At 42.6% G+C, this 144,179-nt stretch overlaps 1 protein-coding gene across 4 annotated transcripts; it reads left to right on the forward strand.

Moving 5' to 3' along the window:
- Positions 1-1,541: 1,541 nt before the first annotated feature.
- Positions 1,542-58,712, forward strand: LOC140487853 (transcobalamin-2-like). 4 transcript variants are annotated; one of them, XM_072587192.1, is made up of 10 exons: positions 1,542-1,654; positions 5,237-5,315; positions 15,355-15,541; positions 16,615-16,754; positions 18,946-19,125; positions 21,464-21,663; positions 44,101-44,272; positions 47,842-48,028; positions 51,021-51,139; positions 56,864-58,712. In XM_072587192.1, exons 2-10 carry the CDS (start codon positions 5,258-5,260, stop codon positions 56,923-56,925), a joined length of 1,305 nt encoding a protein of 434 aa, XP_072443293.1. In that variant the 5' UTR covers positions 1,542-1,654; positions 5,237-5,257; the 3' UTR covers positions 56,926-58,712. The 4 variants fall into 4 exon arrangements, with proteins under 4 accessions (XP_072443293.1, XP_072443294.1, XP_072443295.1 ...); XM_072587193.1 differs by having other exon boundaries at positions 1,587-1,657; XM_072587194.1 differs by having other exon boundaries at positions 1,592-1,654; positions 5,182-5,315.
- Positions 58,713-144,179: the final 85,467 nt, after the last annotated feature.

Consider the following 144,179-nt stretch of genomic DNA (forward strand, 5'->3'; position numbering starts at 1 on the left):
ACCACTTTACAAAGTGCAGCAGGGAGCAGCTTCGTGGGTTGCTGCAATGCATCTTGAGGATGGTGCACACTGCTGCTATAGTTGGAAGAAAGGAATGGTTAAGGTGATGCCTTGGGTGTTCATTAAGCAAGCTGTTTTATCCTGGATGGTATTGAGCTTCTTCAGAGTTATTACAGCTATACCCATCAAGGTGAGTGGGAGTATGCCACCACATTCCTGACTTGTGCCTTGTGGAGTGAGTAGGTTTTGGGGAGTTAAGAGGGGAGTTACTTAATCCTCACCTCTGGACCTGATCTTGTAGCCACAATGTGGCTAATCCAGTTCAGTTTCTGGCCAGAGGTAGATGGTTAATATTTAATGCCATGATCATTGTTGTAGAGCACAAAAAAGGGGCAATAGATGTAGTCCAGTTTACACTATTATAAGTAACAGTCTAGAATTGCACATTTGTACTGTGTGCCATGGTTCAAACCATCACAGCTCGTGGATTTTAAAATTACATGTTTTTTAAATCTAGAACTGCAAGCTAGCCTCAGTAATGGAATTTTTAAAGAAGATCTGATCACTATCCTTTAGGGAAGGAAATCTGCTGCCTTTATCTGGTCTGGGCTCGATGTGACTCCAGGTCCACCTCACTATGGTTTATTAGTAACTACTCACATGGACATTAGGGCAGGCAACAACCACTGGTTTTAATTAATAGCTGTACCTAAGTCATAGTCACAGAGATGTACAGCATGGAAACAGACCTTTCAGTCCAACCTGTCCATGCCAACCAGATATCCCAACCCAATCTAGTCCCACCTGCCAGCACCCGGCCCACATCCCTCCAAACCCTTCCTATTCATATACCCATCCAAATGCCTCTTAAATGTTGCAATTGTACCAGCCTTCACCACTTCTTCTGGCAGCACATTCCACACACTTCCCACCCTATGCGTGAAAACATTGCCCCTTATGTCTCTTTTATACCTTTCCCCTCTCACCCTGAACCTATGTCCTCTAGTTCTCGACTTGACCCGTCCCAGGGAAAAGACTTTGTCTAATTATCCTATCCGTGCCTCTCATGATTTTATAAACCTCTAAGGTCACCCCTCAGCCTCCATCTCTCCAAGGAAAACAGGCCCAGACTATTCATCCTCTCCCTATAGCACAAATCCTCCAATCCTGGCAACATCCTCAAATCTTTTCTGAACCCTTTCAAGTTTCACAACATCTTTCAGATAGGAAGGAAACCAGAATTGCACGTAATATTCCAACAGTAGCCTAACCAATGTCCTGTACAGCCGCAACATGACCTTCCAACTCCTATACTTAATGCTCTAATCAATGAAGCTCTAATCGTGAATAAATGTAAATACACATTATACGTGCTGTATACTGTGTTACACAACAGTTCTCAAAGATACATGTTGTAAATCAATATTGCTAGTTGCAAATAGAGATATATAAGATATGAAATCCGTGTACTTTAAACTATCCACATGGACTCAACAGGTCGGTGTGAAAAGCGGAAGTACATTTAGTTGTTCCAGAAAGCCAAGCTCACTCAGCCCGGAGGCAATATCGATTGGAGTCAGCTGAGAACTCACATGATACTGATTCGACGTGAAGAGATAGAAACTCACCATTTCACAGGGACAAGAGCTGGCGGGTAGTGTGTGTCTTTTCATTTTTTTGGTGTTCGATGAACGGTGCTGTGTTAGTTGCTCATTACCTCGCGATTTGGGAATCAGGGGTGTGTTGTATTTTCCTATCCGATTTGGGATTGCTGTGTTGCTTGTAGACTAAACTTTGTGATACTGGGAAACGTTATAAAGCCAAGATTTTCGCACAGGCATCTATTATTGCAACAAAAAACCCCCCACAGTTTACACTTGTTGTTGAACCTATCTTTCCAATTTGTTTTTCCACTTGTCTTTGGCCCTGGGCGTTTTTAACGGAAATTCTTTTTCCCTGCTATCCAGTCTCGCTTCTCTGTTTGAGTTTCGTTCAGGGACAGGCCTGGGTTAACATCAACAACCATAGGAGTTAAAAGTTCAAATAGAACTTTGTCATGACTTTATACCGACATATGAGGCCCATCACAATTCAGTTGTCACACGCGTACGTTCCTGTCTTGTAAGAGAATCAGTCGGGTTCATGTAGCGCAGTGGTCGTGTCCGAACCTCTGGCCCTGAAGTCCTGGGTTCAAGTCTCACCTGCGCGACAACAGAAACTTGCATGACCATGGAAAATACATCTATTGATCTAAAACTGCCTCCGCGAGCACTTAGCCAAAAACGGGGAGGCGATGACCAAGTGGTATCATTTCTAATCGATTTTTAAAAAAATCCTATCTGATTCACTAACGTCCGTTAAGGAAGGAAGCTGCCATCCTTGCAGACCCACAACAATGTGGCTGGCTCTTAATTGCCCTGTGGGGTAAGCAATACATGCTGACCTGACATCCTGGGATGAATAATTTTTTTAAAAAAGTTGCCTGCAGGATAAGTGATTTATGGTCTTAAATTTTGACCTAAAATGTAGCACATTGGGTGTACATTTTTTGTATAATATGTCCCTGTCTGCATATAAATTCGTATCCTCGTAATTTCACTTGTCTGATGATGAGGCTGAGATAAACTATATATTTTGCAGTTTAGAATAGTGAGAAATGTTAAAACATTGACGATCGAAGGGGTAGATGCTGCCCCTAGCTGGGGAATTTCAATCAAGGGGCACAGTTTTGGGTTAATCTTTTAGCACTGAAGAAAAATCTCTTCAGTCAGAGGGTTGTGAATCTTATGATGTTATCTACCCCAGTATTGTGGAAATGTGGAACCGAAGCCTGAGATCAGCCCCAATCATGTGGAACAATGGAGCAGGTGCATCCTATGGACTACTCTTGTTTCTGTTCATAGCCTCTTTCCACACTGTAGAGATTCTATTTGGCCCATCAAGTCTGCACCAACTTCTGAAGAACATCCCACCCAGACCCAGATCCCCATCCTATCCCCATAACCCTGTATTTACCGAGCCTTCACATTATGGGCAATTTCCCACGGCCAGTCCACCTCACCTGCATATCTTTGGACTCTGGGAGAAACCAGGTCACCCAGTGGAAACCCATGCAGACACGGAGAATGTGCAACTCCACAGACAGTCGCCCAAAGCTAGAATCGAACCCTGATCCCTGGCACTGTGGGCAGCAGTGCTAACTACTGAACCACTGCTCCACCTCGATAAGGGCTCTTTTGATGCAGTGGTAGTGTCTATATTTCTGGCCTGGAAGCCTGTGTTCAAGTCCCACCTTCTCCATAGGTGTGTTTTCATATCTCTGAGCAGGTTGTTTAGAAAATATTCTGTTGCTGTTGTTAAAGGTTCTGATGGTGTAGTAGTAGTGTCCCTACTTTAGAACCAGGAGGCTTGAATTTCTATATTACCTCCTGAGCAAGTTGATTTACAAAAAAAACTTTGTGCTGTCCTTGTGTTAACATTAACTATTCAAAGTTAGTTGGGGGGAGATAATGGCATGGCTGTGGCCTCTAATATAATTTGAAAGTATCTTGTAGGTATGGACCAGGAATTTTGTTTGTTTTGACCTCACTATGTACAGTGTGTATTGTGTTAGTTTGACATTTTCTATGGGAGGGAAAGTATCCAGTGTGGGTGGGAGTGTAAAATTAATCAGAGCGCATCAAAAGGTAATGATGGTGTGGGATGTGATTCAAAGTCCTTGTTTTACATAATCGGCCCTGCCCCAATACCAGTGAGAGGCAGAAATAATAATAATTGGTATCGGCATTTTTTGATTTTTAAAATTAATTAGAGTTTAGTGTTGTGCTGCTTGTTTATACACTAAGATCTTCAAAAATTGATTATATATTTATTTCAATTACTGTACCACAAAGAAGCAGATAGTGAAGGCTCATGGTTGTATTTTTGCTGGGGAAAAAAAAAGCCAGCTTCAGATTTCAGTAGAGCAGTGGGTGTGATTGGTGAGGAAAGATGGGAAAGTGATTGAATTTTCACTGTTTCAATTTCCCATCCATGGGATGTGGGTGCAACAAGTTCAGGAGCACAGACTTCAGTACCATACTAGAATGTGTCCGAGCTCATAGTCTTTGCGGTATCCAGTGCCTGCAGTAGTTCCTTGATATCATGTGGAAAGAATTCAATTGTCTGAAGGCTGGAATCTGTGATGCTGGGAGCCTCTGGAGAGTCCAAGATGTTTGCTATTTGAGTGCATATAATTTATACCTCTTCGGAATTTAATGAGAATTATCACCCTTACTTTGGACTTCCTTTTGCTCCTGTAGGTTTGTTTTTTCATTTTTGAATTTTAAGTTGTACTAATAGCTCATCCCATTTTTGAAAGTATTGTTAAGTTTCTATGTTGTGCAGGTAATAGTCATACAGATGTACAGCATGGAAACAGACCCTTTGGTCCAATTCATCCATGCAGATCAGATATCCTTAATTAATCTAGTTCCATTTGCCAGCACTTGGCTCATATCCCTCCAAACCCTTCCTATTCATATGCCCATCCAGATGCCTTTTACAGCATCATCCTCTGCGTGAAGATGTTGCCCCTGTTGTCCCTTTTATATCTTTGCCCTCTCACCCTAAACCTATGGTCTCTAGTTCTGGACTCCCCCATCCCAGGGAAAATACCTTGTCTATTGATCCTATCCATGCCTCTCATGATTTTATAAACCTCTATAAGTTCACCCCTCAGCCTTCGACACCCCAGGGAAAACCGCCTGTAGAGCCTTAGCAACCTCCTTGTAAATCTTTTCTGAACCCAGTTTTGTATCCAATGTAATGAATGGAAGAATCTTTCAGTTGTTTTTAATTATTGGAATTATTATACAATTTCAGCATCTTTCATTATCATCACTATGTAATAACATATTACAATTTGCAATATATTGAATACTTCCTTCGACCTCTAGCTATTTTATTGCTGTTCTGAATGGTGTCTTTATTGAATCTGCTCAGTTTGAAACCAGGGTGCCCAAAGCATGATGCCGCATCAGTTATCTCCATCGGGATTGAATGGCATATTTTAACTTGTGATAAAATCCTCAAGATGTATTTTGATGAATAATTGGAACTGTTAATGACAGATGTCCCTAATGATTAGATAGTTTATGTAAATGGTCAATAATTGTCATATTTTTTTCCTGTCAATCAAAGGCAAACACTTTAAGGCATCTTTAAGGCATTTCTCGTTCTGTGCTTTGTGGAACAGGTTGGTTTCCTGAAGAACGTTATGCAGCCCGGAAAGTTGCTGTTGATATTCTGCATGCAGGTCCTCTTCCTCTCAGTCAGTAAGTATAATCCATCATAGAATTCATTCAGTGTGGAAACAGGCCATTCGGTCCAACAAGTCCTCATCTACCCTGTAAAAAGCATCCCACCCTATCCCTGCAACCTGACACTTCCCATGTCTAATCCACATAGCCCACACATCCCTGGTAAATTATGGGCAATTTAGCAATTTAATCCAACTAACCTGTACATCGTTTGGACTGTGGGAGGATACTGGAGCACTTGGAGGAAACCCATGCAGACATGGGGAGAATGTGCTGAGTCACTGGCGCTGTGAGGAAGCAGTGCTAACTACTGAGCAAATTGTTAGAGTAAACTTCACAGCCAGCCCCCAGGTTCCATCTTGTGCAGCAATCCTTGTCGGTTTTACTCCGTAGACTTGACACGGTGTAAGTTACAGTTGAGGGAGATGTACAGTAAAGTTGCAATAATTAGCAGCATTTTCTGTTTCATGACTCATGGTAGGGCTAATATGTAAGAGGTATTGTGTTCAATGTTGTCTAGCGGATATGAGGTGCAAATTCTCACTCTCAATATCCTTTTTACAAAAGGGTATAATTTCTTGCGTGGTCTCCAGATCTATCTTTCTGATCAGGCACTGATTCCATTGACATCTCAATTTAATTCCAGATGGGTGTTGTTCCAAACTGTGCAGCAGACTTTTAGTTTTATTATACTTGCTTTAAAACACATAGCTGTTGCACTTCCCTTTTATTAAAAACAATGTTAATATTGCAATACTTGCAATCTAAGAAGAGTTGTTGCACCTCTTAAAATATTTCTACAATTATTCTCTCAATCCAACATTAAAACTGTAGAAGGGTACAGCAGAAATGACAGGATAAAGGAACGTTCTCCTGCCTGTTTTCAGTCTTTTCGCTCCTGTTTTGAAAGTGGCCGTATTGCCTACTCCTGAGTGGATCAGTTCACAGAAGAGTTTTGCTTTCAAGGGTATTCTCCCCTCATGTTCTGACTTTGATTCAACATTGACCCATGGGTTTCTCCAGCACTCCAGTTTCTGAGTTTTTAGATATGAAATACTGAAGAGTGCCATTGCACAATTCAACATTAGGGGACTGTGCTGCTGCTGATGCTCAATGTTCACAATGAGCATTTCGTCCCCTCTCTTCACTTTTCCTCTTTTGTGTCTCTCACTTGCCCTCACCTCACCTCACCTCACCTCACCTCCCCTGGAGGAAGAGGCAAGTTAGGAATGTGATGGAAATGAGATTGGAAATGAAAAGTTTATTAAAGAGTTTAATTTTATTTGAATTTTCTAAACATTCTTATGTTCTTGCTGATCTCGTGAATATGAATTGCCACCCTTTGAAAATATCTGTCCAAATGTCTCCAACAGCAGCTCTGTGATATCACACAAGTAATTGTTAGAAGCAAGAGGCGTTGTCATTCCTGTTGAGAGGGGAAGTTGTCAATGAACTCACAGGATGTTTTGCTCACAGCGGAGAGGGGAAAGGTTTCTATTATGCTAACAGCCTTGACCAAAGGTGATTATGAATTTGCTTTCTGCCGAGTTTGGCATGTAATATCTGTGTAGACCAGAAAAGTGCCCGAGTGTAACTGAATTTTTGAGATTTCTTCAACACACTGTATTCTGTGATTGCAAAAAAAAATGAGACTACTCACATGTTTGACTGGAATATTGCGCATCAGATATTTTGAGTGTGTAGTCGAAATTATTAAAACAAAGTACTGTGGAGACTAGTGATTCCCTCATATCTCTGAAATGTACTTACCTTCTGTAATCTACTTTTCCAATTACATTTTCTGGATTAGTGGTGCTGGAAGGGCACAGCAGTTCAGGTAGCATCCGAGGAGCAGTAAAGTCGACGTTTCGGGCAAAAGCCCTTCATCAGGAATATGTCAATTTTACTGCTCCTCTGATGCTGCCTGAACTGCTGTGCCCTTCTGAACTAATCCAGAATCTGGTTTCCAGCATCTGCAGTCATTGCTTTTGCCTTTTCCAATTACATTGTCTATTTGTGGAATGGTTAGGGTAGTTTTACTATGGTAAATGTATTATAAAATTGCAGGGTTGTTATAGAGTCATAGGGCTGTTCAACACAGACAGACCCTTCGGTTCAACTCATCCATGCTGACCAGATATCATAAATTAATCTAGTCCCATTTGCCAGTATTTGGCCAATATCCTTCTAACCCTTCTGATTCATGTATCCATCCAGATATCTTTTAAATGTTGTAATTGTATGCACCTCCACTACTTCACTGGGCAGGGAATTCCATAGATTCATAACCCTCTGGGTGAAGAAGTTCCTTCTCAATTCGGTCCTAAATCTGCCCCTAATTTTGAGGCACTACCCTCTTGTCCTATTTTCACGCGCCAGTGAAAACATCCTCTCTACTTGTATCTTATCTATTCCTTTCATAATTTTATATGTTTCTATAAGATCCCCCTCAAGTTTCTAAATTCCAATGAATATAATCCCAGTCTACTCAGTCTCTCCTCATAAGCCAACCCCCTCAACTCTGGAATCAACGTAATGAACCTCCTCTGCACACCCTCTGGTGCCAGTACATCTTTTTCTCAAGTAAGGAGGCCAAAACTGCATGCTGTACTCCAGGTGTGGCCTCACCAGCACCCTAACAGCTGCAACATAACCTCCCTGCTTTTAAACTTGATCCCTTTAGCAATAAAGGACAAAATTCCCTTTGCCTTCTTAATTACCTTGTTGTATCTGCAGGCCAACCTTCTCTGACTCATACACCAGGGCACCAAGGTCCCTCTGCACAGCAGCATGCTGCAATTTGATACTATTCAAGTAATAGTCCATTTTACTGTTATTCCTACCAAACTGGATGCTTTCGCATTTATTAACATTGTACTCCATCTGCTAGACCTTTCTCCACTCACTTAAACTATCTATGTCCCTTTGCAAAGTTTTAGTCCTCTGCACACTTTGCTCTGCCGCTCGTCTTAGTGTCATCTGAAAACTTTGACACACTACATGTAGTCCCCAACTCCAATTCATCTCTGTAAATTGTAAATAATTGCAGTCCTGATTCCTGAGGGACACCACTAGTCATTGATTGTAAACCAGAATTGCACTCCAAAGACTCTTTGCTTTGGAATGTCTTCACAGAATTCCAATAAACTAGTTAAACTTGACCTCCCTTCATGTACCCATGCTGCGTCTGCCCAACGGGGCAATTTCTATCTGGATACCTTGATAATACACTCAAGCATTTTCCCCACTATAGAAGTTCAGCTAACTGGTCTATAATTCACCATCTTTTGTCTACCTCCCTTTTTAAACAGTGGCATCACATTTGCTGTTTTCTAATCTGCTAGAACTGCTCCAGAGTCCAATAAATTTGTGAAAATTACCACAAGTGCATTTGCTATTTCTCGCACAATCTCTTTTAGTACCCTGGGATACATTACATCAGGGCCAGGAAACTTATCTACCCTTAGCTCCACTAGTTTACCCAACACTACCTCTTCCGTGATAATGATTGTTTTTTTCAGGCCCTTGCTTATCTTCGTCTCTTTGTCAATTACTGGTATGTTATTCAAGTCCTCCACTGTGAAGACTGACACAAAATATCTATTCAGTACCTTGGCCGTTTCATCATATCACATTACTAAAGACTTCCTTCTCATCCTCTAAAGGACCCATGTTTACTTCAGCCACTCTGTTTTATATCTCTATAAGAAATTTTTGCTACCTGTCTTTATATTCTTAGCTAGTTTTTTCCTCAATCTATCTTTCTTTTCTTTATAGCTCTTTTTGTTGACCTTTAAAGTTTTCCCAATCTTCTAGTTTCCTACTGATCTTAACCACTTTGTATACCTTCTCTTTCATCTTGTAGCCTCCCTTATTTCCTTAGACACCCATGGCTGATTACCCATTCTCTTACAGTTCTTTCTTTTTCACTGGTATATACTTTTGCTGAGAACTTTGAAAAATTGCTTTGAAAGTCCTCCATTGTTCATCAATTGTCCCACCATAAAGTCTTTGCTTCCAGTCTACTTTAACCAACTACTGTTGTTGTGGTTCTGTTCACTGAGCTGGGAATTTGTGTTGCAGACATTTTGTCCCCTGTCTAGGTGACATCCTCAGTGCTTGGGAGCCTCCGGTGAAGCACTTCGGTGATGTTTCCTTTGACATTTATAGTAATTTGTCTCTGCTGCTTCCGGTTGTCAGTTCCAGCTGTCTGCTGCAGTGGCCGGTATATTGGGTCCAGGCCGATGTGTTTGTTGATGGAATCTGTGGATGAGTGCCATGCCTCTGGGAATTCCCTGGCTATTCTCTGTTTGGCTTGTCCTATAATAGTAGTGTTGTCCCAGTTGTCCTGAACTCTGGCAACATGAGTTCGACTGGTGAATGTAGATTCCTGTGTGTGTTTGCTTTCAGGCACTTCTAGTTTAGAACAGGCAGGGAACATTTTGCTCATGCTGAACTCAGTTGAAATTCTATGTGCTGGCCAACGGGAGTTAAACATTGATAACTGCAAACATTGTGTTAGACTTTTTGAAGTAGACAAGAATGAGAAAAGAAGCTCTTAGGCTCAAGATCCCAGCGTTAAAGCCCATTAGAACTAGTAGAGTCTGACTTGAGGTGGCTACACTTACGATTCTAGCAATGCCCATGATAAAATGGAAAACTATCATGGTGGCATGATTGAACAAGACTTAAAAGGCCAGGTAGGTGGAAGGCACAAGAGTTCTCAGCCTTTGTATTTGAAATATTTGAAACAGCACTCAAGCAAGTAGCTTATGTTCCAATTTCTGGTGAGTATCTGACGAGTTTTTTCAGAGTGTAGGTCAAACAAATTAATGAAATTTGATTTAGTGTACATGTAAATTCAGTGTATTTCTAACATAAATTTTTAACATTGTCTTTTAACATAGATGACTACTGGAATTAAAAGTGTAGTTATTAGTATTCATGTTTTGATTTGTGTTCAACAAAATTATTTTACTTTGGACGATCAACTATGTGGCTTCATTCCTAAATACTAGAACTTAAAGATTTCCAAAAGCAGTAAACATATTGTTGGTCTCTACTGAGGTAATAACAAATTAAAATGAACTAATGAAATATTTCTACCAAACTTTGAAATATTTCTTCCAGTGACTGTAGTAGAGGTTATGTGAATGTTGCTGTTGCAAAGTTGACTGCCAACTCTTTTACACTGTCTGGCCCTTTTCCCATGAGCTTTTGGGACTGTTAGCCACAAATCACCCTATACTTAAACTGATCGAAATTCCCGAAAGGATTTGTTAAATACTCAAATCTTTAAAAGAGGTTAATCTATTATAAATTACATCTCCTATTACAGCGAAAGCTACTGATTTACCCCACCACCATAGGAAGAAACAAAGCAGATGACTAATTCCACAAACCTACTGGATTTCTAAAATCAACTTTGCACCTCTTGAATAAGTAGCAATTTGGAGACAAACTATAGACTTTTTTCTCAGTGACCTTAAGATTAATTCTATCAAGGGCTGTACCAAACGTGTTATTCCTGTTAATTCATACAACCAGATGTTAACAAGGCACTGTGCAGTTTGGAAAATGAGCCAGATTTGGGTACAAGATCGTATGTGTTAATGGAAGTGCAGGATTATGTGCAACATGGCAATAGGAGTAATTGTCACAGGAATAGCTTGAAAATAGAATTCACGGGCAGATAAGCAATCTGATTAAATGTATCTCATTATCATCTGAGACAAACTGACAGAAGTGTACCTTGTCGTGTGAATGTGCATGAAACCTGTTAACGGGTGCATAGGATGCATTTCTGACTTCTTATTAGCACCATAGGATAGGCTTCCTAATATTTAACGAGGTAAAAACAATGACTGCAGATGCTGGAAACCAGATTCTGGATTAGTGGTGCTGGAAGAGCACAGCAGTTCAGGCAGCATCCTAATATTTAATACTGTTCTGTTTTTATGAGAGGTTAACACTATAGAATAGGGTTGGGTAAGAATTGATTTTGTTGCAGTTTCAGAAATGATATGGTTTGCAAACTCTTTACTATTGTTGACAATGGATTAGTTGAGGACATAAGTGAAAACCAGAACAAATAATTAATGAAAGATGTTACAAACCCATTGCAGTGCTGACCTTTCATTGTCTTGTTGAGCCAGTAAATTGTCTCATGAATCCTGTAGGAGATTTCATTGTTTTGGATGTTCACAGGATGACTATGGGCTTTAGAATAATAGCTACTGCTGATGGACAGAATGAGTCCAAACTTCAAGCAGCCAACAGTCTTTCAGCAAACATTTGTTTATTTTAATTTTGGTTGAATTGGAAAAGAACATAAGTGGACAGGCCCTTGGGTCTTGGTTTGGGTAAGAGAGTTAACAAGTCTCAGGTCTGTATACTTTAACATACTGAAAGCTCATTACAAGGTTTTAAGTATGTCAAAGACTTGCGACTAGACTGTTCTGTGTCAAACTGAGACAGCACAGGTTAAAGGGTTAATGATTGTATGGTTAGAGTTATAAAGCTCCGGGAGGTCATGAACCAGTTGACCTCTTGATCAAAGAGCTGTTGTGGCTTTGAAACTGTAAACCTTGATTCCATAGCCCTGACGTGCATGTGTTATGCACAATCATGTCCTTTGTGTTTGTTTATTGTATGATAAGGGTATAATCTAGTCACATGCAGATTCCCTAGCCGAAGTGAAACTGTCCCATAATTCCTTCTCTGTCCAGATTGTTGACTCCTTCATTTTTTTCAACTCTTCATCTGATGACTGATGCATCTCTTGTTTTGATTGGTAGGTGTCCACGTATAAAAACATAAGAACTCGGAGCAGAAAATCCAGCCCCAGGAACCTGCTCTACCATTCAGGACCATCATGACTGATCTCACCTTGGCCTCAACTACACTTCTCTGTTCAATCCCCATAATCTTTCAATCTATTCACGATTGAAAGTTTGTCTAACTCCTCCTTAAATTTACTGACTATCCCAGCATCAAGTGCACTTTGGGATAATGATTTCCACAGATTTACCACTTTTGAGAAAAGTATTTTCTCCTCCTCTCTGTTTTAAATCTGCTACCCTTTTTCCTAAAACTATGACATCTCATTCGAGATTGCCCCACATCTTGTATGCCTCAATTAGATCTCTCATTCTTCTAAACTCGAGTGGGTATAGGCCTAATCTGCATAATCTCCCTTCCTAACAAAAAAACCCTCACCTCTGGAATCAATCAAATGGATCTCCTCTGAGCTGCCTCCAATGCAACTCTGATGCCGTCAAGTGGACAAAAACTGTATGCAATACTCTAGGTGTAGTCTCACTAAAGCCATGTACACTTGCAGCAACACTTCCCTACTTTAATGCCCTCTTTGTTTAGCAATAAATGTCAAAATTCCATTTGCATTCATCGATACCTGCTGCATCTGCAAGCTGGTTTTCTGCAATTTATTCTTGAAGACTCCCAAATCCCTCTGCCCTGAAAGCACTCTGAGGTTTCCCTCCATTTAGGTAATAAGTTGCTTTTCTATTCCTAACCTATCCATAACCATTTGAACATTTCTTTTTTGTTTCCTGCAACTTACTTTTCCACCTGTTTTAGTGTTGTCTTCAAATTTGACTGTAGAACCTTCTATCCGTACATCTAAGTAATTAATATAAATTTAAATATTTGGGGCCTAATGGCTGAACACTGTGGCACCCCACTAGTTGCATCTTGCCAACCAGAACAAGACCCATTTATTTTGACTATCTGCTTTCTGTTGGTTAGCGAATCATCTAGTCAAGCTAATAAATTGCTCTTAACTTCATGATTTTGCAATGTGTATTAACCTTTTGTGAGGCACCTTATCAAATGCTGTCTGGAAGTCCAGATATACTACAACTACAGGATTCTCATTATCCATTTTACTTGTTACTTCTTTTAAGAACTATAGCAAGTTAGTCAAACAGGATTTACCATTCTTAAAACCATGCTCAGATGGTTTGCATTTTGACTTTCCAAATGTCCTGATATCCATTTGTTAATAATGGATTCTAACAATTTCCTGTTGACTGATGTTAAAATTACTGGTCTATAGTTTCCCACAGCAAACGTTTTTTTTCTCCAATCTGATACTGGTCTAAGGAAGCCCTCTTCTAAAATGCTAATGATGTCCCTCCCCCAAATGACCTCTGTATCTAATCTTAAAATAGTGTACGCTCATTCTCAACTTCATCAGAATGAATATTTTCTCAGTATCACATTTCTGACATACAAACAAGAGACCGGAATATATCATTCAGCAAAGGTTACGGGCCCTGACAACATTCTGGAAATATTTACTGATGACTTGTGCTCCAGAGCTTACTGCTGGAACAAGTACAGTTCCAGTACAGTTACAACACTGGCATCTACTCAGCAATGTGGAAAATTGCCCGGGTATGTGCTGTATACACCATATAGGACAAATCCAGTCCAACCAAAAGCATCTATACTTGATCATTTGTAAAGCGATAGAAGGTACCAGCAGCAGTATTATTAAGCAACACTTGCTCAGCAATAAGTTGCTCAGTGATGCCCAATTTGGGTTCTGCCAGGGCCACTCAGCTGTTGACCTCATTACAGCCTTGGTTGAAACTTGGACAAAAGAATTCAATTCCATTGGTGAGGTGAGAGTGACAGTCCTTGATGTCAAGACTGCATTTGAACCACACTATCATCAAGGGAACTTGCAAAACTGGAGTCAGTGGGAATCTGGAGGAAAATTCTTGGTTAACGCATAGGAAGATGGTTCTGCTTTTTGGAGGTCAATCATCTCGGCTCCAGGACATCTGTGCGTGGAGTTCCTCGGGGTAGTGTCCTACGAGCAACCATCTTCAGCTGCTTCATCACTGACCTTCCCTCTGCCATGAAGTCAGGAATGGAGATGTTTATTAATGATTGCATAATGTTCAGCATCACTTGCAATTCCCAGATATGAAAGCAGTCCATGTACAAATGCAAGAGTTGGACAGTATCCATTCTTGGGCTGAAAACTGGCAAGTAACGTCCATGCCCCACAAATACCAACTCTATTAAGATACAGTCTAACTATTCAACAGCTTTACCGTCACTGAATCTTTTATAGTACAGCTCATAACTCATCATTTGAACTCCAAAGCCTGCCCACCATCTACAAGGCACAAGTAAGGAGTGTGATGGAATACTCCACACGTGCCTCGACAAGTGTGGCTTCAACCACACTTTTAAAAAGCTGGACATCGTCCAGGACAAAGCAATCCGCTTGATTCAGTCGCAGCAGTGTTGCTATCCACAAGATGCACTGCAGAAATTTACCAAGATCCTTTTGCACCTTCCAAATCCATGATCATTACCATGTAGAAGAATAACAGTAACAGCTAGATGGGAACGAAACCATATGAAGCCACTCACCATCTTGACCTGGAAGTATATCGCCTTTTCCTCACTCTGTTAAAATCCTGGAATTCCCTCCCTAACAGCATTGTGGGTGTTGCCTACACCAAATGAACTATTTCCTGATAAAGGGCTTTTGCCTGAAACATCGATTTTTCCTGCTCCTCAGATGCTGCCTGAACTGCTGTGCTTTTCCAGCACCACTCTAATCCAGAATCTGGTTTCCAGCATCTGCAGTCATTGTTTTTACCTGCTTCATGAAGGGGGCTCACCGCTACCTTCTCGAGCAACTATGGATAGACAATAAATGGTGACCCAGCCAGTGACATCCGCCCCCTACAAGTGAACTAAAAAAAAGGGTCTCCTTACAAAGGAGAAAACTGTTCTCCTGAAGCTCTATTCCACAAACCCCATCATCCTTCATGGCTCCGGTTGTTATTAAATGGCAATATTTGTGTACCTTCTAGTGTTCTTTATGTCAAATAAGTAGATCACAAAGCATTTATAAAGTTGGGAATTCTACTTGAGACTTCTGGCCTGTGATAGAGGGCGTTGCCTACATTCTCAGTGAACACTTCCTTACTACGTAGCACTCCTGCACATGAGCAAAATTCCATAAAGGTTCCTGCTGATGACACCTCTTGCATTTTGTTTCAATCAGAGCTGCAAAGAACTTCCGAAGATCCTATCACATCCCTGAATGCACGTCTCCTGCAATCCACCCGCTTGGCTTTGCCAGCCAATCCCAGTATCCATATCGCCCTACGGTTATCAGCGCACCACAGCATGCACGATGAACGCAGATACCTAAAGAGGCTGAAAACTGACCTTCAAAGCCAACTGTCCAGGTAATCATTTCAGCCCTATCCAAGATTTCAAAAGAGCCAAGCTCTGACCAGCATCAAGGATGCCCAAACCTGGTCCTTAACTAATTTGGTATTTTAAGCTTTTTCGTACAAAGAGAACAAAGTAGGGACAGGTGGAACGGATCACTTGAACCGTTGTTCAAAGTGACTAAAGTAGAATTATACAGAATTTACAATGCAGAGAAATGCCATTTGATCTGACTGAATCATCTGCCCGTGAAGTTTGTAAGCCTCCTTACGTTACCTGTAGAGTTGACCATTCCAACATTCCGCTGATAGTCTCTCCCCATGCAATCTCTAAAAATTTGGTGACTTCAAAGCTCTTCTGGCAGTGTCCAAACTCCAGTTAATCCTAATTGTCCTGCACTTGCTGTCTTAGAATGGCAGTCCAGCAATGTCTAAACATTTAAAATTTCCTCCCCCTCTCCCTCATTTGGGCTATCAGCAATATCTCTGACTCCTGGAAACTTGGCCTACCACTCCCTGATTGGGTGCTCATCGTAAAATAGCGATTAGTTACTTTTGTGATTACAATATGTTGTTCAATGCATCCTGTAGCAATGCCAAAGGCTCTTTCGATAGCATCTACCAAATCCCAGACCTTTACTACTTCGGATAAGTGCAGCAGATGCATGGAACCACCACCGCCTGAAAGTTCCCTGCCAAGCCATATCCTATTCCTGAATTGGAATTATATCACCATCCCTATGGTGCCACTGGGTCCAAATCTTGAATCTCCTTTCCTAGCTGCACTGTGCGTCTACCAGCAGGACTGCATCAGTTTGAGAAGGCAGCGCTGCACCACCTCCCAAGGGTGACTAGCAGAATAAATTGCTGAGCCTGCAATACCCATATCCAATGAGCAAATCACAAGAAAGCTCTGAGGCCTGCTGATTTATAACTGAATTCTGCCCTCTGCTGGCTCCAAGGATTTGCCAGTGTGCAGCCAGGCAATGGGGCTGACTGGAGATGACATAGATGGAAAGGGCCTTAAAAGGTTTGTGTTTAATGATGACAGGAAGGACTTATCAGACTTTCACAATCCTTTCTTTTAGTTTCTCAGGTGTACAACCCTCCACAGATCTTGCCGCCCTATACCTGCTGGCCCTGCGTGCATCCTGCCAAGACCATCATAGTCAACACCGTGCAATTTCATATCTGAAAAGTAGACTCCGTGCTGAGAAAAAACACATTCGTAAGTACTTTCTCGTGTGTGTGTGTGTATTGTGTGGGGGGCGAGTGTCCTGTATGTTTGAAATATCTTGGGTGCTCGCTGTGAAGAATCAGGCTTGGAGGTTCTATATAGAGTAATGAGACTGTCTATAGGGAGATTTGCACAGAGGGCTAGTGCAGAGGCTTTGAGAGTGTCTTTGGGAGAATGTCTATCTAGCTTTGTAGATCAGACTCTCTTTACAGAAAGTTTTAAAATTTCTAGGGATGTCACTCTGAAGTGTCGCAAAGGATAAAATTTGCTCCTTAAAGATTCCCAGATTGATTTATAGCCAATGCAGTACTTCTGAACTGCAGTTGCTGTTGTAGTGTATTTAAAAAAAAACATATTTGAATTTGTGCACAGTAACCTCCAACAATTTTGAAAAATGTTACCATTGGCACCTTCTCTAGTTGATGACTGAGAGGCAAACATTGGCCTTGACACCAGGTAAACTCTACATGGAATCTTTATAAGAGCAGCCAGAAACTTGGTTTAATATCTGCTCAGAAAGATTAACAGCTCTAACACCTCTAACAGTGTGAAGTTCCACAGTTATGAGCTCAAGTGGAGGAACTCTGGGAATTGATCCTTCCAGCCTTTGACTTCAAGCTAAGGGTATGATCACTGGACCACAGAACAAATGGAGGGTGAGATCATCCGTTAGGTACCCGGAATGCACAGGATACAATCGATATTATCCAATCTCAACAAATCTTGTTCCATAGAGGTCAGAATGGAATTAATGATTTCTATGTCTTTAAGTTATTTGAATTTTTTGTCTATTCTTATATTGGAATGTCAGGAATATTATGGCAGGAAGCACATCTGAATGTTACAATCTCTGCCACTTTGATGACAAAATATGGACTATAGATTTTCAAATAGCATTTCTGATGATGCTGTGCCTTTAAGAGATGTGTTCTGTCCTGTTTGTGTTGCAGAGGGTTATTGTCACAGTGGCGCAGCAATGTCTCCTTCAGACAGGCAGTTGGAAAATAGCTTTGAGTTCCCCTGTGTGTACTTTTTAAAAAAGTAAGACAAAAGAATAATGAGTGATCTGGGTCAGGCTCACACCGATCCAAAAGAATTTTGATTTTGCTTTCAGTTAGTTGTTTTTTTTTGCTGACCATTGGAGCTAGAGGCTTCGAATCTCTGCTGCTAGAGTCAAATCTTGGGCAGAGAGGGTTCCTCTTTTAAAAATCAAAAGGGGCAGATTGCTTCTTTTGGTGTTTCTTTGTATTGGACTGGAGAGAGACAGCATGTGAGAAGAATAACTATGTTCCTGAATTGCATTTACCAAGTGTGTGTTTATTGGGTGCTGCCTAGATTGGGACAGTTGATGATTAGTGGTTAAATAGTACATTTCCTTGTTAAGTATTTCAGTAGAATAAAATACTTCCAATTACTCTTTTTGTTGTATTTTAACTATGTTGTAAGAATAAAGTGTATTTTGATTAAGGCTTAGTGGTGGATCAATCAAATCATATCTGGAACACAGCACCTTACCTTTTTAAAATATATATAAAAATAAGGGTCTAGGCTGTCACCATACTTTGGGGGGGGGGGGAAATAGCTGATCCATAACACACTGTTCGATTTTAATAATTAAACTTTCATGGACTGAAATTGTCTTAAGGGGCAAATATGTTGACTTAAAGTGTCTACAGCAAGCTCCTGAGCTGCCAGATTAGTTCCATGAAGCTTGGACAATGTGGAATGAACCAGCATAGACTGAACTGAAATTAGTATTTATCAAAAATCATTGAATTCAATCAACCCAGTCAGGGTGAAATGGCCCTCACCACCTGTGAGAAGTGTCGCACATTAGAAATGGAAGACTCACTTGAAATTATCAAGCTAGGGGACATTTGAAGACAGGCACAGTAAAACTAAAACTGGCTTGTATGACATGTAGCGCATTACCTAAAAGCATGTGAAGGAACTTTCTTGTATGTTCAAGCATGTAAATTAGAGTATTATGTTTCACAATTTCCACTGTAAACTTGTATATTCTGTTATTGTACGCCAGAATCTTGTATCGTGTGTGTGTTAGGTGTTGTATTGCATTTTAGATGATATTGTGGAAGCAGCCTCAGTCAGTTCTGATTGTGTGCACAATTACATTTCAGCTTGCTGATATTTTACTAATCTGTGTTTTATCTTCTGATTCCAGAACATGATGTGTCTTTCAACAACTATTACCAGTACAGTCTGGGTGTGCTGGCACTGTGTGTGAATGATGTGAGGATAGATAGCAGTGTCCTGTCAGGACTAGTACCACATGAACACCGTCACCACTGGTTTCATGCTCTGTCAGGATTGATACCACATGAGCACCGCCGGCACTGGTTTGGTAAGCTGACCCAGCTTCTTCACCATTGAATCCATATCTTACTATTCCTGTATTCAAATCATCTTACAATAAAAGCTAACATTCCACTATCGCCTTCCTAATAGCTCTCTGCATTTGCATGTTAGCCGTTAATGACATTCACAAAAACACCCATGTTCCCTTGTGCATCCACACTTTCCAACCTCTCCCCATTTAAGAAATACTGGCATTTCTGTTTCTCTCACCAAAGTAGGATAACTTCACATTTATTTTCACATTACATTCCAACATCTGCCATCTTCTTGCCCAATCACTAAACTGTGTTGCATCATCCTCACAACACATTCCTGCTGAGCTTTGTATAATTTTCAGATTTGGGAAATATTTGTCTGCATATTATTTCATTGATATATGTTGTGGATTAGCTAGGGCCCCTAAGTACTGATCCTTGTGATGCCCCACTAGTCACAGTCTGCCAACTCCAGAATGATCCATTCATTTCTACTGCTTTCTGTCTGCTCGCCATTCCCTAATGCACGTGAGTGCAAGGTCTCCTATTTATTTGTGCTTTAATTTTACTAACCAACCTACTTTGGGGGACTTTATCATTTTGACTAGTAATGTTCTCAAATAAGCTCCAAAAAATTTGTTGACCACTATTTTCCATTTACAAGTCCATGCTGACCATGACCAATCAGATTACCTTCTCCAAGTGTACATTTTATTTTTAATGGTAGATTCAGGTATTTTTCCTATGACTGGTATAAGACTAATAAGTCTGTAGTTCCCTTTTTCTCGGTGATCCTTTGTTAATTAGTGGTTTGGCATTTGCTAGCTTCCAGTCTTCAGGAATCATCCCAACATCTGGTAGTTTGGGAGCTCATCCCCTGCGCATCAATTATTTCTACAGCTCTCTCATTCTACATCCCAGAGTGTTGAAGAGCAGGTCTTGGGCGCTTATAAACTTACAGCCCCATTAATTTCTCCAGTATAACCTTCTTACAAATACCATTTTTTTAAACCAACATCTCATTTTCCCACATCACTTGATCCCTAATTCTGGGAGTTTTCATGAAACCTGCAAAATAATCATTTACCTTCACCACTATTTCTCTGTTCGCTATTATAAATTCTCCGAAAGCTAGTGTGCTTCCAATTAAACCTGTTGGACTATAACCTGGTGTTGTGTGATTTTTAACTTTGTACACCCCAGTCCAACACCCGCATTTCCAAATCATAAATTCTCCTGACTCTATGTGTAATAGATTCCTAGTCAATTCATCAATTATTTCCCTTCTTGTACCTGTAGAAGTTTTCACTTAGTTTTTTTTCCGTAATTTGCATTCCTGTTCTTTTCTTCCTTTCCCTTATCAATTTCTTGGTCTTCCTTTGCTGTATTCTTAAAAACTTTCCAGTTCTTGAATTTATTCCTAATTATAGAGTCATAGAGATGTACAGCGTGGAAACAGAGCTTTCGGTCCAACCCGTCCATGCCAACCAGATATCCCAAACCAATCTAGTCCCACCTGCCAGCACCCGGCCCATATCCCTCCAAACCCTTCCTATTCATAAACCCATTCTGCCCACTTTATGAGCCTTTCCCTTTTAATCTTGTGCAATCTATTAATTCCTTTGTCAGCCATGGTAGACTGAACCTTTGTTGAGATTTTTTCTTTGAGAATGGGGGTGGATTTCATGCCCTCCTTTGCTAAATGCATATTGTTTTAGAAGTCACTCTTAAAAGAAAGAGAAAACGTGTTTTCATATAAATAACATATACTTTTGAAAAACATCCCGAACATTCCTTTGTCAGTAACTTTAAATTGGTCAATACTGCAAGTCAGAAGATGGGTCTTAAGTCCCATTATTCATAGCTGTGGATTTTCGGTGAACTTCAGTTGGAGCCATTTGGATGCATATGATCTGATCAATATAATTGAGAGGAGCAATTGACTGATTTATTTGTGTGGGGTTTCTTGAGCAAAAAGCATTTGCCAAGACACTGACTCTTGGTCTGATGTGGGCTATTGAACCAATAAAGCAACTAGACCTGTGTCTTGATTTAATAGTTTATCTGGAAGATGTTGCTACAGGCATTGTAGTGTGCTGTCAATGCTGTACTGCAGCGTCAGCTACTTTATAATGCTTTAGTCTTGTGAAGTCAGATTTCTGACTTGTGTGCTACGCAAAGATCTAGATTGACACCAATATAATTATAATGCACACTTGTGACGTGCTTGCTAATGACCTTAAGAGGAGCATAATTTGATATTGCCTGATGTCTTGTACTTTAAACTCCCCACAACTTAAACTTTTTGACATAGTTAAATTAATAGTTAATCTGGCTCTGTTTTAACAGTTGGCACAGCAGCGATGATGGTTTTGGCACTTAAGTGTGTCAGTGAATCTAAAGTGCCCCACACTGGAACATGGATGTACAGCAATGATACAAGAATGAAGGTACAAGCTACAATGAATAAAATGACGCAAAAGATACAGGATCGACAAACAAAGAATGGTGAAATTGGGGACATTTACAGCACGTCACTGGCCTTGCAGGTATTATCTTGAAAGGTTTCTCCTGTATTGACATGCTAAAATTGAGGTCATACTTGGGTAACAACAGAAAGATAATGGTGCAGAAAATGTGGCCTGTCTATATTAACCCACTGACTACTGAGTGACATTTTCTGAGGGTCTGTGATCATGGTGTATTAAGTGAGTTTAAGAACAAGGAAAGAAAATCAACACCAACTTCCTCCAATACCTCTATATTATTCAACTTGATAGAATTGCCCTCACACTTGGTTTTCCTTAAACCCATCCTAAGCATAAAAAATGATTTTTATTTTTGTATTTCCCCTCAAGGATTCATCCTTTGTTTTCCGCCCCCCCTTCCTTCATTTGCATGTTTTACTTTGATGTAATCAAAGCTTCCACATGCGGACTGACCTCCAGCTTTTACCTCTCCACATCCCAAACTGTTCATTGCTTATTTACATCCAGTCCTGAATATGTTCCATTTGCTCCCATTAATTGTTGGAAAGAGCAGAAGTGCTTTGTTTTCCCAAGCATAATCTCTGCACCCTCACCAAAGGCTTGACCCTGCTCTCCCAACCACAGTCTCTGGTCAAATCAGGTCATTCATAACCCCCAGTTGCTGTTTGAATCTAAGCTAAGCTTCTGATTCCATTCTCTCAATTGTCAATTTTGTCTGTTTGGCCTCAGTAACAACATCTATCTCAGCCAGCCTATCAACAAAACTTTTGTCTATGCTTTCATTGCCTGTTAAAGTTCAGTATTCCAGTGCTCTGGTTTCCAAACCTGCATCTAGTAAACTGAGCTGGAGACCTGGGTGAAGGCATTGTGGTGCATCTGGGAAAGCATATGTTTACTGGGCACCTTAACAGGAGCGATGTTCAACCCTCAGTTATATAATGTTTAGATTTGGTCAGTGGTCAGTAACTGATGGACTCACAGGTAAGAGGACCTGTGATTAAAGAGGTTCAGCCTTTATCTTTGTCCAACAGTTATGAAGACTGTCTGCCAGTATGGATAAAAATAAAGGTAAGAGAAATGAAAAGTAAATGGACTGCTGGTATGTTCAAATGGATTGGTGTTGACAAGGAATATATATATTAATTGGGATAGATATTCCTTTTTGCATCACGATGAAAAATTTGAAGGCTGTTATCTGCCACTGCCAAACCCATCTGCAATTGTAGAAACATCATATTGGACTCAAAAGGTCAACTTTGTTTCTCTCTCCATAGATGCTAAAGGACCTACTTGATTTCTCTGACACTTAGTTTTCATTTCAGATCTGCAACCCTAGCATTTTTGCTTTTATGTTAAGAACCTGCTCTTGACTGGCGAGGGAAGGACAAGAATCCAGTTGTTGTGGGCAACACGGGAACCAACAAAATAGGTGGAACTAGGAAAGAACTTCTGTTACTTAAGAAGCAGAACCGTAATCTCTGGAATACTATGCAAGACTCGAGCAATTTAGCATAGAGACAAACAAGTTAGACATTTTAAGTGTATTATTAAAAGTGGAGGTAGGCATTCTTCCATTGGGACTTAACCCAGGCTAGGATGAGTATTCTTATACATCTAATAACCAGGGCAATAGATAGGTCTTTAAACTAACAAGTGAAAAGGATGTTTCCAGTAAGGGTAAATTTATAACTTTAAAGCAAGTTATAGAGCTGAATAACAATTTGGTTGTAATCAAGCAACATGTGTCAAGAATGGATAGAGTTTAATAATAACAGCAAAGGTAACATAATGGAAAAATAATAAAATGTTCTAAGTTTTTGTGTGGAGCCGCAGGAGATGGAGATACTAAATGAGTATTTTGCATCAGTATTTCCTGTGGAAACGTACATGGAAGATATAAAATGAAGGGAAATAGATGTTGACATCTTGAAAAATGTCCATAATTACAGAGGAGGAAGTGCTGGATGTCTTGAAATGCATAAAAGTGGATGAATTCCCCAGGGCCTGATCAGTTGTACCCTAAACTCTGTGGGAAGCTAGAGAAGTGATTGCTGGGCCTCTTACTGAGATATTTGTATCATTGATAGTCACAGGTGAGGTGCCAGGAGAGACTGGAGGTTGGCTAATGTGGTGCCCCTGTTTAGGAAAAATGGTAAGGAAAAGCCAGGGAACTGTAGACCAGTGAGTCTAATGTCGGTGATGGGCAAGTTGTTGGAGGGAATCCTGAGGGACAGGATGTACATGTATTTGGAAAGGCAAGGACTGATTAGGGATAGTCAACATGGCTTTGTGTGTGGGAAATCGTGTCTCACAAACTTGATTGAGTTTTTTGGAGAGGTAACAAAGAGGATTGATGAGGGCAGAGCAGTAGCTGTGATCTATATGGACTTTAGTAAGGCTTTCGACAAGGTTCTCCATGGGAGACTGGTTAGCAAGGTAAGATCTCATGAAATACAGAGAACTAGCCATTTGGATACAGAACTGGCTTGAAGGTAGAAGGTGGTGGTGGTAGAGGGTTGTTTTTCAGACTGGAGGCCTGTGACCAGTGGAGTGCCACAAGGATTGGTGCTGGGTTCACTACTTTTCGTCATTTATATAAATGATTTGGATGTGAGGTTAAGAGGTATAATTAGTAAGTTTACAGATGACACCAAAATTGGAGGCGTAGTGGACGGCGAAGGAGGTTATCTCAGATTATAACAGGATCTTGATCTGATGGGCCAATGGGCTGAGAAGTGGCAGATGGAGTTTAATTTAGATAAATGTGAGGTGCTGCATTTTGGGAAAGCGAATCTTAGCAGGACTTATACACTTAATGGTAAGGTCCTAGGGAGTGTCGCTGAACAAAGAGACCTTGGAGTGCAGGTTCATAGCTCCTTGAAAGTGGAGTCGCAGGTAGATAGGATAGTGAAGAAGGCGTTTGGTATGCTTTCCTTTATTGGTCGGAATATAGAGTGCAAGAGTTGGGAGGTCATGTTGCAGCTGTATAGGGCATCGGTTGGGCCACTGCTGGAATATTGCATGCAATTCTGGTCTCCTTCCAATCGGAAAGATGTTGTGAAACTTGAAAGGGTTCAGAAAAGATTTACAAGAATGTTGCCAGGATTGGAGGATTTGAGCTATAAGGAGAGGATGTATAAACTGGGGCTGGTTTCCCCGGAGTGTCTGAGGCTGAGGGGTGACTTTTATAGAGGTTTATAAAATTGAGGGGCATGGATAGGATAAATTGACAAAGGCTTTTCCCTGTGGTGGGGCAGTCCCGAACTAGAGGGCATAGGTTTAAGGTGAGAGGGGGAAGATCTAAAAGAGACCTAAAGAGCAACTTTTTCTCACAGAGGGTGGTGCATGTATGGAATGAGCTGCCTGAGGAAGTGGTGGAGGCTAGTACAATCGCAACATTTTAAAAGACATCTGGATGGATATGTGATTAGGAAGGGTTTTGGAGGGATATGGGCCAGGTGCTGACTGGTGGGACTAGATTAGGTTAGGATTTCTGGTTGGCATGGACAGGTTGGACCGAAGGGTCTGTTTCCGCGCTCTACAACTCTGACTCGAGGCTCCAAAACTAAACCTGTTACTTAGAGAGAATTGTAAGGGATAGGATTTATGCACATCTGGATAAGAATAATGTGATCAAGGATAGTCAGCATGGTTTTGTGAAGGGCAGGTCGTGCCTCACAAACCTTATTGAATTCTTTGAGAAGGTGACTAAGGAGGTAGATGAGGGGAAAGCGGTAGATGTGGAATATATGGATTTTAGTAAGGCGTTTGATAAGGTTCCCCATGGTAGGCTACTGCAGAAAATACAGAGATATGGCATTGAGGGTGAGTTGGAGGTTTGGATTAGGAATTGGCCGGCTGGAAGAAGACAGAGGGTAGTAGTTGATGGTAAAGGTTCATCTTGGAGTGCAGTTACTAGCGGTGTTCCGCAAGGATCTGTTTTGGGACCATTGCTGTTTGTCATTTTTATAAATGACCTGGAGGAAGGGTTAGAAGGTTGGGTGAGCAAGTTTGCGGATGATACGAAAGTCGGAGGAGTTGTAGACAGTGAGGAAGGATGTGGCAGGTTACAGCGGGATATAGAGAAGCTGCAGAGCTGGGCAGAAAGGTGGCAAATGGAGTTCAATGTAGCTAAGTGTGAGGTGATTCACTTTGGTAAGAGTAACAAAAAGATGGGGTACTGGGCTAATGGTCGGATACTTGGTAGTGTGGAAGAGCAGAGGGATCTTGGTGTCCTTGTACACAGATCTCTGAAAGTTGCCACCCAGGTAAATAGTGCAGTGAAGAAAGCATATGCGTACTGGCTTTTATTGGTAGAGGAATTGAGTTCCGGAGTCCTGAGGTCATGCTGCAGTTGTATAAGACTCTGGTGCGGCCGCATCTGGAATATTGTGTGCAGTTTTGGTCACCATGCTATCGGAAGGATGTGGAGGCACTGGAACGGGTGCAGAGGAAGTTTACCAGGATGTTGGTACGGTATGGTAGGAAGATCGTATGAGGAAAGGCTGAGGCACTTGGGGTTGTTTTCATTGGAGAAAAGAAGGTTTAGGGGTGACTTGATAGAGGTGTACAAGATGATTAGGGGGTTAGATAGGGTTGACAGTGAGAACCTTTTTCCACGTATGGAGTCAGCTATTACAAGGGGGCATAGCTTTAAATTAAGGGGGGGTAGATATAGGACTGATGTTAGGGGTAGGTTCTTCACTCAGCGAGTCGTGAGTTCATGGAAAGCCCTGCCAGTAGCAGTGGTGGACTCTCCCTCTTTATGGGTATTTAAGCGGGCATTGGATAGGTATATGGAGGATAGTGGGTTAGTGTAGGTTAGGTGGGCTTTGATCGGTGCAACATCGAGGGCCAAAGGGTCTGTACTGTGCTGTATTTTTCTATGTTCTATGTATCACAATTGATGGCAGCATAAGGGATGAACGGACTTGATCTACGAGTCTTTGGTGAGACATGGCTGTAGCAAGTCCAAGGTTCTGAACTAAACATAGCAAAATATTTAACTTTTAGAAAAACGGGCAAATGAAAAATATAGAGGAGTAACCATGGTAAAGAATACACTAAAGGAAGATTCTTCGTCCAGAAAAATAAGGATATGGAATTGATATGGGTGGTGCCAAGGAACAACAATGAGTAAATGGGATTAATTTTTAGAATATTAATCACTGTTGAACAAATCATATTTGAGGGGAATGTAACAAGCATAGAGGATATCAATTCTCTGGGCTGGCCAATCCAAATTGATCATCTTTTAGGCTGAGTTCAGAAGGAGGTTCTTGAGAAAGATTTCTGGAATAATATGTAGAGGAGCCAGCAATGGAACAGGCTGTTTTTAAATCCAGTATTGTGTCATGAGGTAGTTAATTGTGATCTTGTAGTAAATTGCCTTTTGAGGAAAGATGATGTTAATAATACAACTGAATTTTGTATAAATGTTGAGAGTGTTTGTGTTAAAGCAAAAAATTAAGATTCCCTACAGTGTGGGAACAGGCCATTTGGTCCAACCGGTACACATTCACCCTCCGAAGATTAACCCACCCAGACCCACTCCCCTCTGACTAATGCACCTAACGCTATGGACAATCTAGCATGGCCAATGCACCTGACCTGCACATCTTTGGACTGTGGGAGGAGACCAGAGTACCCAGAGGAAACCCATTCAAACACTGGGGGGAATATGCAAGCTCTCCACAGACAGTCCCCGAGGCTGGAATCGAACTCTGGTCCCTGGTGTTGTGAGACTGTAGTGCTAACCACTGAGCAACCATGCTGCCCTTTTAATTAAATATAATTGAAGCAAATTCTAGAGGAATGAGGACAAATGGCTGAGGTAGATCGGTCAGTTAAATAAAAGACATGATGGTAGATGAGCAATGCATTTTATTAGTATTCCTAATTTTTTGCTTGAGGAGTAGACAGACAGTCCACTGACAAAGTGGAGCAGCCAAGCTCACTGAAGAAAAATAGATTAAAGGAAGAGGTTTAGAGTTGACAAAAAACAGCCACAAACCTAGAGATTGGGAGATTTTAAAGAGTCAATAAAGCATGTTACAGAAAGGATAGAAAGAAGAAGAAAACAGAATAGAGTTATAATAAATGGCCAAGAAATATAGAAACTCTGGTCTCCTTCGTGTTGGAAGGATGTTGTGAAACTCAGAAAAGATTTACAAGGATGTTGGCAGGGTTGGAGGATTTGAGCTATAAGGAGAGGCTGAATAGGCTGAGGCTGTTTTCCCTGGAGCGTCAGAGGCTGAGGGGAGACCTTACAAAGGTTTGTAAAATCATGAGGGGCATGGACAGGATAAAATAGACAAAGTCTTTTCCCTGGGGTGGAGGTGTCCAGAACTAGAGGGCATGGGTTTAGGGTGAGAGGGGAAAGATATAAAAGGGACCTATGGGGTAACCTTTTCATGCAGAGGGTGATGTGTGTATGGAATGAGGTGGTGGAGGCTGGAACAATTGCAGCATTTAAAATGCATCTGGATGAGTATATGAGTAGGAAGGGCTTAAAGGGATATGTGCCAAGTGCTGGCAAATGGAACTAGATCTGGTCGGCATGGATGAGTTGGACCAAAGGGTCTGTCTCCATGCTGTACACCTTGATGATTCTGTAAATGGATTCTAAGAATTTTAGCAAGTAAAGATGAGCCCTCTAGTGGCAGAGACAGGAGAAATTATAACTGGGAATAAGGAAATGACAAAGCAATTAAATATTTTGTGCCTTTCTTCATGGAAGATGCAAAGAGTATGCTGGAACTCATGGAGAGTCTGGGATCTGAAGAACTGACAGTAACTAATATTAGTAAAGACATAGTATAACAATGGGGGAAACAAAGCACATGTATTTAAGCTTTTTTTATTTTAAAAAATATTTTTATTAATAAAAATAGATTTTTAAATATTACAACAAATACAAAACAATGCAATTCAAAACAGTACAAAACTAAACCCAAATAATAAAAAAAAATCCCCAGCCCACCCTCCTATACGAATGTATAAACATATATAGAGGTATAAAATTTTAATAAAACCTAAACTAGCTATATAACTAACGAAATAAATACCTAACAATAAACCAATAAATAGTAATAACTCAGCCCAGCCAAACAAAACACTCATACATTCACAGCTCCTCCTCCCTGGATATTGGACTCATGAAACACAATCGTTACAACTATATAAAAGCCCTTGTTAGTGTGGCAGATAAATCTGTGTCCAGGTATTTAAAAAAGGGTTGCCATGTCTTGTAAAAATTCTCAGTTTTGTGGTGTACCATATTTGTGAGAAAATCCAGGGGAATATGCTCCATAACAATCTTCCGCCAACCCGACAGGCCTGGGGGGTTTTCTGATATCCAACCTAGCAAGATATTCTTCCTTGCACAGAATGTAAGAATATTGAAAAGTTTTGCCTTATGCGAGTCTGCAGGAAATACAATGGGTAGGCCCAAAAGGAGCGAAATGGGGTCCTTCTCCACCCTTACACCTAAAATCCTCTCCATTGCACCCACCACAGCGCTCCAATATGTTGGAAGCCTGTCACAAGACCAAAGACAACGGGTAAGAGTACCCATACAGACCTTGCACTTGGGACATGCTGAAGATACCCCTGGTTTAAATTTTGACAAACAGTCTGAGGCCAAGTGGACCCTGTGGAGAATCTTCAACTGTAAAGCATGGGTCCAGTTGCAAATTGATATCTTCCTTGCATTCTCCTAAATATCCTCCCATGCCTGTGAAGAAACTTCAACACCCAGCTCTCTTTCCCACATCTTGCAGAGTCGATCAGACTCATCTGAGGTAGCACCCCCAATTGGTGATACAGAGTACTGACAGACAGTGTACTCTTAGCCCTTAGTACCCCTCTTTCTATGTCCGATTTGTAGGGATCAGTCAAAAGTGTGGTCCTTTTTTGAATAAAATCCCTAACTTGAGAAAAATGAAAGAGGTCTCTATTAGGTAACTCGTACTTCCGTACTAACTGATCGAAGGACATCATTACATCTCCCTCAAATAAATCACCCATGCAAGATATACCCCTAGCTGCCCAACGTTTAATTCCTGAATCTATCACACCTGGTTGAAAACTCGGCATACCCACTAAAGGTGTAAACAAAGATGTTTTGCCAATATTACCTTCCCTCTGCCGAATTGCCTCCATGCTTTAACAGTATTGATGACTATTGGGTTATAACAATATTCCCTAACTGTCCTCACCTTGTCCAAAAACAGCAAACTGGTAAGGGGGCACCTTGACTGGGAGACTTCGATATCTAGCCATATTGAAAAAGGGTCCCCACAAACCCAATCACTTACGTAGGTCAAAAGCGAGCTTAATTGGTAATTTTGAATGTCCGGAAGGTCTACTTCTCTTCTCCCCCCCCCCCCCCCCCTACAATCTGTGTGGCAACTGCAGTTTGGCTAATTTAATGAGGGGCCATTTATGGTGCCAGATAAAGGAACTGTTCAGTCTCCTGAGTGTTTGTTTATTGAAAATTAGGGGGAGCATCCGTATAGGGTATAGCAAATGAGGGAGAATATTCATCTTAATAAGCGCTATCCGACCCAACCATGAGACTGGAAGTGCTCCCTATCTTTGGAGATCTTGTTTAATTTTTTCAATTAATTGAGTAAAATTGGCTTTGAACAGCCAATCCAGAACTGGAGTAATGAATATGGCCAAATCCACGCAACCCCCCTGTGACCACCTAAATGGGAATCTATAGTCACTCTCAAGAGCCAACTCTTTCGTAAGGCCACCCATAGGCATAGCCTCTGATTTAGCAAAATTAATCTTATACCCTGAAAAAGCACCAAATGTGTGAATGCATTGTATCAGGCAAGGCACTGAGACTGCTGGATTTGTCAAGAAAATTAGAACATCATCTGCATACAGCGAGATCTTATAATTTTAACCCGACTTCTGGAGCTGATATATTGACATCCCCAGGAATGGCCTCTGCCAACATTTCAATCACCAACGTAAAAAGTAATGGTGAAAGGGGACAGCCCTGCCAGCTGCCCCTAGAAATATTAAAATTGCTTGATCGCACCCCGTTGGTAATGACCGCAGCGGGAGGTACACTGGAGAGAACCTTTACCCATCTTATGAAAACTTCACCCAGACCAAACCGGTCTAGAGTATGGAAAAGGTACGGCCACTCAAATCGGTCAAATGCCTTCTCTGCATCTAAAGAAATCACCAGTCCCTATATTGACTGCTGTTGGCATGCTTGAATTACGTTAAGCAGCCTCCTAACATTATTGGAGGATCTGCGACCCTTTATGAAGCCCGTCTGATCCTCTTTAATAATAGAAGGTAACACAGTCTCCAGCCTTCATGCAAGAGCCTTAGAGAGGATCTTAAAGTCCACATTTAGGAGCGAGATGGGCCTGTATGAAGCACAGTCTTCCAGATCCTTCCCTTTTTTTAAGGATAAGTGAAATATTGGCCTCTCTCAGAGATGGTGGGAGACAATCATGACTGTATGAATCATTAAATATATTCAGCATCGGGCCTGACCGTATACTTATAAATTCCTTATAGAATTCACTGGGAAGTCCATCAGGACCGGGCACCTTTCCACTCTGAAGCTGCCTCACAGCTTCCTGCACTTCTTGCTCTGATAATGGAGCATTGAGAAAGGACTGTTGTTCGGGAGTTACACCCAGGAGCTTCAGATCTCTAAACAAGGATTCCATTTTGGCCTGTCCTTCCTCACAATTCTCAGACTGATATAACTTAGAGTAGAATCTCTGGAACGCCACATTAATCTTTTTAGAATTACATGTTAGGTTCCCAGACCCTTCCCTAATCGCTGTAATGGTTTGTGGGGCACTTCTCTTTCTGGCAAGGTATGCTAAGTATTTGTCTGGCTTGTCACCATGCTCGTATAACCTTTGCTTTGCAAAAGCCAGCTCCTTTGCCGTCTGCGTGAGCACAGAATTTAGTGCAGACCGCAGTGCCGTAATCCTCTGTAGTTTGACCAACGAGGGTCTGTAAAAATAGGCCTTCTCGGCTGCCTTCAACCATGCTTCAAGGAGACGTTGCCGCTCACCCTTCTGCCGCTTCCTACTTGTGGAATATGAAATAACTAACCCTCTGGCATAAGCTTTGGCAGTTTCCCAGAGAACAGATGAACTATCAACTGAGCCTATGTTGATGTCTAGGAATGCCCTAAATTCCCTAGAGAAATTCTCCACAAACTTGCTGTCCATGAGAATAAAGGGATCTATTTGCCTGTACCTTGAATCCACTGTAACATCCTTAATTTTAACCATGAGGCACACTGGAGCATGATCAGAGATGGCAATATTACCAATTGTACAGGATGCCACCAGATTCAGGGTTACCACAGGGGTCAGAAAAAAAAATCAATCCTCGTGTGACATCTGTGTGAATTGGAGAAAAACATGAAATCCCTACCTGTAGGGTGGAGACACCTCCAGACGTCCACCAATCCTAATTCCCCACACAAACTCAATAACTGTTTAGTTTGTGCAGAGGGTATCGAGGAACCTTTAGGCAACCTGTCTACTGTGGGGTCCATGAGGCAGTTAAAATCTCCCCCTATAATGATGTGTCGAGACTAGAGACTTATCAGTTTAGAAAAAGCATCTACCAAGAATTTAAGAGGATGAGCTGGGGGACAATAAACATTTAAAATGCCATATTCTTCCCCATTTATCAAGGCTTTAAGAATTACAAACCTCCCGTATGTGTCTTTAACACATTCCAACAATTTAAATGAGAGATTTTTCCTTACCAATATAGCCACTCCCTTACTTCTGGTATTAAATGATGAAAAATAAACTCAGTCAAAGCCATTCTGCTCTAATTTCAGATGCTCCTTGTCATCCAAATGTGTCTCCTGTAACAAAGCAATATCCACCTTCTCCTTTCTAAGACTCGAGTACCTTCTTCTTAATTGATGAGTGACTTCCCTTGATATTCCAGGTACACCATTTAATCAAATCATTAGCCATAATCTTCTGCAATTGCATTTAAATTCCAGAGAGGAGGAACCCGAACCACAAGTTGCTGAGCTTGAGTGTCGCATGATCCACCAAATATAAAAGCTACATAAACTAAAACCACTACATTTAACAAACATACAAAATTATTAAAAATAAAAAACAACGAAAACCAGAAAACAAACCAACATATAAAGTGCCAATAGCACTGAGTAGGGGAACTCACCCCCTGCCCAGAGGGGACAACTATCCGTCCCGAACTGCCCATAAATAGGCATCTAACCATCTCAACTAACTTCACTTCTCCCAGCTAGAGCCACATCACAAGCACAAGCTAAAAAGAATAATCACCCCATTGAATATCAATATGAGTTTTAAAAAAAACTTTCTTTTATAAAGAAAAGGGAATAAATACCCCACCCATCTTTTGGTATGTCCTAACTTAGAAATTTAAAATGTACATCTTAACCACCACCAGACATAGTTTGAACCAAATTATCATCAATAGGGGAAAAACAAAGCTCCAACCAGATTTCCTCCATTTCTTTTACAAAATGATAAACTCATACCCAAGCAACAATATTTATGCACACTACAATTGTTTAAATTAGGTTACTTTGTGCACAAAGTCTCTTACCTTCTCCGATGTGTCAAGGAGATGCATGGATCCATCTAAGGTGATCAGAAGCACTGCCGGATATCTCAGGGAGTACTGAATCCCAAGCTCCCTCAATCTTCTCTTGACACCATCATATGATTTTCGTTTCTGGATCACCGCCTCTGAAAAGTCCTGAAAAAACATAACCTTAAACCCCCCATAAATTAGGGCCTTTGGATCCTTCCCCTGGAGTCTGGAAACCTCCATGACTTTCTCCTTATCCCGGTAATGATGGAACCGGGCGTTCCAGGAAAGGACGAGGGCGTTGACCCAGACCCGACCTCCGTGCTGCGACCCGGTGAGCCCTCTCTATCTTCAATCCGCTCATACTAGTCTCCAAGTCAAGGAATTTCGGAAGCCGATCTTCAACAAATTGTGCAGGCCGCTCACCTTCCTTACCCTCAGGCAGACCGATGATCCAAATGTTTTTGCTCCTGCCCCTGTTTTCAAGATTATCCACTTGGTCACGCAAATTACGAACCTGCGTCTTCAGGGCTTGGATTTCTTCCTTGAATGAACTGGCATCAGCTTCCACCACTGTGGCCCTGTGCTCCACCTCATCCGTCCTCTTCTCCAGGTCTCCCAGCTGCTGCTCATGCTTCTGGAGCCAACTTTTCTTTAATCTGTTTCCCCAACATCTCGCGAGACTTTGAGAGCTGGTTCACCAGGTCCTGGAGAGTAATCTGCTCTGAGGCTGCTGCAGGCCCGGCCTCAGATGCTCCTCCTCCCTTTTTAGGCATTTCTGGACAGCTGAAAATACAAGTGAGTCAATTTTTAAATGTTTCTTGGGGCTCCACAATTTTTCCAAGGCCCCAAGAAGTCCTGATGACCTGGGTTGGGTGGGCTAAAGGACCATCCTGCTCCTGCTGCGATGCGAAGCTCTGCAGTGTGACCTTCTCAGATCGCCGCCATCTTAGATCCCCTGTATTTGAGCTTTTGAGGGTACAACTAGCAGGACAGACAGGGAAGCAGAGGGAGTGTCAATAGTTTGTATTTTCAAAAGGTTATCAAGAGTTACTGTAGAGGAGATTTTTGCACATGGTTAAGATTGGAGTTAATAGCATGAATGAATAATTGGTTAATGGATAGATTGCATCGAGTCGAGAGTCCTACAGCATGGATATAGGCCCTTTGGTCCATACTGGTCCACGCAGACCAAAATGCCCATCCACGCTAACCCCATTTCCCTGCACTTGGCCCACATCCTTCTAAACCTCTCCTATCCATGTATTTGTCCAAATGCCTTTTGAATATTGTTAATGTACCTGCCTCAACCACTTCCACTGGCAGCTCATTCCACATGCATATTACCCTCTGGGTAAAAACGTTGCCCCTCAGGTTCTCTTTAGTGTTTCCCCTCTAACCTTAAATTGATGCCCTCTAATCCTTGATTCCTCAACCTTGGGGAAAGGACTGAGTCCATTCACTGTATCCATGCCTCTCATGATCTTATACATTTCTATCAGATTGCTGCTCCCCCCCCCAGTCTCCAAAGGAAAATGTCCTAGCTTGTCCAACCTCTTCCCTATAACTCAGACCATTGAGTCCAGGCAACATCCTTGTAAAGGTTTTCTGCACTCTTTCTAGTTTAATAATATCCTTCCTATAGAAAGGTGACAAAAACTGAACACAATACTCCAAGTGCAGCCTCACCAATGACCTATACAACTGCAACATAACTTTCCAACTTCTATACTTAGTGCCCTTACTAACAAAGGCCAGTGTGCCAAAAGTCACCTTCACTGCCTTGTCTACCTGTGACTCCACTTTCAGAGAACCGTGCACCTGAACTCCAAGGTCCCTCTATTCCGCTACACCCCTTAAGGCCCTACCATTCACCATGAAACTCCTACCTTGATTTGACTTTCCAAAGATGTGACACTTATCTATATTAAACTCCATTTGACATTTCTTGGCATAATAGAAATAAATGGGTCATTTTCAACTTGGTAAGATGTACCTGGTCAAGTGCTGCCAGTACTTCGGTGTCAGTGTTACAACTGGCTGGGAGGATAATCACACAAATAATCAAGCCCCACTGTTCCATTAGTCTTCCCAGAATGTATAAAATCTCAATTAGATATGAAGGTGACCAATTTGCCTGACTGACTACTATTCAGGACAAAAGCATTCTCACAACGTTTTATAATTAACAGAAAAAACTCTATTCATTGTAATGCCATTAAGTTGAACAAAATGATAGAAAATTAAGGATTTCTAATGTACTACTATGTAACTTCAACTATGCTCCTTCAAAAGTGCTAAATAAACATACACCTCTTCATAAGTAATACAGACACAAGACAAAAGGTTTGCTGTAAATACTAAGAATGAACATAGATCATAGACAGGGTGAACTAAACTCCAAATCTCTTAAACACTAATTTCAAATTGTATCTCAGTCATAGTCATAGAGATGTACAGCATGGAAACAGACCCTGTCCATGCCGACCAGATATCCCAACCCAATCCAGTCCCACCTGCCAGCACCCGGCCCATACTCCTCCCTCCAAACACTTCCTATTCATATACCCATCCAAATGCCTCTTAAATGTTGCAATTGTACCAGCCTCCACCACATCCTTAGGCAGCTCATTCCATATACTTACCACCCTCTGTGTGAAAAAATTGCCCCTTAGGTCTCTTTTATATCTTTCCCCTCTCACCCTAAACCTATGCCCTCTCGTTCTGGACTCCTCGACCCCAGGGAAAAGACTTTGTCTATTCATCCTATCCATGCCCCTCATGATTTTGTACACCTGTATAAGTTCACCTCTTAGCCTCCGACGCTCCGTGGAAAACAGCCCCAGCCTGTTCAGCCTCTCCCTATAGCTCAAATCCTCCAACCCTGGCAACATCCTTGTAACTCTTTTCTGAACCCTTTCAAGTTTCGCAACATGTTTCTGATAGGAAGGAGACCAGAATTGCACGCAATATTCCAACAGTGGCCTAACCAATGTCCGGTACAGCTGCAACGTGACCTCCCCCCTCCTCAATCTTCTTTGTTACTTCTTCAAAAAACTCAATCAATCCTTTCACATTTTTAATGCTGCTGTCTGTAAAATGTTGGTTATTCTACAATAATTTGTCCAGCAGACCTAGATCTTGTTCAAATTGTTTCTTTTAAGCTTTCTCAGTTTTCTGTTGACATTCTACACAACTGGTAAGGAAGGGATGAATACATTCAGATCACAGTCTGTGGATTTCTCTGCTGCCCTGGTACTTAGATTTTAACACTCTGCAGCTAATGCAATCAGAGGGCTGTTGTCAGGAAGAATTTCCTTAATACCAAGGCTCAGCGTCAAGTTCTTTCCTTCACTGGTTCAAAAAGTAACATTGCCTGGCACAGCCTGACATATGTAGCATTTTATTTTCAAGTTGCAAAGCTCTTGTTGATAGTTCAGCTATCGAGCAGACCATTTTCCACTTCAGTTTATAGTCCTAAAAAAATCAAAATGTGGCCTCTTACAGTCAGTTATTCATAATCTGTATGAATGACTTAGATGAGAGAACTGAGTATAAGCTATTCAAAGTTACTGGGAACACAAGCCAGGTGGATACATTAGGTAAGAGGGAGATGCAAAGGGAATACTTGCGAGTTAAGTGAGAAAGCATGGAATTATCTAAAAGAATGGAGAGTTCGGAACTAGGGGTAAGTATCTCAGGATTGGGGGGGTCAGCTATTTGGAGCTAAAATGAAGAGAAATTTCTCCACTCAAGGCTTTTGAATCTTTAGAATTCTCTACCCCTAAGAACTGGATTTAGAAGCACAGAGTCATAGAGATGTACAGCATGGAAACAGACCTTTTGGTCCAACTCGCCCATGCCGACCGGATATCCCAACCTACTCTAGTCCCACCTGTCAGCACCTGGCCCATATCGCTCCAAACTCTTCCTCTTATACCTATCCAAATGCCTCTTAAATGTTGCAATTGTACTAGCCTCCACCACTTCCTCTGGCAGCTCGTCCCATACACATACCACCCTGTACGTAAGCAAGTTGCCCCTTGAGTCTCTTTTAAATCTTTCTCCTCTCACCCTAAATCTATGCCCTCTAGTTATGGACTCTCTCACTCCATGGAAAATGCTTTGCCTATTTATCCTATCCATACCCATCATGATTTTGTAAACCTTTATAAGCCTCCGCCTCAGACGCTCCAGGGAAAACAGCCTCTCCCTGTAGCTCAAATCTGCCCAACCCTGGCAACATCCTTGTAAATCTTTTCTGAACCCTTTCAAGTTTCACAACATCTTTCCGATAGGAAGGAGACCAGAATTGCATGCAATATTCCAACAGTGGCCTAACCAATGTTACGTCTGTACAGAACATGACCTCCCAACTCCTGTACTCAATACTCTGACCAATAAAGGAGAGCAAGTCAAACACGTTCTTCACTATCCTATCAACCTGTGACTCTACTTTCAAGGAGCTATGAACCGCACTCCCAAGTACTCTTTTTGTTCAGTAACACTCCCTAGGACCTTACCATTAAGTGTAGAAGTCCTGCTAAGATTTGCTTTCCCAAAATGCAACACCTCACATTTATCTAAATTAAACTCCATCTGCCACTTCTCAGCCCATTGGCCCATCTGGTCAAGATCCTGTTGTAATTCTTCACTGACCACGACACCTCCAATTTTGGTGTCATCAGCAAACTTACTAACTATACCTCTTATGCTCACATCCAAATCATTTATATAAATGATGAAAAGAATTGCACCCAGCACCAATCCTTATGGCACTCCATTGGTCACAGGCCTCCAGTCTGAAAACAACCCTCCACCATCACCCTCTATCTTCTACCTTTGAGCCAGTTCAGTATCCAAATGGCTAGTGCTCCGTGTATTCCGTGAGATCTAACCTTGCTAACCAGTCTGTCATGGGGAACCTTGTCAAACGCCTTACTGAAGTCCATATCAATCTCATCCACCGCTCTGCCCTCATCAATCCCCTTTGTTACTTCTTCAAAAAACTCAATCAAGTTTGTGAGACATCATTTCCCCCACACAAAGCCATGTTGACTATCCCAAATCGATCCATGCCTTTCCAAATATATGTACATCCTGTCCCTCAGGGTTCCCTCCAACAACTTGCCCACCACCGAGGTCAGGCTCACTGGTCTATAGTTCCCTGGCTTTTCCTTACCAACTTTTTTAAACAGTGGCACCATGTTAGCCAGTCTTCCGGCACCTCACCTGTGACTATCAATGATACAAATATCTTACTAAGAGGCCCAGCAATCACTTCTCCAGCTTCCCACAGAGTTCTGATCAGATCCTGGGGATTTATCCACTTTTATGCGTTTCAAGACATCCGGCACTTCCTCCTCTGTAATATGGACATTTTTCAAGGTGTCACCATTTATTTCCCTACATTCTATATCTTCCGTGTCCTTTCCCACAGTAAATACTGATGCAAGATACTCGTTTAGTATCTCCCCATCTCTTGCGGCTCCACACAAAGGCCACCTTGCTGATCTTTGAGGGGCCCTATTCTCTCCCTAGTTACCCTTTTGTCCTTAATGTATTTGTAAAATCCCCTTGGATTCTTCTCAACTCTCTTTGCTAAAGCTATCTCATGTCCCCTTTTTGCCCTCTTGATTTCTCTCTTAAGTATATTCCTGCCTTTATACTCTTCTAAGGATTCACTTGATCTATCCTGTCTATACCTGACATATGCTTCCATCTTTTTCTTAACCAAAACCTCAACTTCTTTCCTCATCCAGCATTCCCTATACCTACCAGCCTTTCATTTCACCGTAACAGGAATATACTTTCTCTGGATTCTCATTCTCTCATTTCTGAAAACTTCCCAATTTCCAGCCGTCCCTTTACCTGCGAACATCTGTGCCCAATAAGCTTTTGAAAGTTTTTGCCTAATACCATCAAAATTGGCCTTTCGCCAATTTAGAACTTCAACTTTTAGATCTGGTCTATCCTTTTCTATCACTATTTTAAAACTAATAGAATTATGGTCGCTGGCCCCAAAGTGCTCCCTCACTGACATGTCAGTCACCTGCCCTGTCTTATTTCCCAAGATTAGGTCCAAGTTTTGCACCTTCTCTAGTAGGGACATCCACATATTGAATCAGAAAATTGTCTTGTATGCATTTAACAAATTCCTCTCCATCTAAACCTTTAATACTATGGCAGTCCCAGTCTATGTTTGGAAAGTTAAAATCCCCTACCATAACCACTCTTATTCTTACAGATAACTGAACTCTCCTTACAAATTTGTTTCTCAATTTCCCTCTGACTATTAGGGGGTGTAATACAATCCCAATAAGGTGGTCATCCTTTCTTATTTCTCAGTTCCACTCAAATAACTTCCCTGGATGTATTTCCGGGAATATCCTCCCTCATTGCAGCTGTAATGCTATCCCTTATCAAAATCGCCACTCTCCCTCCTCTCTTGCCTCTCTTTTTCTATCCTTCCTGTAGCATTTGTATCCTGGAACATTAAGCTGCCAGTCCTGCCCATCCCTGAGCCATGTTTCTGTAATCGCTATGATATTCCAGTCCCATGTTCCTAACCATGCCCTGAGTTCATCTGCCTTCCCTGTTAGGCCTATTGCTTTGAAATAAATGCAGTATAATTTATCAGTCCTACCTTGTTCTCTGCTTGGTCCCTGCCTGCCCTGACTGTTTATCTCGCCTTTGTTCTCCACTGTACCAGTCTCAGATTGAAATCTTGCCTCACTACCTTCGTGGGAGAAAATGGAATTGATGTACAAGTTTGTCCATGATTATGGAATAGGCTTGATGGGTCATCTGGTCTACTCCTTTTTCTTTCCTATATTCTAAGTGACAGCTTGTACTGAATGCTGGAATTTGTATTTTATCCTATTATTGAAGCTTTTTTACCTACTTCAAAGGTCCTCAATACTTTTCCCCCTCAGTCCTCTGATTTCTTGTTTACTGTTCTAGGCCTTGGGTTAAATCCCAGTAAGGACTCATCCCTTCCTATCTCAATATCCTCTTTCAAACTGTAAAGCCTCTCCTCATCATAGTCATCGTTCCTGAGAGTGTTGTTCAACCCTCGTCATCCTCCAACTGTTACTGGCTTTCAACTGGGTACCAGACTGTAGAATTCTATTCTCCTGAGTCACTCACCTCTTTGACCAAACGTTTGGTTCCCTAACCCACCTGGGACATTTTACCTTATCTAGCTCCACCCTATTTATATTCCATGTGGTAGTTATTCCCTATTCTAACCACAAAGCTAAATTTGTCATTGCCCTACATTGGCTCTCAGTTAAGTAATGATTAGTTTCAGAATTTGCATCCTTCCATAGCCTCTCCTTATCCCTTTAATGTTCTAGAATGTCTATGCTGCTTTCATTTAGAAATAAGCAAGAACAGAAATTTCTGGAGAAACTCAGCAGGTCTCGCAGCACCGTCTGTGAAAAGAAAACAATATTAACGTTTCAAGTCTACCTTTTTCTTCAGAAATGATAGCTGGGACAGGTGATAGTGTGACCAATGAATAGTTGAAATGGTTGGCTATACTGAAAACAACCCATTTCATCACATGATCTGGGGCACGGTAGTGGCTAGTAGAGGTGGAAGGAGGTGTTCATGCTCGAAAATTGTTAAACTCAATATTACAGTCCTGAAGACTGTAATACCCCCAGCTGGAAGGTAAAATGTTGTTCCTTCGGCTTGCATTGAGAACCACTGGAGCACTGCAGCTGGCCTGAGATAGAAGTCTTGTCAGGGCACACAAAGGTTTGTTGAAGTGACAGGCAACTGGAGACTATCACTGGACTTGAAACATCAACTCTGTTTTCTCAACACAAATGCTGCCAAACTTGCTGAGTTTCTCCAGTACTATCTGTTTGTTTATTTCAGATTTCCGGCATCCGTGGTATTTTATTATATTTGCAGTGCTTTGTTTTATTTCTCTAACTTTAATTGCTCCACCATCAGTAGCTATTCCTTCAATTGTCAACTCTCCAAATTCTGAACTTTTTTTCATTTTCTGCCTTACTACTACCTTTTTTATTGCTCCCCCGACCTTTTTAAGATTTTGTTTTAAACCTATCTCTTTGACTACGCTTTTGGCCACCTACCTTAATATCTCCTTAGCATAGTATCATATTTTGCTTTACAAAGTTTCCATGAAATGCCTAAGAAGTGTTACCTACATTAAAGATGCTACATAAATAGTAATGTGTAAGTTAATGGCAATCTTGTATTTAAAGCCCTAGCTTCTTTTCAACACATTTTCTTTGTGACCAGCAAACTCCTTGAGATGTCAAATGGACTCTCATCACCTGGTGATATGCCAGATATTACATGTTTTAACAGATTTTGAGTCTCAGTTAAAATCTGACTTGGCTTCTGTCACTAGTTTCTCCATTGTGCCCCAAATGATTAGTTCATGTCACCTGGCCAATACCTAGCATCACTGCAGTAAGATCTAAAGCCATTTTACTAGGACCTCCTGTTAACTGAACCTCTCACATGAAGTGGTATTATTATTATTTCCTGTATAACTGTTGTTCTGCTCTGGTTTTCTGCAATGCACACTGAACCAATACAAATCTTCGCACTATTTATTTAACTTAATTTGGTGTTGCTTCTTTAGTGGACAAAATATCTTGTGTCTTTGGTCAGGACTTCTGCTGATTATGGCTAGCTCTATCTTAACCAAGTCATTCTTGCTACCTCATGTCAACTGGTTTTCCCAAAACTATCTCTCTCCAAATGTTAATTTGCCTTTTGTTCCCTCGCTTGACAGAAAGCTGGCTACTTGATCGTTGACATTTTCAGCTCTCACTATCTAGGAGTCTACCAGTGATACTGTAATCAAATGGCTACTGTCCATTAGAATGAGGAAATCCCTAGAAACACTCTTCCTACTGTTAATAAATGAATAGGGTACCCTGAACATAACCCCAATGTGTATTGTAATTTGGGGATGGGAAGCAGGAGGGAAAGCAGTGGACCATTGGAATCAAGTAAAGTACTAGTTCACACTTGATCTTGTTGTGATAGATAGAATAGGTTTAACATTTCACCTATTGAATCTAATAGATCTAAACTTGTATCTTAGCACTCTTTGTTTGAAGTCACGGTGACATGTGAGTGAACACTGCAAATCAGTTTATCTGTTCTATACATATCCCAACGCTTTGTGCAGTGAACTAAGGATTTTCTTATAAATCTTACCAAGACTTATTCTGTAATTAAATATTCCAAATCCCAGATCTGCTATGTACTCAGCAACTGGTTCACTGAGATCCCAAGCTTTCCAGCTGCCATTTCATCGAGGCAGCAAATTCTCCCTTTGCAATATGGCTTTTTGACTGGAAACTTGTTATTTGTAATATTGACTGACAACAAAGGATGGTTGAATCCGACTACTGCTTGTTTCACAAATAATCAAGTTTTGAGTTGAAAAGGATGTTTAGTTTGGTAAGGAGTGGACATGTGTTTCAGCACAAGATTCAAAGATTTGAAATAATTTGATAGAATAGTGAAAGAAGAAGCTGTTTCAGGTGACAGGAGGGTCAACAACTAGAGGGCACAGAGATTTAAGATTATTGGTGAACAGTCCAGGACAGAACTACTTTTAATACAGTTATTGTTGTGATCAGATGTGCACTGCCTGAAAGGGTAGTAGAAAAGCAATCTTAATAGTAACTTTAAAATGTATTGATATGTATTTGAAAAGGAGAGACTTGCAAGGTTGTGGGGAAAGACTAAGGAATGGAACTTGATGAATAACTACTTGAAAGACCTGGTGTAGATATGATGGTTGGAAAAGCTTTTTTCTATGCTGTGTGGTTCCATGAACTCAGTGAAGTGGGCCATCCATCATCCCATCTTTATATTAAACCACAACATTCCTTGTGGCCCAGAATTAGTGTGTTTCAGTTGGAGACATTGACTGACTGTTTCATGTGAAGGCAAATGTGTTCAACACCCTGGATTCAGTTCTTGTCATTCCATCTATGTGGAAATAAACATGTGGAAATTAAGGTTATGTGAGGTACAATAAATTTTGAATAATGATCTTGGTGTTATTAGAATTGTCAGTATAGTGTATTTTATTGTTTTGATAAACTGAAAATGTGTAGGTTAAATGTTTTCTGCCCATTGAATCAGTTCTGTTGTTCTCTTCAGCAAAAGTAATAAGTTGATTGTAGTCTACTTCACATCATCTGATTAGAATAGCATTTGTTCTGTTAGTAGGGTTAGGCATATGCCTGGACATATCTTCACATGATCCACAAACACCTTTGTCGCCAGACCCCGGTCGTCTCCATTCTTGTGGTATCTTGACTTCCTAAACAAATTGAATAGTGAATAGAAGTATCAATATGTTGCTGCATGATTTCTGGCAGTCAAGTTAAACTGCTTTTAATTTTAGATACTTTTGTAACAACCAAGATGTTCAAAGAAAATGTTTCTGAATTTTTTTCTGTCCCTATAATTTTCTTTCCCATGGATTATTAAAGTACACAGAGATAAATTGTAGCTTCTGAGGATTCCAGAGTTAGTAATCTTAATTATGAATTGACTCATGTAATTCACAGTAACAAGTTAGTTTTGTTAATACTCTGTTCAGCACTACAATACCCAATATTCTGTGCATAATGTCAAACCTTAGTACCTGTGGTTTGTACAAGAAATTCTGAACAATGAAGTGAAAGTTCTAGAGGGGCCAGAAATTATAAAGCAGTTTGTGTTCCTTATTTCAGTTGGTTAACAATCTGTGCTCTCTTTACCCTGCTGTTCTCCTCAGCAGTCATTACGCCCCACTATCCCCTGTAAGGAACAGCTGATACCTAATGTATATTCTCTCTTGTGAATTATACTATTCATGTTATCACCAATTATGATGCGTTACTTTAGGCTTTGTTAGCTGGAGGAGATGAAGAAAGGTGGTTAAAAGGAAAAACGAGACTGCTGATTGAGGCCCAACGGGGAATGTTCCGGAATCCAATGGCACTGTCTCAACTGTTACCTGTCCTGTATCACAAAACCTACCTGGATATTGGCCAAATTAATTGCAGCAATGAGAATGGTAAGCAAAGTATGGGTTGTCACTAAGATAAGCTCTTACTAATCTGGTAAGAAAGAAAGGTGAATCACTAAGGTGACCTGTCAATGAGCTGGAGGTAAAGGGCAGTATGCTGCCATTACTGTATATGGACCTATGGGTGGGATGAGGGAGCTTGATGAGTGATTCTCACCCTCCATTGCCACAGAATAATAGTGTTTGCCCCATCATTTCTATTATTGATCCAGTATGATTGAGAAGGTATATGTTCCTGCATATGTTTATATGAGTATCCAAAGTAGAGAATTAGGTTTAGGGTGCGAGGGGAAAGATATAAAAGAGACCTAAAGGACAGCATTTTCACGCAGAGGGTGGTGCTTGTATGGAATGAGCTGCCAGAGGAAGTGGTGGAGGCTGTTACAATTGCACCATTTAGAAGGCATCTGAATGGGTAGATGAGTAGGAAGGGTTTGGAGGGATCTGGGCTGGATGCTGGCAAGTTGGAGTAGGTTGGGTTGGGATATCTGGTCGGCATGGATGGGTTGACCGAAGGGTCTGTTTCCGTGCTGTACATCTCTGACTCTATGACCACATCGCTGAGTGCTGCTCTACAGTCTGTGTTTTAAAGTAACAATGTATCTGTCCACTGTATGATCAGAGAATTGAAATCCCATCAAATTTTTGAGTTTAGATTTTTTTTTCAAAATTTTCAGAAACCACAAAACATTAATATGGAGGCAATAGATGTCTGTTGGTAAACTCTAAGCATTAAAAGCAAAATAAATACACTATTAGATTTAAAAATCAAACTGACTTAATATCAGAAAGGGGAAAAAAGGTGCAAATGTGAAATAGCCATTGTCTCAGCAATGAATGTAAGCTTGATCTCAGAATAAATTGAGAGGCAGATGAAATCTAAAGTTTGAACACAAAGTACCGATTGACATTTATAAAGAGTATCAGTCAAAGGAAAGAGTCAGCTACATCTATTGAGGTTGGGAGAGAAAGTATTACCTCTATTTAATAATGGGCGGCACGGTGGCACAGTGGTTAGCACTGCTGCCTCACAGCGCCAGAGACCCGGGTTCAATTCCTGCCTCAGGCGACTGACAGTGTGGAGTTTGCACGTTCTCCCCGTGTCTGCGTGGGTTTCCTCCGGGTGCTCCGGTTTCCTCCCACAGTCCAAAAAAAATGTGCAGGTTAGGTGAATTGGCCGTGCTAAAATTGCCCGTAGTGTTAGATGAAGGGGTAAATGTAGGGGAATGGGTCTGGGTGGGTTGCGGGTTGGTGTGGACTTGTTGGGCCGAAGGGCCTGTTTCCACACTGTAAGTAATCTAATCATAACAGAGATATCAATGAGGATGACAGCAATAACCTAGACAAAATGTTGAGAAACTCAACATGCATTTACAAAGATCAAGCCATCTGATCCACTGAGTGAAAACTCCCAAGCCTGAGGTAGGAATTGGGTGAGCCTGTTGATAATTGCTCCATGAGATTGAGAAATTAAGCCAGCAAGTGCAAATGCAGTGAAACAGATGAGAAGCTGCTACCACGTTAGCTGATTTGGAACTCTGCAAGCAATGCAGAGCAAAATTCTTTGATTGGAAAGCACAGACTTCCAAAGTCACAGACTGTTAAAGCTGCCAGCATATATAAAGTCACAAGGCAAGAGTTGAAGGTACTAATTTACTCAAATGGCATGCTTTCAGTTAAGTCAAAGGAGAGACAGCAAGTTAATGCAGTGAAGCAAGAGCAAAGCAGCACATCCAGCATACACAAGGGTGCAAGAGCTGTAGATGACAACTTTGGCTCACAGACATTAGGAAACCTGCATGTGCATCAAACTGCAGAGCTAGTTCAGTTCTATTATTCTCCTTTTCCTTTTGTCTGGATAGAGTGGTTTAATTTTAAAAGAGAAGCATTATAAGCTTTGCCGGGATGGGTGCAGCACCAACAACAATCAAGAAGCTTGACACCATCCAAGTCAGAGAAGCCTCTGATTAACACCGCATCCACAAACATCCGTTCCTCCAACACTGATGCTCAATAGCAGCAGTATGTGTTGTCTACAAGATGTCCTGCCAAATATCACCAAAGATCTTAGACAGCACCTTCCAGACCCACAAATACTTCCATCAAGAAGGAGCTGGGCAGCAGATACATGGAGATTTCACCACCTGCAAGTTCCCCTGCAAGCCACTCACCACCCTGACTTGGAAATATGTTGCTCTTCCTTCAGTGTCACTGGATCAAAATCATGGAATTCTGTCCCTACGGTCAATTTACAACATGTGGACTGCAGCAGTTGACGAAGGCAGCTCACCACCAACTTCTGAAGGGCAACCAGGGTTTGGCAATGAAAGCTGGCCCAACCAACGAGACCCATCTCCAACGAGTGAATAAATTAATTCCTCAAATATGTGTTGATGAAGTCAATTTAGAAAAAGTCTCTGCAGCCAACTTCCTTGGGTTTAGGAACCAGGGACATTATTTATTCATACTTTTAAATTCTGAATTATCTTAATGACTTCACTGTCTCTCTCTCTGTCTCTCTCTGTCTCTGTCTCTCTCTCTCTTTGTCTCTCACGCACACAGTCTCACACGCACAATACAGGGGAAAAAAAAACTATTGCGATCAGTTCCCATTTGACTTACAAATGGGTTTGGACTTAATAATTTTATGAAAAACAGAATTGCACAGGAACTGGGTTTGGTTCAAGAACAAACTGGTTTATTAAAAGAAAATCCTCTTAGCACCCAATACAAAACTTCTAAGCTGGCTTATATGACACAATACCTCAGATGGTTCATCCAACTCAAATCCTGTCACTAGTTTTAATTTTCTACCTCCAGGTCCCCTCCCCAAAACACACACGCATCGTCAGGACACAATGAAAACCTTTGCTGAAAATGCACAGGCAAAACACAGTTGTCCTTCCCCAAACATTCCTTCCTACAGACCTACATCTTTTGGGTTTGGTTGTTATCCTCTTGCTGTCTATTCTACTTTTGATAATTTGTCTCCCTTTCTCTTTTAATGTGAAAGCAATCTTTAAAGTCAATTGTTAATTTTCTTTAAACAGTTAATGATGAGAGTTATTATTTATTTATATATTTGTTTTAAAGAAGAGGAATAGTGCATTATTCCAATGTGAGTAAGGAGCCATACATTTGCATGAAGCCATATGAAGTCAACTGTATCCAAATGTGCTACGTTAGTCATTAGTGCATTAGTTTGTATTGAACTAACTATGCATCAGTCTGACGTTCATGGTGCGATCTGAAAAATACACTGTATGAAACTGCAGCATTTGAGTTTTTAAAAGTGTGATTATTACACAAAGTGGCCTCTGTGCTAACATTTCCACAATACAACCTGAATAACTCTTCAACAAAATCAGATGTTGCTGGAAAGCTTAACAGGTCTGGCAGCATCAGTGCAGAGAATTCAGAGTTAACAACTGATTTCTCTTCACAGATGCTGCCAGACCTACCTAGCTTTTCCAGCAGCTTCTATTTTTGTTTCTTATCTATAGTATCTACAGTTCTTTCGATTTTTGCTGAATTACACTACTTCTGTTGTCGAACAGATGACCTGAAGTGGATGCGATCAGATCACAGGACTGAACCTAACTTGAACAATCAGAAAGGGTTTGTTCGTTTATCTGTGAATGACATGAATGGCACCGTTATTTGTACAGCCAAGGTGCCACTATTTCAGAAGATGTCTCTCCAAGCAGTCCTGAATGAAGCAAGAAGTATTGATGCAAAATTCAAGTAAGATCATCACTTTTAATATATCTTTATTTTCATTTTCCTGCATGATATTTGCAGCATGGAGCTCGGATATTTGTCCAAACAAGTTCATGCTTCTGACTAGCTTGATCATGTTCTACCTCACCTGACTCCTTTGATAACTCCTAAACTTTTCTTTGTACATTTTTAATTTCCCCTTTTTCAGTAAATCAATATTAATTGCCTCAGTACTTCCTGGGTGAGCAAGTTCCACTCTCTAGGTTAAGTTAAAAATCACACAACACCAGGTTATCGTCCACAACCACCTGCTAAAGGATTAGCGCTTTGAAAGCTAGTGCTTCCAAATAATCCTGTTTAGACTATAACCTGGTGTTGTATGATTTTTAACTTTGTACACCCTAGTCCAGTACCAGCATCTCCAAATCATCTCTAGATTAAAATGTTTCTCCTGAATTTTCTGTTGGTATTGTTAGGAGCAGAAGTGTGCTATTTGACCCTTCAAGTCTACTCTCATTATATTATGATGTGATAGTGTTGTCTCAACTCCACTTCACCTTAACCTTAACCACTCCCATAACCTTTGACTCTCTCTTCTGTCAAAATCTACCTCATTCTCCCTGAATAAGTTCAAAAACTTATCCCTCAGAAAATAGTGGGGAATAAAATTCCACAGGCAAAAGATTTCTCTGCATTCTGTCTTAAAAGCAAGCCCTCTCATTATTAAACTGTCCCCTAGTTCTGATCTCTCTAACAAGGGAAACATCTTCTCAAAATCCAATCTCTTGAGTCATCTCAGTATGTTAAATGATTTGAATAAGATCATTTTAGAATCTTCTAAACTCAATGGGTTTAACCTTCCTTCGACTGAAGCCACTCACCCTAGCAGTGAGGCAAGTGCATCTCTAAACTAATCCAGTTGGCTGTTTTTTACAAATGTGGAGTCTTGAATTGTACACATCACTCTAGATGTGGACTGACCAAGGCCCTCTATAACTGCAATATATTTTCCTACTCTTTTATATTTCATATCCCTTGCAATTATTGCCACGTCATTCCAACAACCTATCGATCCTACCATAATGAATCTCCCCAGATCTGTCTGTATGGCAGATGACATCACTGTCCTTGAAACAACTAAAAACATGAGCAAGATGCTCTTAACCATGTTTAACGTACATCTGCTATTTTGACTTCCATGCAGTCCCTTCGTACATTTTTAGCTTTATTTCTACTGCTCAACCTGGGTCCAAGTTGGTCCTGTGTGAGATCTTAGTTACTAATTGAGCGTATCAAAATATCTCTAGCATGATGTTGTCCACATATATAATCATTTTGCAGTGCGATACAATTATGAATTGAAATGTAATATCTAGAATAGGAAGAACTCCACACATTGCTGTCTTCATTTGAGACCCGATCTTACTGTGAGCACTTACTGCTTTCCTCTCTTGATCCAATTATCTCATTATATCTTCACTGTTATCCACCAGTTTTCATGTGTAAAGGACTTTCTTAGGTCAATCGAAGACTTGTAAAATTATAATTCCAATCCATTAAAGATTTGGGTACGTTACTCTGAGTCTCTTCATCCAAGATATTAACGTAAATTGTACATAACTGAGGCCACATCATTGATTCTTGTGGCATGTCACTAATTACCCTGTTCATCACTATTCTCTCCTTCCTGTCTGTTAACCAATCATCCAACATGCTAATGTGTTATTCCTTCAGCGCATTTTAGTCTTGGCCCTGATCAAAGTCTTCCAGACATCCAAGTCATCTCCATATACTGGCTTGCCTTTATCTACCAAGCTAGTAATATTCTCAAACAACTTCCTTGAATTTGTCAAGTATCATTTCTGTTTTGTAAAACCACATGAACTTTCCTATTTACTACCATTTCCTAAGTGCGTTGTTTCAGCATTTTCCCAGCATTTGAGATTGAGCTAATTTTCAGTTGTTGCTGGTTTTATCTCTTTGCCTTTTCTTGAATAAGGTTGTGGCATTTCACCATAAGATACAGGAGCAGAATTAGGCCATTCAGCCCATTAAGTCTACTCTGCCATTTGATCATGGTTGATACGTTTCTCAAACCCATTCTCCTGGCTTCTGCCCATAACCCTTGATCCCCTTACCAATCAAGAATCTATCTGTCTTAAAGACACTTCTTCACTTGGCCTCCATAGTTGTCCACAGATTAACCACGCGGTGGCTGAAGAAATAATTCTTCTTCGTTCTGAAGGGTTATCCCTTTGTTCTGAGGCTATTCCCTCAGGTCCTAGTCTGTCCTCCTAGTGGAGGCCAAGCCATTGAGTGCCTTATTGTGAAGGGCCTAATTTTGCTCCTATATCTAGTGGTCTTATGGTTCCAAAATGTATTGCTTCAAGAAACTGTTGACAAATTTTATAAATTCTACATTTCCCAATGCGATTTCTGCAGTCTGTGTACATGGAGATTAAAGTTTATCATGATTATTAAATTGTGTTTTTTTTTGACAAGCTCCAGTTATTTCTTGCTTAGTGGTCTGTTGAACAGTTTAAAACATTGAAGCAGAATTAGAAGATAATTAAACCAAAAGAGACTTCAAGACAGCTAATGGGTACATTCAATTGTTTTGATGTAAAAGAAATTTTTTAAAAATTGGTTAAATGTCTATATTAGAGATTTGAAATCCTGGCCTTATTTTACCATCTCATCCAGTTCATGACATCTCTAACCATGCAATCCCCTCTCAGTCCTTTAAGGAAAACTTGCCAGATCCTCCTCTAGGAGGAGGGGAAACTCTCTGCTACATCACCCCAGTGTGCATTCTTCACAATTGCACAGATGAGCGTCTGTAGCCTGCTCCAGTATTAAATTCCTCTCCTAATTTATACCTATGCCATATGGGCAGATGTGCAGATGATTTTTGGGTCTTTGCTCTTTCAGAAGTGGACCTTTCAGTTGATGGTGCTTCATACCTAGATTTCAATGAGAAAAGATATTTTTTCTTCCTTCCTGTGCACCCTCCTAGCTTTGAGACCAGACCAACTGTGTGGGGGCCTTTTTTGACTTCAGTATGCAACCAAAGGGCACAAGATAACGCGAGAAACTATTGGCGTCTGCTCACAGGAAATATCCCACTTAAACAAGGTGAGACGTAATTGGGGGCAGTAATGTGTGGTTTTGTCCAGTGATAAACTTGTCTGGTACTGGTAACATTTGGACAAGAGTTTGTCATTTGACCCCTTTGTGCCTACTTTGACAATCAGTTAGACCATAGACGATCTGCAAGATATTGCACACCTTGTCTCCATATCGCTGGTTTGTGTACTTAACAAAAACCTGTTTCAAGCTCAAAACTAGCAATGATTAGAGCATAGAACAATACAGCACAGAACAGGCCCTTCGGCCCACGATGTTGTGCCGAACTTCTATCCTAGATTAAGCACCCATCCATGTACCTATCCAAATGCCGCTTAAAGGTCACCAATGATTCTGACTCTACCACTCCCACGGGCAGCGCATTCCATGCCCCCACCACTCTCTGGGTAAAGAACCCACCCCTGACATCTCCCCTATACCTTCCACCCTTCACCTTAAATTTATGTCCCCTTGTAACACTCTGTTGTACCCGGGGGAAAAAGGTTTTGACTGTTTACTCTATCTATTCCTCTGATCATCTTATAAACCTCTATCAAGTCACCCCTCATCCTTCGCCGTTCCAACGAGAAAAGGCCGAGAACTCTCAACCTATCCTCGTACGACCTATTCTCCATTCCAGGCAACATCCTGGTAAATCTTCTCTGCACCCTCTCCAAAGCTTCCACATCTTTCCTAAAGTAAGGCGACCAGAACTGCACACAGTACTCCAAATGTGGCCTAACCAAAGTCCTGTACAGCTGCAACATCACTTCACGACTCTTGAATTCAATCCCTCTCCTAATGAACGATAATACATCATAGGCCTTCTTACAAACTCTATCCACCTGAGTGGCAACTTTCAAAGATCTATGTACATAGACCCCAAGATCCCTCTGTTCCTCCACCTGACTAAGAACCCTACCATTAACCCTGTATTCCGCATTCTTATTTGTTCTTCCAAAATGGACAACCTCACACTTGGCAGGGTTGAACTCCATCTGCCACTCCTCAGCCCAGCTCTGCATCATATCTAAGTCCCTTTGCAAACGACAAATGCCCTCCTCACTGTCCACAACTCCACCTATCTTCGTATCATCTGCAAATTTACTGAACCACCCTTCGACTCCCACATCCAAGTCATTAATAAAAATTACAAACAGCAGAGGACCCAGAACTGATCCCTGCGGAACTCCACTTGTATCTGGGCTCCAGGCTGAATATTTACCATCTACCACCACTCTCTGACTTCGACCGGTTAGCCAGTTTTCTATCCAATTGGCCAAATTTCCCTCTATCCCATGCCTCCTAACTTTCCGCATAAGCCTACCATGAGGACCTTATCAAATGCCTTACTAAAATCCATGTACACGACATCCACTGCTCTACCCTCATCCACATGCTTAGTCACGTCCTCGAAGAATTCAATAGACTTGTAAGGCAAGACCTACCCTTCACAAATCCGTGCTGGCTGTCCCTAATCAAGCAGTGTCTTTCCAGATACTCATAAATCCTATCCCTCAGTACCCTTTCCATTACTTTGCCTACCACAGAAGTAAGACTAACTGGCCTGTAATTCCCAGGGGTTATCCCTATTCCCTTTTTTGAACAGGGACACAACATTCGCTACTTTCCAGTCCCCTGGTACCACCCCCGTTGACAGTGAAGACGAGAAGATCATTGCCAACGGTACTGCAATGTCCTCTCTTGCTTCCCACATAATCCTAGGATATATCCCGTCAGGCCCGGGGGACTTGTCTATCCTCAAGTTGTTCAAAATGCCCAACACATCTTCCATCCTAACAAGTATCTCTTCTAGCTTAACAGTCCGTTTCACACTCTCCTCTTCAAAAATACGGTCCCTCTCGTTCGTAAATACTGAAGAGAAGTACTTGTTCAAGACCTCTCCTATCTCTTCCGACTAAATACACAATCTCCCACTACTGTCCTTGATCGGACCTACCCTCGTTCTCGTCATTCTCAGGTTTCTCACATACGCATAAAATGCCTTGGGGTTATCCTTGATCCTATCCGCCAAGGATTTTTCATGCCCTCTCTTAGCTCTCCTAATCCCTTTCTTCAGGTCCCTCCATGGCTATCCTGTATCCCTCCACTGCTCTGTCTGAACCCTGTTTCCTCAACCTTATGTAAGCCGCCTTCTTCCTCTTTACTAGACATTCAACCTCCCTCGTCAACCAAGGCTCCCTCACACGACCATTTCTTTCCTGCCTGATAGGTACATACATATCAAGAACACGTCGTATCTGCTTCTTGAAAAAGTTCCACATTTCCACCACATCCTTCCCTGACAGCCTATGCTCCCAACATATGCTCCTCAAATCCTGTCTTACAGCGTCGTAATTTCCCTTCCCCCAATTGTAAAATCTACCTTGTTGTGCGCACCTATCTCTCTCCATAACCAAGGTGAAAGTCACTGAATTGTGGTCACCATCACCAAAATGTTCACCCACTAACAAGCCCATCACTTGTCCCGGCTCATTACCGAGCACCAAATCCAATATGGCCTCCCCTCTGGTTGGACAATCTACATACTGAGTTAGAAAAGCTTCCTGGACACACTGCACAAACATCGCCCCATCCAATCTACTTGATCTAAAGAGCTTCCAATCAATATTTGGGAAGTTGAAATTGCCCATGACTACGTCCCTGTGGCTTCTGCACCTTTCCAAAATCTGTTTCCCAATCTGTTTCTCCACATCTCTGCTGCTATTGGGGGGCCTATAGTAAACACCCAACAAGGTGACTGCACCTTTCCTATTTCTGACTTCAGCCCATACTACCTCCAGAGGCAGATCCCCCTCAAACTGCCTTTCTGCAGCCGTTATACCATTTCTAATTAGCAATGCCACCCCCCTCCTTTTTTACCACCCTCCCTAATCTTACTGAAACATCTGTAACCAGGAACCTCCAACAGCCATTCCTGTCCCTCATCTATCCACGTTTCCGTGATGGCCACAACATCGTAGTCCCAGGTACCGATCCACGCCTTAAGTTCACCCACCTTATTTCTGATACTCCTTGCATTGAAGTATACGCACTTGAGCCCATCTCTGTGTCCGCAAGTATTCCCTGTCAGTGCTACCTTCTTCACAGCCTCCCTACAGTCTTGGACATCCTGACACACAGCTAGCTTACTTGCTGGACTACAAGTCCGGATCCCATCCCCCTGCCAAATTAGTTTAAACCCCCCCGGAGAGTGCTAGCAAACCTACCCCCCAGGATACTGGTGCCCTTCTGGTTCAGGTGCAACCTGTCCTGTTTGTACAGGTCCCACCTTCCCCAGAATGCAGTCCAATTGTCCAAATACCTGAAGCCCTCCCTCCTACACCATCCTTGCAGCCACGTGTTCAACTGCACTCTCTCCCTATTCCTTGCCTCACTGTCACGTGGCACTGGCAACAACCCAGAGACGATGACTCTGTCCGTCCTAGCTTTTAGCTTCCAGCCTAACTCCCTGAGCTCTTGAATGACCTCCCCACCCCTCTTCCTACCTATGTCGTTGGTGCCAATGTGTACCACGACTTCTGGCTGCACACCCTCCTCCTTAAGGATTCTGAAGACACGGTCTGAGACGTCTCGGACCCTGGCACCCGGGAGGCAACAACCTATCCGAGAGTCTCGCCCATGCCCACAGAACCGCCTGTCCATCCCTCTAACTAGACAGTCTCCTATAACTAGCGCTCTCCTCCTCTTTTCCCCTTTCCCTTCTGAGTCTCAGAGCCAGACCTCACGCCACAGACCCCTTCACTGCAGCTTACATCTGCAAGGCTGTCCCTCCCCCAACAGTTTCCAAAGCTGTATACTTATTATTTAGGGGAACGACCACAGGGTAACCCTGCACTGCCTGCTTCTTCCCCTTCCCACCTCTAACTGTTACCCAGCTACCTCTGTTTTCCAGCATAACTATGTCCCTGTAGCTTCTGTCAATCACCCTCTCAGCCTCTCAAATAATCCTCAGTTCCAAAAACTTCCAAATTTCCATTATTATTCCACTAGGGTGGCATGGTGACTCACAGTGGTTAGCCCTTCTGCCTCACAGCACTAGGGACCCTGGTTCGATTCCAACCTTGGGTGGCTTTGTAAACTGCATGCGGACATTGTCCCAGTGCCTGCCTGGGTTTCCTCCAGATGCCCTGGTTACTCCCACAGTCCAAAGATGTGCAGGTTAGTTGGATTGGCCACGCTAAATTACCCGTAGTGTCCAGGATATGCAGGTTAAATTGAATAGTCATGGCAAATGCAGGGTTAGGGGGGGCTGGGTGGGATGCTGTTCAGAGGATCAATGGGCTGAATGCTCTCTGTCTGCACTGTAGGGATTTTATGATTCTACTCTTTCCATGGAAAAAGCACTTATGCGTGGTCTTGCTTGACTGAAGATGATGTCTGCTTGTTCTTTATCCCTCCACAGGAGGAAATAGTCTCTGTATCTGTCAAATAAAATTAATTCTACCATTTTAGAAAATGGCAATCAGAACATCTGGTAATTTCCTATACAATAAACTAGTGTATGCAAGCCAATGTATGCAATTTTAATGCCCATAAGCCTGGTATCATTCTAATACAATTGTGCCTTCATTTCCAAGAGTATGAGCAGAGGTATGCATTTTCATCGGTGGTGGATGAAACCCGTACGTGTACATTTTCAATTTTAAATTTATGACACAAACATGCAGAAATGAACAGGTGCCAATACGTTTTGAAAACCTGGCATGTGCAACAATACACATTCATATTGCGTGTCTACATTTTCAAATGCGTAATTGTGTTAATAAACTTTATGAAAGCAACTTAGCCCACCGCTATCTTGAATTCTGGATTTGTCTCTGGCTCCATCGTTTTTGCAATCCTTCCAGGGGTACTGCACTACAGTGAGAAGGGTGACAGTCACCCCTATATTTTCATGAGTAGCTCTTGGATGCTTATTGATTGAAGCGTTGCAGTCAGTTCTTTTCATGCATTCCTGTAGGAATTGCTAGTCAGTAACTCTAATTCTGGCTATTCTTCCTTTTCACCTTTTTCAAAAAAGGTTTATGGAATATGAATGTTGCTAGCCAGCTTAATAATTAGTGGCCCAACCCTAATTGCCCTTGTTATGGTAGAGTTCATCTGCACGGATCTGGATTCATCACCGAATCATCCTGGTTTAAATGGCTCAAAGGTGTACCGAGCAGTACTTATTCCCTTTGGAGAGCTGCACACTGCTTTCAAGCAAGAATCTTATTTAAATTACACTTTTTCATGATCCCCGGGTTTCGCGAGTTACTTTACAAATAAAGTATTTCTAAAACTTAGTCAACCACTGAGGAGGAAATGCAGCAGCCAATTTGCACGTAGCAGACTTACAAGCAGCAATGTGATATTGACTAAATAACCTGTGTTTTTTTTGAGGAATAAGTACTAGGCAAGAGATCAGAGAGGCATCCTATGCTCTTACTGGCATGGAGCTTTGTTGCCATCTGTGAGGGCAGACAGGATCTCTGTTTAACAAGTCTATTAAGACGTCCAGCAAGTTAACGTGGTTGTGTAAAGCCGAGGCTTGAGGACCTAAATAAGTATGTTCTTTTGACAACATCTTCAGGTGTGAGCAAGCCCGCAATCAACAGGAAGTTTCTTCTTGTGACAGTTCTGATTGCTGGATTGTTTTGTCCCTCACTGCCTCTTGAATAGAAATGTTTTCTCTTTATTCATGCTATGTTCTTAACCATCTGTCTGCAGGAATTCGAGACTACCTCCCACACCAAGGAGAGCACATCATCCTTCGACTCAGCAAGTTCTAGCAAGTGCAAACTGATCCGTTGACCTCCACTTCAGCTACACTCGCGTTCCTGTACCCAACTTGCTTAGTGACTAATAAATAATTCAGAGGCCTGAGCAACAAAGAATTTTTAAGCTAATAAAACATAATCGTTAGGCTGTGGTGTGACAGCACCTCCTAGGTTTCAAGCAGGTAATGACTCTGAGATTCAAGAGGATAACTGTCCATCTCCAGCCACAACTGTGATTTGATAAGTGTCTACTTTATCCAGCCTTATCGACAAACCTCCCACTGCTTGAACCTTGCGCTATCCCATCAGGTCAGATTTTCCACTTTCATTTGACTCTGCTTGCAACAGTGTGTGTGTGAGAAGCCTCCCTCCGTCTTGTACCTGTATTAAGGAGTGTGCCGGCAGCCAACCTAAGGAATCCATTTCCCCCCAGACTTTCTGTACCTTAAGTAAATGATGGCGTGTCCCACTTTTCTAGAAGTGAGGACTTGCTGTGAAACAGTGCACTGTTGTTATAAAACATCTTAAACAGTACCAAAGACCACAAAGCTTCATGACCTTTCTGAGAAAACATGATCGGTACCAACTGAAGGCTGAAAGTAGAGAACTTGTAGCCAAAATACAAAGCTGGCTTTAATCCTCCTCAGTAACTTTCCTCTCAAATGGTGCAGCCAAAATTATTGACTGAACTGATGCCCCAAACCCGAGTGCAGCAATATAGTTATTCGGAGCTTATGATGTTATAGTCTCGATTTAGAGAGACACATTTACAGTTGTGATTTTAAGCAAATTGATGAATTATTTATGAGAAAAAATAATTTTTAAAAATTCTTAAGACAAGACGAGGACGTGTCAGCCTAAGTAAAAGTCAAAAGAAAGACAAATTAAGATACTAATTCATTTTATGCAAACACCCTGATTTTACATCACCTCGAAGGCCATTCTTTGCACACCTTGTGTCCAGAGCTTATTTATACACAGGAATCATTATCTCCAAGCCATAAATTGTCACTCCCGCCCCACCCCCATAAATGATTTCCCAATACTTGGTGATTAAGCATGGAAATATAAACTGATTATTATTTAAGTGTTGTTTTGGTCAGGGGTATTGCAATCAATTATTGCACCCCTATTGCTACCTCAACTTAGCATAGCTCGGTGATTGAATCTGAGATGTTTTGCTTTCCATAGCTCGTGACACGCTGCAAAATTTCAAATCATATCGTGAACAGACCTGAAGATCACACTTTGGTATTACAAAGGTACCAGTTGTGTCCTGATAATGCTGCGTGACTGATTTTGTTTCCGTAATCTCCTGTTAAGTTAACATTAGTGATTGCCAATGAGTGAGAAGTTCTAGCTTTGAATCCTACCTTGAGTTGATTGCCAAACAATGTGTGTTCATAAAATAGATAGACTGGTTGAAAATCAAAATGCAGCCCTCCCTTCCAAATATGCCGATGGCAGGTGGTAAGAATGGGAAAGATTCTTTGTTTACGAAGTTATGGAAATTGGAGCCTCCATATCCCTAGATATTTTTCCAGACCTCGACAAAGACCAAACTTATGTGTTGCCATATTAATTTGGACTGACTTAGTGATCTGGAACATGACACAACCACTAATAACATTCTGCTGATCGCACATCTTCAGGTGGATAAGGAAGCTGGAACATTCTCGCATTCTTTGCCTCAGCATTCCCTGAGATATGGCAAACCACTTCTAATTGTGTTTTTGTAATTGTTGCTCAAATTTGTAATTATTGTTTAAAATTCAATATTATAAGCATTCATCAACTTGTTTTTTGTTGTTCTGTTTATGCAGCAGTTTTGACTTTATAGCATGTTGCTGTCAATTTGTTCTCCTGTTCCTGCATCCATCTGTGTTGACATCCAGGTCATTACTTTGTCAGTGGAGCGTGCTTTGGACCTGTACAAAAGCAAAATGACATGAATGCAAGAAGTCTGAGATCAAAACAAAACAAATGCTGGAAGTGTTCAGTGGGGCATCTGTGGAGTGAAAACCATCAGGATGGCAACCTTCCAACAAGTCTTTAGATGTGTGGTGCCCAAAATGTTCATATTGTGACTTACCTGATGTTATGTGTGGATCTGTTTATAGACTAGTTAGTTACCTACAATTAGTGAGTAACTGTTGGTTGTGCAATGTAGCTACCAGTTTGAGAGAAGATAAAGTACCCTTTTCTTTACTAGCAATCCTTTTGGATCCTAACCTGATCAGTTTGCTTATTTTATAGAGCCTTACTTTTTAAAAATATAACCTCTATCAGACCTAGATCTACTACTAAATCTGTCTTATAGAGTCACCGAGTCATAGAGATGTACAGCACGGAAACAGACCCTTCGGTCCAACTCGTCCATGCCTACCAGATATCCCAACCCAATCTCGTCCCATCTGCCAGCACCTAGCCCATATCCCTCCAACCCCTTCCTATTCATATAGCCACCTTTAATATTATGGTTTTAGCTAATCATGTCTCCCTGTCCATTCACCCTTCATGGTGCCTTATGCCATGCAATGGCTCCATTACCTGGGTGTGTTTAATTTCAAGAGAAAATGGACGCAGCATATCATAGCAACTGACTCTGGTGGCTTTCACAGATGCCAGCATTTTGCGTACAAAGTTCTGATTGCTGGCTATCTGTATCTCACTGTGACCACTTCTGAAAATGTCAGATCGTGCAAAACTGCTGCAGTCTCCAAACGACATCAACTCTTGTTGACCCAGCTCCAGCGTGGTCACTAACCCATATTGGCTCCTGGTCCTTGACTTTTAAAATTCTCCTTTGTAGAAAATTTTCATGACTGATCTGATTGTGGCTTTAACACCACATTCCCATTCACAACCATTTATTTGTAAATCAATTTCTGTCCAAATTCAGCCTTAAATATAACCTTTTTTCTCTGAGAAACAGAATTGCAGGCTAATGACTCTTGGACAAGAAATCCAACCTCATTAGTTCTAGATTCAAAAAACATGTGATGGACAGACCAAATAATTTTAGGTTCTCAGTCTGGCCTTGGTGTTGGGCCAAGAGTGTGGTGCTGGAAAAGCACAGCATCCGAGGAGTAGGAGAATCGACGTTTTGGGCAAAAGCCCTTCATCCACAGTCCTCACTTTCGCCTTGGTGTTGGGCAACCTATTACAATCAAGACTAGGAGACCGGATTAACTGTTACTTCGAAAGGTGCAAATTGCTTTGGGATACTCGGCATGGTTTTGTTAAGGGAAGATTGTGTCCTACTAAGCAGAACTTTTTGAGAAAGTAACAACAGGATGTGGATGAGTATAAGTGGAAGTTGTCTACGTGGATTTTAGTAAGACAGTTGACCAGGTCCCACGTGGCCGATGGATGAGAAAATTTTAGAATAGAATTGTAAAAACAAAAGTGACAATAAATTACCAAAAAAGACAGTGAAAAGTGTTCAGGTAGCCATACTGCAACACCTGTATTATAACAGAGACCACGTATTGGGGGGAAAAAAAATTAAAAGTCAAGTTTTGTTCAGTTCATAGCTCATGGGTTCCCAAGGTCAAAGAAAAGACACAAACTACATTCTCCACCACTGCAGAAAACTGACATTGAAGCCACCGAACCTTGGGCTGATGGAATCTGCGTTTTGTGGTGAGTTGGATCCAAAACATATCTTGGTGACAGAAAACAAAGAGTGATGATTGGGTGCTTTTGTGAATGGAAATCAAGGTTTTGGGTCCCTTGCTGTTTATGGTAAATATTAATGATTTAGAGTTGAATGTGAGAATTGCAATTGGGACATATGTCCATATAGGTGATGATGAAGAGTATAGCTGTGGACCCAAGGACAATAGCAATGATACGGTTGAATAGACAATAGACAGTAAGTGCAGGAGTCGGCCATTTGGCCTTTCCAGCCAGAATCACCATTCATTATGATCATGGCTGATCATCCACAATCAGTATCGTGTTCCTGTCTTATCCCCATAACCCTTGATTCCACTACCTCTAAGAGCTCTATCCATCTCTTTCTTGAAAGTATTCAGAAACCTGGCCTCCACTGCCTTCTGGGGCAGAGCATTCCATATATCCACTACACTCTGGGTGAAGAAGTTGCTCCTCAACTCTGTTCTAAATGGCCTACCCCTTATTCTTAAACTCTGTCCTCTGGTTCTGGACTCACCCATCAGCAGAAACATGCTTCCTGCCTCCAGAGTGTCCAATCCATTAATAATTTTATATGTCCCCTCTCATCCTTCTAAACTCAAATGTATACAAACCCAGTCGCTCCAATCTTTCAACATATGATAGTCCCGCCATTCCGGGAATTGACCTCGTGAACCTACGCTGCAATCCCTCAATAGCCAGAATGTCCTTGCTCAAATTTGGAGACCAAAACTGCACACAGTACTCCAGGTGCAGTCTCACCAGGGCCCTGTACAGCTGCAGAAGGACCTCTTTGCTCCTGTACTCAATTCCTCTTGTTATGAAGGTCAGCATGCTGTTAGCTTTCTTCACTACCTGCTGTATTTGCATGCTTGCTTTCATTGACTGATGTACAAGAACACTTAGATCTCACTATACTTCCCCTTTTTAGCTAACTTGACTCCATTTAGGTAGTAACCTACCTTTCTATTCTTGCCACCAAAGTGGATAACCACACGTTTATCCACATTAAACTGCATCTGCCATGCATCCATCCAGTCACCTAGCCTGTCCAAGTCACCTTGTATTCTCATAACATCCTCCTCACATTTCACCCTGCCACCCAGCTTTGTGTCATCAGCAAATTTGCTAATATTACTTCATCTATATCATTTATGTATATTGTAAACAGCTGCGGTCCCAGCACCGAACCTTGTGGTACCCCACTAGTCACTGCCTGCCATTGCGAAAGGGACCTGTTTATCACTACTCTTTGCTTCCTGTCAGTCAGCCAATTTTCAGTCCAAGTCAGTACCTTGCCCCCAATACCATGTGCCCTAACTTTGCTCACTAATCTTCTACGTGGGACCTTACCAAAGGCTTTTTGAAAGTCCAGGTACACTACATCCACTGGCTTTCCCTCGTCCATCTTCATAGTTACATCCTCAAAAAATTCCAGAAGATTAGTCAAGCATGATTAACCCTTCCTAAATCCATGCTGACTGAATAGGCAGAAAGGTGGCAAGTGCAATTCCATCTGAAGAAATTAGGTTTTGCATTTGCTGAGGGCAAACAAAGCAACTGGATATGGAGCGAGTTCGAAGAAGAGAGAGACTTTGGAGTGCATGTCTACAGGGCCTTGAATGTGACAGGGTGAGTAGATCAAGTGGGAAGAAGGCATACTGGAATGCTTAACTTCACTGGGTGAGATACTGACCACAACGCTAGAATGCAATTCTGGAACTATGTAAGAGGCTGATTAGGCCACAGCTAGAGTTTAGTGTATAGTTCTTGTTACCACATTACAGGAAGACATAATTCCTCTGGAGAAAGTTTAGAAGTGATTTACAAGCATGTTATTAGGGCTTTAAAATAATAAGACTCTCCACTGGTCAGATACTTGTTTATTGATAGTCAAGGAAGATTTTTCTTTGTTCTGCTAAACCATCTTTCTTCCTAGTAGATTCTAAGGAAACCATATTCCCTTCATACAACAGCTACAGTTTTAATCACAGTTTCTTTCCTGATGCCTCCTTTTCAGGATTCTTTTGGCATTCCCACTATTACCATCAGTCTGCCATTTAACTTCCAGCTATTGGTTTTTGTAGGTCCAATTTTGTTTCAAAGGAAGCATATTGTTTACTTTGTATTGCTTCTTCCTTTGAGCCTTTTTTCCTTAATACTTGAACATCGTTCTGGTTTGTTCCCAAGAGCTAAGACTTTCCATCCTTCAGATTTTCGACTCCTTTGTGAATTCCCATTTGACACTCTACAATCCACGGTTGGTTACTGGGCTGGTTAATAATTCACCAAAAGTGCACTGCTGGAAGTGTTCTTTAACAATGTTAACAAGTGTTAAAAAAAATTTCTTTAACAAAGAAAACAAGGTTAGCACACATAAGAATAAGAAAATAGAGCTATATGCACACTTGATACTTGAGAAAGATCTTCTCATAAACAGATAAACAAATTTCAACCAGTTTCCCAATACTATCCTTTTGCAGTCACTCAATCCCAAAAAAAATCTTTCCTATTTCAACTCTTTAATTTTTTTTTACTCAACTGACTTTTCTCGGTTCTCTTCCTTGGTCTAAGACAGCTTTACATTTTCTGCCTACGTCCGCTGCCGCTTTCAGTTCGGAAAGTCAAAATCTCTTCAATTCAGATACCTTGAAAATGTCTGCGCACACAGTCACAACCTAGACGCTTCACTAATTACAGGCCTTTCTGCTAGATTTCACTGTGCAAAATATTTATCTGATCTCTTCGAAACGTTGCCTTCGCAGAACTGACACCAAAACAACTAACTCTATGTTAAAAACCATTTTTATTTTATTTGTGTGTGAGTTTTGCTGGCTAGGCCAGCTGCCCTTGAAAAGAAGCTGCCTTCTTGAAGTGCCTTAGTCCATTTGTAATCGGGACATCCACAATGTGGTTAGGGAGGGGGCTTCCAGGATTTTGACCCAGTGACACTAAAAGATAGGTGATATATTTCTTAGTCAGGATGGTGAATGGCTTGAAAAGAGAAATTGCAGATGTTGGTTTTCTCATGTTTCTGAAGGTTTTGTCTTTTGAGATGATATTGATTACAGATTTGGAGGTGCTGTCTAAGGAGCCTTGGTGAATTTTTACAGTGCATCTTGTAGATACTTCTGAACATTAGTGGTGGAGGGAATGGATGTTTGCGAATGAGATGCCAATCGAGTGGGCCACTTTGTCCTGGATGGTGTTGATATGTGGAGCTGGAAAGAGCAGGTCAAGCAGCATCAGAGGAGCAAGAGAGTCAATACTTTGTGTAGGACCCTTCGTCAGGACTCAATGATGGTTCCTACCTGAAACTAGGAGAAAGGGGGGGGGACTGCAGATGCTGGAGATCAGAGTCAAAACATGTGCTGGAAAAGCACAGCCAGTCAGGTAGCAGCCGAGGAGCAGGAGAATTGACTTTTCGGGCGTAAGCTTTTCTTTATTTATCTTGACTTAAGTTGAAAGGGTCCCAGACCAAATGAACTTACAGGTCATTCTGCTATAACATTTCTTTCATCAACAAAATTTGCTGTTTCTAGAGCACGAACATTTCATACATCAGTTGGCTAAAGCACCATTGCATTGCTAACACATTACATGATATTTGTAAAGTGTGATTTTTGCATAGCACAGGGATGTAGCTATCACATTCTGGAAGAACTGCCTGTAATTTTTAAAAGGAGCCAATTTAACCAGGCTTATTTGAGTTAACGAAGAGATAGTTTATTAATTACTAAGATTAGATTACCTACAGTATTGGAAACAGGCCCTTTGGCCCAACAAGTCCACACCGACTCTCTGAAGAGTAACCCACCCAAACCCATTCCCCCACATTTAACCCTGACTAATGCACCAAACACTATGGGCAATTTAGCATGGCCAATTCACCTAACCTGCACATCTTTGGACTGTGGGAGGAAACTGGAGTATCTAGAGGAAACCCACGCAGACACTGGGAGAATGTGCAAACTCCACACAGACAGTTGCCTGAGGCTGGGATTGAACCTGGGTCCCTGATGCTGTGAGGCAACAGCACTAACCACTGAGCCACTCTGCTGCTCCCACAAGAAGAAAGGTGAGATGGAATAGTCTTGCAAGAACAGACCTGCACAAATTAGAAATTAGAGACAAATCTATGAAGGTATAAGTTAGGGAAAAGCAAGTCTTACGGATCAGCCTTTGAATTGTTTATAAGAAGCAGATTGTTGGATATTGTGCCCTTTTCTGTGGATGTTACCAGTATGTTTGTATTGCTCGCAGTCAGATACTCCGTCCCTTGGGCCTAGGATTCTCTGGGAAGCCAGGGAGCAGATTGCCGAGTCTTTGGCTTTGATCTTTATGTCGTCATAGTCTACAGAAATAGTGCCAGACGACTGGAGGTTAGCAAATGTCCCCTTGTTCCAGAAGGGGAGTAGAGACACCCCTGGTAATCATAGACCTGTGAGTCTTATTTCGGTTGTGAGGAAAGTGTTGGAAAGGATTATAAGGGATAGGATTTATAATCACCCAGAGAGGAATAAGTTGATTAGGGATAGTCGACACGGCTTTCTGAAGGGTAGGTCATGCTTCACAAACCTTTATTGAGTTCTTTGAGAAGGTGATCAAACAGGTGGATGAGGGTAAAGCAGTTGATGTGATGTATATGGATTTCAGTAAGGCGTTTGATAAGGTTTCCCATGGTACCAAATACAGAGGCTTGGGATTGAGGATGATTTAACGGTTTGGAACAGAAATTGGCTAGCTGAAAGAAGACAGAGGGTGGTGGTTGATGGGAAATATTCATCCTGGAGTTCAGTTACTAGTGGGGTACCATAAGGATCTGTTTTGGGTCCACTGCTGTTTGTCATTTTAATAAATTACCTGGACATGGTGGGCTGGGTTAGTAAACATGCAAATGACATGAAGGTCAGTTGACTTGTGGATAGTGGCAAAGGATGTTGTAGGTTACAGAGAGACATAGATAAGCTGCGGAGTTTGGCTGAGAGGTGGCAAATGGAGTTTAATGCAGAAAAGTGTGAGGTGATTCACTTTGGAAGGAGTAACAGGAACACAGATTACTGGGCTAATGGTAAGATTCTTAGTTGTGTAGATGAGTACAGATATCTCGGTGTCCAGGTACATAGAGCCTTGAAAGTTGCTACCCAGGTTGATAGGTTTGTTAAGAAGTTATACAGGATGTTAGCTTTTATTGGTAGGGGAATTGAGTTTCGGAACAATGAGGTCATGCTGCAGCTCTACAAAGCTCTGGTGCAGCCGCACTTGGTGTATTGCATTCAGTTCTGGTCACCGCATTATAGGAAGGATGTGGAAGCTTTGGAAAGGGTTCAGAGGAGATTTACCAGGATGTTGCATGGTATGGAGGAAAGGTCTTGCAAGGAAGCGCTGAGGGACTTGAGGCTGGTTTTGTTAGAGAGAAGAAGGTTGAGAGGTGACTTAATTGAGACATATAAGATAGAGGGGTGGATGGGAAGAGCCTTTTTCCTCGGATGCTGATGGCTAGCATGAGGGGACATAGCTTTAAATTGAGTTGTGATAAATATAGGACAGATGTCAGAAGAAGCTTCTTTACTCAGAGTAGTAGGGGCGTGGAACACACTGCCTGCAACAGTAGTAGACTCGCCAACTTTAAAATCATTTAAATGGTATATGGACGAAAATGGAATTGTGTAGATTAGATAGGCTTCAGATTGGTTTCACAGGTCGGTGCAACATAGAGGGTCAAAGGGCCAGTACTGCGCTGTAATGTTCTATGTTCTATCTCCAACAGCGCAACACACCCCACCCCAAGTCCCCTATGGAGAATGGGAGGACTCCTATGTACATAACCCTCTATTGGGAATCCCCACCATCCAGTGAAAAATGAACATCCCAAGGCATGTTCAGATTGCAGACTGGCATTGCACGGTGTGCAGCAGCAGCCTGTTTAAAAAAAACCCACCTGTTTGTGAGGCAGAAGGAGGTGGGGGGCATTTGCATGAGTCACTTCAGGTTGGGGGGACACAGGCGTCTGGGGGAGGTTCAGGACCCTGGGGCCAGTATGAAATTTCATCCAAGCAGACAGGATTCCACCCACACATCTCAGCAACTTACAACCAGTGCAGGAGGAGATGTTATGGCACACCTCAGGGACAGATGGGATGTGAAGCCAGGCCCCCTGAGTAGGGACACTACCACCATATCACAAAAGCCCTCCTGGATCTGCTTAACTTTTGTTATATACCGAGGGGTGCTCTTACACTCAACTGACCACTTTTGTTTTCCATCACCAAAACACCTTGACTTTTTTTGTTTCTAAACATCAACCACAACCAGAAATCAGCCAATTAGACATATGGATGAAAAGCCCATTATTGGAAGTTCAACTGGGTCTGTTTTTATTTATTTTTATATCCAGAAGTGCTATTACACACAGCCAAATGTTTGTTTTCCCCTCCTACTGAATGACCGTGACCTTTTTAAAGTACTATTAACTGCCATCAGTAAATCATCAGTCCAGCTATATCAATATTTACATGCAAAGTCTGTGCGAGGCGATACAAACCATGAAAAGTGAGGGAAGATGGAGAATGAGGGAAGGGACTAAATCAAAATGGAATAGGAGGGGGAGATAAAGCACTCTGTCCCCTGTGGTGCCCACCTTCCTCTCAAGGCATTGAGGACATTCATGGACACTGTGTGCTCTCTCCACCAACACCCAGACTTGAATGTAGCTGTGGAAGAGGGGCAGGAGGTTGACAGAGTTTACCCCCTGGCCCAGTTTATAACCAGCCTGACCAGGAGCAGAACCATGAGGACATCCTCTGATCTGGCCACGCCCCTTTGACCTGGGTGCCCGGAGATTCGGAGTGAGGGAGTGCAACCAAAAACACAGCAAAAGATGTTTTAAATAACAAAAAGAAAACAGTGTGGTCTCCCACAAGCAATGTACACATTGTCCACGGACTCAACAACGCTGCAAAGTAAATAGTTGGGCTCGGAGTCCATGCAGTCTGTGATTATACAGCATTGTTTAATTTATTTTTCTTTGTTTATACCTGGATCGCTATCATGCGCATCTGATTACTTTCCCAGCACCAAAATCACCATGATGTTTTGTTTCTTTAAATTCCTAACTGCCACCAGGAAAATACCTGTCTCGCCAATTAGACCTTTTCGAGCAAAGCCCATTATGGGCCAGGCAAACCATCAAAAGTGAGGGGGATGTAAGGACAGAAGACCATGCCTGTTTTCTTGTAATTTATCCTAATTTTCTAAGCAACATGTTCAGAGATGTAATTACACACCACTGGATCAGGTGGGACTTAAACCCAGGCCTCTCATGTCCAGGGGAAGGACCATTGCCACTGTGATGCAAGAGGGCCCAAAACACGACCGTGGTATCACAAAGGCCACTACCAAATCTTAAATTTTTTTATTAACCTATTTTTCGAATCAACCTGTTCAGAGATGTTATCCCATTTCTCTGGAGCAGGTGCAAATTGAATGGCTCTGCTTTATTGAGGGTTCAGGTGATGAGTTCTAGCTGGATAGGCCATTACCTGTTACCAAGGGAGCTCATACTCCGTAAACACCACATGGAGATTAATTAGTGGTTCTCCTTGGGACTTGTAAGGAGTTATTGCATATTTAAAGCATGATGCTGTGGGTGTGACTCGGTCAGGCTGTTGCTTGACTAGTCTGTGAGGCACCAGCTCCCAGATGTCAGAAAAGAGGATTTGCAGGGCTGTTTCAGCCATTGTCTTTTCCGGTGCCTAGCTCGATGCTAGATGGTCAGTCTGGTTTCATTCCCGTTTTGAGATTTTTTTAGCAGTTAATAAATCGCTTACTAGGCCAACCATAGGGCAGTTGAGAATGTACTTCACTGCTCACCTCACCCAGATGGGCTCGCTGTCAGACAAGGCTTGAAAGTTCCTATGAGCCTTCAGTAAGAGCCAGTTACGTTGGGAGGAGACCTGTGTGTGAGAGCAGGGTTGTTGGGGGCTGGGAGAAAGGGGGCTCCGAATGCAACTGCCTGTTAGAATGGGAGCAAAGCTGTTTGTGGTTTAGTCAGAGCTTTGGGTGATCATCGTTGTCCTTCCACCCACTTGAAGTCCCAAGCCCTGCTCTGGAAGGCCCTGACTTATCAGCTTTCTTTATGACCCTCCCACCTCCGATGCCACCATGAGTACTTACACCACGTAGCTCCAAAACACGGTGTAAGGAGCAGGCAGCGCTGAGCACGAGGCTGAGCTGATCTCAGATGAGTGACTGAGAAGAGGGTATAGGGAAACCAGGGGCGCATGATTATGATGTTGACACAATTGACTTCAGCTGTCTTGAACTTAGAAATTTAATAAAACTAGAAGTTCTGGAGATACTCAGCAGGTCTGGTAGTATCTATTCAGAGCAAAACAGTTAACATTGCGTATCCAATATAACTCCTTCAGAGAAAAAGAACTTCCCATTTTTATTTAAGATCACCAGCATCATAGTACTGTATTTGTTAGAAAACATGTCTGCTGACTCCCCGATGTGGTTTTATTCCTGCTGGAAAACGTGAGGATAAAGAATAAAAGGTGAAGGTATAAACAGCTGAGGCTGGGACCCTCTGAAGTACAGTATGTGTAGGAAACTTTATGGGGTCTAGGATCAATGTCGAGGATTCCCAGGGCAACTCCCTCCAACTGTATATGATTGGTGCCACCACCTCTGCTGGCTCAGTCTTGCTGGTGAGACAGGATATAGCCAGGGTTGGTAATAGGGATGTCTGGGACAATGTCTCTCGGGTAGGACTCCTTGAACATGACTACGTCAGGTTGTTGCTGGACTGAGTCTCTCCCTGCTTTGGCACTGGTCCCCAGATGGGTAAAAACAATGACTGCAGATGCTGAAAACCAAATACTGGATTAGTGGTGCTGGAAGAGCACAGCAGTTCAGGCAGCATCCAACGAGCAGCGAAATCGACGTTTCGGGCAAAAGCCCTTCATCAGGAATAAAGGCAGTGAGCCTGAAGCGTGGAGAGCTACTCTCTCCCCACCCCCACCCTCCTCTAGCTTATCTCTCCACGCTTCAGGCTCACTGCCTTTATTCCTGATGAAGGGCTTTTGCCCGAAACGTCGATTTCGCTGCTCGTTGGATGCTGTCTGAACTGCTGTGCTCTTCCAGCACCACTAATCCAGTAACTGGCCCCCAGATGTCAGTAAGGAGGACTTTGCAATGTCAAGAGGACCAGATTTGCCATTCTTGTTTCTGGTGCTTCAGCTGAAATCAGGCAGTCCATTCAGTTTGATTCCTTTGAGACTCTTTAGCAGTTTAATATAACTGAGTGGCTTATTCGACCATTTCAGATGGAGTTAAGAGTCAATCACATTGTTCTGTATCTGGTCTCATATGTAGGTCAGACCAGTTGAAAACACTAGTGAACCAGATAGATTTTTATGATAATCAAAAATGATTTCATGATCATATCAGACTTTTCATTCCAATCTTTTGAAATGCAAATTCCATCATAGTTGGTTTCAAACCCAGGTCCCCTTGGGTCTCTCTGGCTTTCTAGTCCAGCTGCAGCATCACGAAACCATTGCTTCGCCACCAGCCACATGGGTAATATACTGCACATATACTGTATGTTTCAATCACACATTCAGGATCCAAGCTGCATGTTGAAGTTCAAGGAATAGTGGAAAAGTCAACAAAAAGGTGAAAGGGCGAATATAAGAAGAATATATGGCAGTTAACCATCAAAGGGAATAGAGAGGATAATGCAATGGAGGGAGAGTCAGAAAGAGTCTTTGAATCATAGTTTCAACAACGGCTTTCAAAAGGAAATTGAATGACTATTGGCAGCTAAGAGATTTGCAGGAGTACGGGGCTGGTAATTGGTAATTACTGAGAACTGGCACGGATATGGCTGGCTGAACAGTCTCCTGTGCTGTGACCAAGATGTGATTCTATGAATGAAGGAGCCTGCACCTCTTCCCGTTCAGCAGCAGAGGGCAGTAGTGTATGCTGCAGCTCAGTCCACTGGAATGGTATGTAACAGAGCAGCAGTTTGAAGGATGAGGGCTTCACCATGTGTTTGGAGAGTTGCTGGCACTTAGTGTGTGTTCTGGAATGACTATCCTTCCTGGCGAATTTGGATATTTGTTTGTTAAAAGTTTATTAGACTTGTTTGAATCCCCAAGTGGGAGCCATATGGAAAGTCCCACAGCTCAGCAAACACAGCCCATTTTGACAGTATTAACTCTCTTTGAATATTTTCTGTCCCCTTTTCCCCCCGTCCCCAAATCCATGGAACGATACATAGCCGAGGGTGCAGGCAATCTCACCTTACAGCGTAGTCCTGTAACTTCCCTTCTTTATGAAGGTGTCTGACCCTGGCACAGCAGAACTGATACAATCACCAACACATGCTGTGGGCATGAGCTGCCTTCCAGAAGTTGCCCAGGCCATGTGGTGTTGGCTCACCTGCAGATGTGTTTGAGGATGAGGTTTCAGATATTGATGTAGTGATATTGTACAAATGATGATGCATTTGTTAGGGTGCTGATTAACTCAATTAGGATCTTGCAGGCTCTCATTAATCTGCTGTCATTATCCTCCAGACAGGACCAGTTGCAGGTGACAGAGTTGCTGTTTGGCGTGTTTCTACGGAGCATCTTGTGGATGGTAAACACTGCAGCCACTGGGCGTAGAGGGAGTGAATATTGAAGGTTGCATGGGATACCAACAAAGCCGACTTCTTAATCCTGGATTATGTTGAGTTTCTTGAGTGTTGTCAGGCTGATACAGGCTAGTGAGGAATATTCCATTGTACTCCTAACTCATGTCTCGTAGATAATGCTTAGGTTTTGTGGAATCAGGGAGCTGAATTATTCACCACAGATCTCCCATCATTTGACCTGCTCTTGTAGCCACAGCATTTGTGTCACTGATCAGTTCAGTTTCTAATCGATGCAGGGTCAAGCCGGCTCACACACTGACATGGAAAGTTGTTCACTAACCCACTGGAATCAAGGTCACTTCCATAGTCCTAACTCAATGGGGGAGGGAAGGACTAAGGTAAGGTGTGACATCTTGGGAGGGTGGGGGAGTGGTGGTGTTAGTCCCTTCCTTCCTGATGTTATTTTAACTCTGCCAAAGTGATACAATCTGCTGTGTCCTGCCCGTGCCAACCATATCATGGCTTGCATAATGTGTTATTCTGCTCAATAGGCTTTAGTAGACTTTAATGATCTATTTAAATACAGTGGATGGGCTACCAGTGTTGACCAGAAGAAAGTGAGGACTGGAGATCAGAGTCAAGGGTGTGGTGCTGTAAAAGCCCGGCCAGTCAGGCAGCATCTGAGGAGCAGGGGGATCGATGTTTTGGGCATGAGCCTTTCATCCGTTGACCACCTGGTGCATTATGGGGCTTCCCTCAGGCATGTGTAGCAAGGTGCTAGAAACATGTCACCTCCAGCCTTCAGTTCAAAAACTGCCTTGATAACAAAGGCATTCACTCTCATCTCTGACTGACATCTCTCACCAACTAATCCACTTCACCCATCATCCCTACTCTCACTAACCTACATTAGTTTCAGTTCTGCTGGTGTGTCCATTTTAAAGTTATTATGAATATCTTCATGCTTAGGCTTCTCCTTTTCCTAGTCACCTCCTCCATCCCTGTCCAGCTTCAAGATCTCGGTGCTCCAGCCCTGTCCAGCTTCGTGATCTCAGCGCTCCAGCCCTGTCCAGCTCTGAGATCTCGGTGCTCCAGCCCTGTCCAGCTCTGAGATCTCGGCGCTCCAGCCCTGTCCAGCTCCGAGATCTCGGTGCTCCATCTCTGTCCAGCTCTGAGATCTCGGCGCTCCATCTCTGTCCAGCTCCGAGATCTCGGCGCTCCAGCCCTGTCCAGCTCCGAGATCTCGGTGCTCCAGCCCTGTCCAGCTCCGAGATCTCGGTGCTCCAGCCCTGTCCAGCTCCGAGATCTCGGTGCTCCAGCCCTGTCCAGCTCCGAGATCTCGGCGCTCCATCCCTGTCCAGCTCTGAGATCTCGGCGCTCCATCCCTGTCCAGCTCTGAGATCTCGGCGCTCCAGCCCTGTCCAGCTCCGAGATCTCGGCGCTCCAGCCCTGTCCAGCTCTGTGATCTCAGCGCTCCATCCCTGTCCAGCTCCGAGATCTCGGCGCTCCATCCCTGTCCAGCTCTGAGATCTCGGCGCTCCAGCCCTGTCCAGCTCCGAGATCTCGGTGCTCCATCCCTGTCCAGCTCTGAGATCTCGGCGCTCCATCCCTGTCCAGCTCCGAGATCTCGGCGCTCCATCCCTGTCCAGCTCTGTGATCTCAGCGCTCCAGCCCTGTCCAGCTCCGAGATCTCGGCGCTCCATCCCTGTCCAGCTCCGAGATCTCAGCGCTCCAGCCCTGTCCAGCTCTGTGATCTCGGCGCTCCAGCCCTGTCCAGCTCCGAGATCTCGGCGCTCCATCCCTGTCCAGCTCCGAGATCTCAGCGCTCCAGCCCTGTCCAGCTCCGAGATCTCAGCGCTCCAGCCCTGTCCAGCTCTGTGATCTCAGCGCTCCAGCCCTGTCCAGCTCCGAGATCTCGGTGCTCCAGCCCTGTCCAGCTCCGAGATCTCGGTGCTCCAGCCCTGTCCAGCTCCGAGATCTCGGTGCTCCAGCCCTGTCCAGCTCCGAGATCTCGGTGCTCCAGCCCTGTCCAGCTCCGAGATCTCGGTGCTCCAGCCCTGTCCAGCTCCGAGATCTCGGTGCTCCAGCCCTGTCCAGCTCCGAGATCTCGGTGCTCCAGCCCTGTCCAGCTCCGAGATCTCGGTGCTCCAGCCCTGTCCAGCTCCGAGATCTCGGTGCTCCAGCCCTGTCCAGCTCCGAGATCTCGGCGCTCCAGCCCTGTCCAGCTCCGAGATCTCGGTGCTCCAGCCCTGTCCAGCTCTCTCTCTGCATTCCTGATGAAATGTCCACTCTCCTGCTCCTCTGATGCTGCCTGACCTGCTGTGCTTTTCCAGCAACACACTTTTTGACTCTGATCTCCGGCATCTGCAGTCCCCACTTTCTCCTGGTGGATAGCAGTGACCAAACTTCAAAATATGTCTAATTAAGCGATGATTTTATTTTAGTCCACTTTTAAACAGTTAAATGGCACAATTTCAGATCCTAGGCTATCTCTGAAGTATCTATCCTTCAGTCCACGGCAGGAGCAGTGTCAATGATCCCCAGCCACCCTTTCAACTGTGTTTGTCACATGATGGTTCATGATGTTAAATGAGTAATTTTGTTTATAGATTCTTGAAATATTCTCCTGATCAAAGAGGTAACAGAGTTAAATCTGTAACAGCATTTATCGGTGGAGTTGTGTTGACAATAGGGGGAAGAGTGCTGATCGATTTCACTCACTCCGAACACTGACCCTCATTCATGTGGGTTTCCCAGTCTCTGTTATGTCATGTCCAGCCCTGTGTCTTTTTGATTAGGTTGCAGAGGCTCATCCTAATTTTTTGATTGCTTAAGGCACTTTATAAATTCAAATTGCGTGGGGTGGCACGGTGGCTCAGTGGTTAGCACTGCTGCCTCACAGCACCAGGGTCCTGGGTTCAATTCCCACCTGTCTGTGTGGAGTTTGCACATTCTCCCTGTGTCTGTGTGGGTTTCCTCTGGGTGCTCTGGTTCCCTCCCACAGTCCAAAGATGTGCTGGTCAGGTGAATTGGTCATGCTAAATTGCCCATGGTGTTAGGTGCATTAGGCAGGGGTAAATGTAGGGCAGGGGTCTGGGTGGGTTGCTCTTTGGAGGGTCGGTGTGGACTTGTTGGGCCGAAGGGCCTGTTTCTATACTGTAGAGAATCTAGTGTGTGTGTGTGTCAATAAGTGTGCAGGGGTGTGAATGCACATGGTGTTGGTGAGGTGTGTACGTGTGTGAATTATGTGTATGTTGAGGATTAGTGTGTGATGTGTGTACAAATGAACAGAGTGGGCAGGGGTGTAGTGAGGTTGTGTGTGTTCGTCTGACCCACAATCTCAGATGTATACATACACAAGGTACATAGGCACATGAGGACGGTCAGATAAATTACCCACCAGCCGGGACAAGCACTTTCTTGCGTCAATCTCTGGGATCTTTACACCAAACAGCTGTCAGCTCGGCCACACAAAAGCCCAACTACTTCAAAGGTGAACCTATTGTGAGGTTCTCGGAGATGTTTCTGAGAGCCGGGATGAGTTGCAGGTCTTTATTCAGTCACTCGGCTGATTAATAATCACTGAGGAGAAGCTGGTAAATAAAAAGACTTACACTTGTATGGCATCTTTCTTGACCCCAGGCATCCCCATAAGGTTTCACAGCCAATGTGATAATTTTGAAGTCTATTTGTTGTCGTTAAGGGTAGCCCATTTATACACAGCAAGAACCACAGAAGAGCATCCCAGTGTGAAGTACCATTAAAGGCAACCCTGCAAAAGTGAGAATGTATGTTTGCAGGTTTGTTAACACTACCTCAAACGCTCCCGGAGTCTCTGTCCCTTAACAGTTGCGGGAAATGTTGTAAAAAAACACGTGTTGGAAAGTGCCGCACCATTCACAGAGTTTCACAGTAAGGAGTTGAGCTAAAGTATTGAGGATTTGGTTCCTTTTGTGAGCCTGGGAAGATGGGTGTTCTGAATGAGTGACAGTACAAAAGCTAGCACCGCACTTCAAAAAGGAAAGACACATTTCTTCAAGTGAACCTAACCCTTTGACCCCTGTTCTGCTTGTACAGGCCCAGCGCTGGTATTTGCAATGCTCCAAATTCCTGCTCACTCACTCAGGCTGGGAGACACAGTCTCTCATTAAGAATCCTCAGTGAGGTATCACAGCGTTTTAAATTACACCCTACTGCTCCTTGTGTTTGTCCCTTTCTTTTTTCATTCACATCCTATTCCAGATTCTTCTCCACTTTTAATGATTCACTCCCTCTATCTCTCTCTCTCTACCCTGAAGGCCTCTCTGTCACTCGACAACAAACACCCCTAGCAACGCCACTGCCCATGCTCACTCCACCCCCCCCCCCCCCCCCCCCCCCCCCAAACACTGTCATCCCATTCCTACTCCTCGGTCCATCAGCCCAGCTGTCCAGCTCTCCCTCTGCCCCATCACATCTCCACCCCATTCTCTGTCCCACCGAACACCCTTCACTCCATCTGCCACACTTTATCCTATCCCTCCATCAGCACACACTGTCACCCCCATCCCATTACCCCTTTCCCCCCATCCCTCCATCCCCTCCCTGCCCTTGCCCTTGCCCTATCACTCTGTCAAACCTCCCTCTCTCCAGTCTCCCATCCTTCACCCCAAATCCTCATCAATCACACTACCTTTCACCCTCCATCTCATTGACCCCACCCCAACACCCCTCCACACACTTGTACCCAACCCTCAATCTCGAAAGCTCTCACCTGAAACCCCCGAGACAAGTAAACTACAGCCCTTACTGTGTGGTCCCTAATCCCCAAACCAACCATGAACACATCACAGGCAAACATGGCTGGGGTACACCACAAACCAAAAATTTCCAGGTCAAGTGGATCCCAAGTGCTGCTTTGTACGTTGGAGCGATTGAGATGTCTGAGGTGCCTTGTAGTGTTAAGGTTAACGCCTGAGTTGTGTATGATTGGGTCGTGGGTGGCCGTATCTATGTTGCGTGAATTGCTCAGGTCTACAATCCAGGTGTAAGCACTGGCCTCAAAGCCTTCCTGACTAAACAAGAGAAGAAATACGACCAAGGCTGAATGTTCCTGATCACTATGCAGTGACCCCAATGGGACAGAATCAAACTGGGTGATGGGCCCCATGACTGTAGAACCCACAAATCTCCATTATCATTTCAGTCACTTGAGTGAGGTACAGGAGAATGACTGAGGTGTCCACTGTATCTCATTGTATCTCATAGCCACAGCTCTGTTGGTAATAGTCTCACAGTCGAGAGTGTGGTGCTGGAAAAGCACAGCTGGTCGGGCAGCATCTGAGGAGCAGGAGAATCGACGTTACGAGCATTTGCTCCTCATCGGGAATAGCAGGAGAATTGACGTTTCAAACATATGCTGTTCATCAGGAAGATGCTGCCTCGAATATTGCCTGTTTTTCCAGCAGCTTACTCTCAACTCTGCTCTCCAGCATCTGCACTCCTCACTTTCTTCCCTCGGTAACAAACTCACCCTGAGTCAAAATCTAAGCCTTAGCAATTTTATATAGTGCTGCACTGAGAGAGTGTTAGTGAGTCCTTCTGCTAGATGAGACACGAACCAAGATCTCAGCTTTCTCTCACGTGGATGTAAAATATTCCATGTCCAGTAGTTAAGAAGGAAGACAGAAGACTTCACCCCAATGTCATGGGCCAACACTCATCTTACAACTAATCTTCAAACACCTGGCCTTTCTAATGTTAATAGAATGTTATGTCCTTGGAGTAACTATGTAACAATGTCACAAAGCAGCTCCTCACTCGGTATAAATAGCACAGTGTGGGCGGAGTCAAAAGAAAACCACCCAAGAGTTAGACAGAAGCTTGAAGTCTAGTCATGTGAATGTTTGAAACGTGCAAGAAGCATGTGGAATAGACTGAGGAGCATGAAGCAATAGTTCATGACGAGACTTTCAAGAATGCAACAGCAATACTGAGCCGGTATATTCCCGAACGCTGTCTACGGTAGCATTTAGTCTTAATATGTAACAAAAAGTGTGATTAAGAAGCCTGGGTCTAAGGAAATTAACGTTCATTTTGACCACTCTGTCTTAAACCTAAACTCATGGATGTCAGCATCAAACTACATGGCGAAAAATCTAACACAAAAGCAAAATACTGCAGATACTGGAAATCTGAAAGAAAAACAAAAAGAAGGATGGGTGTAGACATCTGGATGGGGATATGAATAGGAAGGGTTTGGAGCAATATGGACCAAGTGCTGGCAAATGGGATTGCATTTGTTTCGGAGACCTGGTCGGCATGGACGAATTGGACCGAAGAGTCTGTGTCAGCGTTGTACATCTCTATGACTCTGCTCAACAGCTGATAACATCTGTGGAGAGAAATAGATTTAACATTTGCTGTCAAGATAATGGAAAGGTCCTGATGCAAGGTCATCTCAACCTGAAACATTATTCTCTGTTTCTATCACCACAGATACTGCCAGGATCTGCTGAGTTTCTCCAGTATCTTCAGATTTTACTTCATGGGGCGACACAGTGGCTCAGTGGTTAGCACTGCTGCCTCACAGCACCAGGAACTCCGGTTCAATTCCCGCCTCAGGCGACTGTCTGTGTGGAGTTTGCACATTCTCCCCGTGTCTGCATGGGTTTCCTCCGGGTGCTCCGGTTTCCTCCCACAGTCCAAAGATGTGCAGGTCAGGTGAATTGGCCATGCTAAATTGCCCATAGTGTTAGGTGCATTAGTCAGAGGGAAATGGGTCTGGGTGGGTTACTCTTTGGAGGGTCAGTGTGGACTTGTTGGGCCAAAGGGCCTGTTTCCACACTGTAGGGAATCTAATCTAATCTAATCTGGCCTCTGTTTGTGTGATTATGCCTTGCACAAATTAGCCATGAGATTACCCTCAATGATTCCGCCTCCAAAACACCTATTTAAATAAATATAAGCTTCTTCAGATCATCCTAACATCACAAAAGGTGCTATATTAATGCAAGCCATTCGTTTTGCCGAGAATGGCACAATGAGGATTTGGGAAGCAGCTCAAATTGTGGCGAGTAGTTTTTAGATTTCACTGACATTCCCAGTTTATGGCTGGGCTGTTGCAAAAAGAACACTGCTCCCCATGGGACTACAATCATTTCCCCCTACCCCCACTAACCAGCAGTGACTATGGTGCATACACCAGACTGAAGCCAGTTTTAAGTCCCTCAGTCATCTTTTCTGCCCACCTCACCAGCAAGCTGCCCTGCATTAACTATCGCCAGGGGCTGCAAGTGATGTTTTAAAAATAATATATGAATGAAAATGGAATGTGTAGTGATCAGGTAACCAGCAGCCTTGGGCCCAACAGCAGGACGTGGACAGGCGGTTTTGTTGTAGAATCTGATAAGGAGCCTGAGGAATGTCAGGAATGTGCTAATGAATGAAGAGATTAGGACAGGGCCTGCAGCCTGGAGCAAACCATCAGCAATGATCAGGGGGCCACAATCCTGCTTTGTTGCTGTCAGCCTCGGAAAATCAAACTACAGCCAAAATTATCCATTGAGCAAGGTCAAAAATTGGGATGGGATGGTCCAAGAGGACCAAGTAGATAAGGGCTTTCCATTTACTGCGTTTTTAAAAAATTTGTTGCAAAAATATACTTTGTTCATAAGAATTCTTTAGCTACACTCACAGGTACTAAAGCAATTCCATACAGTCTTGGGCGTATCAAGAGAAAACAAGCTTTGGAATCTGACATTCCCTGCAGTTGCAAAAAACCAAAGGCTTTTCTTACTCATGCAGGACCATATTGACACACATTGAGGCAATGAGAGATTTAAAAGCCGAATGGACTCTCATAATACTTCAGCAGAAAGGTCCGAGAGGGTGATCCCCAGCACTAATCGGCTGAGGGGAGAGATCACCCTTCAGAAATGTAGACTCGTTGTTATGGTCCTTTGTCTGGCTTGATTAACCTCTCCCCCCCCCCCACCCCCACCAGTGAATCTAATTCATTTCGAGGTACAGAACCCACATTTATGCAGGACTACAGTCTTGTAGGGAGAAAAAAGGCGTTTTGCCCGAAATGTCCATTTCGAAGCTCCTTGGATGCTGCCTGAACTGCTGTGCTCTTCCAGCACCACTAATCCAGAATCTGGTTTCCAGCATCTGCAGTCATTGTTTTTACCTTGTTTTTAACCTAGGGAGAAAAACCGTCCAGTTTCAGAACCCTTGGTCATACATAAAGTCTCTCTGCTTTATTCCTGATGAAGGGCTTTTGCCCGAAATGTCGATTTCGCTGCTCCTCGGATGCTGCCTGAACTGCTGTGCTCTTCCAGCACCACTAATCCATACAAGGATGTGGATCTCCCAGTCATATTTGGGGTTCATATCCCCAACAGCTGATTGGACAGGATTTGAGCCAGAATATCTGGGAGGCCCGGTGGTGTCTTAGCTTTTTGTGAGAGTAGGGAAATAGGTCACCGAGCACTGGGACTATCCCACTGGCTCGTGATGTCAAAGTTAAATGATGACAATCAGAGTAGTGCTGGGATTGAAAACACTCTCTGGTGACGTTGTAAAGAGCTTGGTATCCCTCTGCCCGCTCTGCGGTTACATTATCATCCCAATATGTTTTTTTTAAAACTGCATTTGTAATTGCAGGTATATCCAGCAGAGGGAGCAAGATGGGGCATTAACACCACAAAATCACAGGATCTCTACAGTGTGGAAGTCGGCCTTTTGGCCCATTGAGTCCTCACCGACCCTCTGAACAGCATCCCACCCAGAACCACTCCCCTACCTTATCCCTGTAACCCCTGCATTCCCCCGGCCAAACCACCCAACCTGCACATCTTTGGACTGTGGAAGGAAACCGGAGCACCCAGAGGAAATCTGCACACATGTGGGAAGAATGTACAAACCCCACACACTCACTCGAGGCTGGAACTGAACCCAGGCCCCTGATGCTAGGAGGCAGCAGTGCTAACCACTGACTCTCATTGCAGCCTGGACAAGTGTGGATTCAGAAATTAGAGCTGTCCAAGCCAGGTCAAGTCGTCTGCAAATCCCATCTTAATTTATTTTCACTCCTTAATTTCTGCTCCCCCTCCCACCTGGACCAAATAATGCTTCTACTTCGAGTCATGGATGTACAGCATGGAAACAGACCCTTTGGTCCAACTCATCCATGCAGACCAGATATCCTAAATTAATCTACTCCCACTTGCTAGTATTTGGCCCATATCCCTCTAAACCCTTCCTATTCATATACTCATCCAGATGCCTTTTAAATGTTGCAATTGTACCAGCCTCCACCACTTCCTTTGGCAGCACATTCCATAGAGGTACCACTTTCTACGTGAAAATGTTGCCCCTTAGGTCTCTTTTATATCTTTCCCCTCTCACCCTAAACCGAGATCCTATAGTTTTGGATTCCCCTATCCTGGAGAAAACACCTTAACTATACACCTTATCCATGCCCCTCATGATTTTATAAACCTCTATAAGGTCACCCCTCAGCCTCCAACACTCCAGGGAAAGCAGCCCCAGCCTGTTAAGCCTCTCCCTGTAGCTCAAACCCTCCAACCCTGGCAACATCCTGGTAAATCTTTCCTGAACCCTTTCAAGTTTCACAACATCGTTCCTGTAGCAGGAAGATCAGGATTGAACGCAGTATTCCAAAAGTGGCCGAACCAATGTCCTGAACAGCTGCAACATGACCTCCCAACTCCTATACTCAATGAACTTGCAAGTTTGTTTCCCAGCAATCCCTTGTTTGGGGTTAATAAGCATCCACTCCATCCACCATCAATGCTCAGTCACAGCAGTGTGTACTATCTGCAGGATGCACTGCAGAAATTCACCAAAGATCCTCAGGCAGCACCTCCCAAACCCATGACCACATCCGTCGCTAAGGATGAGGGCAGCAGATACATGGGAACATCACCATCTGCAAGTTCCCCTCCAAGCCACTCACCATCCTGACTTGGAAATACATACCCATCCATTCATTGTCGCTGGGTCAAAAAAGCCTAGGATTCTTTCCCTATGGGCATTGTGGGTCTGCCTAGAGTACATGGGCTGCAGTAGATAACTCACTGCACCATTCTCAAGGTCCAACCATTGACACCCCTATCCCACAACTGAATTAAAAAATGAGGCTGAGTTTAAATCTCAATTATCTTGTATATCACCTCTCTAAACAGACATTTCTCCAGTCTCCAATATTTGTATTACTAATGAAGCAGAAATGTGTGACAATAATGGGAAAAGAACACGCAACTTTTGTTCAACACCTCTGTGAGTTGTTTCCCCTTTATAGCAGTACATCCGAAAGGAACCTTTAATCCCTGCAGCCTCCAGGACAGTCCTGGAAGGCTGGTGTAGTGGTTTATGCTTCAAAGGTATGCAGAGATGACACAGAATCAGTGTTTACTGTGGGGAAGAACATGGGAGGTATAGAATTATTAGGTTAGATCAGATTCCCTACAGTGTGGAAACAAGCCCTTCGGCCCAACCATTCCACATCGACCCTCCGAAGAGTAACCCACCCAGACCCATTTCCCCTCTGACTAATGCACCTAACACTACGGGCAATTTTAGCGTGGCCAGTTCACCTGACTTGCACATCTTTGGACTGTGGGAGGAAACTGGAGCACCCAGAGAAAACCCACGCAGACAGGAGGAGAATGTGCAAACTCCACACAGACAGTCACCTGAGACTGGAATTGCACATTAGACAGAGAGTGGTGGTTGATGGGGAATGTACATCCTGGAGCTCAATTACACAAGGATCTGTTTTGGGGCCACTGATGTTTATCATTTTTATAAATGATCTGGATGTGGGTGTAGGTGGATAGGTTAGTAAACTTGTGGATAACACTAAGGTAGGCAGAGTTGTGGATAATGCCAGAGGATGTTGTGGGTTACAGAGGGACATAGATCTCTGGCGCCGTGGGGCAGTAGTGCAAACCACTGTACTACCATGTTGTTGGAGAGGATCTCTGAGGGACAGGATGTACATGTATTTGGAAAGGCACGGACTGATTAGGACTATTCGACATGGCGTTTGCGTAGGAAATCATGTCCCACGAACTTGAATGTGTTTTTTGAAGAGGTTTTGAAGAACGAAGAGAATTGATGAGGGCAGAGCAGTAGTTGTGATCTATATGGACTGAGGTAAGATGTTCACCAAGGTTCCTCATGGGAGACTGGTTAGCAAGGTTAGGTCATATGGAATACAGGGAGAACTAGCCATTTGAATACAGAACTGGCTCGAAGGTAGAAGACAGAGAGTGTTGGTGGACGTTTGCTTTTCAGACAGGAGGCCTGTGACCAGTGGAGTGCCACAAGGATCGGTGCTGGGTCCACTGCTTTTCGTCATTTATGGAAATTGTTTGGATGTGAACGTAGGAGGTATAGTTAGAAAATTTGCAGATAACATCAAAAGTGCAGATGTAGTAGACAGCGAAGATTACCTTAGAGTACAACAGGATCTTGACCAGCTGGGCCAATGAACACAGAAGTGGAAGGTGGAGTTTAATTTAGATAAATGTGAGGTGCTGCATTTTGGAAAGGCAAATCAGGGCTGGAGTTATACACTTAATGGTAAGGTCCTAGGGAGTGTTGCTGAACAAAGAGACCTTGGAGTGCAGGTTCATAGCTCCTTGAAAGTAGAGTCGCAGGTAGATAGGATAGTGAAGAAGGTGTTTGGTATGCTTTCCTTTATTGGTCAGAGTATTGAGTACAAGAGTTAGGAGGTCATGTAGCAGCTGTACAGGACATTGATGAGGCCACTTTTGGAATATTGTGTGCAATTCCGGTCTCCTTCCTATCAAAAGGATGTTGTGAAACTTGAAAGGGTTCAGAAAAGATTGACAAGGATACAGCCAGGGTTGGAAGATTTGAGCTGTAGGTAGAGGCTGAATAGGATGGGGCTGTTATCCCTGGAACATCAGAGGCTGAGGGTGACCTTATAGAGGTTTATAAAATCATGAGGGGCATGGATAGAGGTGGGAGAGTCCAAAAGTAAAGAACCATAGGTTTAGGATGAGAAGAGAAAGATTTAAAAGGAATCTAAGGGGCAGCTTTTTCACGCAGAGGGTGGTGCGTGTATGGAATGAACTGCCAGAGGAAGTGGTGGAGGCTGGTACAATTATAATATTTAAAAGGAATCGGGATGACGATATGAATAGGAAGGGTGGAGATGGATATGGGCCAAGTGCTGGCAAATGGGACTAGATTAGGTTAGGATATCTGGTTGGCATGGACGGGGTGGACTGAAAGGTCTGTTTCCATGCTGTACATCTGTTTGACTGTATAAGCCATGGTTCAACCCAGGGGCCGATTGTACAGGGTCGGGATGTGGCTTCAGTGATCTTGCATCAAGTATCACTTTACGGAGGTTCTGGTATTGTCTCTTACATGGTGATTTATTGCTGCCGGTAATTTGACAGATTGAATTGGGAGAAAGTACTTTTATTGATGGAGGAATTGAGAGCAAGAGGGGACAAAACTTAGTGTAGTTTTTAAAAAAAAATTGAGACAGGAGAAAATCCTAGTTCATGCAGCGAGTGGTTAGGAGGCAGGTTCAACTGAGGCGCTCGAGAGGGAATTGATCATCTGACAATGAAAAATGTGTAGAGCTTGGGGAAGAAGGTAGGGGAGTGGCACTAATCACTCAGACAGCAAGTGGATCCTTTCAGTACTGCAGCAATCCTGTGATTCACTGCGATTTGTTTCAACTATTTTTTTGGACCAACACCAGGTCGATGATTAAATTCTCCATCTTCTCTGTGAAGGGTTGGACGAGGCAGGAGAATGTAACCTCTTTATCTTTAAGGATATCTGTCCAATTAAGGAGATGGATGAAGGACCCTGGGGCCATCGTGTTTTCCCTCAAACTTCCACCTGCCTTTCCGGAGTCATATTGCATCACCTTTGACCCCCTCCACCTCACATTTAAGGCGATGGAAGCATATCTGAAATGCTGCCAGGCATGCTGAGTGATTCCAGCATTGTATGTTCTATCTTTCATTTTTCAGTATCATTCCCCGTCCTCGTTTGGTTTGAAGAGCCATTCCAGAAACATTAGACTGGATGGTTACATATTGGCTGGTGAAGACACGACAGGCTGAATGGCCTCCCTCTCCGCTGTAAGTTTCGATGGATTCTGGAAGCCCAGCCGAGGCAGGAATGGGGGTGGACAGGCGCAGAGTTTCCCAACGCGGTCTGTTGGGCCTATTTCCAAAGACTTTCCTGTCTCTGGGTCATTTATCAGGGGGCAGCACAGCTCCACTGGTCACTTCCTCCCTCAGGCGACTTGTTGCCCCTGAAGGGCCTATTGAGGCCTACGATCGACGGCCAACTGACAAAGAAAGGGAAGAGAGTAAAACAAAAGCTGGGAGTTGTGTACAATGCACTACGGTTAAAAGGGAAATGATTAAATATATAAAATTAATCAAGTCAGAAGCAGAAACACAAATTCCCCTCCAAACTACTCACTATCCCGACCTGGAAATACATCACCGTTGCTTCACTGTCGTTGGGTCAAAATCCTAAAATTCCCTCCCTAAGGACAGTATGGGTCAACTCACAGCATGTGGATTGAAAGCGGTTGAAGAAGACAGCTTCCCAGTACCTTCTCAAGGATATCTAGGGGCAGGCAATAAATGCTGGCCCAGTCAGTGACTCCCATGACTCTATGACTCTACTTTGTGAATGTTCAGATGATCATAGAGTCATAGAGATGTACAGCACAGAAACAGACCCTTCGGTCCAACCTGTCCATGCCGACTAGATTATCCCAACCCAATCTAAGTCCCATGTGCCAGCACCCGGCCCATATCCCTCCAAACCCTTCCTATTCATATACCCATCCAGATGCCTCTTAAATGTTGCAAATTGTACCAGCCTCCACCACTTCCTCTGGAAGTAGGGGAACCTGTATGGATTTGTGAAAAGGTACGTTGTGCCCGGAAAATAAAATGAAAGATGTTGAAGAGATGAGAGTACTGCCCTGTCAGATGTACAGTTGTGCACAGAGAGCTCAGTCCCATGGCAGGTCTTCAACAAACATCATACATCTTTAGGTGTGACGCAGATCCCAGACAAAGGACTGCCGGCTTGAAGGAGGCCCTGCTGGTGGTGGTGCTCCCATGTTTCTGCTAGCCCTGTCCTTCGAAGTGGTAGAGGTTGTGAGTTTGGAAGGTGCTCTTGAAGGAACATTGGTGAGTTGCTGCAATGTATCTTAGGGATGGGGCACACGCTGCCGCCAATATGTACTCGCGGTGATTGGAATGAATGTTGAGAGTGGCCGATTGGGCACCAATCAGTTGGATTGTTTTGTTCTGGATGGTGTCAAGCTTCCTGAGTGTTACTGGAGCTGTTCCCAACCAGGCAAGTGGGAACACCCCATCACACCCTGATTTCTGCCTTGTAGATGGTGGACAGATTTTGGGAAGGCAGGAGGTGAACTGTTCTTTGCAAAATTCCCAATCGCTGACCTGTTTACCAAAATGACAGCTGAACAACAGGAATTATATTACTAGGGGAAATTACACACTCAGATTGTATTGCCTGGAATGTAAAGGATTATAGCTGAGCTGATAGAGGTTTGACTGGTATTAAGGGAAATGTAGAAAAATTATTCCTACTGATCAGAAGAATTTGTACATATAAGTGGTCAGAGCGATTCGCAATCTCTGCATCATTCTCATGGCAGTGTCCTGACCAATCAGAATTTACCTCCTTTGCCTGAGAATGAGGTGAACTTAGGTTAACTATGTCGACATGTCATTGGTGACCCAACCAATCAGCAGTCTCTTCTCATGCTGTATGATTGTGAGCGTGATAAATAAGCAGCAATCCTTCATTAGCCTGGCTAAAGAAGTGACCCTTTCAGGATCAATAGTAGACATTTTCATAAGAAACTTTTCCAGAGATATTATTACACACCTCTGGAGCAGGACTCCTGGCTTGAAGGTTGTTTTGCTACCACTGGGGCACAAAGCCTTTGGAGGGTTGAATGGCCTTTAGGGAGTGGGAAACGTCAATTCAACTTAATCAACAAGTTGCAGTGCAGAGTTTACATACTTAGAATCATGGAATTCCTACAATGTGCAAAAAGGCCACTCGGCCCATCGAGTCTGCACCGACCCTCTGAAGAGCATCCCACCCAGATCCATCTCCCAACCTTATCCCCATAACCCTTCATTTGCTATAGCTTATCCACCCGGCCTGAATATCCTTGGACACTACGGGCACTTTACATGGCCAATCCACTTAGCCAGCACTTCTTTAGACTGTGGGAGGGAACTGGAGGACTCAGAGGAAATCCACGCAGACACGGGGAAAACATTTTCAGCACAGATTGGGAAACAAATTACAGAATTGCACATACTGAGTGAGAATAGGGTACATGTGACTCCAGGGAAGATACCATTCAGGTGGGACAATCAGTGTTCACAAATAAAGCGAAAAAGAGTGGTAAAGGTAAACATTGGTCCTTTACAGGATGAGAAGGGGAATTTAATCAGGGAATTTGATGAAATGGCTGAGGCATTGAACAGGCATTTTGTACCAATCTTCACAGTGGAGGATACTAATAACATGCCAGTTAATGACAAAGAGACGAAGGGAGGTGAGAACCTGGAATCAATCATTATTGCGGAAGAGGCAGTGTTGGGCAAACTAATGGAGCTAGGGATAGACAAGTCTCCTGGCCCTGATGGAGTCCATCCCAGGGGGATAAACGAGATGGTGGGAGAAATAACAAACGCACTTGTGGTAATTTTCCAAAGTTTACTGGACTCTGGAGCAGTTTCAGCAGATTGGAAAACAGCAAATATGATGCCACTGTTTAAAAAGGGAGGTAGACAAAAGATGGGGAATTATAGACCAGTTAGCTGAACTTCTATAGTGGGGAAAATCTCGAGTCTATTATCAAGGAAGAAATAGCAAGTCATCTAGATAGAAATTCTCTTGTTGAGTAGATGCAGCATGGGTTCATAAAGGTCAGGTCACGCTTAACTAACCTACTGGAATTCTATGAAGACATTACGTGCACAGTGGATAACAGGGACCCGGTAGATGTGGTGTATCTGGATTTCCAAAAGGCACTCGACAAGGTGCCGCATGAAAGGCTGCTGCATACGGTAAAGATGCAAGGTGTTATGGGCAATGTATTAGCATGGATAGAGGATTGGTTAACCACCAGGAAGCAAAGAGTAGGGATAAATGAGTGCTACTCTGGTTGGCAACCAGTGCCTTAGAGACCAGTGTTGGGACCACACTTGCTCACAATTCACATCGATGATTTGGATTTGGGGACCATGTACAGTGTGTCAAAGTTTTCAGATGACACTAAGACGAGCGGCAGAGCAAAGTGCGCAGAGGACTGAAACTTTGCAAAGGAACGTAGATAGTTTAAGTGAGTGGGGAAAGGTCTAGCAGATGGAGTACAATGTTAATAAATGTGAAGTCAACCATTTCGGTAGGAATAACAGTAAAAAGGACTATTACTCGAATGGTAACAAATTGCAGCATGCTGCCGTGTAGAGGGACCTGGGTGTCCTTGTACATGAGTCCCAGAAGGTTAGTCTGCAGGTGCAACAAGGTAATTAAGAAGGCAAATGGAATTTTGTCCTTCATTGCTAAAGGGATTAAGTTTAAAAGCAGGGAGGTTATGTTGCAGCTGTATAGGGTGCTGGTGAGGCCACACCTAGAGTACAGCATGCAGTTTTGGCCTCCTTACTTGAGAAAAAGATGTACTGGCCCTGGAGGGTGTGCAGAGGAGATTCATGAGATTGATTCCAGAGTTGAGGGGGTTGGCTTATGAGGAGAGACTGAGTAGACTGGGATTATATTCATTGGAATTTAGAAAGATGAGAGGCATCTTATAGAAACATATAAAATGATGAAAGGAATAGATAAGATACAAGTAGAGAGGATGTTTTCACTGGCGCGTGAAAATAGGACAAGAGGGCACTGCCTCAAAATTAGGGACAGATTTAGGACCGAATTGAGAAGGAACTTTTTCACCCAGAGGGTTATGAATCTATGGAATTCCCTGCCCAGTGAAGTGGTTTAGGCTTCTTCAGTAAATGCTTTTAAATGTAAGATAGATAATTTTTTGAACAGTGATGGAATTAAGGGATGTGGTGAGAGGGTGGGTAAGTGGAGCTGAGGCCAGGAAAAGATCAGCCATAATTGTATTGAATGGTGGAGCAGGCTCGAAGGGGCAGGCGGCCTACTCCTGCTCCCAGTTCTTATGCACGTTCTTCTAAGGTCATGAGGTCAAGAGGAACAACCTTGCATGGAGATCCAGGATATGACATCACTCCACAGAGGCCGGTATCCTATCGCCAAGGCACCCTTATTTGCACGGGGAGACTCCTTGACACTGGTTCAGCTCCCTCAGAGCCAACTCTCATGTGCGTCCGAATATCTGGCGAGCCTCTTTTTATCTGTTGGCCGGGGCTCCCTAATTGGACCAGATTAATAGCCCCAATCAGGGAACTCATATTCCATGAGGTTCTCGAGCTGACCTAATTCCAAACACTACAGGATTCCCTACAAAAAAAAAGAAAACACACACTTCAACAGGGCAGCCATCTTACATCAAGAAAATTCATCAGGTCCTTGATGTATTGGATTAATAACCTGTGTCAGCAAGAAGGAGTTCCTCAGTGAAGGACATTCAGGAGATTAAGGGTCCACCAGATGAGGCCATGGATCAATTGCTGGGTTTAGCAGCAACATTGTTCTCTAAGTGATAAAATGTCCTCCAGTGGAGAGAGTTATTCGTGACCTTATTGGGTTTAGAACACAATCGATGTCAACATTCTTCAAACCAAAGACCGACCAATCTTCTAAACCTGAAAAGAATGCGTTCTGGAAGACAAGTGAACCGTCCAGACTGCCTGAATGTGCTCAAGTCAGAGACTGGGAAAAGGTGGAGAGGTCAGAAATGTGATTATGTATCTGACTACATAAGTGTCAATTTTGGGGAAGAAGATAGAAAGGGAGAAGGTGGTAATTCTGAAGACTTCTCAAGCTGATCTGGTGATGTCACAAGGACCGGAGTGGGGGATAGCAAAACTGCTCTGGACCCAGAGGAAGAAAGACCTATCTTTCCAAGTCCCCGATAGACTTCATGATAATATCTGTTATATTCATGTGACCTGTCCTCGATTGTCACCATGCAATCAACAACAACTTGTTTAAGACTAGAGCCTCCTCCTGTGAAACTCCACTGTCACCTTAAACCAAGAAAGCCAAGTAGATCCAGTAGGACCATTAAGAGCGGCCCGGTGGCACAGTGGTTAGCACTGCTGCCTCACAGCACCAGAGACCCGGGTTCAATTCCTGCCTCAAGTGAGTCTTTGTGTGGAGATTGCACATTGTCTGCGTGGGTTTCCTCCGGGTGCTCCGGTTTCCTCCCACAATCCAAAAATGTGCAGATTAGGTGAATTGGCCATGCTAAATTGCCCGTAGTGTCAGGTGAAGGGGTAAATGTAGGGGAATGGGTCTGGGTGGGTCGCGTGTCGGTGTGGACCTGTTGGGCCGAAGGGGCTGTTTCCACACTGTAAGTAATCCAATCTAATCAGGAAGGGGGATTGTCGAAGTGTTGGCATCTCCTGCTTGTACAACATGAGATACTTTTAAAACATGGCCACTGGTGTAAAGCAGGAAATTCAACTTTTATGGTGGATTATTTTTGTATTCGTTCACAGGATGGGGGCATCACTGACTAGGACAGCATTTATTACCCATTCATAATTGTCCCAGACAGCCATTGGTGTGGGTCTGGAGGCACATGTAGGCCAGACCAGGTAAAGATGACAGTTTCCTTCTCTAAAGGACATCAGTGAACCAGATGGGTTTTTCCAACAGTGGACTTATGGTCACTTTTAGACCCTTAATTCCAGAATTATTTTTAAAATTAATTCAAATTCCACCATCTGCCAAGCCAGAATTTAACACTGTGTCCCCAGCTTTACATTCCAGTGGTAATAAGGTCCACTAGGTCACACCTACTTCAGGGTTTGTAAACTTATAGCAAATCACAACCAAATGACTAAAAAGCACTTAACAAAAAGAGGGCGAGATCTGGAAATTAAAGCCATGGCAGTTTAAATCAGTTTGATTCTCAAACTGAATCCAGTAAGAATCTTTAAAGGCCCCTCTGAAGGTGTCCAAAATAACATGGAAGTGGTCTTATTGACCTCTCTGACTGGACAAAATGGCTGACTGGATTAGTGGTGCTGGAAGAGCACAGCAGTTCAGGCAGCATCCAACGAGCAGCGAAATCGACATTTCGGGCAAAAGCCCTTCATCAGGAATAAAGCCCAGGCGTCGTGAGCAGAAGTCAATGAGTGACGGTCAGTAAAGGGCTCGGTGTGGTGTTAGAGCCAAGTGTGGCTGCATTATGTGCAGCACAGAATGGGCTGGATGGGAGAAGTCTGAAGATCATCAGGGGGACACACTGGTTGGGAATGGGCAAGTTCAGCGGTGTTCATGAGAAGAGAGCAAAAAAGAGAAAATGCTGGGAAATCTCAGCAAGTGTAAGGAGAGAAAAGAGCTGACGTTTCGAGTCTAACTGACCCTCTGTCAAAGCTTAGTTGTTAGACTCTTTTCTCTCCTTACAGATGCTGCCAGACTTGCTGAGATTTTCCAGCATTTTCTCTTTTTTTGGTTTCAGATTCCAGCATCCGCAGTAATTTGCTTTTATTCATGAGAAGGGAGTTGTTTAAAAAAAATGTTTTAAGTGCTACATGCTTAAACTCGAAGGAAGGTCACTTTAAACAAGTTCAGATCCTATCTGGATGTGGGGAATGATTTACAAGCATCATTGTCAAACATCACTCTGAGGATAGACACACTGCTGTGTGTAACCATCCACCTGATATCTGAAAGAAACACCTGCATTCTTTACAGCCTTATTAAAATACCCCGCTATAATTTAAATCGAGGCGACCATGATTACCAACTCAATTGGAAAGATGTCCTTCAACACAAAATATTTTGATGAAGACTGCTTACTTCATTAAGCAATAAAGCCAAGTGCTGGGAAGTATTAAAGCTCAATTCTGTTTTTTTTTCGCACAATGGACAACCATCCCTCAGCACATCGCCTGTGATTGGCATTGAAGTCTACTTCAATCACAAAACTTTCTCCTCCTGGCAAACGAATAGATAATTGGGTTTCTCAGGATGGGTTTCTGGTACTGGTGGTGGCGTCCTGCCTTTGTTCCACTCATTGTGCTGGGCTGCCGTGCTCTCGATACCACAGCACTTCCGTGGACAGCGAAGAAGAGGAGGAGGTTCCGACATAGGCGGAGTTACAGGAGTGAGCGAGAGAGGTGGACTTTGCAGAAGACTCTGTTGGGAGAAAGTGAGGACTGCAGTTGATGGAGATCGGTGTCAAGAGTGTGGTGCTGGAAAAGCGCAGTCAATCAGGCAGCATCCGAGGAGCAGGAGAATCGACGTTTCGGGCCTAAGCCCTTCATCAGGAATGAGGCCTCATCTTTGATGAAGACCTTAGGCTCGAAACATCAATTCTCCTGCCCCTCGGATGCTGTCTGACTGGCTGTGCCTTTCCAGAAGACTGGATTAGTCTGGCTGCACAGGGATGTGACCAGATATAGCAGGGGGCCTGAACGTTTTGTCAAGATCCTACGACCAATCCAACAAAGCCTCTCTACCACAGGATAAACAGCACCATTTAAAATGGCAATGAATCCTCCACTGGAAACACAGAACATGTAAACTCTTACCACCAATGAAGAATGGATATCTACCCAGAGTAACCATTGAGAAGCCATTGATCTTCTTCACCACCTCAAAATTCTTCATGTGCTCCCCTAAGAAAGGGACTCTCACACATGTGACCTCAAATATTTGCCTTGTGCTCAGAAAGGAACACAATGCAAAGATGCAGTGAAGCACCATTTCGTCACCCATTCAGTGCTACATAGACCATACTGGCCTCCACGGTCTACTTCCTTTGAGCCCTCAGATGTGAAGGCAGCCTGCTCACCTGTCTCTGCTCATGGCGAGGTTGCGTGTGGTAATTGTCCTGGTTGGGGAAATGCTGGGTGGGCGGGCGGGGCTTGGGGGTCGTCGTCAGGGATTCTTGCACCAGAGACTTTGGAAGGGCAGCTTAGATCTTAAGACCCCTGGCTGGACAGATTCTCCCCTGGTCCGAAGCAGCAACAGGAACTATGCTGCTGAAGATTGCTGGGGTTGGGTAGTCAGAGGCCTGTGGTCATCCTCAGTGACACCATCAGCCCTTCAGTCGACCAGAAGGCCACGAGCTGCTGTTGGTATCTACTCCAATTTTACTTGGGCTCTTGATGCTACAATCTGTCAAATACAGCTGTCATGATGTCAAGGGCAGTCACCCTCCCTTCATCACTGGCGTTTTTGACCAATGCTGTTATACGGTCTGGAGTTCAGTGATTCTAGTGGAGCACTGAGGGACATGTTGGTGCTCAGTACGTTAACACTGTCAGTGACCCCTTCCGTCACTGTGCTAATGATCAAGAGTAGACTGATGGGGGAGGCAGTTGGCCAGGTTGGATTTATTTGCCAAGAGGACATACTTGGGCAATTTTTGTCTTTGTGGGGTAGATGTTGGGGTTGTAGAGGTGCTAGAATCACATGGTTACTGGTGCAGCTAGCTGAGGGAATAGACAGAATGGAGACTGGAGCTGATCCAAAGTGAAATGGCTGTTTAAGGATTAGAAGAAGCTGTGAATTACACTGCTTGTAAAACCTGTACATGATTGTACAAGGAGGAGTGTTCCTGTGTTACAGATACATTGCTTTGTAAACCATTCCCCATTGCTGGCTTCAAACATGTAACACTAGTCTTAACAGATTGAACAGGACCCAGGTTCGATACCCAGTCTGAAATACCAACTGAGGGCCTTTAGCAAAGGAGCAACATGTCAGGGAAGTCTCCCTGGGGTACTGAGGGGAAATCAATTTGGCTTCCTGTTGATGATTGCAATCAGTAGAAATGACGAGGACGAGGTATGAGTGGCCATTGAATAAGGACAAAATCAGGCTCAATTGTGAAGGCCTCCTCAGTTGGTGAGTCTTCTGCAACTTATGACCAATAGGATCCTTGGGCAAGATGTAAAATAGGGGTCACCATTTCTGGAGCCACACACCAAATGAACTAGTCAATACCCAAAAGTGAGGAGGTTGTGGAGCACTGAGCACCAATCTACCAGTGTCTCCAACAAACAGTCATTGTTTAAAATATTGTAACGACTCTGATTGTAACTGCTCCCCTGTTCATCTGATCAGTGACAAATCATCCAGAGATGGAGGTGTGTTTAATCCTGTACCCTATCGGATCAATGGACTGGATCAGAAAAATGCAATCATACTTCACGGCTCCCAACTGGATTCACTCAACGTGCAATCCATTCTTGAAAATGGCCGTGTTGCGATCCTTAGCCATTGAGTGTTTGTTTTAGTTAATGTCCTGTGCAGAACAGCATAAAGAAACTTTGAAACAGCTGGAGAGAACTGAACGGTAGAACTGATTTTTAACATTCCACCTTGTTCCAATTTGCTCCCTGTTTGACCCCCCCCCCCACCTTGCTCCTTTTTACTGGGACACAGTTTTGTGGGTCCTGCTGGCTGACTCGTTCCCTTCTCAAGTAGGTATTATAAAACAATGAGCCTGAGAAGTAGCTTATTCAACTACAGGTGGCATCTCAGTTGAACACCAGAAGCAGTTAATATGATAAACATCAGGAGGCTGATTAATTTTCTCCCTTTAATGTCCAGTTTGTAGCCTCCACCATGACACAAATAGACCATGCTCACAGCCCCACACACACACATGCATGCACACACACACACACACACACACACACATATAAACTGCAATGACTTAACTGTGGAGAGGGCACTGAGAATCACTTCCCAGTGTTTCACAAGCTGTTTTTAAATGTATGAAATCCCAGTAAGATCACTAAAGTGTCAACTTGTTTGACTGACTGCTATCTTCCAGGCAAAAGCAATTCATACAGGGTTTCACCATTAACAGGAAATAACTAGCTATTGAATAATTCATGATTAAGGCAGACAAATACAGGCAGTTTGACATCAATTTCATGGAAGAGAATACTGTACTCAGACGAACATTCTGAATATCAAAAGTCCAGATCAGAACTGTGGGTTACATTTTCTCATAGAGTTCCTTTGGTTTTAGCAGCAATGATATATTGTGTACAATAGAAATATGGTGTCCTTACAACACCCAAACATGCACAGATACATAAACACCCAAACTCTCACAAACACGTGAATACCCCAGACAGACACAAACATGTACAGATACGTGAATACCGCAAACTCACACACACACATGCACACACGCACACAGATACGTGAATACCCCAAACACACACATGCATATTAACACATAATCACCAAACTAAGATGCACTCATAACTGACACAAAAAACATTCACAAGCCCATAAAGACAGATAAACCCCAAACTTACACACACACGCACACATACAAATACAAATACAGACAAACACAAAACTCTCTCTCTCACACAGACACACACACACAGATAAACACTAAAATCACACAGAAACACACACAGATATGTGAACACCGAAACTCACAAACACACACATACAGATACGTGAATACCCCAAACTCACACACACATACAGAGACATAAACACCCAAACTCATACACACCAATACATAAACACGCAAACTTGCATACACCTACAGACACATGAATACCCAAATTCACACACACATACTGATCCAGTCATATATACACTCAAACTCTATCTCTCTCACACACACAAACACAGACACATAAAACTGATACACTAACATATAAATACAAACTCAAACTGACACATTCACACATAGACATATAAACAGCCAAATTCATGCAGACACATACTGACACATCATTTCCCAAATTCACACGCAAAAAGTTATGCATACACCTGATCGCATGCACATATCCAGTATATACACACACAAACTCATGCACACATACAGACACATAAAACCCAACCCCATACACAAATACATAAGCCCGCAAACACACACATGCATATTAACACATAATCACCAAATTAAAATGCACTCATAACTGACATAAAAAAACATTCACAAGTCTATACAGACAGATAAACACCAAACTCTCTCTCTCTCTCACACACACACAAATGCAGACAGATAAACACAAAACTCTCTGACTCTCTCTCTCACTCACACACACATACATACACAGACACACAGACACACAAACACACACAGATAAACACCAAAATCACAAACACATACAGATAGGTGAATACCCCAGACTCTCACAAAAACACACACAGATATGTAAATACCCAAACTCACACACATACAGATATGTGAAAATACTCAAATTCACGCACGTGCAAACACAGATACGTGAATACCCAAACTCACACACACACACACACACACAGATACGTTAATTTCCCAGCTCACACACATACAGATACGTGAATACCCCAATCTCACGCACAAACTCATGCAGATATGTGAACACCCCAAACTCTCACACAAGCACAGACACGTGAATACCCAAACTCAAACACACACGCACGCACACAAATAGGTACATGAATACCCCAAACTCACACATAAACACATACAGATACGTGAATACCCCAAACTCGCACACACACATACAGATACGTGCATACCCCAAAATCACACACAAATAAATACTGATATGTGAATGCCCCAAACACACACACTCGCAAACACAAATATGTGAATACCCCCAAAGTCACACACACATATAGACATACGTGAAAATCCCAAACTCACACACACATACAGATACGTGAATACCCCAAACACATACATACAGATACGTGAATACCCCAAATTCACACAACATACACATACAGATTCGTGAATACTACAAACTTCCATGCAAACACATACAGATACATGAGTACCCAAACTCTCTCACACACACACACATTTACACACACGGACATATACAGACACATGAGTACAACAAACCCACACACAAACACATACAGATACATTAATTTCCCAGCTCACACACACACACACACACACACATACAGATACTTGAATATCCCAAACTCAAACACGCACACGCACACATGAATACCCCAAACTCACACATACACATATACATACACGTGACTCCCAAAATCTCACACACTAGCACATACAGATCAGTGCATACTCCAAAATCACACACAAATAAATACAGATACGTGAATGCCCCAAGCACACCCACACGCACATACAAATACGTAAATATCCCAATCTCACACACATATACATACAGATACATGAGTACGACAAACTCACACACACACACATACAGATACATGAATACCACAAACTCACAAACACATAAAGATACGTGAATACCCAAACTCTCTCTCACACACACACAGATATGAGAATACCACAAACTCTCACATAAATACATACACATACATGATCACCACAAACTGACACACAAACACATACAGATACGTGAATACCCCAAACACACACACACGTACAGATACATGTAGACCCAAAACTCACACATATGCACAGATACGTGAATACCCCAAACTCAGACAGAAACACTTACTGATACATGAACACCCCAAACCCACACACACACATATACAGATATGTGAATACCCAAACTCTCACACAAACACTTACAGATACATGAGTACCCCAAACTCACACGCAAACACATGCAGATACGTGAATACACCAAACTCACACACACGCATATACAGATACGTGAATACCCCAAACTCACACATCCACACAACCTGACACATGACTATCACAAACTCATGCACAAACACATACAGATACATGAATACCCCAAACTCACAAACACATACAGATACGTGAATACCCAAACTCTCTCTCACACACACACAGATACGAGAATACCACAAACTCTCACATAAACACATATACATACATGAATACCACAATGTGACACACAAACACATACAGATACGTGAATACCCCAAACTCACAAATACATACAGATACGTGAATACCTCAAACTCACACATCAACACATACATATACATGAATGCCACAAACTGACACACAAACACATACAGATACGTGAATACACCAAACTCAAACAAACACATATACAGATACATGAGTACCCCAAACTCACACGCAAACACTTTCAGATACATGATTGCCCCAAACTCACACACAAACACATGCAGATACGTGAATACACCAAACTCACACACACGCATATACAGATACGTGAATACCCCAAATACACACACAGATACATGAAGACCCCAAACTCACACACATGCATAGATACGTGAATGCCCCAAACTAAGACACAAACACTTACTGATACATGAACACCCCAAGCTCACTCACACACACACACACACACTCACACACACGCATACATATACATGAACACCCCAAACTCACATACACAAACACATACAGATACATGAATACTCAAATGCCCATGCAAACACATTCCGATACATGATTACCCCAAATGTACACACACACATACAGTTACAAGAATACAAACACACATGCAGATACATGAATACCCCAAACTCACACACATGCACATACACATATGCAGATAGATGGATACCCCAATCTCACACATCCACAAAACCTGACACATGACTATCACAAACTCATGCACAAACACATACAGATACATGAATACCACAAACTCACACACGTACACACACACGTACAGATACATGAAGACACCAAACTCACACACATGCACAAATACGTGAATATCCCAAACTCACACAAACACAAACAGATACATGAATATCCCAAACTCACAAATACACACATCCTGACACGTTAATACCACAAACTCACACACAAACACATGCAGATACATGAATACCCCAAACTCAATCACACACACATACGGATATGTGAATACCCCAAACTCACTCACACACACACACACAAAGATACGTGTATACCCCAAAATCTCACAAACACACATACAGATATGTGAATACCCCAAACTCACACACATGCACATGCAGATACGTGAATACCCCAAACACACACACACACACACACACACACACACACACACGTACAGATACATGTAGACCCAAAACTCACACACATGCACAAATACGTGAATACCTCAAACTCAGACACAAGCACTTACAGATACATGATTACCCCAAACTCACACACACATACACATACAGACACGTGAATACCACAAACTCACACACAAACATGAGCGGCACGGTGGCACAGTGGTTAGCACTGCTGCCTCACAGCGCCTGAGACCCAGGTTCAATTCCCGCCTTTAGGCGACTGACTGTGTGGAGTTTGCACGTTCTCCCCGTGTCTGTGTGGGTTTCCTCCGGGTGCTCTGGTTACCTCCCACAGTCCAAAGATGTGCAGGTCAGGTGAATTGGCCATGCTAAATTGCCCGTAGTGTTAGGTAAGGGGTAAATGTAGGGGTATGGGTGGGTTGCGCTTCGGCGGGTCGGTGTGGACTTGTTGGACCGAAGGGCCTGTTTCCACACTGTAATGTAATCTAAACAAACACATACAGATACATGAATACCCCAAACTCCACACACACACACACACACACATACAGATATGTGAATACACCAAACTCAAACACACGCACATACAGATACGTGAATACCTCAAACTCACCCAAAAACACTTACAGATACATGAATACCACAAACTGACACACAAACACATACAGACACATGAGTACCCCAAACTCACACACAAACACTTTCAGATACATGAATACCTCAAACTCTCACAGACGCACGTGCAGATGTGTGAATACACCAAACTCAAACACACGCACATAAAAATACATGAATACCCCAAACTCACACACAAACACATACAGATACATGAATACCCCAAACTCCATACACACACACACACACACACATACATACAGATGTGTGAATACACCAAACTCAAACACACGCACATAAAAATACGTGAATACCCCAAACTCACACACAAACACATACAGATAGTTGCATACCCCAAAGTCACACAAACACACACATACTGATACCCGAACACCACAAACTCACACGCAAACACATGCAGATACATGAATACCCCAAACTCAATCACACACACATACGGATATGTGAATACCCCAAACTCACTCACACACACACACACAAAGATACGTGTATACCCCAAAATCTCACAAACACACATACAGATACATGAATACCCCAAACTCACACACACACATACAGACACGTGAATACCCCAAACTTACACACAAACACATACAAATACGTGAATACCCCAAACTCACACACAAATACATTCAGATACTAGAATACCAAAACACACACACATACACACACACATACAAATATGTGAATACCCCAATATCACACATACGCATGACCTGACACATGAATATCACAAACTCATAAACAAACACATACTGATACGTGAATACCTCAAACTCATGCACACACAAACAGATACATGAATACACCAAACTCACACACAATCACTTACAGATACATGAAGACCCGAAACTCACACACACATACATATAAGTGAGTACCCCAAACTCAAACACACACATACAGATTTGTGAATATCAACATTGCACACAAACATATACAGATAAGTGAACGCCCCAAAATCACACAAAACCACATACAGATACACGACTATCCCAAAGTCACACACAAATACATACAAATACCTGATTACCCAAAATGCACACACACACATACATACAAGAATACAAACACACACATACAGATATGTGAATAGCCCAAACACAGACACAAACACATACAGATACATGAATACCCCAAACTCACCTCCAGCTACAGATGTGTGAAAACACCAAACTCAAACATATGCACATACAGATACGTGAATGCCCAAACTCACACACAAACTCACACACACACACACACAGATTTGTGTATCTGTATGTGTTTGTGTATGAATTTGTGATAGTCATGTGTCAGGTTGTGTGGATGTGTGAGATTGGGGTATTCACGTATCTGTATGCATGTGTGTTTAAGTTTGGTTATTCTAATATTTGAATGTGGTTGTGCGTGAGTTTGTGGTATTCAGGTATCAGGATGTGTTTTTGTGTGACTTTGGGTTATGCACGTAACTGTATATGTTTGTTTATGCGTTTCAGGTACTCATGTATCTGTATGTGCGTGTGTGTGGGTTTGGGGTATTCATGTATCTGAAAGTAGTTGTATGTGTGTGAGTTTGGGGTGCTAATGTGCCTGTATGTGTTTGCTTGTGAGTTTGGGCATTCACATAACTATATGCGTGTGTTTGAGTTTGTTTCATTCACAAATTTGGATGGGCGTGTGTTTGAGTTTGGGGTATTCACACATCTGTGTTGTTTGTTCGTGAGTTTGGGGTACTCATGTATCTGTATGTGTGAGTGTTTTAATTATGGGTATTCATGTATCTTTAAGTATTTGTGGGTGAGTTTGAGGTATTCAGGTATCTGTATGTGTTTGTGTGTGAGATTGGTGTATTTACATTTCTGTCGGTTTTACTGTGTGATTTGGGGTAATCATGAATCTATATATGTTTGTGTGTGAGTTTGGGTATTCACTTATCTGAATGTGTTTGTGTGGGGGAGTTTGGGATAGTCACGTATCTGTATGTATTCGTGTGTGAGTTTGGGGTATTCAAGTATCTATATGCGAGAGTTTGGGGTATTTATATGTATGTGTGTTTGTGTGAGTCTGGGGTATTCACGTATCTGTGCATGTGTGTGAGTTTGGTGTCTTCACGTATCTGTACATGTATGTGTGTGAGTTTGGGTATTAACGTATCTGTATGTGTGTGAGTTTGGATATTAACGTATCTGTATGTGTGTGAGTTTGGGGTATTCACGTATCTGTATGTGCGTGAGTTTGGGTATTAACTACCCCAAACTCACACATACACACATCCTGACATGTGAATACCCCAAACTGATACACAAACACAGACAGATACGTGAATACCCCAAACTCACACACACACAGATACATGAAGACCCCAAACTCACACACACACATAGTTACATAACTACCCCAAACTCACACAAACAGATACATGCATACCCCAAAACCCACACACATGTACATGCAGATATGTGAATACCCCAAACTCACACACACACACACACACACATACACACACACACACACACACACACACGTACAGATACACGTCGACCCAAAACTCACACACATGCACAGATTCGTGAATACCCCAAACTCAGACGCAAACACATACAGATACGTGAATAACCCAAAATCACACAGATATACATACAGATACAAGAATACACTAAACTCACACATAAACACATACAATTTCGTGAATACCTCAAACTCACCCACAAACACATACAGATACACGAATAACCCAAATTCACACACATACAGATATGTGAATATCCCAAACTCACACACAACACACATACAGATATGTGAATACCCCAAACTCACACACAACACACATACAGATACCTGAATACATCAAACTCACCAACAAACACAATCAGGTACACTAATAACCCAAAATCAAACAGACACACCTACAGATACGTGAATACACCAAACAAACACACAAACACACACAGTTACATGAATACCTCAAACTCACCCACAAACACTTACAGATACGTGAGTACTCCAAATTCACACACAAACAACACAGATGTGTGAATACCCCAAACTCAAACACACGCCCATCCAAATTTGTGAATACCCCAAACTCAAACACACGCCCATCCAAATTTGTGAATACACCAAACTCAAACACATGCACATACAGTTATGTGACTATCCCAAACTCACACACAAACACATACAGATACGTGATTAACCAAACTCACAAACACACAAACAAATACGTGAATACCCCAAACTCCCATACACACACACACACATACAGATACCTGAATACCGCAAACTCACATACAAACAGTTACAGTTACATGAGTGCCCCAAACTCGCTCACATGCACACATAGATACATGAAGACCCCAAACTCACACACATATGTACAGATACATGAATACCCAAACTCACACACAAACACATGCAGATACATGAATACCCAAACTCACACACATGCACAAACAGATACAAGGCTACCCCAAACTCACATACAGACATACAGATACATGAATACCCAAACTCACACAAAAAGACATACAGATACGTGAATACCCCAAACTCACACACACACATATACAGATATATGAATACTCCAAACTCAGATACATATGCACACACACATACAGATATGTAAATACAGCAGACTCAAATACACGCACTAACAGATACGTGAATACCCCAAACTCACACACACACAAACAGATACACGAATACCCCAAACTCAGACACATATGCACACACACATACAGATATGTGAATACAGCAGACTCAAATACACGCACTAACAGATATGTGAATACCCCAAAATCACACACAAACACATACAGATACGTGAATACCCAAACTCACTCTCAAACACATACAGATAGATGAGTACCCCAAGCCAACACACAAACACATACACATATGTGAATACACAAAACTCAAAGACACACACATACTGATACGTGAATACAGCAACTCAAACACAACCGCATACAGATATTGGAATACCTCAAACTCACACACAAACATATACAAATACGCGCATACACCAAAATCTCACAAAAACACAAAAACACAAAAACCTGAATACCCCAAACATATTCAGATACACGAAGACCCCAAAATCGCACAACAAACACATACGGATACATGGTTACCCCAAAAGCACACACACACATAAGGTTATGAGAATATGGACACACACATACAGATACTTGAATAACCCAAAATCACACAGCCACACATAGAGATACGTGACTACCCCAAACTCACATACACACACACAGATACATGAATACATCAAACACACCCACAAACACTTACAGATACATGAATACCCCAAACACACACATAAATACATACAGATATGTGAATACCTCAAACTCACCCACAATTTCAGATACATGAATACACCTAATTCACACACACACACACACACACACACACACACACACATACAGATACATGAATACCCCAAACTAACACACAAACACATACAGTTACGTGAATACCTCAAACGCACCCACAAACACTTACACATACATGAATACCCCAAACACAAACACACACGCGCACACAAATACATACAGATATGTGAATACCAAACTCACACACAAAAACAGATAGAAACATGAGTACCCAAACTCACACACACACGCATACAGATATGTGAATACATCAAACTCAAACACACGCACTAACAGATACGTGAATACCCCAAACACACAGACAACGACAAACAGATATGTGAGTATCCCAAACTCTCACACACAAATGCATACTGTTACGTGAATACCTCAAACTCATCCACAAACACTTTCAGGTACATGAATATCCCAAACTCACACAGACGCATACAGACACGTGAATAACCCAACCTCCACACAAACACATGATTACCCCAAACGCGCACACACACATAAAGTTACAAGAATATGAACACGCACATACAGATACGTGAATACCTCAAAATCACACACACACACATACAGATGCATGAATACCCCAAACTGACACACAAACACAAAGAGATACGTGAATAACCCAAAGTCACACAGACACACATACAGATATGTGAACACCCAAACTCACACAAAAATGCATACAGTTACGTGAATACCTCAAACTCACACACAAACACTTTCAGATACGCAAATACCCCAAACTCACACAGACACAGATACAGATAAATGAATACCGCTAACTCACACACACACAGATACGTGAATACCACAAACTCACACACAAACATATACAACTACGTGCATACACCAAAATCACACAAAAACACATACTGATACCTGAATAACTCAAACTCAGACACAAAAACATTCAGATACATGAAGACCCCAAACTCACACATAAACGCATAGTTATGTGTATATCCCAAACTCACCCACAAACACATTCAGATACATGAATACCCCAAAATTGCACACACAAACACATACAGATGCATGAATACACCAAACACACACATACGCACACACACATACAGACATGTGAATACAGCAGACTCAAATACACGCACTAACAGATATGTGAATATACCAAACTCACACACAAACACATACAGATACTGGGATACCCCAAACTCACACACAAACATATACAACTACGTGCATACACCAAAATCACACAAAAACACACACTGCTACCTGAATAACTCAAACTCAGACACAAAAACGTTCAGATACATGAAGACGCCAAACTCACACACAAACCCATACAGATACATGATTACCCCAAAAGCACACACACACATACAGATATGTGAATACCCCAAATTCAGACACAAGCACATACAGATACATGAATAATCCAAAATCACACAGACACACATAGAGATACGTAAATACCCAAACTCACACACAAACACATACTGTTACGTGAATACCTCAAACTCACCCACAAACACTGTCAGGTACATGAATACCCTTATCTCACACACCTACACATAAAGACACATGAATACTCCAAACTCACACACAAACACATACCGATACATGAATACCCCAAACTCACACACACATACAGGTACATGATTACCCGAAAAGCACACACATACAGTTACAAGAATATGAACACAGACATACAGATACATGAATACCCCAAACGCAGACAGAAGCGCATATAGATACATGAATAACCCAAAATCACACGCACAAAAAGATATGTGACTACCCCAAACTCACATACACGCACTTACAGATATGTGAATACCTCAAACTCACCCACAAACACTTACAGATACATAAGTACCACAAACTCACACACACACACATACAGATATGTGAATACACCAAATCAAACACATGCACATACAGATACGTGAATACATCAAACTCACCCACAAACACTTACAGATACATAAATACCCCAAACTCACACACACACATACAGATACGTGAATACCCCAAACTCACATACAAACACATACAGATACGTGAATACCCAAAATCACAAACATATACAGATAGTTGCATACTCCAAAGTCACACAAAAACACATACTGATACCTGAAGACCCCAAACTCACACACATACACATTCAGATACTACAATACCCCAAACTCACACACAAACACACCCTGATACCTGAATACCACAAACTCACGCACAAACACATTCAGATACTAAAATAACCAAACTTAATCACGCACACATACAGATACATAAATACCCCAAACTCACACACAAACACATACAGATACATGAATAACCCAAAATCACACAAACACATGCAGGTACGTGAATACACCAAACACACACACGTACAGATACATGTAGATCCCAAACTCACATACATGCACAGATACATGAATACCCCAAACTCACACACACATACAGATACGTGAATACCTCAAACTCAGACACAAACATTTAAAGATACATGAATACCCCAAACTCCATACACACACGCACACACATACATACAGATATGTGAATACACCAAACTCAAACACACGCACATACAGATACGTGAATACCACAAACTGACACACAAACACATACAGACACATGAGTACCCCAAACTGACACACAAACACTTTCAGATACATGAATACCCCAAACTCTCACAGACGCACGTGCAGATGTGTGAATACACCAAACTCAAACACATGCACATAAAAATACATGAATACCCCAAACTCACACACAAACACATACAGATAGTTGCATACCCCAAAGTCACACAAACACACACATACTGATACCTGAACACCACAAACTCACACACAAACACATGCAGATACATGAATACCCCAAACTCACATACAAACACATACAGATACGTGAATACCCAAACTCCCACACAAGCACACTCATATACATGAATACCCCAAAGTCACACACAAACACATACAGATGCATGATTACCCAAAACGGAAACACACACACATGCAGTTACAAGACTACGAACACACACACACACACACATACAGGTATGTGAATACCCCAAACACAGACACAAACACATACAGATACATGAAAAACCCAAAATCACACAGACACATATACAGATACGTGAATACCAAACACACACACACACACACACACACACACAAAGATACGTGTATACCCCAAATTCTCACAAACACACATACAGATACATGAATACCCCAAACTCACACACAAACACATACAGACACATGAGTACCCCAAACTCACACACACACATACAGATACATGAATAACCCAAAATCATACACACACATACAGATACGTGAATACCCCAAACTCACACACAAACACTTTCAGATACATAAATACCCCAAACTCACACACACGCACATCCAGATGTGTGAATGCACCAAACTCAAACACACACGCATACAGATACGTGAGTAACCCAAAATCACACAGACGCACATGAGATACGTGAATACCCAAACTCACACGCACACATACAGATATGTGAATACACCAAACTCAAACACACACATGCAGATACATGAATACCCCAAACTCACACACAAATACATTCAGATACTAGAATACCAAAACACACACACATACAAATATGTAAATACCCCAATATCACACATACGCATGACCTGACACATGAATATCACAAACTCATAAACAAACACATACAGATACGTGAATACCTCAAACTCATGCACACACAAACAGATAAATGAATACACCAAATTCACACACAATCACTTACAGATACATGAAGACCCGAAACTCACACACACACACATACATATAAGTGAGTACCCCAAACTCAAACACACACATACAGATTTGTGAATATCAACATTACACACAAACATATACAGATAAGTGAACGCCCCAAAATCACACAAAACCACGTACAGATACACGACTATCCCAAACTCACACACAAATACATACAAATACCTGATTACCCAAAATGCACACACACAAATACATACAGATACGTGAATACCCCAAACTCACACATACACACATCCTGCCACGTGAATACCACAAACTTAGACACAAACACACACTGACACGTAAATACCCCAAACTCACATGCATGCACATGCAGATATGTGAATTCCCCAAACTCACACACACATATACACACGTGCAGATACATGAAGACACCAAACTCACACACATGCACAGATACGTGAATACCCCAAACTCACACAAACACACATACATATAAATACCCCAAACTCACACAAACACATACAGATACATAAATACCCCAAACTCACACAAACACATACAGATACATAAATACCCCAAACTCACACAAACACACATACAGATACATAAATACCCCAAACTCACACAAACACACATACAGATACATAAATACCCCAAACTCACACAAACACACATACAGATACATAAATACCCCAAACTCACACAAACACACATACAGATACATAAATACCCCAAACTCACACAAACACACATACAGATACGTGAATACCCAAACTCCCACACAAACACATTCAGATACTTGAATATCCCAAAGTCACACACAAACACATACAAATATCTGATTACCTAAAACGCACACACACACATACAGTTACAAGAATACAAACACACGCATACAGATATGTGAATACCCCAAACACAGATACAAACACATACAGATACATGAAAAACCCCAAATCACACAGACACATATATAGATACGTGTATACCCAAACTCACACACACACAAAGATATGTGAATACCCCAAACTCTCATAAACACACATAGAGATACATGAATACCCCAAACTCACACACAAACACATACAGATACATGAATAACCCAAAATCACACACACACATACAGATACGCGAATACCCAAACTCACACACAAACATATACAGACACATGAGTACCCCAAGCTCACATACAACTACTTTCAGATACATGAATACCCCAAACCCACACACACGCACATACAGATACGTGAGTACCCGAAACACACAAACAAACATATACAGGTACATGCATAACCCAAAGTCACACAAAAACACATCCTGATACCTGAATACAACAAACGTACGCACAAACACATTCAGATACTAGAATAACCAATCTTAAACACAAACACATACAGATACGTGAATAACCCAATCTCACACATCCACACAACCTGACACATGACTATCACAAATTCATACACAAACACATACAGATACATGAATCTGTATGTGTGTGTGTGAGTTTGGGGTATTCACGTATCTGTATGTGCATATGTTTGAGTTTGGTGTTTTCACACATCTGTAGGTGTGGGTGAGTTTGGGTTATTCATGTATCTGAAAGTAGTTGTATGTGTGTGAGTTTGGGGTGCTAATGTGCCTGTATGTGTTTGCTTGTGAGTTTGGGCATTCACATAACTATATGCGTGTTTTGAGTTTGTTTTTTTCACAAATTTGGATGGGCGTGTGTTTGAGTTTGGGGTATTCACACATCTGTGTTGTTTGTTCGTGAGTTTGGGGTACTCATGTATCTGTATGTGTGAATGTTTTAATTATGGGTATTCATGTATCTTTAAGTATTTGTGGGTGAGTTTGAGGTATTCAGGTATCTGTATGTGTTTGTGTGTGAGATTGGTGTATTTACATTTCTGTCGGTTTTACTGTGTGATTTGGGGTAATCATGAATCGATAAATGTTTGTGTGTGAGTTTGGGGAATTCACTTATCTGAATGTGTTTGTGTGGGGGAGTTTGGGATAGTCACGTATCTGTATGTGTTCGTGTGTGAGTTTGGGGTATTCAAGTATCTATATGCGAGAGTTTGGGGTATTTATATGCATGTGTGTTTGTGTGAGTCTGGGGTATTCACGTATCTGTGCATGTGTGTGAGTTTGGGTATTCACGTATCTGTACATGTGTGTGTTTGAGTTTGGTGTATTCACATATCTGTATATGCGTGTGTTTGTAGTCTTGTAATTGTATATGTGTTTGTGTGTGAGTTTGGCTTAATCATGTATCCGCAAGTGTGTGAGTGAGTTTGGGGTATTCATGCATTTGTAAGAGTTTGTGGGTGAGTTTGAGGTATTCATGTATCTGTATGTGTGTGTTTGTATTCTTGTAACTGTATATGGATTCGTGTGTGAGTTTGGGTTAATCATGTATGTCTTTGTGTTTGTGTGGGAGTTTGGAGTATTAACGTATCTGTACATGTGTGTGTGAGTTTGGGATATTCATGTATCTGTTTGTGTGTTTGTGTGAGTTTGGGGTAGTAATGTATCTATATGTGTGTGTGTGAGTTTGGGTATTCATTTATCTGTATGTGTGTGGGTGAGTTTGGGGTATTCTTGTATCTGTGCATGTGTGTGAGTTTGGGGTATTCACATATCTGCATGTGCATGTTTGAGAGTTTGGGTTTTTAATGTATCTGTATGTATGTGTGTGTGAGTTTGGAATATTCACGCATCTGTCTGTGTTTGTGTGTCAGTTTGGGGTATTCACATGTCAGGATGTGTGTATGTGCGAGTTTGGGGTCTTCACGTATTTGTATGTGTGTGAGTTTGGGTATTCACATATCTGTATGTGTGTGCTTGTAGTCTTGCAACTGTATATGTGTTTGTGTGTGAGCTTGGCTTAATCATGTAACTGTATGTGTTTGTGTGTGAGTTTGGGGTATTCACGTAACTGTATGTGTTTCTGTATGAGTTTGGGTATTCATGTATCTGTATGTGTGTGTGTGAGTTGGGGGTGTTTTTGTGTCTGTTTGTGCATGCATATGTGTTTGGGGTCTTCATGTATCTGTATGCATGTGTTTGTATTCTTTAAACTGTATGTGTGCGTGTGTGCATGTGATTTTGGGGCGTTCACTTATCTGTATATGTTTGTGTGCAATGTTGATATTCACAAATCTGTATGTGTGTGTTTGAGTTTGGGGTACTCACTTATATGTATGTGTGTGTGTGTGAGTTTTGGATCTTCATGTATCTGTAAGTGATTGTGTGTGAGTTTGGTGTATTCATGTATTTGTTTGTGTGTGCATGAGTTTGAGGTATTCACGTATCTGCATGTGGTTGTGTGTGAGTTTGTGATAGTCATGTGTCAGGTTGTGTGGATGTATGAAATTTGGGTATTCACGTATCTGTATGTGTGTGTTTGAGTTTGATGTATTCACATATCTGTATGTATGTGTGTATGTGTGTGTGTGAGTTTGGGTATTCACGTATCTGTATGTGTGTGTTTGAGTTTGGTGCATTCACACATCTGGATGTGCGTGTGTGTGAGTTTGGGGTATTAATGTATCTGAAAGTGTTTGTATGTGAGTTTGGGGTATTCACATATCTGTATGTGTTTGTGTGTGAGTTTGGGGGATTCATGTATCTGTATGTGTGTTTGTAAGAATTTGGGGTATACACGTATCTTTGTGTGTGTGTGTGTGTGTGTGTGTGTGTATACGTGTGTGTGTTTGTAAGTGTGTGGGTTTGTGATAGTCACGTATCTGTTCACGTGTCAGGTTTTGTGTATGTGTGAGATTAGGGTATTCAGGTATTTGTATGTGTTTGTGTGTGAGTTTGGGGTATTCATGTATCAGTTTGTGTGTTTGGGTGAGTTTGGGATATTCATGTATCATACACAAAACCTGACACGTGAACAGATACATGACTATCACAAACCCACACACACATACGTTAATACCCCAAACACACAAACACACACACGTACAGATACATGAAGACCCCAAACTCACACACATGCACAAACAGATACAAGAATACCCCCAACTCACACATACACACATACAGATACAAGAATACCCCCAACTCACACACACACGTACAGATACATGAATACCCAAACTCACACACAAACACATGCAGCTACGTGAATGCCCCAAACTCACACACAAACACATGTAGTTTATGATTATGCCAAACTCACACACACACATATACCATTACAAGACTACAAGCACACACATACAGATATGTGAATACACCAAACTCAAACACACGCACATACAGATACATGAAGACCCCAAACTCACATATACACACATCCTGACATGTGAATACCCCAAACTGATACACAAACACACATAGATGTGTGAATATTCCAAACTCACACACACATACCTACAGATACATGAATACCCCAAACCTACACACATGCACATGCAGATACGTGAATACCCCAAACTCACACACACACATAGTTACATAATTACCCCAAACTCACACAAACACACAAACAGATACATGAATACCCCAAACTCACACACACGTACAGATACATAAATACCCCAAACTCACACACAAACACATGCAGATACGTTAATACTCCAAACTCCCACACAAACACAGAGACATACATGATTAACCCAAACTCACACACTAATCCATATACAGTTACAAGAATACAAACACACACATACAGATACATGAATACCTCAAACTCATCCACAAACTCTTACAGATGCATGAATACCCCAAACTCACTCACACACATGTGGATACATGATTAGGCCAAACGCACACACAAACACATATACAATTACAAGACTACAAACACACGCATATACAGATATGTGAATACACCAAACTCAAACACACACATGTACAGATACGTGAATACCCAAACTCACACACACACACACGTACAGATACACACACAAACTCACACACATGCACAGATTTGTGAATACCCCAAACTCAGAAACAAACACATACAGATATGTGAAAATCCCAAAATCACACAGATATACATACAGATACAAGAATACACTAAACTCACACACAAACACATACAATTACGTGAATACCTCAAACTCACCCACAAACACTTACAGATACATGATTACCCATAATTAACACACTCGCAGATACAGATACATGAATAACCCAAACTCACCCACAACTACAGATGTGTGAATACACCAAACTCAAACCTACGCACATACAGATACATGAATACCCCAAACTCACACGCACACATACAGATACATGATTAAGCCAAATTCTCACACAAACACATATGCAATTACAGATTACAAATACACGCACATACAATTATGTGAATACCCAAACTTACAAGCAAACACATACAGATACATGAGCACCCCAAACTCACACACACACATACCAAACTCAAACACATGCACATACAGTTATGTGACTATCCCAAACTCACACACAAATACATTAATACCGAAACTCACACAAATACACATCTGTAAATACCCCCAAACTCACACATACATACATCCTGACATGCGAATACCACAAACTCAGACACAAACACACACTGACAAGTGAATACCCCAATCTCACACAGAAGCACATACAGATACGTGAATACCCCAAACTCACAAGCATGCACATGCAGATATGTGAATCCCCCAAACTCACACACACACATACAGATACACAGATACACAAATACCCCAAACTCTCACACACACATTCAGATACATGAATATCCCAAACTCACACACAAACACATACAGATACCTGAATACCTCAAACTCACCCACAAACACTTAAAGATACATGACTAACCCATAATTAAAACACTCACAGATACAGATACATGAATACCCAAAACTCAAACACACGCACATGCAGATACGTGAATACCCCAAACTCACACACAAACATACAGATACATGAGTACTCCAAATTCACACACAAACACAAACAGATAAATTGATAGCCCAAACTCACACACACAAACACATACAGATACGTGAATACCCCAAACTCACACACATGCACATGCAGATACGTGAATACCCCAAACTCACACACATGCACATGCAGATACGTGAATACCCCAAACTCACACACATGCACATGCAGATACGTAAATACCCCAAACTCACACACATTCACACACACACACACGTACAGATACACACACAAACTCACACACGTGCACAGATTTGTGAATACCCCAAACTCAGAAACAAACACATACAGATATGTGAAAATCCCAAAATCACACAGATATACATACAGATACAAGAATACACTAAACTCACACACAAACACATACAATTACGTGAATACCTCAAACTCACCCACAAACGCTTACAGATACATGATTACCCATAATTAACACACTCGCAGATACAGATACATGAATAACCCAAACTCAAACACACGCACATACATATGGGAATTCCCACACTCACACACAAACACATACAGATACATGAATAACCCAAATTCACACAAACACATACAGATGTGTGAATACCCCAAACTCACACACACACACATACTGATACATGATTAAGCCAAATTCACACACAAACACATATACAATTACAAGACTACAAACACACACACATACAGATATGTGAATACCCCAAACTCGCACACACGCACAAGCAGATACGTGAATACCTCAAACTCACCCACAAACACTTATAGATACATGAGTACCCCAAACTCACACACAAACAATACAGATGTGTGAATACCCCAAACTCAAACACACGCCCATCCAAATTTGTGAATACACCAAACTCAAACACATGCACATACAGTTATGTGACTATCCCAAACTCACACACAAACACATACAGATACGTGATTAACCAAACTCACAAACACGCAAATACGTGAATACCCCAAACTCCCATACACACACACACACAGATACCTGAATACCGCAAACTCACATACAAGCAGTTACAGTTACACGAGTACCCCAAACTCGCTCACAGTCACATATAGATACATGAAGACCCCAAACTCACACACATGCATAAACAGATACATGAATACCCAAACTCACACACAAACACATGCAGACATGTGAATACCCCAAACTCACACTCACACATACACACACACACACATGTACAGATACATGAAGACCCCAAACTCACACACATGCACAAACAGATACAAGACTACCCCAAACTCACATACAGACATACAGATACATGAATACCCAGACTCACACAAAAAGACATACAAATACGTGAATACCCCAAACTCACACACACACACATACAGATACATGAATACCCCAAACTCAGACACATATGCACACACACATACAGATATGTGAATACAGCAGACTCAAATACACGCACTAACAGATATGTGAATACCCCAAAATCTCACAAAAACACAGATTGATACCTGAATACCCCAAACATATTCTGATACATGAAGACCCCAAAATCGCACAACAAACACATACGGATACATGGTTACCCCAAAAGCACACACACACATAAGGTTACAAGAATATGGACACACACATACAGATACTTGAATAACCCAAAATCACACAGCCACACATAGAGATACGTGACTACCCCAAACTCACATACACACACACAGATACATGAATACATCAAACACACCCACAAACACTTACAGATACATGAATACCCCAAACACACACATAAATACATACAGATATGTGAATACCTCAAACTCACCCACAATTTCAGATACATGAATACACCTAATTCACACACACACACACACACATACAGATACATGAATACCCCAAACTAACACACAAACACATACAGTTACGTGAATACCTCAAACACACCCACAAACACTTTCAGATACTTGACAACCCCAAACACAAACACACGCACATACAGATAAATGAATACCCCAAACCCGTGCACACACACAGATACGTGAATACCCCAGACTCACACACAAATACATAAAGATATGTGAATACCCCAAACTCAGACACAAACACATACAGATATATGAATAACCCAAACTCACAAACACGTACAGATACATGAATACACCAAACTCACGAAACCACATGCAGATACGTGAATACCCCAAACTCACACAGACACAAACACAGATAAATGAATACCCCTAACTCACACACACACATACAGACACATGAACACCCCAAACCCGCACACACACACAGATACGTGAATACCCCAAACGCACACACACATACAGATACGTGAATACCCCAATCTCACACATACACACAACCAGACACCTGAATACCACAAACTCATACAAAAACACATACAGATACATGAATACCACAAAATAACACACAAACATATTCAGATATTTGAATATTCCAAACCCGCACCTACAAACACATACAGATACGTGAACACCCAAACTCACACACAAACACTTTGAGGTACATGAATACCCCAAACTCAGACACAAACACATATAGATATATGAATAACCCAAAATCACACAGACACACACAGAGATACGTGACTACCCTAAACTCACATACACACATACAGTTGCATGAATACCTCAAACTCACCCACAAACACTTACACATACATGAATACCCCAAACACAAACACAGATAAATGAATACCCCTAACTCACACACACACATACAGACACAAGAATACCCCAAACCCACACACACATAGATACGTGAATACCCCAGACTCACACACAAATACATACAGATATATGAATAACCCAAACTCACAAACATGCACATGCAGATACGTGAATACCCCAAACTCAGACACTTAAACATATAGATACATGAATACACCAAACTCAATCCAAGCACTAACAGATTTGTGAATACCTCAAACTCACACACACATACAGATACATGAAAACCCAAAACTCTCTCACACACACACACACACACACACACACAGAGACACAGACACACACAGACACACAGATACGTGCATACCCTAAACCCGCGCACACAAACAATACAGAGACAGGAATACAGATACTTGAATACACCAAACTCAAACACACGCACTAACCAATACGTGAATACCCAAACTCACTCACAAACACATACAGATATGTGATTACGCGAAAAGCACACACAGGCATACAGTTACAAGAATATGAACACACACACATACAGATACGTGAATACCCCAAAATCACACAGACACACATAGAGATACGTGAATACCTCAAACTCACCCACAAACACTTTCAGGTACATGAATACCCCTAACTCACACAGACATATACAGATACGTGAATAACTCAAACACGTTCAGATACATGATTACCCCAAATACACACACACACACACACATACAGTTACAAGAATTTGAACACGCACATACAAATACGTGTATACCCCAAACTCAGACACAAGCGCATACAGATATATGACTAACCCAAAATCACACAGACACACATACAGATACGTTAATACCTCAAACTCACACACAAACACATACAGATACGTGAATACCCCAAACTCATACACACATACATACAGATACATGAATACACCAAACTCAAAAACACACACTAACAGATATGTGAATACTTCAAACGCACACACAAACACATACAGATACGTGAATATGCCAATCTCAAACATACACACAACCTGAATACCACAAACTCATACAAAAACACATACAGATACATGAATACACCAAACTCACACGAAACCACATGCAGATACGTGAATACCCCAAACTCACACAAACACAAACACAGATAAATGAATACCCCTAACTCACACACACACGTACAGACACATGAATACCCCAAACGCACACACACATACAGATACGTGAATACCCCAATCTCACACATACACACAACCAGACACCTGAATACCACAAACTCATACAAAAACACATACAGATACATGAATACCACAAAATAACACACAAACATATTCAGATATTTGAATATCCCAAACCGCACCTACAAACACATACAGATACGTGAACACCCAAACTCACACACAAACACTTTGAGGTACATGAATACCCCAAACTCAGACACAAACACATATAGATATATGAATAACCCAAAATCACACAGACACACACAGAGATACGTGACTACCCCAAACTCACACACACACACATACAGATACATGATTATCCAAAAAGCACATACAGACATACAGTTACAAGAATATGAACACACATATACAGATACATGAATACCCCAAATTCAGACACACACACATACAGATACATGAATAATCCAAAATCACACAGACACACATAGAGATACGTGACTACCCCAAACTCACATACACACATACAGATATGTGAATACCTCAAACTCACCCAAAAACACATACAGTTACGTGAATACCTCAAACTCACACACAAAGACATACAGATACATGAATACCCAAACACACACACACACACACACACACGCATACAAATATGTGAATACCCCAAACTCACACACAAACACATTCAGATACATGAATACCCTAAACTCTCTCTCTCACAGACACACACACATGCAGATATGTGAATACACCAAACTCAAACACACGCAGTAACAGATACATGAATACCCCAAACCCACACACAAACACATATAAATATGTGAATACCCAAACTCACACACAAACACGTACAGATACGTGAATACACAGAAAAACACATACGGATACGTGACGATCCAAAACTCACACACACAAACACAGGTACAGATACGTGAATACCCAAACTCACACACAAACACTTTTTGGTACATGAATACCCCAAACACAAACACACGCACATACAGATACATGAATACCTCAACCTCACACACAAACACATACAGATACGTGAATACCCAAAATGCACACACACACACATACAGTTACAAGAATATGAACACACGCATACAGATACATGAATAACCAAAAACCACACAGATACACGTGACTCATGTACCTGAAAGTGTTTGTGTGTGAGTTTGGGATCGTCACGTATCTGTATGTGTTTTTCTGTGTATTCACATATCTGTACGTGTTTGTGTGTGAGTTTGGGACTGTCACATATCTGTATGTGTTTTTCTGTGTATTCACATATCTGTACATGTTTGTGTGTGAGTTTGGAGATATACGTGACTACCCCAAACACACATACACACGTACAGATACGTGAATACCTCAAACTCACCCACCAAGGCTTACAGATACATGAATACTCCAAACTCAACACACACACTAACAGATACATGAATACACAAACTCACTCACGGACACATTCGGATATATGAGTACCCCAAACTAACACACAAACACATACAGATACATGAATACCCAAAACTCACACACACACACACATACACATATGAATATGTTAAAACAGAAAACTCAAACACACTCACATAAAGATACTTGAATACACCAAACCCACGCACAACCACATACAGGTACTGGAATACCCCACACTCACGCACAAACATATACAGATAGGTGCATACTCCAAAATCACACAAAAACACATACTGATACCTGAATACCCCAAACTCAGACACAAACACATAAAGATACATGAATATCCTAATCCCACACATACACACAACCTGACACCTGAATACCACAAACTCACGCACAAATACATACAGATACATGAATACCCCAAACTCATACACATACGCACACATACAGATATGTGAATACCAAAACTCAGACACAAGCACATACAGATATATGAATAACCCAAAATCACACAGACACACATAGTGATACGTGAATACCCCAAACTCACACACAAACACATACAGATATGTGAATACCCGAAACTCACACACAAACACAGACAGGTACGTGCATACCCCCAAAATCACACACAAACACATACAGATACATGAATATCCCAAACTCACACACAAACACATACAGATACTAGAATACCCAAACTCACACACCCAACCTGACACCTGAATACCACAAACTCATACACAAACACATACAGATACATGAATACACGAAACTCACACACAAACACATACAGATACATGAATACACGAAACTCACACACAAACACATACAGATACATGAATACACTAAACTCACATACAAACATATACAAATACATGAATACCCCAAACACACACACAAACACACACAGATATGTGAATAACCCAAAAACACACAGACACACATACAGATACGTGAATACCCGAAACTCACACACAAACACAGACAGGTACGTGCATACCCCCAAAATCACCCACAAACACATACAGATACCTGAATACCCCAAACTCACACACAAACACATTCAGATACTAAAATACCTAAACTCACACACACAACCTGACACCTGAATACCACAAACTCACACACAAACACATTCAGATACATGGTTACCCCAAAAGCACACACACACATACGGTTACAAGAACATGAACACACACATACAGATACATGAATACCCCAAACTCACACACACACGCACTATTAGATATGTGAATACCCCAAAATCACACACAAACACATACAGATACATGAATACCCTAAACTCGCACACACACACGCACATACAGATATGTGAATACCCAAACTCACACAAACACATACAGATACCTGAATACCCAAACTCACTCAAAACACATACAGATACCTGAATACCCAAACTCACACACAAACACATACAGATACATGAATATACCAAACTCACACACAAACACATACAGATACATGAATATACCAAAATCACACACAAACACATACAGATACATGAATATACCAAACTCACACACAAACACATACAGATACATGAATATACCAAACTCACACACAAACACATACAGATACATGAATATACCAAAATCACACACAAACACATACAGATACATGAATACCCTAAACTCGCACACACACACGCACATACAGATATGTGAATACCCAAACTCACACAAACACATACAGATACCTGAATACCCAAACTCACTCAAAACACATACAGATACATGAATACCCCAAACTCAACACACGCACTAACAGATATGTGAATACCCCAAAATCACACACAAACACATACAGATACGTGAATACACAAACTCACTCACGAACACATACAGATACATGAGTACCCCAAACTAACACACAAACACATACAGATACATGAATACCCAAAACTCTCTCTCTCTCACACACACACACACACACGTACGAATATGTGAAAACACAAAACTCAAACACACTCACATAAAGATACTTGAATACACCAAACCCACACACAACCACATACAGGTTCTGGAATACCCCAAACTCACACACAAACACATACAGATACATGAATACCCCAAACTAACACACAAACACTAAGGGGAGGTCATGCCTGACAAACCTGTTGGTATTCTTTGAAGAAGTGACAAGTAGGTTAGACCAGGGAAACCCAGTGGATGTGGTCTATCTAGACTTCCAAAAGGCCTTTGATAAGGTGCCACACGGGAGGCTGCTGAGTAAGGTGAGGGTCCATGGTGTTCGAGGTGAGCTACTGGGATGGATTGAGGATTGGCTGTCTGACAGAAGGCAGAGAGTTGGGATAAAAGGTTCTTTTTCAGAATGGCAGCCGATGATGTACGGTGTCCCGCAGGGTTCGGTGCTGGGGCCACAGCTGTTCGCATTATATATTAATGATCTGGATGAAGGGACTGGGGGCATTCTAGCGAAGTTTGCAGATGATACGAAGTTAGGTGGACAGGCAGGTAGTACTGAGGAAGTGGGGAGGCTACAGAAGGATCTAGACAGTTTGGGAGAGTGGTCCAGGAAATGGCTGATGGAATTCAATGTGAACAAATGCGAGGTCTTGCACTTTGGCAAAAAGAATAAAAGCACAGACTACTTTCTAAACGGTGAGAAAATTCATAAAGCCAAAGTACAAAGGGATCAGGGAGTGCTAGTCAAGGATTCTCTAAAGGTAAACATGCAGGTTGAGTCCGTGATTAAGAAAGCGAATGCAATGTTGTCACTTATCTCAAGAGGGTTGGAATATAAAAGCACCATTGTGCTACTAAGACTTTATAAAGCTCTGGTTAGGCCCCATTTGGAGTACTGTGTCCAGTTTTGGTCCCCACACCTCAGGAAGGACATACTGGCACTGGAATGTGTCCAGCGGAGATTCACACGGATGATCCCTGGAATGGTAAGTCTAACACATGAGGAACGGCTGAGGATCCTGGGATTGTATTCATTGGAGTTTAGAAGATTAAGGGGAGACTTAATAGAGACGTACAAGATAATACATGGCTTGGAAAAGGTGGACGCTAGGAAATTGTTTCCGTTAGGTGAGGAGCCCAGGACCCGTGGACACAGCCTTAGAATTAGAGGGGGTAAATTCAGAACAGAACTGCGGAGACATTTCTTCAGCCAGAGAGTGGTGGGCCTGTGGAATTCATTGCCGCAGAGTGCAGTGGAGACCGGGACGCTAAATGTCTTCAAGGCAGAGATTGATAGATTCTTGTTGTCTTGAGGAATTAAGGGCTACGGGGAGAATGCGGGTAAGTGGAGTTGAAATGCCCATCAGCCATGATTGAATGGTGGAGTGGACTCGATGGGCCAAATGGCCTAACTTCTACTCCTATGTCTTTTGGTCTTATGGTCTTAACATATTCAGATACATGAATACCCCAAACCCGCACACACAAACACATACAGATACATGAATATCCAAACTCACACACACACACATACAGATATATGAATATACCAACCTCAAACACACGCACTAACAGACACGTGAATACCCAAAACACACGCACAAACACAAACAGATACGTGACTATCCCAAACTCACACACACAAACACATACAGATACATGATTACCCCAAAAGCACACACACACATATACGGTTACAAGAATATGAACACACATACGGATACGTGAATACCTCAAACTCATCCACAAATGCTTACAGATACATGAATACCCCAAACTTACACACACACATGCACTAACAGATATGTTAATACCCCAAAATCACAGCAAACACATACAGATACATGAATAACACAAAACACACAGCCACACATACAGATACGCGAATACCCCAAACTCACACACAAACACATACAGATACTAGAATACCCAAACTCACACACACAACCTGACACCTGAATACCACAAACTCAGACACAAACACATACAGATACATGAATACCCCAAACTAACACACAAACACTTTCAGATACTGGAATAACCCAAACTCACACACAAACATATACAGATAGGTGCATACTCCAAAATCACACAAAAACACATACTGATACCTGAATACCCCAAACTCAGCCACAAACACATTCAGATATGTGAATACCCAAACACACACACACACACACACTCACATACAGATACGTGAATACCCCAAATCACACACAAACACATACAGATACGTGAATACTTCAAACTCACACACCCACATACACACACATGCACAAACAGATATGTGAATACCCAAACTCACACAAAACACATACAGATACATGAATGCACCAAACTCAACGCATGCACTAACAGATATGTGAATACCCCAAAATCATGCACGAACACATACAGATATGTGAATACCCCAAACTAACACAAAAATACATACAGATACGCCAAACTCACACACACAAACACATGCAGATACGTGAATACCCCAAACTCACACACATACGTGTAGATACATGATTACCCCAAACTCACACACAAACATATATGGATACATGATTACCTCAAAAGCACACACACATATACAGTTACAAGAATATGAACACACACATACAGATACATGAATAACCCAAAATCACACAGACACACATAGAGATACGTGACTACCCAAACTCACATACACACTAACAGATACGTGAATACTTCAAACTCACCCACACTTACAGATACATGAATACCCCAACCTCACAGACATACACATACACATACAGATACATGAATACCCAAACTCACACATGAACACATACACTTAGGTGAATATCTCAAACTCACCCACAAACAATTACAGACACATGAATACCCCAAACTCAAATACACACACATACAGGTGTGTGAATACCCCAAACTCACACACAAACACTTTCAGGTACATAAATACCCCTAACTCACACACACAAATACAGATACGTGAATACCCAAATACAGACACAAACACGTACAGATACATGAATAATCCAAAATCACACAGACACACATACAGATATGTGAATACCCAAACTTACACACTAACACACACAGATGTGAATATCTCAAACTCACCCACAAATACTTACAGATATGTGAATACCCCAAACTCACATACACACAGATAACTGAATACCCCAAACTCACGCAAACACACATACAGATACGTTAATAACTCAAAATCACACAGACATACGTACAGATATGTGAATACCCAAACTCACACACAAACACATACAGATATGTGAATACCAAAACTCTCTCACACACACACATACAGATACATGAATACCCCAAACTCGCACACACACAGATACATGATTACCCCAAACGCACACAGACACAGATACATGAATACTTCAAACTCACACACAAACACATACAGATACATGAATACTTCAAACTCACACACAAACACATACAGATACATGAATACTTCAAACTCACACACACACACATACAGATACATGAATACCCCAAACTCAAACACACACACATAAAGATACGTGAATACCCCAGACTCACACACAAACATATACACTTCCGTGAATACCTCAAACTCACCCACAAACACTTTCAGGTACATGAAAACCCCTAACTCACACACACACATACAGATACATCAATAACCCAAAATCACACACATACACATACAGGTACATGAATACCCCAAACTCACACACACACAAACAGATACGTGAATTCCCCAAACTCACACACACGTATATACAGATATGTGAATACACCAAACTCAAATACATGCACATACAAGTACGTGAATACCCCACACTCATACACAACCATGTATAGATATGTGCATACTCCAAAATCACACACAAACACATACTGATACTTAAATAACCCAAACTCAGACACAAACACCTTCAGATATTAGAATACTCAAACTCACATACAGATACGAGAATACCCCAATTTCACGCATACAAACAACCTGGCATGTGAATACCACAAACACATACAGATACGTGAATACTCCAAACTCACTCCCACGCGCATACAGATACATGAATACCCAAACTCACGCACAAACACAAGCAAATACGTGAATAGCCCAAACTCACATACAAACACATACAGATACATAAAGACCCCAACCTCATACACATGCACAAACAGATAGTTGAATACACCAAACTCACGCACACACACACACACACGTACGTGAATACCCCAAACTCACGCACACACAAACAGATATGTGAATACCCAAAATTCAAACACACACACGTACAGATACATGAAGACCCCAAACTCACACACATGCACAGATATGTGAATACCCCAAACTCACACACACACATACAGATACATGAATACCCCAAACTCACACACACACATATACAGATATGTGAATACCCCAAACTCACACACACACATACAGATACATGAATACCCCAAACTCACACACACACATATACAGATATGTGAATACACCAAACTCAAATACATGCACATACAAATACGTGAATACCCCACACTCATACACAAACACGTACAGATATGTGCATACTCCAAAATCACACACAAACACATACTGATACCTGAATACCCCAAACTCAGACACAAACAAATTCAGATATTAGAATACCCAAAACTCACATACTGATACGAGAATACCCCAATCTCACGCATACAAACAACCTGACATGTGAATACCACAAACATATACAGATACATGAATACTCCAAACTCACTCACACACATACAGATACATGAAGACCCCAAACTCACACACATACACAAACAGATTTGTGAATACCGAAGATTCATACACATGCACAAACAAAAACATGACTACCCCAAACTCACTCACACACATACAGATGCATGAATACCCAAACTCACATACAAACACATACAGATACATAAAGACCCCAACCTCATGCACATGCACATACAGATATTTGAATACACCAAACTCACGCACACACACACGTATGTGAATACCCCAAACTCACGCACACACATACAGATACGTGAATACCCACTCACACACATGCACAGATATGTGAATACTCCAAACTCACACACACATACACACATACAGATACATGAATACCCCAAACTCACACAAACATATACAGATATGTGAATACACCAAACTCAAATACACGCACATACAAATACGTGAATACCCCACACTCATACACAAACACGTACAGATATGTGCATACCCCAAAATCACACACAAACCTGCTGCGCTTTTCCAGAGATACATGAATACCCAAACTCACACACACACATACAGATACGTGAATACCCCAAATTCACAAACACATACAGATACATGGATACCTAAACTCACACACCAACACATACAGATATGTGAATACCCCAAACTCCCCCACAATCACATGCAGATACATGTATACCCAAACCTCACTCACAAACACACATACAGTTACATGAGTACACTAAAATCAAACAGACACATATACAGATACGTGAATACCCCAAACTCACACACACATATACAGATACGAGGAGACCCAAAACTCACACACATGCATAGATATGTGATTACTCCCACACACACACACCCACACACATAGAAGTATGTGAACACCCTAAACTGAAACATAAACACATACTGATACATGAATACCCTAAAATCACACACACATTATACAGATACATGAATACCCCACACTCACATGGACACACACAGATATGTGGGTACCCCAAACTCACACACATACACATACAGATCTGTGAATACCCAAACTCACACACACAGATATGTGAATATGCCAAACTCTCACACACACAGAGACAGATACATGAATACCCCAAACTTTCACACACACATACACACGCACACACAGACACGTGAATGCCACAAACTCATACACAAACACATACAGATACATGAACCCCAAACTCACGCACACACAAACAGATATGTGAATACCCCTTACTCACTCAAACACACACATACACATACAGATACATGAATACCCTAAACTCACACACATGCACATATAGCTGCGTGAATGCCCCAATCTCTCTCTCACACACACACACACATACAGATACATGAAGACCACAAAATCACACACATGCACATACAGGTATATGAATACCCCAAACTCTCAAACAAGCTCATACAGATATGTGAATACCCAAACTCACACACACACACACACGTACCGAGATGTGAATACCCAAACTCACACACACACACACACGTACCGAGATGTGAATACCCAAACTCACACACACACACACACGTACCGAGATGTGAATACCCAAACTCACACACACACACACACGTACCGAGATGTGAATACCCAAACTCACACACACACACACACGTACCGAGATGTGAATACCCAAACTCACACACACACACACACACATACAGATATGTGAATACCCAAACTCACACACACACACACATACAGATATGTGAATACCCAAACTCACACACACACACACACATACAGATACGTGAATACCCAAACTCACACACACACACACACGTACCGAGATGTGAATACCCAAACTCACACACACACACACACATACAGATACGTGAATACCCAAACTCACACACACACACACACATACAGATACGTGAATACCCAAACTCACACACACACACACACGTACCGAGATGTGAATACCCAAACTCACACACACACACACACATACAGATACGTGAATACCCAAACTCACACACACACACACACATACAGATACGTGAATACCCAAACTCACACACACACACACACGTACCGAGATGTGAATACCCAAACTCACACACACACACACACGTACCGAGATGTGAATACCCAAACTCACACACACACACACACGTACCGAGATGTGAATACCCAAACTCACACACACACACACACACACGTACCGAGATGTGAATACCCAAATTCACACACACGCACACACATACAGATACGTGAATACCCAAATTCACACACACGCACACACATACAGATATGTGAATACCCTGAAATCATACACACACAAACACATACAGACACATGAATACCCCAAACTGACAAACACAAACAGATATATGAATACCCGAATCTCACACACAGATATATGAATACCACAAATGCACACACACACATACACATATGTGCATACCCCAAACTCTCACACACACATACAGATACGTAAATACGCCAAACTCTCACACACGCATACAGATATGTGATTACCAACACTCACACACACACATACACATACGTGAATACCCCACACTCCCACACAAACACATTCAGACACATGAATACCCAAACCTCACACACAAACACAAAAAGATACATGATTACCTCAAACTCACAAACACACACACGTACAGATACGTGAATACCCCAAACTCACACTCACAAATACATAGAAATATGTGAATTCCTAAACTCACACACCAACACATACAGATATGTGAATACCCCAAACTCGCACACACACATACAGATATGTGATTACCAACATTCACACACACACATACAGATGTGTGACTATCCCAAACTCACACACACAAACACATGCAGACACATGAATACCCAAAACTCACACACAAACACACATCTAGATATGTGAACACACCAAACTCAAACACACTCACATACAGATACGTGAATACCCCAAAATCTCATGCAAACACCTACAGATACATGAATACCCAAACTCACACACAAACACACACACAGAGATACATGAATACCCCAAATGCACACACACATACAGATACCTGCACACCCCAAACTCACACGCACACATACAGATACATGAATACCACAAACTCACACACAAATACATACCGATACTTGAACACCCCAAACTCACACATATACACATTTAGACACGTGAACACCCCAAACTCACACACACACATACAGATACATGAATACCCCAAATGCACACACACACATACAGAGACATAAACACCCAAACTCATACACACTGATACATAAATGCCCAAACTTGCACATACCTATAGACACATGAATACCCAAATTCACACACACATACTGATCCAGTCATATATACACTCATACTCTATCTCTCTCTCACACACACACACACAAACACACACACGCATAAAACCCAAACTCACACACTAACATATAGACAACAACTCAAACTGACACATTCACGCATCGATATATAAACCCCCAAACTCATGTAGACACATGGAGTCAGCTATTACGAGGGGGCATAATTACCCAAATTTACATCAAAAAATTATACATACACCTGATCGCACACACATATCCAGTATATACACACACAAACTCATGCACACATACAGACACATAAAGCCCAACCCCATACACAAACATGCAAACACATAAGCCCCCAAACACACACACACACATATTAACATAATCACCAAACTAAGATGCACTCATAACTGACACAAAAAAATTGACAAGCCCATACAGACAGATAAACACCAAACTCTCACACACATGTGTGCACACACACACACATATATGCAGACAGATAAACACCAAACTCAGTTTCTCTCTCTCTCCCTCTCTCTCTCCCTCTCTCACACACACTCACACACACAGATAAACACCAAAATCACACAAACACATACAGATACGTGAATGCGGAAACTCACATACACAGAGACATAAACGCCCAAACTCATACACACTGACAAATAAACACCCAAACTCATACACACCGATAAATAAACACACAAACTTGCACACACCTACTGACTCATGAGTACCCAAATTCGCACACACATACTGAGCCAGTCATATATACACCCAAACTCAATCTCACACACACACACACACACACACACACACACAGAACCCAAACTCACACACTAACATATAAACACAAACTCAGCTGCAGGGGGACACTGCCACGTTTCAAGGAGCCCTGTCTACATTGTGAAAGCTCACGGCTCAATTTAAAGAGATATTTCTACATAATAACGAAACGTCGTCATATCTAAAGGGGGAAATCTGCATTTTAAAGGGACATGGACATTTTCACGGGCTATTTCTGTAAATAAAGAGATTTAATGGACAACAGCTCGTGGGTCCACAGTTGAAATGCTTTAAACAACCATTTTTTTATTTCACTGCCTTCCCAGGATACAGAATTTTTCCCATCTGGAATTGTTTGCCCAGAAAAAAATCCAGCAGGAATATGATTATGGAGCTATCAATAAAAAAGTCTAATTTGGGTCACCCAACATTATTAATGGAAGAACATTATCTCTTCAAGGTTCGATTTGCCCATCAAAATTCCTTGAATATAAGGTGTTCCATTGTTGTTTCAATTATGATCCATTAAAAAGCAATATCCAGTCTCATCTGAGTGCAGAACCAACTCAACTGACTGAACAACCGAAACAACTATTCTGTATGAACTTTAGATGTGACATCCTCTCTCTGTCTCTCTCTGTTGACCCAATGGGATTAACCAGGGCTGGAAGTCCCACTCTCAGAATACGATTGCTGATCTACAGTTTGCTTCTGCTGCTGAACATAAGGATTTAAAAGCTGTGAGCCTGATCCCGCACAATGCACAAAAACAGACTGTTCACCCGTGTCTGCGCAGAGGATAATTTTCACTTGCAATGGATCACAAAATAACAACTGCTACCAGTCCCACAACTCATGAGTATCCCATGGACAAAGTTAAAAATCACACAACACCAGATTGGAATCCAACCGGTTTATTTGGAAGCACTAGCTTTCGGAGCGCTGCTCCTTCATCAGGTGGTTGTGGAGAATTAGATCGTGATCCCGGAATTTGTAGCAAAAGAGTCCAGTGTCATGAAAATGTGATACATTAAACAATTTTAGATTAAATCTTCCATCTTTTAGAATGGGTTTCTGCTCTTTGATATGTTAATCCCTGAATTTATTTTTAATTACCTTCTCAAGAGTGTCATTTAAATGCAGAGATTTTCTAATAACAGGTGTGAATTCTGTCTGGGTCCCAATGTTGAGTCAGACTGACATTTTTCTTAGAAAGGCAATTTATAGATTAGGATGCAAATTAGGGTGGATTGGCTGTGCTAAATTACCTATAGTGCCCAGGGATGTGCAAATTAGGGTGGATGGTCCATGGGAAATATGGAGTAAGGGGGTGGGTATGGGTGGGATGTTCTTCAGAGGGCCAGTGTAGAACAGATGGGCTGAATGGCCTACTTCCACATTTTCGGGATTCTATGAATCTAATAATTAAAAAAAAAGAAAAAAAAAGTATCTGTCAGGCAGGGAGGAAAGGGTCGTGTGAGGGAGCCGTAGTTTAATAAGGAATTGGAATCCCTTGTTAAAGGGAAGAGGGCGGCCTATGTAAAGATGAGGCATGAAGGTTCAATTGGGGCGATTGAGAGTTATAAGGTAGCCAGGAAGGATCTGAAGAGAGAGCTAAGAGCAGCAAGGAGGGGGCATGAAAAGTCCTTAGTTGGTAGGATTAGGGAAAACCCAAAGAAATAAAAGAATGACCAGGGTAGGAATAGGTCCAGTCAAGGATAGAAGTGGGAAGTTGTGTGTGGAGGCTGAAGAGATTGGGGAGACACTGAATGAATACTTTTCGTCAGTATTCACTCAGGAACAGGACATTGTTGCCGATGTGAATATTGAGTCACAATTAATTAGAATGGACGGCTTTGAGGTATGTAGGGAAGAGGTGTTGGAAATTCTGGAAAGGGTGAAAATAGATAAGTCCCCTGGGCCTGATGGCATTTATCCTAGGATTCTCTGGGAAGCAAGGGAGGAGATTGCAGAGCCATTGGCCTTGATTTTTATGTTCTCGTTGTCTATAGGAATAGTGCCAGAAGACTGGAGGATAGCAAATGTGGTTCCCTTGTTCAAGAAGGGGAGTAGGGATAACCCTAGTAACTATAGGCTGGTGAGTCTCACTTCTGTTGTGGGCAAAGTCTTAGAGAGAATTGTAAGGGATGGGATTTATGAACATCTGGATAGGAATAATGTGATCAAGAATAGTCAGCATGGTTTTGTGAAGAGCAGGTCATGCCTCACAAACCGTATTGAATTCTTTGAGAAGATGACTAAGGAGGTGGACGAGGGTAAAGCGGTAGATGTGGTGTATATGGATTTTAGTAAGGCGTTTGATAAAGTTCCCCATGGTAGGCTACTGTAAAAAATACAGAGATATGGCATTGAGGGTGAGTTGGAGATTTGGATTAGGAGTTGGCTGGCTGGAAAAAGACAGAGGGTAGTAGTTGATGGTAAAGGTTCATCTTGGAGTGCAGTTACTAGCGGTGTTCCGCAAGGATCTGTTTTGGGACCATTGCTGTTTGTCATTTTTATAAATGACCTGGAGGAGGGGCTAGAAGGTTGGGTGAGCAAGTTTGCAGATGATACAAAAGTCGGTGGAGTTGTTGACAGTGAGGGAGGATGTGGCAGGTTACAGCGGGATATAGATAAGCTGCAGAGCTGGGCAGAAAGGTGGCAAATGAAGTTCAATGTGGGTAAGTGTGAAGTGATTCACTTTGGTAAGAGTAACAAGAAGTTGGGGCACTGGTCTAATGGTCGGATACTTTGCAGTGTGGATGAGCAGAGGGATCTTGGTGTCCATGTACATAGATCTCTGAAAGCTGCCACCCAGGTAAATAGTGCGGTGAAGAAGGCATATGGCGTACTGGCTTTTATTGGTAGAGGAATTGAGTTCCGGAGTCCTGGGGTCATGTTGCAGTTGTATAAGACTCTGGCGCGGCCGCATCTGGAGTATTGTGTGTAGTTTTGGTCGCCATACTATAGGAAGGATGTGGAGGCACTGGAACGGGTGCAGAGGAAGTTTACCAGGATGTTGCCTGGTATGGTAGGAAGATCGTATGAGGAAAGGCTGAGGCACTTGGGGCTGTTTTCATTGGAGAAAAGAAGGTTTAGGGGTGACTTGATAGAGGTGTACAAGATGATTAGGGATTTAGATAGGGTTGACCAGGAGAACCTTTTTCCACGTATGGAGTCAGCTATTACGAGGGGGCATAGCTTTAAATTAAGGGGTGGTAGGTATAGGACAGATGTTAGGGGTAGATTCTTTACTCAGCGAGTCGTGAGTTCATGGAATGCCCTGCCAGTAGCAGTGGTGGACTCTCCCTCTTTATGGGCATTTAAACGGGCATTGGATAGGCATATGGAGGATAGTGGGCTAGTGTAGGTTAGGTGGGCTTGGATCGGCGCAACATCGAGGGCCAAAGGGCCTGTACTGCGCTGTATTTTTCTATGTTCTCTGTTCTAACTCAAACTGACACATTCACACACAGACACTTAAACCCCCAAACTCATGCAGACACGTACTGATGCATAATTACCCAAATCCACACACAAAAAATGATATATACACCCAAACACACCCACATGTCCAGTATATATATAGATATACCCAAACTCATGCACACATACAGACACATAAAACCCAACCTCATATACAAACATGCAAACAAATAAGTCCCCCAAACTCACACATGCATATTAACATATAATCACCAAACTAAGATGCAAGTAAACCGACACAAAATAAAGAACATTCACAAGCCCAGACAATCACCACAATCTCTCTTTCTCACACAGACATGCACGCGCGCACACACATGTGCACGCACACACACACGGACAGATAAACACCAAACTCATACACACTCTCACACGCACGCAAACACACAAACACCAAATGTCCTGTACAGGGCAAAAGTGAGGACCGCAGATGCTGGAGATTAGAGTCAAGAGGGTGGTGCTGGAAAAGCACAGCAGGTCAGGCAGCATCTGAGGAACAGGAAAATTGACATTTTGGGCCAGAGCCCTTCATCAGGGATATGGCTGGGAGCATCGGGGGTGGAGAGATAAATGGGAGGCGGTGGGGCTGGGGAGAAGGTAGCTGAGAGTGCAATAGGTGGATGGAGGTGGGGCTAATGGTTATAGATTGGAGAGGAGGATGGAGCGGAGAGGTGGGAAGGAAGATGGACCCATGGGACAGACCTTGAGGATGGTGCTGAGCTGGAAGGTTGGAACTGGGGTAAGGTGGGGTAGGGGAAATGAAGCAACTGGTGAAATCCACATTGTTGCCCTGGGGTTGGAAGGTTCCGAGGCGGAAGGTGAGGCCTTACCACCCAACGCCTGGAGGAAGAAGGCTTCATCTTCCACCTAGGGACCCTCTAACCCCAGGGCATCAATGTGGATTTCACCAATTTCCTGATGAAGGGCTTTTGCCAGAAACATCAATTTTCCTGCTCCTTGGATGCTGCCTAACCTGCTGTGCTTTTCCAGCACCACACTCTCAAAATGTCCAGTACAGCCACAACATGACCTTCCAACTCTTATACTCAATGCACTGACCAATAAAGGAAAGCATACAAAACGCCTTCTTCAGTATCCTATCTACCTGAGACTCTACTTTCAAGGAGCTATGAATCTGCTCTCCAAGGTCTCTTTGTGCAGCCACACTCCCTAGGACCTTATCATTAATTGTATAAATTTTGCCCTGATTTGCCTTTCCAAAATGCAGCACCTTACATTTATCTGAATTAAACTCCTCAGCCCATTGGCCCATCTGATTAAGATCCCATTGTAATCTGAGGTAACCTTCGCTATCCACTACACCTCCAATTTTGGTATCATCTGCAAACTTACTAACTATACCCCCTATGTTCACATCCAAATCATTTATATAAATGACAAAAAGTAGTGGACCCAGCACCGATCCTTGTGGCACTCCACTGGTCACAGGCCTCCAGTCTGAAAAACAACCCTCCACCACCACCCTCTGTCTTCTACCTTTGAGCCAGTTCTGTATCCAAATGGCTAGTTCTCCCTGTATTCCGTGAGCTCTAACCTTGCTAATCAGTCTCTCATGGGGAACCTTGTCGAACGCCTTACTGAAGTCCATAGAGATCACATCCACTGCTCTGCCCTCATCAATCCTCTGTGTTACTTCTTCAAAAAATTCAATCAAGTTTGTGAGACATGATTTCCCACACACAAAGCCATGTTGACTATCCCTAATCAGTCCTTGCCTTCCCAAATACATGTACATCCTGTCCTTCAGGTTTCCCTCCAACAACTTGAGTTCACATGCTCACATATTCCTGCGGCCATGTATTCCCTACAGGCACATACATACGCACACATATGCTCTCACACTCAACTACTTTGCTAGCATTGATAAATTGGTTCCTGCGAGGTTTACTGCTATACAAGATGGTGCCTCTTATCTCAGGTCAGGAGTAGACATCGAGGAATTGGATAATGGTTTTTGAGGGGATTCTGGATCATAGGATAAGTAGGGTAACATTGGGAAGGCCTGCAGTTAATGAGTGCCCCTGGATCAGATCTTTCACTTTCCTACTTGATGGTTTCCTGTGGCTTAGATTGAATGAAACAGGGAGGCTATAAATATCTAGCAACCACACATAGGAATACATTAAAGCTCTGGCTGTGCTGGGAGGGATGGAGCTGTCAGTGGATGCAAAAAGGGAAATTGCTCCATTCCTCACACAGACACACACACACACACAGACACACACACACACACATGCATACACACACACATACTGACAGATAAACATTAAACTCTCACACACACACACAGATAAATACCAAACTCACACACAGAAACAGTTAAATACCAAATTCATGCACACACATACACACGCATATAGACAAATAAACATTAAATCCTCACACACAGACAGATAAATACCAAACTTTCTCTCTCACCCACACGCACACACACACACACACACACACAAACACACACACAAACATACACACACACACACACACACACACACACAAACATACACACACACAAACATACACACACACACACGATCCAGTTTTCTGAGACACTACACATCTGCATTAGATATGGCACTCAGAACAGGCAGCAGTTCCCTGAGCCTTGCAAGCTAAGTCCTGAGTGAAATGAAGTTTAAATAAAAAAGGCATGTTTTCACTCCAAACATTTTGCTCGAAGAACTTTCTGTGAACAGAATGCTCATTGTGGTTGGCCACTTTTACTGTTGATCTAACTGAGGTTTAATTGCCCACATCTAGTTTCTAACCTGTGGCACATGTACCTCAGGAATGGGAATCTCTTTGAGAGGACAAAGGGTGCAGGAAGAAAACAATTAATGAGGAAATTGGGCTTGCGAGTGTAATTGACTCCAATTCACAAGCCCAGAGAAATGGGTCCTATTCATCTGGGAGAGGCTGAGGGGAGGCCCTTTTGTTCCACTCCCTTTCTTCCCAGTAGCACAGAGTTTTAAACCTTCACAGTACCTGATCAAATGGAGTCAAAGGGCAAAGGAGTTGTTGATGAATGAGAAACTTCCTCTGACATGACCTTTGGTAACCAGGGAACACCAGACAATGGTTCTTCTTATTCAAATTCCTTTCCATTATGCGAGCGGGCTGAGTGAGAATGTTTCGGAATCTTTAGGATTGCTGGGAAAGATGGGAACTGGCACTGATCTGACACTCTCTGCTATCTCTCTCTCAGTCTCTGCTTAGTGCTTAGTCTCTCTGCCCTGTTGTGTGCATGTATGTGTGACTGTGAGTGTGTGACTGTGAGTGTGTGACTGAGTGTGTGTGACTGAGTGTGTGGATGTGTGTGTGACTGTGAGTGTGTGTGACTGTGAGTGTGTGTATGTGTGTGACTGTGAGTGTGTGTGTTTGTGTGTGAGAGACTGAGAGTGTGTGGATGTGTGTGTGTGTGTGAGTGTGTGTGACTGTGGGTGTGTGACTGTGAATGTGTGTATGTGTGTGTGACTGTGAGTGTGTGTGTTTGTGTGTGAGAGACTGTGTGTGTCCATGTGTGAGACTGTGAGGGTGTGCGTGCATGTGTGTGTGTGCGTGTGAGAGAGACTGTGTGTGTGATTGTGTGTGTATGTGTGTGTGTGTGACTGTGAGTGTGTGCACGTGTGTGTGAGACTGTGTATGCATCTGTGTTTGTGCGCGCATGTATGTGTGGGTGAGAGATTGTGTGTGTGAGAGAGACTGTGTGTGTGAGAGGCTGTGTGTGTGTGTGTGTGTGTGTGTGAGTGTGTGTGTGACTGTGAGTGTGTGACTGTGAGTGTCCGTATATGTGTGTGACTGTGAGTGTGTGTATGTGTGTGTGACTGAGTGTGTGTGCTTGTGTGTGAGAGACTGTGAGTGCGTGTATATGTGTGTGTGTGTGACTGTGAGGGAGTGCGTGTGTGTGTTTGCACGTGTGCGTCTGTGTGTGTGAGACTGTGTCGGTGTGTGTGAGACTGTGTGTGTCCATGTGTGAGACTGTGAGATGTGTGTGCGTGTGTGTGTGGGACTGTGAGTGTATGCACGTGTGTGTGAGACTGTGTATGCATCTGTGTGTGTGTGTGTGCGCGTGTGTATGTGTGGGTGAGAGATTGTGTGTGTGAGTGGGAGACTGTGTGTGTGAGAGGCTGTGTGTGTGTGTGTATGTATGAGACTGTGCGTGTGTGTGAGACTCTGTGTGTGTGTGTGTGTGTGTGTGTGTGTGTGTGTCAGGGCATTGGGTCAGGGTATACTGGGAGTTAGCAGTGACATGGTGGCCTTTGTCAGCCATCATTGACTTGGAGTCTCCAGCACAAGGGTTAAAAAGATTAATCTTTTTATTGTGTCAAACCCTGGGAGAAAAATAGTTGTGATGTGGGGAACGTGGCAATTACAGAAAGTGTTCTTTGTTTATCAGCTATGTAAATATCAGACCTTGGAAAAAGCATTTTCTAACAAAGTGGAGTGGGGGGGGGGGGGGGGGGGGGGGGGGTGGAGGGGGGGGGGCCGCGGTGTGTGCAATTGAAGGAAAGCTTGAGATGAAACCTCCAAGAGTGCATCCTAACAGAGTTGGCGACCATAATCTCAACACCACTGATTGTTTTGATACCGGGGGTGTGGATCTGTGTTCAACTAACCTTCAAGATCTGACCTGATAATGAATTCAGGAGAAACACCTTTATCCAGTGGGTAGTTAGACTGTGACTAGAGCATAGCACAGTACAGGCCTCCACATTACAAACGTGATATCGAGTCACTGGAGAAGGTGCTGAAAACACTTAAATCACAGAGGTTGTACATAACAGGAAAGAGACTCCAGAAAACAGCTAGCTCAGGACGGACCTGATAGAAAGAAGTTCTACACAGTAGACAGATGTTAAACATTTCCACGGTGATGGAGGCCAGAACTAAAGGCCTTTAAATGCAAAATGCTGTTTAATAAGTTCAATAATATCCTTCAGGGAAGGAAATCTGCTGTCCTTACCTGGTCTGGCCAACATGTGACTCCAGACCCACGGAAACGTGGTTGACTCTGAACTTCCACCTGGGACAATTAGGGATGGGTAATAAATGCTTGCCTAGCCAGTGACATCCATTTCCCGAGAAAAATAAAAGCAGGAACTGAGGAGAATCTTTCTTTAAGTGGACAGCAGTTAGAATATGGAACTTGCTACCACATGAGAGTCACTAAGATGAACTGCACCATTGAATTTAGCAGGAAGCTTTGAGATACAGACCTGAGAGAGGAAGGGCTGTTAGCATACAAACAAAATACTGCAGAAACAGGAAATCTGAAACAAAAACAGAGAACGCTGGAGAGAAGTTCAGCAGGTCTGGCTGCATCAGAGAGAGAAATTGAGTCTGCTCTGACCCTTCATAGGAGACAGTGAGCGAGTGTGGTCAGATAGATGGGGTTTGGAGGAAACTCGTTGCAAAGAGCAGTTGGGTCCAAGTGGCCTTTTTCTGTTTTCTAATCCCAGGTTATTTTACGAGTCACCTTTTCTCATTAGACCCACAGTCCCTAATGTACTCTGTCAGTGAAATGCAAGAGCCAAAAACAGCTTTGCTTCTGTTCTAACAGGCAGCTGTGTTCAGAGCGCCCCCCCCCCCCCCCAAAACCCCAACAACAAGTCTCCCTCCCCTACACCGCTGGCTCTCACTGATGGCTCATGGGAATTTTCAAGCCTCTGATCGCCTCACACGACCCTATCTGGATGAGGTGAGCAGTGAGGTTCATGGTTAACTGCCTTGTGATTGGTCTAGCAAGCGATTCACGTCAAATAGTGTGTTGCTGGAAAAGCACAGCTGGTCAGGCAGCATCTGAGGGGCAGGAGAATCAATGTTTCAAGCATGATCCCTTCATGAGGGGAATCATTCCTGATGAAAATCTTATGCTCGCAATGTCGACTCTCCTCAGATGCTCCCTGACCGGCTGTGCTTCTCCAGCACCACACTTTTTGAGTCTGATCTCCAGCACCTGCTGTCCTCACTATCTCCGAGTAAGCGATTGAGTTTTATTAACTGCTAAAAAACGGGAATGAAACCTGACTGACGATCTGGCATCAACTTTGTCACTGGAAGAGACAACGGCTGATTTTGTCCTGTCAACTCTGCAAGTCCTTCTCACTAACATCTGAGAGCTAGTGCCAAAATTGGGAGAGCTGTCTCACAGATTTGTTAAGCAACAGCCTGACGTACCTGACAGGCAATGTCCCACATCCCACCATCACTATCCCTGGATATGTCATGTCCCACCGGCAGGACAAGCCCATCAGAGATGGTGGCACAGTGGGATACAGTGGGAGGAAGTTGGCTTGGGAGTCCTTAGCATTGATTCCGAATCTCATGAAGTCTCGTGGCAACAAGGACAAAGAACCTTCCTGCTGATTACCACGTGCCACCACCCGCTCAGCTGATGAAGCAATACTCCTCCGTGTTGAACTCCACTTGGGAAAAGTTTGGGAAGCAGTGTGTTAGGTGGTCCTTGAGCCGAGTTTGATCCTTGAGTTGTAAACATAGTGGCAGTGGGATTGGTCTTGTACAGTGGAAGGAAGGAGCATTAAAGGGGTACAGTCCAGGCTGCGGTTTCTACAACAGATGCCGATTACACAATACCCAACAAGCAACAGTACAGAAATAGTTAATTGTTCATTTTTTTCTGAATTTGTGAGAATTCGTGATCCCTGTAGTAGAAACCCTCCAGTGTGAATCACACAGAAGCTCTGTTTGCTTGACCATTAAATATTTTAGATCAAATCTGTATTTAAATTGGACTGCCCACCATCTGCAAACACAAGGAAGGTGATGCTATGGTGACCCGATTATTTTTGGGAGATCATTTGGCAATGCCTGTTCCAATAACCTGCTGAAAAAAATAGGCTTTAACACAGTAAAATGTCCCTAGACTCTTCTCAGAAGCGATTCCCTCCATTTTCACTGCGTGCTCTTCCCTCCAGCTTGCCCTGCTCCAATTCCTAAAGTGGGTGGCTCTTTAACGGGATGCCCACCACTCCATCTTTCCCATTCTCCAGGTGTGGCAAGGCTGGCATTTATTCTCCATCCCCAGTTGGCCATGAGAACTGAACGCCCACTTCAGAGGACAGTTACAAGTCATTCATGTGGGAGTGTGCAGAGGCACCAGGCTATGTAAAACCAGAAAAAGACTTGCATTTGTGTAGCACCTTTCACAACTTCAGGACATCCCAAAGTGCTACATGAAGTGAATTTTGAAGGGCAGTTGCTGCTGTAAGGTGAGAAGTGCAGCAGCCAATATCTGCACAGCAATATTCCACAAATCGCAACATGCTGATGATCAAGTAATATTGATTGAAGAATAAATATTAGCCAGGGATAATTCCACTTCTCATCTTCAGAATAGCACCACAAGAGCTCCTTCTTCCATCCACACACTTGGGATAAAGGCTTCAGTTTAATTTCTCATCTAAAAGACAATAGCTTCAAGGTACAACATTCCCTCTGCATTTACTGGAGGGTTAATCTTCGTTCTTATGCTCGAATCCAAGAATGGGTCTTGAACCATTTGGACTTGACAACTCTGAGGTGAGACAGCTCAAGAAGGTCAGGCTTGATCTGCCTCGAGGATATTAGAAAATCCATTGGCATTTCTAACAATCATTTGATAGCCTCGGTCACTTTCACATTTGTAAAAAGAGATTAAAAAGCTCAATCTTGCAGGGTAGGTGTTCTGTGGATGTTGTTCCAGACGTGTAGCTGCCAAACTGTGGTACCCATTCGGTCCACTCAGGTTTCCCATGAATGCCCAGTAAGATAGAGGGATATCAGATGACAACAGGCTTGGACCACATGGAGCAGCAATCAGCCAATCGGATCCTCGGGCCTGCTATTCCAGTTGATAAGACCATGGATGATCCATTTGCTCTGCCTTCCCACTGACCCACTGCCTCCCCCAGTAACCCTTCACTCCCTTTCCTCATCAGGTTTCATCTACTTCTGTCTTAAAAATATTCAAGGGCTCTGCTTCCACCATCTTGTGAGGAAGAGAGTTTTGAAGACTCTGTCAGAAAGCTTTTCTCTGTTTTAAATGGACGAAACCTTCTTTTTAAACAGTGACCTCCTGGTGTTAGATTCTCCCACCCCGGGGAATCCATCCTCTCCACATCCAGCTGGTGAAGATTCCCCTTTGGGATTTTACATGGTTCAATCAAGTCATTACTTACTCTTTTAAACACCAAGCTGAGTTTGTCTGATCTTACTTCAAAGCAAGTGCACCCTTCTTAAATAAGGGTACCATTGCTGTACACAGTCCTCCAGCTCTGTGCCCTGTCTAACTGAGGCACCACCTCCTTATTTTTATATTCACTTCCTCTTGTGACAAATAACATCCCATGAACTTTCCCAATTTGTTCCTCTTGTCCACGTGTGAAACCTTCAGCAGTTGAATAGCACAGTGCCTAAGCGGTTAGCACTGCTGCCTCACAGCGCCAGGGACCCGGGTTCAATTCCACCTTCGGGTGACTGACTGTGTGGAGTTTGCACGTTCTCCCCGTGTCTGCGTGGGTTTCCTCCGGGTGCTCCGGTTTCCTCCCGCGGTCCAAAGATGTGCAGGTCAGGTGAATTGGCCATGCTAAATTGCCCAGAGATGCGCTAGCCGTAGGCTATGCAGGGTTATGGGGGCGGGTGGTGCTGGGTAAGATACTCTTCTGGGATCAATGTGGATTTCACCAGTTTCCTCAATTCTTATCCCCGTCCCAAGCTTCCAAGTCAGCACTGCCCTCTTGAAGAGTCCTACCTATCCGCTCTACCCTCCTCTCTGACCTATCACTTCCACCTCCACCTTCATCTACCTAACACATTCCCAGCCCTACACCCCTCCCATTTATCTCTCAACCCCCCTGGCCCACAAGCCTCATTCTTGATGAAGAGCTCATGCCCGAAGCATTGATTCTCCTGCTCCTCGGATGCTGCCTGACCTGCTGTGCTTTTTTTAGCACCCCACTCTTGACTCTTCTCCTTGATGGGCTGAATGGTCTGCCTCCACACTGTAAGGCTTCTGATTCTGGGGAGCCTGCTGCTCCCTCATGTCATACATGACGGATTTCAATGGGGGCGGAAAGGAATTGAAGAGATGGGGCAGCGGGGTCAGAGCTAAACCCCAACCTGAGTGTCCATTTCCTGACAGAGATTGGCCAGCGATGGTTTTCCAATGGTAATGCCTTTTGAAACCCTTTCTGAAATATTGAGACCCATTGTAGGTTCCTCACCCTCTGTGGCACTGACATGCAGCTCAAGGATTGAGGTGGTGGAGATCCTGGTTTAATTGGCCTCAGGACCATGCGTGATTGGCCAAGGAATGGTGTGATATGGTGGCTGATTGGTGATGGGTTAATGGCTTTTTTCCAGTATAACCCATACCCTCCGGTGTCTCTCCGCGCCAATGTCCTCCACCCCACCACACACACTAACCCACAGAACTACTCAGGGGGCGTGCTAGTGATAAAGTCAGATGCAGCAGATGAAGCCAAGTTCCAATTCTCCAGTTCACCTCCGTCCATTACGATTAGACAGATGCCTCCTGCTACAGTGAGATTATTGGCCATTGACAACGAAAGCTGGAAGTGTCGCCCTGTTTATTATGATAGAGGAGGGCAGCAGAATAAGCCAGGCAGATCAATAGAGCAGGGCCCCTCCAGTCAGAAAGCACTCATTCAGTGTTTGTGTAAAAGGCTGAATCCCTTCATCACTCCTTTGAAAAGGGACTGCTGACGCTCAGTGACAGGAAAGTGCCTCAGGATCGCATTCCTTTCTCCAAACTATGCAGCTAGTGCCCAGGTCAACCTCGCAATCAGGAGGGGGCAGGGGATTCACCACCTTCTCTGAGGTCACGGTGGGGAAATGGCGGGTTCTTTTAAAAAAAACAGCCTAAAACAGGAGGCAGTGACTCGGCAGCCTGTTTTACATCTCGTTTGAATCGAATTCAAAAGTTGTTAAAAATCAGAGGTGGGTGAAAGGTGGGGAGTGTACAATTCACTGAGGGATAGATTCATCATGGTCTGGTTTAAACCATCGCAGAGTCAGAAACCTATTCCCAGAGTCCCTGAATTCCCCACGGCCTGGGATACACCATCGCAGAGTCAGAAACCTATTCCCAGAGTCCACGAATTCCCCATGGCCTGGTTTAAACCATCGCAGAGTCAGAAACCTATTCCCAGAGTCCCTGAATTCCCCACGGCCTGGGATACACCATCGCAGAGTCAGAAACCTATTCCCAGAGTCCACGAATTCCCCATGGCCTGGTTTAAACCATCGCAGAGTCAGAAATCTGCTCTCAGACTCCCCAAATTCACCACGGCCTGTGGTACATCATTGCAGAGTCAGAAATGTATTCCAGAGTCTCAGAATTCACCAAGGTCTGGTTTAAACCATCGCAGAGTCAGAAACCTATTCCCAGACTCCCCGAATTCCCCACAGCCTGGGGTACATCATCGCAGAGTCAGAAACCCATTCCCAGACTCCCCGAATTCCCCACGGCCTGGGGTACACCATCGCAGAGTCAGAAACCCACTCCCAGACTCCCCGAATTCCCCACGGCCTGGGATACACCATCGCAGCGTCAGAAACCCACTCCCAGACTCCCCGAATTCCCCATGGCCTGGGGTCCACCATTGCAGAGTCAGAGACCTATTCCCAGACTCCCCGAGTTCACCATAGCCCGGGATACACCATCACAGAGTCAGAAACCCACTCCCAGTGTCTCCGAATTACTGCAAACAAATTTCTAAAATTACCTCATGCCTGTGTGCAATCTGTTGTTCTCTTTCTTCCTTTTTATTCCCTTGTTTTTTTTTTCAATCACTGCTTCCATTTTTCTTCATTCCCGTGTTTGGAGAGTGGCAGCACTCAGTACTCTGACAGGGTTAGTTGCCCCCTCATGTACCAACTGCCTCCTCTTGCTTTGTCATCCTTCATGCCTGACCAAAAAGATGTTTTTATTTATTCACTCATAGGACATGCCCTTTGCTGGCTGGGTCTGTATTTATTGACCATCCCTAGTTGCCCTTGAGTAGGTGATGGTGAGATGCCTTATTGAACTGCTGCAGTCCACCCACAATACCCTTAGGGAGGGAATTCCAGGAGTTTGATCCAGCGACGGTGAAGGAATGGTCATATATTCCCAAGTCAGGATGGTGAGGGGTATCTGCAAGAAGTGATGTTCCCAGATATCTGCTGCCCTTGCTCTTCTAGATGGAAGAGGTCGTGGGTTTGGAAAGTGCTGTATTTTCAGTTGGCTATTGCACTAAAGAGGTCGGCACAGTTGACCATGTCCTGGTTGCTGTTCCTGGTTCTCCACTGGGATTCATCAAGCAGCAGCAAAGAATGGGAATCGCGCCAGTGGGTCTTGTCTTTCCACCTGAGGATGTTGTAGTGATGTTACCACTGTCTGCTTACCCACCCCATCCACCTGTCTGAGATTAGTTACATCCGAAAAAAAGCCAGAATCAAACCTGGCTGATACAGCCATGTACCAGGCAAGGTCCTCACCTTACATCAGCAAAAGACAAAGATAACAATTGGAAATGTTGCAGATGCTGAACAGAGAGACCTTGGAGTGTAGGTTCATAGCTCCTTGAAAGTGGAGTCACAGGTAGATAGGATAGTGATGAAAGTGCTTGATATGCTTTCCTTTATTGGTCAGAGTAT

This window comes from Chiloscyllium punctatum, chromosome 17, assembly GCF_047496795.1.
Source record: "Chiloscyllium punctatum isolate Juve2018m chromosome 17, sChiPun1.3, whole genome shotgun sequence".
Lineage (NCBI taxonomy): Eukaryota > Metazoa > Chordata > Chondrichthyes > Orectolobiformes > Hemiscylliidae > Chiloscyllium > Chiloscyllium punctatum.

What these genes read in the sequence shown, in the direction of transcription:
- LOC140487853 (XM_072587191.1), top strand. Translation starts at nt 1,688, where the DNA reads ATGAACGGTGCTGTGTTAGTTGCTCATTACCTCGCGATTTGGGAATCA. An exon ending in CTTCAAAGCCAACTGTCCAG is followed by an intron (nt 15,542 to 16,614) that starts GTAATCATTTCA and finishes CCTTTCTTTTAG; the next exon opens with TTTCTCAGGTGTACAACCCT. An exon ending in TGCTGAGAAAAAACACATTC is followed by an intron (nt 16,755 to 18,945) that starts GTAAGTACTTTC and finishes TTCTGATTCCAG; the next exon opens with AACATGATGTGTCTTTCAAC.